The 113,284-nt window shown below is 33.3% G+C and overlaps 16 protein-coding genes, 2 long non-coding RNA genes, 7 other non-coding genes and 1 pseudogene across 30 annotated transcripts; 11 read left to right on the forward strand and 15 right to left on the reverse strand.

The window, feature by feature from the left end:
- Window positions 1-4,765: 4,765 nt before the first annotated feature.
- LOC123196464 (vacuolar sorting protein 18) lies at window positions 4,766-16,312 on the reverse strand. The gene is made up of 23 exons (XM_044610509.1): window positions 15,927-16,312; window positions 15,135-15,347; window positions 14,891-15,030; window positions 14,345-14,440; window positions 14,192-14,259; window positions 13,918-14,019; window positions 13,529-13,673; window positions 13,106-13,249; window positions 12,889-13,008; window positions 12,663-12,719; window positions 11,724-11,783; window positions 11,001-11,108; window positions 10,385-10,527; window positions 9,939-10,017; window positions 9,776-9,838; window positions 9,465-9,595; window positions 8,739-8,844; window positions 8,118-8,306; window positions 7,359-7,586; window positions 6,840-6,995; window positions 6,096-6,257; window positions 5,499-5,615; window positions 4,766-5,249 (listed from the first exon to the last, which is right to left on the reverse strand). The coding sequence occupies exons 1-23, from the start codon at window positions 16,087-16,089 to the stop codon at window positions 5,076-5,078; spliced, it is 2,964 nt and encodes a 987-aa protein (XP_044466444.1). The 5' UTR covers window positions 16,090-16,312; the 3' UTR covers window positions 4,766-5,075.
- Window positions 16,313-19,438: 3,126 nt separating this feature from the next.
- LOC123196571 lies at window positions 19,439-20,797 on the forward strand. The gene has a single exon (XM_044610625.1). It carries the CDS (start codon window positions 19,439-19,441, stop codon window positions 20,795-20,797), a length of 1,359 nt encoding a protein of 452 aa, XP_044466560.1.
- Window positions 20,798-22,643: 1,846 nt separating this feature from the next.
- Window positions 22,644-24,799, forward strand: LOC123196315 (pentatricopeptide repeat-containing protein At1g11900). 4 transcript variants are annotated; one of them, XM_044610290.1, is made up of 3 exons: window positions 22,644-22,986; window positions 23,154-24,199; window positions 24,592-24,799. In XM_044610290.1, exons 1-3 carry the CDS (start codon window positions 22,852-22,854, stop codon window positions 24,653-24,655), a joined length of 1,245 nt encoding a protein of 414 aa, XP_044466225.1. In that variant the 5' UTR covers window positions 22,644-22,851; the 3' UTR covers window positions 24,656-24,799. The 4 variants fall into 4 exon arrangements, 3 of the variants coding, with proteins under 3 accessions (XP_044466225.1, XP_044466226.1, XP_044466227.1); XR_006497685.1 differs by having other exon boundaries at window positions 22,647-22,986; window positions 23,154-24,310; XM_044610292.1 differs by having other exon boundaries at window positions 22,847-22,986; window positions 23,123-24,199.
- A 221-nt stretch (window positions 24,800-25,020) lies between these two features.
- Window positions 25,021-32,048, reverse strand: LOC123196314 (external alternative NAD(P)H-ubiquinone oxidoreductase B1, mitochondrial-like). The gene is made up of 10 exons (XM_044610289.1): window positions 31,833-32,048; window positions 30,215-30,491; window positions 29,438-29,644; window positions 29,031-29,281; window positions 28,025-28,244; window positions 27,698-27,802; window positions 26,664-26,927; window positions 26,464-26,585; window positions 25,499-25,618; window positions 25,021-25,388 (listed from the first exon to the last, which is right to left on the reverse strand). The coding sequence occupies exons 1-10, from the start codon at window positions 31,922-31,924 to the stop codon at window positions 25,301-25,303; spliced, it is 1,746 nt and encodes a 581-aa protein (XP_044466224.1). The 5' UTR covers window positions 31,925-32,048; the 3' UTR covers window positions 25,021-25,300.
- Window positions 32,049-33,152: 1,104 nt separating this feature from the next.
- Window positions 33,153-39,122, reverse strand: LOC123195877. Its single transcript, XR_006497534.1, has 2 exons — window positions 37,344-39,122; window positions 33,153-33,531 (listed from the first exon to the last, which is right to left on the reverse strand). It is a non-coding gene; the product is annotated as an uncharacterized LOC123195877 (long non-coding RNA).
- Window positions 37,548-37,655, reverse strand: LOC123197106. Its single transcript, XR_006497807.1, has one exon. It is a non-coding gene; the product is annotated as a small nucleolar RNA snoR97 (small nucleolar RNA).
- On the reverse strand, window positions 37,758-37,873 carry LOC123197092. The gene has a single exon (XR_006497794.1). It is a non-coding gene; the product is annotated as a small nucleolar RNA Z278 (small nucleolar RNA).
- LOC123197093 lies at window positions 37,992-38,106 on the reverse strand. The gene has a single exon (XR_006497795.1). It is a non-coding gene; the product is annotated as a small nucleolar RNA Z278 (small nucleolar RNA).
- On the reverse strand, window positions 38,207-38,299 carry LOC123197091. The gene has a single exon (XR_006497793.1). It is a non-coding gene; the product is annotated as a small nucleolar RNA Z223 (small nucleolar RNA).
- On the reverse strand, window positions 38,363-38,448 carry LOC123197111. Its single transcript, XR_006497812.1, has one exon. It is a non-coding gene; the product is annotated as a small nucleolar RNA U36a (small nucleolar RNA).
- On the reverse strand, window positions 38,632-38,771 carry LOC123197112. Its single transcript, XR_006497813.1, has one exon. It is a non-coding gene; the product is annotated as a small nucleolar RNA snoR134 (small nucleolar RNA).
- A 2,026-nt stretch (window positions 39,123-41,148) lies between the features above and the next one.
- Window positions 41,149-43,156, reverse strand: LOC123195855 (putative pentatricopeptide repeat-containing protein At1g03510). Its single transcript, XM_044609717.1, has one exon. The coding sequence runs from the start codon at window positions 43,083-43,085 to the stop codon at window positions 41,811-41,813; it is 1,275 nt and encodes a 424-aa protein (XP_044465652.1). The 5' UTR covers window positions 43,086-43,156; the 3' UTR covers window positions 41,149-41,810.
- Window positions 43,157-46,366: 3,210 nt separating this feature from the next.
- On the reverse strand, window positions 46,367-48,702 carry LOC123197036 (putative F-box/FBD/LRR-repeat protein At1g78760). The gene is made up of 3 exons (XM_044611216.1): window positions 47,173-48,702; window positions 46,878-47,072; window positions 46,367-46,785 (listed from the first exon to the last, which is right to left on the reverse strand). The coding sequence occupies exons 1-3, from the start codon at window positions 48,577-48,579 to the stop codon at window positions 46,600-46,602; spliced, it is 1,788 nt and encodes a 595-aa protein (XP_044467151.1). The 5' UTR covers window positions 48,580-48,702; the 3' UTR covers window positions 46,367-46,599.
- Window positions 48,703-51,509: 2,807 nt separating this feature from the next.
- On the forward strand, window positions 51,510-54,736 carry LOC123195563 (protein TIC 20-IV, chloroplastic-like). The gene is made up of 3 exons (XM_044609345.1): window positions 51,510-51,727; window positions 52,979-53,127; window positions 53,875-54,736. Exons 1-3 carry the CDS (start codon window positions 51,621-51,623, stop codon window positions 54,531-54,533), a joined length of 915 nt encoding a protein of 304 aa, XP_044465280.1. The 5' UTR covers window positions 51,510-51,620; the 3' UTR covers window positions 54,534-54,736.
- A 3,062-nt stretch (window positions 54,737-57,798) lies between these two features.
- On the forward strand, window positions 57,799-63,543 carry LOC123195430 (probable galacturonosyltransferase 10). The gene is made up of 2 exons (XM_044609113.1): window positions 57,799-58,152; window positions 61,848-63,543. Exons 1-2 carry the CDS (start codon window positions 58,006-58,008, stop codon window positions 63,294-63,296), a joined length of 1,596 nt encoding a protein of 531 aa, XP_044465048.1. The 5' UTR covers window positions 57,799-58,005; the 3' UTR covers window positions 63,297-63,543.
- Window positions 63,544-63,644: 101 nt separating this feature from the next.
- Window positions 63,645-63,716, forward strand: TRNAD-GUC. Its single transcript has one exon. It is a non-coding gene; the product is annotated as a tRNA-Asp (tRNA).
- A 1,842-nt stretch (window positions 63,717-65,558) lies between these two features.
- Window positions 65,559-68,422, forward strand: LOC123196859 (QWRF motif-containing protein 3). Its single transcript, XM_044611001.1, has 7 exons — window positions 65,559-66,095; window positions 66,445-67,106; window positions 67,194-67,313; window positions 67,400-67,516; window positions 67,609-67,698; window positions 67,779-67,886; window positions 67,986-68,422. Exons 1-7 carry the CDS (start codon window positions 65,561-65,563, stop codon window positions 68,091-68,093), a joined length of 1,740 nt encoding a protein of 579 aa, XP_044466936.1. The 5' UTR covers window positions 65,559-65,560; the 3' UTR covers window positions 68,094-68,422.
- Window positions 68,423-69,875: 1,453 nt separating this feature from the next.
- On the forward strand, window positions 69,876-71,050 carry LOC123197032 (syntaxin-125-like). Its single transcript, XM_044611212.1, has one exon. It carries the CDS (start codon window positions 70,018-70,020, stop codon window positions 70,924-70,926), a length of 909 nt encoding a protein of 302 aa, XP_044467147.1. The 5' UTR covers window positions 69,876-70,017; the 3' UTR covers window positions 70,927-71,050.
- A 1,666-nt stretch (window positions 71,051-72,716) lies between these two features.
- LOC123196707 lies at window positions 72,717-77,302 on the forward strand. The gene is made up of 4 exons (XM_044610797.1): window positions 72,717-73,032; window positions 73,198-73,268; window positions 75,913-75,996; window positions 77,051-77,302. The coding sequence occupies exons 1-4, from the start codon at window positions 72,918-72,920 to the stop codon at window positions 77,072-77,074; spliced, it is 294 nt and encodes a 97-aa protein (XP_044466732.1). The 5' UTR covers window positions 72,717-72,917; the 3' UTR covers window positions 77,075-77,302.
- A 628-nt stretch (window positions 77,303-77,930) lies between these two features.
- LOC123196706 (myosin-2 heavy chain-like) lies at window positions 77,931-81,303 on the reverse strand. The gene is made up of 2 exons (XM_044610795.1): window positions 80,870-81,303; window positions 77,931-79,599 (listed from the first exon to the last, which is right to left on the reverse strand). Exons 1-2 carry the CDS (start codon window positions 81,050-81,052, stop codon window positions 78,091-78,093), a joined length of 1,692 nt encoding a protein of 563 aa, XP_044466730.1. The 5' UTR covers window positions 81,053-81,303; the 3' UTR covers window positions 77,931-78,090.
- A 1,604-nt stretch (window positions 81,304-82,907) lies between these two features.
- LOC123196708 lies at window positions 82,908-86,280 on the forward strand (annotated as a pseudogene).
- A 1,024-nt stretch (window positions 86,281-87,304) lies between these two features.
- On the forward strand, window positions 87,305-89,361 carry LOC123196710 (formimidoyltransferase-cyclodeaminase-like). Of its 2 annotated transcripts, XM_044610801.1 has the most exons (4): window positions 87,305-87,526; window positions 88,035-88,141; window positions 88,280-88,688; window positions 88,783-89,361. In XM_044610801.1, the coding sequence occupies exons 2-4, from the start codon at window positions 88,118-88,120 to the stop codon at window positions 89,298-89,300; spliced, it is 951 nt and encodes a 316-aa protein (XP_044466736.1). In that variant the 5' UTR covers window positions 87,305-87,526; window positions 88,035-88,117; the 3' UTR covers window positions 89,301-89,361. The 2 variants fall into 2 exon arrangements, with proteins under 2 accessions (XP_044466736.1, XP_044466735.1); XM_044610800.1 differs by having other exon boundaries at window positions 87,305-88,141.
- A 3-nt stretch (window positions 89,362-89,364) lies between these two features.
- LOC123196709 (beta-glucuronosyltransferase GlcAT14B-like) lies at window positions 89,365-94,718 on the reverse strand. Of its 2 annotated transcripts, none has more exons than XM_044610799.1 (5): window positions 93,231-94,717; window positions 91,439-91,514; window positions 91,221-91,336; window positions 89,654-90,168; window positions 89,365-89,503 (listed from the first exon to the last, which is right to left on the reverse strand). In XM_044610799.1, exons 1-4 carry the CDS (start codon window positions 93,883-93,885, stop codon window positions 89,660-89,662), a joined length of 1,356 nt encoding a protein of 451 aa, XP_044466734.1. In that variant the 5' UTR covers window positions 93,886-94,717; the 3' UTR covers window positions 89,365-89,503; window positions 89,654-89,659. The 2 variants fall into 2 exon arrangements, with proteins under 2 accessions (XP_044466734.1, XP_044466733.1); XM_044610798.1 differs by having other exon boundaries at window positions 89,493-90,168; window positions 93,231-93,971; window positions 94,566-94,718.
- Window positions 94,719-100,812: 6,094 nt separating this feature from the next.
- Window positions 100,813-101,494, reverse strand: LOC123196282. Its single transcript, XR_006497674.1, has 2 exons — window positions 101,410-101,494; window positions 100,813-101,306 (listed from the first exon to the last, which is right to left on the reverse strand). It is a non-coding gene; the product is annotated as an uncharacterized LOC123196282 (long non-coding RNA).
- A 167-nt stretch (window positions 101,495-101,661) lies between these two features.
- Window positions 101,662-105,777, forward strand: LOC123196280 (protein ULTRAPETALA 1-like). The gene is made up of 3 exons (XM_044610250.1): window positions 101,662-102,298; window positions 103,949-104,273; window positions 105,391-105,777. The coding sequence occupies exons 1-3, from the start codon at window positions 102,088-102,090 to the stop codon at window positions 105,563-105,565; spliced, it is 711 nt and encodes a 236-aa protein (XP_044466185.1). The 5' UTR covers window positions 101,662-102,087; the 3' UTR covers window positions 105,566-105,777.
- A 131-nt stretch (window positions 105,778-105,908) lies between these two features.
- On the reverse strand, window positions 105,909-109,023 carry LOC123196279. The gene is made up of 3 exons (XM_044610249.1): window positions 107,988-109,023; window positions 107,346-107,423; window positions 105,909-107,175 (listed from the first exon to the last, which is right to left on the reverse strand). Exons 1-3 carry the CDS (start codon window positions 108,858-108,860, stop codon window positions 106,084-106,086), a joined length of 2,043 nt encoding a protein of 680 aa, XP_044466184.1. The 5' UTR covers window positions 108,861-109,023; the 3' UTR covers window positions 105,909-106,083.
- Window positions 109,024-113,284: the final 4,261 nt, after the last annotated feature.

Here is a 113,284-nt window from a genome sequence, read left to right on the forward strand (position 1 = left end):
TAGAGTCGATGTCTTTGAAAACTATATAAAAATAAATATTACGAACAATTTTTAAAGGGTAATCAATCAAAGAGCATCTCTTATTTGCTTAACAATAAGGGATTTATGTAAACTTTTTCGACAGAAGAAAACAGAAAGCCTTTACTTAGTAATAAAACACCTCACAATCTTTTATAAAGATTTTTATATTCTCTTATGTAGTAACAGTGTTTTTACTCCATATTTTCAATATTATAAATATTCCTCTTTTCGTGTAATTAGAGTGGAAATAAATTCATAAAATCATGTTTGAATTCAGAATCTCTTTATTATCTTATTTGAATGTAACTTAATCTTAAAACTCATAAATATAAAAGATAAACAAGAGAGATAAAGATGTATACATACAAACATATAAACAAGCAAACAAACCAATAGAGAAGGACAAACTCTACTCATTATAATCATCCTTTATAAGATATATAATGGCGAATAATTACACTATAAACGTATGCATTTTGATCTTTAGATCGAACCACGTCAAAAATCTCATATTTCATTTATTTAATTTTTATTTCATTCATATCTCGTTTTAGTAGACACTAAGGTCTTATCGGATCCTCATTGCTACAATTTTGGCTTAATTTATGTAAGACTCTGAATTGTATATCTCAATTGGTAATGAAAAATCTTATCAAGAATTTAGTGTTAGAAGAAGGCTCTTGTCATATTTAACCACGGTATACTTTTGCATCAACCTATTTTGTTAGCTTGAGAAATGTGGTATAAGAAGACCTTGGATAAGCAAACATATGAGAAATTAGATAACAACTTGAAACCACCCTATTATGTGGAACCTAATCAACCAACCCCTGACACCTGACAACCAAACCTAACCAAGGGTACCCTTCCTAACATTGCCCAACAAACAAATGATGCTACCTTAGTAGCACCTACATCGCTAGGAGGATTGAGTTAGTAGGACTTAACCAAAAAGGGAATAATTATGGAAGCATTTGTATCACCTCCAAACTTTACTTGCTCTCATTGTTGATGTCAACAATAAAATACTAACAACCAAAGGATCTCTAGTCCTTATCAGTGCACAATGTGCCTTAAACTTTTCAACTACTAGCAAATAACCTTTGACTAGGAAAACATCACAACAATCCAAAGCATAGAATGCCACCAACTGCCCAACTAGGTGGACATACTAGGCTCACAATCATCTTAAGAGGTAACTAACCGGTCAACGGTTTTTTGACCTTGCTTGACAATTGGATAAGCAACCATGACTATCTAATCCTATTTTTTTATAGCCAAATCAAAGGAACAAACAAGGAACCAATCCATGTTGATTAATGCAATCCCAAGACATGTGTTGGTCATCTCATGATGCAAACAATGCACATCCAACTATATGTTGTGGAAAAGTAGAATAACCGAATTGTTATTCAACTCAAAACATACAAAGTCATAATGATATCAACTAAGATATCTTTATCACAAAGATATGATAATCTTCACGTGGCATTGATTCATGCAAGAGAGATCATGACCAATGTTTTTAAATCTTTCTCACACTCTATAAGAACTAGTGGGAGGGGAGGGGAGGGGAGGGGAGGGAAGGGGGTGGGGGGTGTTGCACAAAATATCATCTTAAAAACATCTCTTCAAAGAAACTTACCTAAGCAAATATGACTAGTTACAAGACCAACAATCAAAGAGCTTCTCCTGTTCCCCTAGCAATAAGGGATGTAGACAGATCTTTCTAACTTGGGGTAATAAGAAGATCCACTTAGTAGTAAAACATCACATAATCGTTTAGAATGATTTTCTTATTCACATCTCATAATCATCTAGAATGGTTTTCTTATTCTCATTTGTAACAAAAAGGGAAAGTTATCTTCTTTTTCCTAATAAGAATATTTCTGTTTATTGTACATATACTCTTTTAATTTGATTAGATCAAGAATAAATTCATGTAATCATATTTAAATTAGAAATTCTACTATTGTCTTATTTAAATGAACTTAATATTAAATCCTATAACTATAAATGACTACCGAAAGAGACAAAAATGCATACACACGCATACAAAAAAACAAATTCTACTTATTGTATATATAATTGAATGATTTTGAAATTAAAAAAAAAAAGTAAACAATTACATCACTTAATCACATGTTATCTGTCAGTAATATTCATACAATTAATCAATTCAACCACAATACAATTATGTAATTTTCGAGCATATAGTTTATATGATACTTGAAATTAATAGTTTTAGGAATTCAGACAAATTTGATACCCCATAGTTATTATAGAATCAATTTTGATTATGACTAATTATCAATCAATGGAACTGGTCTTCCCCTCCAACAACACACATAACTATAATGCGATCACTGTTAATGGTACATGTATCGCTTCTGTATGTTTTAAGAATGTGACCTAACTCTTTTAAAATAAGTTTATTGAGTCCTATTAAAAATCTAATAAACTACAATAACCAACACTTGTTATCCAAATTAAAAAGACTCAATATAAAGTATAATATATTTATACAATATTATCATATGATATCCAATAAATTGATTCCAAATTATATATTTATTCGATTTTATTTTAATCAAATAAAAATATATTCAATGTATACTCATAAGAAATTCTAAACATTTTGATTGTAAAAATAATTTAATAAGTTTTGTTAATAAATAGAATTTTATTTATTTTATTTTATTGATATTTTATTACCAATAATATTATATATATAATTTTATACATAAATAATAATATATTATTATATAATTTAATTTAATTTTATCTTTAATTTTTAATTATTTAATTATATTCTTATACATAAAATTAATTTATAGATGACTATAAAATCCGACCTGAGAAACTCGTGATAAACTCGCACGAATAGTCCAAATAACGAAAAAGCCAAAAGAAGACCTCGACAATCTAGACCACCAAAACCACTACTGGTTTCCAGTTCCACTTTGTTTCTCTCTCCGCCTTTTTCCTTTGTTTCTCTCTCCGCCTTTTTCCTCCTATAAAGTTGCTCTCTTCTTTCTTCCAATCCATTTCCACGCGGAAAGACAACGCTTTAATCTTCCAATTTACCATTTTCATTCGAGAAACATGAGTTACCTGAATCGGGTCTGCATGGCTGCCACCGTTGCAGTGGTTCAAGGCCACAGCGATCAAGGTTTTAAAATGAAGTCTGGCGTTACGTCTCTCTATCACACCAATAAAAGGTTTTTTTCTGCCAAGGACTCTTCGGATCTCCGTCCACTTTCCAGGATGATCGGATCCGATATTTCCGGAGCTGTCGGGAATCGTGATTCGCAACCGGAGGAGTCTCTCCGAAAAGTCATGTACTTGAACTGCTGGGGTCAAGGCTGACAGACGCAGGTGATGAAAACTTTAAATAAACACTGGTCAACTTGCGGTGACTCGATGAAGGGTTTATGAGAAGACAAGAGAGAGCTTAAGAATTCTTTACCGAGTCGGAACAGTCGAGGCCCCGAGATTTAGAAGATTGCATGTAGTATAAGAGGGGATGATTACGATTTTCTCTTAGAGATTGTACAGAAGATGAATAACAATTTGTAATTATATCTCACGTATCAAAATGTTTGACTTCAGATTTAAGCTGTTGATTCACTTTTCAGTTTATGATCCTTACAATAATTGATTCCAGAATGGAAAAATTAAAGTAAAAATTAAAGAATGATTAAAGAGAATACGTGTGTTCCTTACCGATATGATGTGATAGTTTCCCAATTCACAACTGAGGCCAAATGACTATTTTTCATCCAAGTTTTATTTTAATATCAAAAATACATCTACAATCAAAACTTAAAAGCTCAATAAAATTTTTAGATAAAAGATAAAGATAATACCGATATTTTATCTTTAAATTTTAAAAATTTATATATTTTTTTAATTTAAAAAATATCAATTTTCTCTTATAATGAAATTTTAAAAAATTTATTCTCTCTGCCAAACCCATCTCTAAGTTTCATCTATGGCCGGCGATTTTTTCAACAAAGGATGACCCTTTATTGTCTAAATCGAGAAGAAGTGAGAAAGTCATCATCTTTTGTTGTTGCATCTAGATAATGTTTTATCGTTCTTCATGGTGATAGATGGTCATCCTTTATTGTCCTTCATGAACAGATTGAAAAGATAGATAAGAAGTGTTTACTATAGATCAAAATAATAGTGACTAAAGAAAGGAAACAAACTTTAAGCATGAAATCTACATTTTTCAAAGTTTGAGAATAAAGATGAAATATTAGTTTTTAAAATTTGAAGAAAAAATAATATTAATTTTAAGAGTTTTAAAATTTAATAATAAATAATTAACTGATATTTTTAATAATAATTCATTTATAAATAGATGTTTAAATTTTTTATTTGTTATAAACATACTTTTAAAATTAACCTAAAACTTAAGTGAAAAATAATCTTTTGACCTCCCATCATACTTCTGGTCCGATAATTCATTATGCTTTTTGATTCTCTACACAATTGCTGTTCTCAAGTTCACATCAAAACCCTTTTTCGCTTTTTCAAGGTAACCTGAGTGGTGTTAAGTAGGATTTCTCATACTGGGGGCGCAAATTCGATACTAGCTAGGATTTCCCATGTTGGGGGCGCAAATTCAAGGAGTCTTGACTTATTCGAGTTCATCACTCCACCCAAGATTTTAATTGTTAGTGTGATTGATTCGGTCTCAATCTCAAACGGAAGATCAAGTCCCAAAAAACATAAGTTCACATCAAAACCCACGGGAACCCCATATTTATATATATTGGACAATCAAAGCTGATCAAAATCAAACACCGGAAAATTACAACAATGTTTAAAAACCCAGTTTCGGCTCACTGAGTTAAAACATAGAATACAAGAAACCAGAGAAAAAACTTAGCCATTCACCTACTAGCAATTATGTCGAGTTACAAGATACGTAAAACAAAACAAAAACAAAACAGAAGAATTATAAATAATATGATTAAAAGGATCTCGCTAGCAACACACACACACAATTCTGCAAAACTAGGGAGGGCACAGGATGGATCTCATCATACAGGTAAAGAGAAGCTCCTCTGGTTTGGAAGGTTCTGTGGTTTGATCTCCCATGAAGAAATCTGATGTGCTTCCTCAGAAGCGATAAAAGGCAAAGAGATTTCACGGATCATCAAGTCACCACAAAAGGGGCATTCACTGGCTACTGCATCATCTAACTCTGATCGGAGCTGCCCATTGATGTAATGAATTAAATTAGTGGATTTCATTTATCAATAGCACAAGAAGGTCACGAATATGCACAGAGGCCTAACAAGGTGCTTTGTCAGCCGCTGGGTGGAACTCATCTCAAAGCCATGACAAACAAGAAAAATTAAACAAGGAGCAATCAATGATATCATCTCCAGGTGGGTCCACTTCTCACAATTAACATTTGCTAGCTAAGTTGCAAATCCGAGAGACAAAAAAAGAAACCGTACCTTGTCTGTCGGGGTCATGCTAGTAATGGAATCCTCAGTTAAGACACCATTTGAATTCCTCCTGGATTCACTACCCAGTAGAGTTAACTGCTTCTGCAAATCCAGTATATACTCTGCCTGCATAAAAATCATATTTCATCTCAATGTATGACTACTATTATCCAATTGCCAACTTATATTATATATATAGAGCAATGTTACATGTATACACTTTTTTATATGCATTAAGTATACAATCAATGTGTCATCATATGATTGGGTGTTATTTTATCATGAATTTAAAATCATATAATTACATGGCGACACGTCAAATACATACTCAATTGTGCATACATAATTTTATATATATATATATATATATATATATATATATATATATATATATGATTTTAACATACATAACATATTGAAATCATTAGCTTTAAACAAAAATAACACCATTCACAACTATTAATCGGTAACTTCATTCTCAAGTTGGAATGTTACCACAAATGTTGACAAGGCTAATGAGAATAAAGATAAAGAAAAGGCAAGGATATTCCAGTCAGAGTAGTTCCACTTTGCAATCTATAATTAAAAGTTATCACCATTACTTACTTGAGTTTCATTGGTGGAACGCGTTACGTGCGCAATCAGGCAGTGTGCATGGAAGGCGTGTCCACATGGAAACACATAGAAAGGGGCCATTGGTCCTACCGACGTGTAACCTCGAGCCATTCGATAATCTCCACCCACAGTCAAGATTTTACGCTTACAAATCTGAGGACATGAAGGATTATGACATCATAATCTAGAACTGGGCTGTTAGTTAACTAACAGATCTGATTAGGCGATAGTGCCACAGAGAGAATCTTAAATTTCCAAAAAGACAGCAATAAGAGTTTCATTTATAACCTTGAAAAAACAAAAAACAAAACAAATTAGGAGTAATATTAACAGGGAAAGAAAAGATAGCTCCACAGCAACTCAAACAGAGACTGGCTGGTTACAATTTGATCAACCGACAATCCACAGAAAGAACAATAAAAATCCAGAATGAAAGCAAAGAAGCTTCATTTATAACCTTTGAAAAACATGGATAAAACTTATTAGGACTCAAGTTAACAGGGAAGTGAATCATAGCTCCATAGATAAAACTCAAAAATTAGAAAGGCTGGTTATGAAACTTCAAGAGTTCAAGATGCTAAATGAAGCAACTTAAAAGGGTAAACAAAGAACAAGCATAATATTTATTAAGGTCCATATGAAACCCTGATAAAAGCAAATGAATTAAACAGAAGAGGAACTGAAGCTTCTTTTACAAAGCATATCAAATGGGAACAATATATCAAAAATCTTTACCCCACAATCCTCGCCTCGCTCAATGACAGCATATCGTTGAGTAAGAGCACTGATGTCATTTCTGATGTTGTCAGCTCCATGTGTTGCATCATTCATCTCCTGTTTGAGCTTTTCAATTTGCCTGTTGTAGTCCTCTAGTGATGAGCAAATTGCTTCCTACATATACATAAGAATATTAATGTATACAATTTGATGGAAGGAAAAACTATAAAAAGAACATTGTGAAACTAAATCTGCTTGAGCTATTGCACGCAATTGCGTGCTAGCATTAAATAACTTGAGCTAAAAACTTGTCAAAAGAATGAAGCAAGCAATTGCATGGCCGGCAGAGCCACAGAGCTAAAAGTCATTGACAAGTATGAATTTCTCTTACAAGAAAATAACAATAAGACATAACTTGTTGAAAAGCTCCATGAATTTCTCCTGCCTATTGATTTAGTTTTGCATCATTTATAATCTCTTATTGTTTATTCCTAATAGATTTTCAGAGCACGAAGATCCAAAATAATATGATCTTACTTTAAAGTCATCAATCAAGGCAAAGTCTGGAAAGAATGGTAATATATCCTCAATCTTTAAAAGACCATCTGTTTCTTTTAGAAATGCTATTGCCTTCCGTATATTCTCCCTTTTAGCTCCCTTTTCCTGTTCAACCACATGCTTTGCAACCATGAGCCAAAGCTTCTTCCTCAATTCTTCATCATCTTCAACCTTGTCAGCTTCAGCCATAGCAAGCTCGGGGTCAACCTAGTAAATCAAAAGAAGTGTAAGACTTATAATACAGAGCTTTAAGCATTTTTCCAAACATCTACTTTGAAAGAGTTCTTGTAAGGTATAGTTGAAGTAGCTTAATTATAACACCCATGAATTTGATATTGTGAAAAACTCAGATTGTATGACGGACAACAAATTTTCAGATATCACCACAAAAATTACCCAAGCAACCCCAGGGAAACTGACACCAGAAGTTCCTGGGGAAAGTTTTTTCCCAGTTCATCCCACACTCCTCCCATCATCAATAGTGAGAAATTAAAAGAGAGAGAGAGGCCTTCAATGCATATAACCGAAATCAACAGATGGGTAAAATTCCTGAATTAACTATCTGGAACCGGAAGCATATGATTTGAACAACTCAAATGCTTGTGGTCTAAATGAAAATTCCAGCATTGATTACAAACAATACATGCTATGAAACAGACAATATAAAACAACTGCTGAAGTCCATCAATACAAATAAAACATAGTGAAACAAGAGAAACATTGAAATAACATTGTCACCTGTAGAGCCAATGCAACTGCTTCTTCGTGCATAGACATCATGCTGTATATATGAACACAGGCACGCATTCGCTTTTCCTTCAGGCAAAGACGCAGGGCATACTTGGGATCATAAAAGAACTCAGGCCCATTTTCTCGTCCTTTTCCAAATTTGCATTGTAGAAAACGCAAAAGAGCACTATCATCTTCCTAATCATAATATTGTCAGGTAATTATATATTAAGTTTATGATAAATTAAAAAAATCAAAACGGTATCAAACACTCAAACACAAAAATGTTACATAGCACTGCATCATTTTAATGCTCAAGTCAAGTTAAAATGACTTCTAAAGTAATATTAACGAAAACATATATGCACTCGTCACATAAAAAATCAAATATCTTTACCATGTCCTTGTTGAAATAATCAAATCGCTTTTGGATATTCTAATAGTTAAGCATACAAGGAACATAAATCATGGAATACTACATAAATTGCCATGTTTCATATTGCATCCATGACAAACAATTGCCATACTTTAAAAAAAGAATTCAGAATAAATATAGTATTCAACAAATAGGCAAGGATCCAAAAATAAGCACAGAGAGAGAATCCAAAACACTAAAGTGAGCATCTGAACCTGCTTGGCATACAAAGAGAGCAGCAAGTTATGAACCCCAGGATCCTCATTATGCAAGCGATGGACGCAAAACTCTAGATATTTAATGACTTCATGGGTTTCATTCCTGCGATTATATATGAGTTGCAAACAAATAATTAAAAAGATAAAACAAGAAGAAATTCCTAATGTGCAGCTCTCTGTGCCTGAAAATGCAAGACTTGTAACTTGAGCACTAATATTTTTATTAGACATAAAAGTTGATGAATGGATAAATCATTAAAAGAGGACCATTTTGATGACAAAAGTGTAACTAAAATTCATTGGAGAATTTTCCAGTCACTAGGTTCTGGCGGCCAATTGCCAGATTTCTAACCTATATATTTTACTATTTAATGTGTATATATTAATTAATACTGTTAAGCTGTATGTCAATTGGTATAATGATTCTTAAAATCAAATAATGCTATAATGATATACGTATAATATTATGATTGTTATAAGATATATACAAAGGTAAATATGTAAAACATATCTACAGAAAAACATTACAAGTAAGTGGAACCAAAATAAAAAACAAATAATTCCTTAGTCTGGCACTCTTATGTATGTTAATGAAACATATTAACTGATTTTTTTATCTTTAAAGAAAAACATTTATCCATATTAGAGAGTTGAGATATGGAAAGAAATGCATAGTCAGTGGCATATAACTGATTAACTATACAAAAATAAAATAAAGATTACTTTGCATGAGGTTCACTTGAATAGCGCATCATAGCAGGAATCAGTTTCCTAGGGTTTAGGTTGTTAGTGGTCATCCATGACTCCACAGTTTCATATGCATCAAGCATTATAAGATCCGGAGCAAACTTGTACTGCAGATTAAGAAAATTATGATTAATTGTCTTTCAAGAATAATAGACCAAAAATAATAGGCCGTGGTGAATGAAAAATTGGCAGGTCAGCTAGATCATACAATAAGGATGAAGACTTAGACGTATTGAAGATGAAGGATGGAACTAAATGGCAACCAGCATGCAGATCTTGATTTGTACCTGAAGGTCTATTGGAACGGCAGGTTTTCTGAGCACTTCCAAAGCATTCTTTGCTTCCCCTTGCTTAAGGAAACCAAAATTGTAAACAAATGAAGCAAACATTAACTAAAACATATATACACGTACACATGCAAAAGAAAATTAAAGTGGAAATGAAAAGCACCTGTATATAATGATTGACTACAATTTCATACTGCTCTTTCAAACTAGCAAAATATACTAGTTCTTCAACTCTACCATAGCTACAGGAAATTACCAAAATAAAATAGTAAATAGGATTATTTTAATCGACAAAAGAAAATAAAGATATATCGACATGCATAAGATTGAAGTATTTGTCGTTCAGTATATGAATTGGAAGGTGTTAATACTGAAAGTGGATAAAATATGGATAAAACTCAAATTGTCATTTATTGCAAATCACTAGATGCATTAATAAAATCCCTACTTACAAAATCCATGTGTTAAAATAAGCATAATAAGATCTATTTAGTTAGGTAGGAAATCAAGGAAGATTCATTTGGTAAATTCCTAAAACATATACTGTCAGCATATTGGTCCAGAGGCAAACAGTATATAGTGAACACTGTCACATTATAGCATAATTACCTTTCTAGAAGCTTCATTGTAGTTGCCTCATCCAATACATCCTTGCAGTCACTAAGGAAGGCACGAAACTCTTTAATAATTGATTGGTATTCTGAGCTACGATTCTCCAAAGCAGTGTCATCTTCTAAGAGTAGCCGATTTATCTAATAGATTAGAATATAGACCAAACATTAACACTACAAATTCTGACATATTTATCACAGCCTTATTGCTTCTGTTAAAAATACATAAATTTGTCTACAGATAATAGAATTTATATGCAACCAACAAAACATACTGGTACATGTATAGTTCTCTGTTGACACGAAACCTATTTATCATAAAAATACTTGTTCATTCTTGTGATCAAAATAAAATTTTCAGCTAACTGTTTCTGATCTGACAAAAGTACTCATAAAATATGATATTCAACAGTACAATGACAAATAACTAAAATTTTAATATATTTCCTTTTTTCCTCCCTGCACCCCCACCCCTCTCTTTTTAAGTGATTCAGGGAGTTTCCTTCATCTTGCCATGATAGGAAGTAAAAATGGGCCAAAAATAGTTGAAAAAAGTTCAACAAGAGGTAGCCAGTTTTGTCATCCAAGAGTTATAAATAGACAGAAGAAAAAACCTTGTCCAAGTACAATTCAGTTGCCCATGTGGAAATCATCGTTATTTGGCATTTGTCATCCTTTGCAAGATTATCAAGCTTCCGTAATAAGAAAGTTCTCAAAGCATCCTGCAAGTAGGCAAAGCACAGTACAAGTTAGTAAATATATTTCTGTATTCAAATCAAAATGATATAGTCAAAGTTCCCAAATGTATAATTCAATTCCATTTTCTTTGAGAGGCCAAATGCAATATATGAAATGTACACCAGGAATTCAAATAAAACTGCAACACAGATCTACTCTTTCAACCTAAACCAACATTAACAATTAAGAGTTTTATATAATTATGAAACATTACTGCAACTTTAAGAGAAAATTCTGCATGAATTCCAATAATGCAAAAATTAGTGAGCAATAACAAAACTTTGTAAACAGGTCAAGGATGTTAATAGAATAAAAGTTTAATTATGTATTTATATATTTTCTGACAAGAAACTAAAGATTATGAATCAATGGCTAGATCATACAAAAGCAGACCAACCGCATTTCTGAATCCATCCCTAACTTCAGCCCAGTAATGGCATGAGCTTAAAGAAATATAACAAACAAATGAACTCAAGACAGAAGGAACATGGACAATTAGTTGTGGCAAAGCTGAGATAATACATAATGTAGAGAATTCAACTTGATAAATTTGAACTACATCTTCAAAAAGCTAGAAACATGACTGATACTGTAATTACCTGTTCGCTTACACTAATAAACTTCAGAGTGATCTCCTCAAAGGATAGGATATAGTTGATCTGCACAACATGTTCCCATCAGTTACAATACAAGGTTATACACTTGTATTTTGATAGAGAAAAGAAAGTAACATTCTTTTATCTCAAATTACCCTGAACACATGCATACACAATCACAAAAAGCTTGCAACCCCCCCATTCCAAGTATATCAACAAATAAAAGGTACCCTGGCTTAATTATATAGGTTATTCATAGGTAATTTTTCATTACTTATAAATATAGCTAAACTTCAAAATCAATTAAAAAGGGGGAAAACTGGCATTTCATTATTAGAAGAAGATAACACCACTGTGTTACATGATCAAACCCCCTTAAAGCATCAAGCAGTGGCCTGATCTGTTAAAACGACAGTCCAACACTTACCTAGTTGGAGGAATGATAAGAGTGGCCAGGGAAGAAAAACCAACAATCAACAACATATATGCAGATAAAGGGCAAGGGAAGAAAAATACCATGCTTTATGATGAACAAGTCCTAATGGGAGAATATACAAAAGTCACAATGTGATTGTGCGTCAATAGGGCATATTAGAGGATGATATCATACACCATTCATGGGGTTATGTGGTTGTGCATTTGCACATTTGAGTGCCTCCTCCTGTGCAACTAAAACTATATGTGATTTTGGCAGATTCTAGACATCTATTTATGAAATGGAGATGATCAGTAGTTTAAAACGTCTTCTAAAATCATCTGTGCATAAGATTATTAGAACTAAATGTTTGAGACATACAACCATATCCCAAAATGTCTTAGGGTGATTTCAGCGGTGTCAGTATCATCCATAAGAAATCTAAGAAGGATAACAGAAAACAGGAATGTTAAAAGATACAGAATAACCAAAACACTGTCATAATAAAGCAAGAAATAGAGGAATACTTTTGCATAGAAAGAAGCTGCTCTAAGAAAATCCTTGGCAGAGAATGCAGCTTCAGCCTGCAGCATATATTACTCCAGTCATACATTTACCACATAAAACAACTTTCCCTACACAATACATGCTATGAGGTGAAAGTTAATATAATATTTTGAAGGAATCCATGTTAATGACTGAAAATAGCCATTCAGTTTCTGACAATGAAGGCAATTAGAGTATTCGACATACCTGAACCAAGTATACTTGGTCTCTTTGGAGTGGTTCACGACAATTTGCTAAAGCTGCAGCATACTCTTTCATATCCAAATAAACCTTCCACATATCTCGGCCTTCATCATTTACAGAAACCTAAAGCATGCCTCAAGCCCAGCCACAATAAGCAAATCACTAACTGGGAAAACAAATATTAAAATCAGGGAACATAAAATTCTCAAAAAAAGCAAACCTGAAAGATGGAGTTTTGGTCATACGCATAGAAAATTCCTGCAGTTGCATCACTACATAATCCAATGATACCCTTTGAAATTGACTCTGATGTTAGGTCAAACTGAAGTTCCTCTATGATTTGCTCACTGATTCTATTTACAACCTAGATAAATTGAAAGAGCACAGCATATAGGTTAAAAGATGGGAAAACAAAATCATAAAAAGGAATCTGCATTACCAAGGAAATCTGACATAAACTCTAAACACTAACAAGTCCTAAAGATAGGGCGACAGCAAAGTTTAAGTGCCTCACACCAAAAATCAACTATAATCTAACACTAAAAACTTTACAACCATATACATGTAGTTGTATTGAAAGACCCTAGAAACAATGGATATGATCAAAACTGAAAGTATATCTTCTGTGTTCATTGCAACACACCTTAACCTTATTCCCAAGAAGCAGCAGGAAATGAAATTCAGACACTGCCATAGAACTGGGTTTAACTACTTCAGTATCTTCAGACAATTTTGCATAGTTCAGAAGAGCCTTGTTCTCCACAAAATTTTGATCACCATTTGGAGAACTACCCAAATATATCAAACAAATTAAGTTAGGAAAGATTTCAAGATAGATGTATATTTGATAGACATGAATAACCACTACAGTATATTCACCAAACTAAGAAGATATAATAAATTCTATTTTTAAAAGAGACCAACAGATATTGCACCAGTGGGAGAAATTACAAATGTTTTCAAAGATAAAATGACCATAATTTTTTGTTCCATAAACAAGCAGGAAGAAAAGGTCAGAATGACATCCTTTACCTATTCTGTGATCCAAAGTTTAAGCCACCATGATAGATACCTGCTCCAGAAAGCCACGCAAAATGCACAGCTCTTCTTTGCTTGATAAAAAAATGTAACTCACTGAAGAATAAGAGCAAAATAACAGATGTCACATTCAGAAAGATTAAAAATAGCATCTTATAATGTGCTAATTTTTTACATAATAAATAATTTTTCACCCTCCAAATCATTCTGTTTTTTAAATTAAATAACTAAAACAGTAGATAGTGTTAACATGGACAAAAGCACTTGCCTGTTTGGTATTTCACCAGGAAGTTCCATGAAATGCACAGCACGTTCTAAGTAGCTAGCAAATACACTCTAGGCATGGGATAAAATCAGTAAGTGTATTGAGTGATCTCAAATGCAGTGATCCAAAGCTAAAAGATAAAAGAGCTAAACTTACATCAAGTGATCCAAATCCAGTGAAAGAATAAAGTCGTGTTGGAGTGACAGCCATCACATAATATCTAGTACCATTGCTTAAGCTAGCTGTTTCCATCTGTAGGCAAGAATAAGAGAAAGATGGTGGCACATTAACTATAGATGTTAATGGATTAATTCCATGGAAGAATAACATTATAGTTTCAGTATTCTATTCTATCAACAGGAATTTCTTCCTATCATAATCAATTTCATAAAAAAATGAACAATCTAGAGGCCCTGAATATGTCAAAAAGACAAGACCAAACTTTTTCAACTAATCCATATTAGCAGATGAGATCATCTGAAGAAACTAGATGGCCAATAGTCAATTCAACCGAATACATGAAACACATGCTCAGAGAATAAACTTTGACAAACAAAAGAAGAATTATAGTTGCTGCTGCCTAAGTATGATATATGTAATTTGGAAATCTATACTAGTCCAATGAAGGCTGAGGAAGAAGAACCAAGCAGCAATTCCAAGCCCACTTCAGAAAATAAAACAAGAAGAAAAAAGAGAGATTACCTGCAAGCCCATAATAGCTTCTGGAAGCTCAGTTAACTCAAATAAAAATTTTATATACTTTTCCCTCTTGTCCTTCTCATCCACAGCCATCTCATGAAGTTGGCCATTGTCTGTACCCAGAATGATTTCCTTTGTAGAAGCTGAATTTTGAAGAAATTAAACACGTTTTTAGACCAAATATGATGCACAAACCTTAATTTAAATTAAACAAGAAAAGAAAATTTTCGAGAGATTACTGAATTACCTTCAGTTATCTGTTGTCTGTTCCAGGCAACAGCATTTACAGTAAGACCTTTCAATTTGCTCAACACACGAGGCTTGCTCCACTTTGCATGAGTGTAGAAAGTTTCAGCACCACCACTACCAAGGATGGTGGCAATACAGTGACTACCTCCAGGATCAACAAAAACTTTGTGGATAGATTGCTCCCCAGGTCGACCCAGAGAAAGATCAATATCTATATTTCAAATGAACCATTAGAAATCAGACAATGTGTCATCTTATGCAGGCACAATCAGTTCAAGTCCAGCCAATTCTAGGAGTACGCCAATTGAACTTGGTGTCAACTCAAAGTCACATTCGATCTAAATCCAAAACAGGCTACACATTGAAAGTTGCGTCAATACCAAAATACCCTTTCAGTTTATAATACTTCAAATCGTTCTTAATCTAAATGATCAAATTAAGTGCTCCTCTCAGAAAGCTCAAGCTTTTCATTTTATTTCACTTTTTTTTTTTTTTCATATTTACAGATAAATAAAGATCAAGCTTAGAGTTAGTGTACCGAACACATGATTAGCTCACATTCCGAAGAAGATTTACATATAAAAACTCTATTGAACACAATGCAATAACATATCAAAAAAATTATAATAGCTTTCATTCACTTTTCACCATTATGCCCTAACACAAATCAGTCTGGAGTACTTCAAAATTGCAAAATAATATTAATATTAATAATAATACACAGTTCAACTACGAAATCAAAGGAAAAAAATTAGAAAAAGAAAATAGATTTAAAAAAAAAAAAAGATACCATAAGATTCACCGGCACCGAAATCGTGTCTGATAAGCCATCCTTTACTAGTTCCTAATACAATCACATCATTCCCAGCTGACATACATGTGATGACACCTCGTCCCTTGGCCGCGTATCTTTCAAGAACATCTACCGAGAAAACTTGCCTCATCTGATCCATATTCAATTGGCCTATCAAATTTAGTTAACAAAACAGTTGAAATTTAAAATGCAATTATGCTCAAAGCTGAACTTGAACAGAAAGAAAATCAGTTCGCCGGACGGGAGATCAACCGGGAAAATTGCCTAAATGGCTAAACAGCTAAAGGATTTATTGGATGTTCTAGTAAACTGCCAAAACGGTCGTCGTTTAAGTTCCTCCGTTAAACGCAGTCTCTCGTGTCTGGCCATGCCACCCTAGGTTTGCCCTTAATAAATTGTCCACCCACTAAATACATAAATTATATTTTATCTCCCAAAATTAAGCCTGTCAATTAGGCAGATAGACTGGAAGCCTGATTTTTTCAACCCAAAAAAATAAGTTCTAGGTCAAATAAAATTCGGACCTCGAACAAACCTAACCCAAAAAAATTGTCCATTAAAGTTTTGAATTCGAATTTGAATAAAAGTTGTTTAATTTGGACCTAACGGGCCCGAAAATTTGAAGCAATCGGTGATATTGTCATATGATACAGAGTGAATTATATTTTCCTATCTAATGTTTGGTCTCAAAACACTTTTTTACCTTTAGTTGGTATACATTACACTTTTTTAATCTCAAATCAAGCATAATTACACTTTTACACTCAAGATTGAACTTTGTTAATGAAATAATATTATTTGAATGTAAAATTATCATTTTATCCCTATTATTTTATTTTTGAAAATTATTATGTAATCCTAAATTAATGAAAACTTAGAATCTTATATCTCTTTCATTTTACCTTTCCTTTCTTCCTATACATAAGGGTGATTCTGTCATATAATTAAAATAAAGTGGTAGGATGTAATTTTTGAAACTATTAGTGTCTCTTGGAAAAGGTGGTTGGAAATTCAAAAAAAGTTTGAGGTTTTTTGAAAATTTTTAAAATCTCAGTTTATCCCCAATAGTTTCAAAATGAAAATTACATCCTAAAAATTGAACAAAATATAACAAATTATGAATGTGTACTTATCATATTAAAATCATTGGGGTCATATAATAGTTTTAAAATATACGAGTTTTCAAACTTTTTTTAAGGATTAAATTATCTTTTTTTAAAACATTTGTGGTCTAGTAAACATTATTGTTTTTTAGTTTTAATTAATAGATAGTAAAATTACCATTTTAAACTTACATTGTTAATTTTTTTCAAATAAAATTTAATTTTAAGTGAAAAAGTATTATTTATATCAATTAGGGATAAACAAGTGTTTTTAAACCAAAACTTCAATGGGAAAATATTATTTACTATATTGTAAAATTCAAACTTCTAATCTTCAAACCCGGTAACGATGTCTTGGGTTTAAGGTAAATGAGTTTTGATAAGGTTTGAAATTTGATTTCAAATTCTTGTATACTAATATGATTTTCACATACATTGGTAGTAAAATTTAATATCTTGATAAATGACAGACAAACAATAACGAAATATACAAAACTTTAAGTTGGTCTATAATAGTAATTTTTCAACAAATCAAATGTTTATCTCAATATCAATCTATGTATTAAATATGTAATGTAATTAGATAATATATTATGTCAACTCTAACGCAACTCCATAAACAAACGATCACCTTCAATTTGGTTATTGAATTCTCTTATCTTTAACTTTTTATAATCTTAATAGTCCTTTTTTTTAGTCTACCCCTTAACTTAAGGTAATTGCATATTTTACCAAATCTTTAATATATATTAATTGGGTTTATAAATTTCTTTAATATTTATTCTTTTAATTCTCATTTTCAAAGATGTAAATATACCATTTTCAAGGGTTACTTGAGGTGATTTACTACATGTATATCAAACCCTAATACAACTATCAATATTTTTTTTAACCCTTAAACTTAAAATTATTACCATTTGACCCCTAATATATTAGTCCTACACACTTGGGTCCAATAATGAGAATGACATCAATTATCACATGAATGGATCCATACTTATTAATAGAGCTCACAATCATGCTAATTTGATGGATATACAATCAATATGCACTTCGTATTATGTCAAGTTGATACCAATAATCTAGATATGTAAGATTTATCACTACTTTTGATAGGATTATTCAATATTATGATAATTTTATCATATTTTATTTGTCATCGGTCAAAATAATATTGAGACTATAAATACTTTTAGATTGATTTTTATATGTGTTTATAAATACCTCATGATTAAACTATACATTGTTCCTCTTGGTTTTATCAATTTATGAACAATTATTCAAACTTGCATACAAATATATACACTTATAAATAAAGAGTGTCACACGAATGTTCAAATATGACTTTACATGGATTTATATTGTCGAAAAGATTGGCTCTAGAATACTAATTTCCATAGTTCTAACTTGGCTTGAGTTTAGTTTGTTCAAGCTAAACGTAGAATTTAGCTTGAGTTGACTCAATTCAAATCTACTTCTAATTCGTCATAAAGAAAAAGATGTTTGGCTTTGAGATTGAAAGATTTGTGAATAGGGAGTATGCAATCCAACAATTGTATGGGCTTTCAACAATGATAGTTGAATTAACTAAATGGGCACCTGAATCTTGGAGTAACTATGAAAATTTGAAATTAACGTTAGATCTTAATTATCCGATAAATGCACAAGAATGCTCCACAACAACCCTCTTTTATTGTTCCCCCATTTTTAGTTGCAATTTGACTCATGACTCGCATGACTAATATTTTTTTAATTTTTTTCAATTGTTAGGAAATGAAAATGATGGTTTTATCCTTTTTATTACATTTTTTTTATTTTCAGAGATAGATTTTGGGTAAGAATGTGTTATTTATACATATAAAAAAGAAAAATTTGGGTTAAATCTTAAGTGGGAAAGAAAAATTCACTTTTTACTTTATCTAAAAATGATATTTAAGGAATATCCTATGGTGTTATTCTGTCTACCGATCGCATTTATAAGGTACAAAATCATTTGGATTAATTGAATCATTGGTTTCCTTTTTTAAGTCATAATTTTGATCATGGGCTGGGCCGAAGCTTGAAGCCCATATCAAGCCGAACAACGCTCCCTTTGTGGACCCCATCAATACGACCGATTGAAGTCCAAAAAGGTTTTTTTCCAGTAACCTTTAAATCAAATCGGAGCGTCTATGGGAGCCGTTTAGCAACACACGGTCGAGATTTCATGAACACCCTACCGCCCACTATTCCCAACGGTCAAATATCCTCGTTACATTCAAATATTCTCTGATAAGGATTTCCTCTCTCAAGTTTGTTCTCTTCCCTTTCACTCAAAAACTTCGCTAGTTCTTTCGCTAAAAGAAGCAATTGATTCTAAATTTTGCTTGAAATTAGAGCACAAAAATGAGTGTTCTTCAATGCCCGGACTCTATTAATGGACAAGAGCTTCAGATATGGAACAATGCGGCCTTTGACAATGGTGAATCTGAAGACTCTGTAGCAATTAAAGGTTCGTGGTCTGATTTGCAATCGGTTTACGTAAATGAGTCCCTTGAATCAGATTGCAGCAAAGAGAATTTGGATCCTGGCTTGGCGAAATCTCCTGTTGTTTCTTCTCTGAAATCTTCTGTGCTCTTTAAGCCTCTTCAAATGAATACTTCCATCAAGAACTCGCAACCAAAGCCAGTGAAGAGCGTTTCTAAAATGATGGGATCAAAGAATGGATGTGAAGAAGAAGAGGAGGAAAAGCGCGATGAGAGAAAGATTGATATGGAAATTGAGGAGATTGAAAAGGAGATCAGCCGCTTAACATCAAGACTCCACGTTCTTCGTCTTGAAAAGATCGAGTTGAAATCGAAGGCTACAGAAAAGCGTGGAAGAATAGTGCCGGCAAAATTCATGGAGCAGAAACAGAGTTTCACTAATCTAGAGACCATGAAAAAGAGTGACGAAAACTTACTTTCAAGCGCTAAATCAAAGTTTAATCGAAGAGGAGTCAGTTTAGGGCCGGCTGAGATTTTCTCTACTGCCAAATCAAGACAATCTTTGGGCAAGCCAGACATTATCACTCCTGTTCAATCAATGCAAAGTCGCCGCAAATCTTGTTTCTGGAAATTGCAAGAAATTGATGAATTGAAGGTGACAAAAGAGAGAGGAAAGAGCTCGAGTCTTAGCCCAAAATCGCGTAAAACGGCAGCGTCCAAAATTCATCCTCCAAAACAAGCTATGACAACCATAGGATCTAAAAAGTATGTGAAGAGAGACGATGGTGTGCTTTCACTTATTCAGCCTAAGAAGCTTTTCAGAGATGGTGAAAAATCAGCTACAAGTAAGAAGCCTTTGAAACCTGGAAGAATAGTTGCTAGCCGCTATAATAAGATTACAAATGGTGATCGTAAAAGGTCTTTAGAGAATGACAAAGAGAGTAACACGTGTGATAAGCGGCGCGTTTCGCGTGAGCATGTGGTTGATTTGGGCTCAAAATCTGAGACTAGAGCAAAGAAGAAATGGGAAATTCCGACTGAGGTGGTGGTTTACAAGGGATCATCTCCTCCGTCCATTTCGAAATTGGGAGATGAATTACCGAAGATCAAGACCGTTCAATGTGTTGACCAGAGTCCAAGGGATTCTGGGGCAGCCAAAAGAGTGGCTGAATTGGCTGGGAGGAAATCTTACTTCTTTGGTGCTGATGAGGAAGTGACAGAGGAGGCTACTGTTTGTCAGGCTTTGAGTTTTGATGAAGATAGCTTTGGGGAATTTTAACATTCTTTTGTAAGTTAAGTTTCAACTACGGTTTTCAGCCATAACTACTATGGTTATGGTCCCCGAATGGATTTCTTTTGCTTTCTGTGAAATGGGATATAAGTATCTTCTTGTTCTATTATGCAATAATGTGGTAACATTGATAAGCTTTGCTCTTGCTTTCTAATGAAAATTTTTGCGCCGTGTGTCATATGAGTTTTTATCTAGAACTAGAGATCCTGCAATGTTAGGCTGCATTTGATTTTTTTCACCTTACTTCAATCTGATTCTGGGTTAAAGAAATAGTTTCCCAGAGAAGAATTATGAGGAGTTCTTTTTGGGGGTACTAGTTTAGCTGTAAGCATGCGATGCCTCTGCTAGGCTCTAACAGGACAAATTTTTTCTCTTCTTTTCTATTGTTAAGGTTGCATCACACTGGTGTAGAACATTAATTTTATTACTAGTTAGACAAATTGGAACCAACTAGCAATCAAGCAATTCAATTTATTTTTTTAAGGCAGGCCCTACCTTGCATTTTTTACTCAAATAACTTTGCCTTTTAGCTTTTCCTCATTTTATATACATTTTATTGGTTAATTTCAACATGATGAACAGGAAAGGTCAATATTATAATTCATTGTACCGTTTTTATTTGATTAGACTTCCTTAATGTTTGTCGCGCTCTTATGATCCGGTATTCAATTTGCATGATGATGTTTAGGAATATAAGATTTTAAATCTCATTGTAGAGTTTTACCCTTTTTGTGTAAAATAATACTTGATTTCAACCTCCTAAATGATAGTTTGTATAGCAAAAGGATTTAGAATCCCCAAGTGAGAGGGCTTGGGTTGGAGCCCTTTCCTAAAGGGTGTTCTGACTCTAAGAGAGAGAAGAAAAATCAATGAGGTTTGCCGCAAAATCGTAGTGAAAACAATTAAGGAAACTTCATTTTGAATTTGGTATTGAACTGCATTTTGTATTTCCAGAATTGTGTCATTTTCTTCTTATTTTGTTGCAGTAGTTTGGTTAGGTGACAGTGACAAAGTCCTGTATGTGAAAGTCATGCCTATGCCTCAGAGATCATATTTTACAGAAACTTCTTCCTACCTCTAGATAGGAAAATTTATGCCAAATAGTGCTCAAGCGCCTATTTTGTAATACTCAAATCAATCTTGTTGAAGGTATTATCTCTTATGCAGCAAATTTCCTGGTCAATTTTTCACAAATTATCTCTATATGCCTTTATGTTTCTTAAGTAAACATAGCTCATTCCAAATTTGTCTCACTGCTTTGATAAAATTTTCAATCAGCAGCAGGATCAGCCATGGTTCTTCCTTGATCCTTTGCTGCTGTGACTTTCTTGGCAATGCACTTGAATCTACAAGAGGAATCACCTGCAGCCTGCTAATGGGCATGACTATTTCTGCAAAAACTATTTTTCATTTTTCTTCTTTTTTTTGAATTAGTTTACCATGCTAGTGAATGTCAAAGTTGAATGTGACTGTCTGGGCAAGAAAGCTTATCTAGACAACATTCATTTTTCGCAATCTAACATTGTATGTGCTTACTCTCGAGGCAACATATCAAATATAGTTTTCTCGTTAAAAAAAAAAAAAAGTTGCTTTTATTGTAGAGAGCCATCAGGGACCATTTTGAGGCTGACTATTCCTTAAAATTTTCTATCTCCCATATCAGTGGAAAAGATAAATTTTTATGAATTTCAACAACATAGATGTGGCTAATTTTGTTACCAAAAATGCATTAAATAGGGTTTAGGATTATTTTTATTATAGGATTAATTGAAATAATAATATGTATATAAAATTTAAAAAATAAAGAAAAACCACTTGAAAAATAATGTAAAGGTTTAAGAATCTCACGAAAGATTGAATTTTCAAAGAACCATATAAAGTCACTCGGAGGCTGGTTTACCTTCGCTGTCTATACCCTGCACTAACCAGAACTCAAAAGTCTCTCCGCTTTTATCAGCCTCACTAAACCCTACATAGCAAAAAAAATATTTCGAGGCCATTTATTGAAATGAAACTGTAATCCGAGTTTCATCGATACAAGCATGTTAATTGCTTCAAGATGCTGTAAGCACATCTTGCAATTCAAACCCAAGATAAATTTATGGGCCGCCATTGATTCTAACTCCGCTTCAATACTCCGCACTTTTCGAGATGTCGGACAACTTCGCTATAAAAATGTAAGTCAAATCTTTAAATTAATTATTTGATCGTATTTGATGGAAGTGTTTTATGTTAATCTTTTAAAATTTTCCATGAAAATTAGAGATCGACTTCGTAATTTTTTTTACTGTTATTTTTTGTTTCTTTGTTCAGCTTATAATTAGTGATTTTGCTCCTAATACAGAATTGTATGACATACATACCAGTTGGGTTCCCTTTGATTTCGCCATTTTTTTGGAGTGTAAGTAGATTTATTGGCAACTACAAGTCATTTGTCACCCGGGCCTCTGCAGATGAAGATGAGGTAACAGAGGAAGCCTTGAATCAAATTCTTGCAACTATTGAAAATGATCCAAAGTCTGCAAGGGATATTTGTGCAGCGTACATTGATAAGCTATGCAGAGCTGGAAATCCTTATGCAGCTTTTAGATTATTGCAATCCTTGCGAGACAAAAACATGTTCTTTTCGAATGGTTGTGAACGCCTTCTTGTTGCTGCAGCTGAGAGAAATGATATTGAACTGTCGACTCAGGTTTTCATGGATTTATTGAGGTCATGTAGATCCTTGAGTTCAGCTTGTTATTTTTATTTTGCTAGGGCTTTTTCAAAGACGGATGATTCTATTCAGCTGGTGAAATTTGTTGAAGAAGTATCAGAGCTGACCTTTTCTGAAGGTACGATAGTTATGAACAAAATCATCCATGCCTTTGCTGAATGCAGACAGATAGAAAAGGCACTCTTGATATTTGATCAGATTAAAGTTCTGAAATATAAGCCAGATTTGATCACATATAATATAGTTTTGGATATCTTGGGTCGTGTTGGCCGTGTGAATGAAATGCTTCATATGTTTGCATCAATTAAGGAAGCTGGCATTCTTCCAGATTTTATTTCTTATAATACATTGTTGAAAAATTTGAGAAAGGTTGGACGATTGGATTTATGCTTAGCCTATTTTAGGGAGATGGGTGAGAGTGGTATTAGACCAGATTTGCTTACATATACTGCATTGATTGATGCCTTTGGTCGATCAGCTAACATTGAGGAATCATTGAGACTGTTCAATGATATGAAGCAACGGCAGATCCGTCCATCAGTATATATATACAGATCCCTAATCGATAGTTTGAAGAAGATGGGGAAAGTTGATCTGGCAATGACTCTTTTAGAGGAGATGAACTCATCTCAAACCGTTTTGGCAGGTCCAAAGGATTTCAAACGAAAAGCCAGGTGATTAAGATACAAAAATTCCTGATACTCTGAGGGACTCTGAGTTCTGAACTTAGCTCCAGCTATTTTATGTCATGGAAGACCCCTTAATGTGTGCTGCAATTGATATTGGTGTGTGTTTTCTTCTACTAACTTTTTTCTTTTCATGACTTCTGTCACTCTTAGAATGAATTAAGTAGGCATCAATATTACTCTGACTTGCTGCTATATAACCTTAAAGCATCCTCTTAATAATGGAATATGTTACATTTTTAAGTCTTATCATACAAACTTGTATTTGTATTATATTATCCAGTGTTCATACTGTCAAATTAGCAAATTTGGGTGAATATAGGTTCAGCTTAAGTGATTGGTTTTTTTGCCAGCAATATAATAGTTCGCTGTTTTTATAGGTACCACGAAAAATGTATGATGAGCATGTGGGTTGACAATACATGTATTCCACTGTGCATATGAAAACCATCAGGTGCTAGTTTGTCGTTCTTTTTCGATATTTGTCACTCTTCAAATTCCCAGAGTGTGTGGACAGGATTAGTTGTACTCTTTGTAATAATATAATCTCTTTACAATCACATTTATTGTTCGGTTGTTTTTCATCAAGGGATTGAAAATGCAAGAGGCCTGTTTAGGTGCTCCAAAAGTAAAGCAACATCTTAGACCTCAGTGTTGCAAGAAATAATAAAATAGGAACTTATTCCCAAGAAAAATAGGATTCCAAATATGAAAATTAGGGTTCAAATCTTCATCGATAATATTTTAAAATTAAATTCATTGATTTACCTGGTGCATCCATTAGCTAGAGGTAGCATTGCTGATTTAGATGAGAAGAAAGAAATGGGAGCTAAACCATCCCTTGTAAATTTCATTACCCATATTATAGAACTCTACAACAGTCAAGTTTTGAGATTTTAATGTTTGCTGGGTGCTCCTTTCACTTCTGCAGAGAATATATATTTTACATGGCACTGAAAATACATCCATTTCTCTTAGTACTCATAGAAACAACACTTAGATGAAACTGTATCATATAATAGCTTCAAACACTGCAATGATTTAATGGAGGGCACTGCCTGATGATTGGAAGGTTCTTTAGTTCATGCCTCAGATTCGGCTTGAATCTCTTCCGAAAATGAATCTTCTGGTCCAATCGGATACCACTAAAACCCTTGTACGCCAGCTGACTTGCTTGCTGAACAGGCAAAGTAATGGCGGTATATCAAATTCATGGATGTGCAGACCATTAATTACAATTCTACAGCCAAAGCCAATATATAGATTTTAGGAGCAGTGGATAATCACCTTGCGTAAACAGAATACCAGAGCCACTGAGTGCTGTGGCCCATGGAAACCCAGTCTCCAGGTAATTCTGCAGCGGCCTGCTCTCCTCCCAATGGAGCAAATTGGCCGAAATGCTTGTACCTTGTAATTGCATAGTTTTCAACAGATCAGGGGTTAGATGGGCAGGAAGGATGACTTAAAAGATGAAGAGAATTATTAAGGGAAAACAAAAAAGATCAGGGGTGGATCTGAGCCAATCTTAGCCCAAACAAAAGTCAATTTAAGTTCGGCTTGCATTAAGAACAATTAACTCATGTTCAAACTCGGCTCTATTGATTAATAAATATTAATGCTGAGAAGAATAGGAGTAGCCAAAGAAGAAGAGAAGAAGTGATTAAGAAGAAGATTTCCAGTGTGGTGACACCAACAAGTCCTTGAACTCAAACTGAGTTGCTGAGTTAGATCTTCAACTTGAGTTCAACTCGTTTAAGCCAAAACATGAATTTGAACCTAAGCCAATTCGGTTTGAATCCACCCCTAAAGTCTAAAGATGATTTGTCAAATAATATTGAACTCAAAAGCTAATACATATCCTCAACTACAACTTCATCCAAACAAACATTTTAAACACACTCCCTTCTACACGGGAAAATTCAAAACACGAATAAAATTCAGAGACAAACTATGAATTTGCAAGAGGATTCAACAAAGGCCACTTGGTAAAAGTGACTTCAATACCACGTTAACTAAATCATTAACGCAAAGTTTAAATTGAAAGATATAAAGCCGACTATAGCATTTAAGTTCCATTAAACCAATCCAATCATACTCTTCAGCGGTGACTTTTTCGCAGAGTTTGGTGTTTTAACTAAAGCAAACATTAACAGGGGAAAGCAGCCAACTCAAATTTTTGAAAAGAAAATCATAGTTATGATGATTTTATGCATTTGATGGGAAGAGAAGATTCTAGAGTACATGGCACATACCGAAATGGAAGGAATTTATGACGCCCAGAACCTCTAAACCGTTGAGGACCTTCTGGATGATCTGCACACTGCTCCATGCGGTTGAAGCACCTAGAAAGATATGTTCCTTGTTGAGCAGCAACCTGAGAACAGAAAGATGAAATTTATAAAATTGAAGTCAAATGAACGTGAATCATATGTGGTTATTGGAAAACAAGTACCTGTGCAGTTGCAGGCAGACTCTTCATCTGTGAATCCGCATTAGATAGAGCTAATTTAAACCCTTCAATGTCCACTTCTGCTCTTTCATTCCCCTCAGCATCTTTTAACAGATCAGCCACACCCCTCAGATGCTTGTTCTTTAGGTAGATTTCTAGTTGGGGGTACCTTATCAGGACGTCATCAAGTACATCTTGAAATTCTTGAACTGTTAAAGTACCCGACTTGTCCTTGTCTGCAACCTCAAATATGGTTGCAACATCTTCCTAAAGGCACAACATTATAGCATTATAGTATATATAATTAAAGAGACTACATATAAAGAGACAGCATATAGATCCAAACATTTTATTTGGAAATATAAGAATTTCATGTCACCACTAAACTTTAGCAGATTAGCACTCGACGTGCGGAAAAGAAAACAAAAGAAACGCATCAGCTATCTGCAAAATAGTTACTTAAAGAAGCAGAAAAGCTTTTAAGAAGGCATTCAGCAACACAACCATGTATCCTTTCCATTTGTTTTATCAATTGTATTATCTTGGATGCCTAGTTTAGCTCTAATAGATTTATAAAGTTTAATGTGGTTGTAATAAGGCATTCATTCATTAAAAGGTTTATCATCTAACAACTTAGTCCAACTGCTGTATTTTTTGGCCAAGCTCTACTTGAGTATCAGACTTTTGACTTTGTTCTCAAGAAGACTGTGGAATATCAAATTATTTAAGATATTGGATGTATATTTATTTCCTCTTCTATGAGAAGTTCAGATTTCTTTTTTATTAAAACATATTTGCATCTTTGGAAGTAATACAAGGGGAAAGACAACTCAATGCCTGCTTGACTGAGTTGAGTCATAACTGGCATCACAACTTCTTTCTCCGACATTTTGGCACTTCAACAGATTCCAACAATTATAATAAGAGTATATATTTTTATCAGAGATGTCACAATGATATAAAACAATCCATCTTGGCCAAAACCAAGCACTTTTGCAGATTGAGAACAAAATTAACTTGTGCCAAGTTTCACATACCATGATTTTGCGTTGATCTATTGTAGCACAATCACCAAGGGCATATACATTTTCACAGCCCTTTACTCGCAGCCATTCATTTGTTGCCAGAGCACGCCTATCAGTCTGGATAAGAAAAGCTTGAGCATAAATGATAGGGTAAACATTACTCACCCACTCCAAAGTTTCAATTGGCTCAAAGTTAAGATAAGCAAATAATATTTATATTAGTCTGAAGATAAAACGCAAACCCTAGAATATAAGATGTGGTGAAGTTGGAAACAATGAACATTGATAAATATCTTAAAAATCAGAGTTATTAAAGCATGAAAAGTTTATGGAACAAACCTGCCCAATTTGCTCCATAAAGTCCCTAATAACTGGACGAGTCCCAACACCAGTTGACCACAAAACCAGTCCATGGGGTATTGAGCAAACTTCTCCCGTGGACTTAATTTTCACAGTAATTTCCTTATCAGAAACACTAATAACTCGACATCCTGTTAGAACCTCAATGCCATCCCTCTGAAACTTAGTTTCAGCAAATGAACTAATTCTTTGATCATATCTGCAGAGAAACAATACAAAGTTTTCTATTTTAAGGAGTTATGATCTTGCTAACATACTGAATTGGAATGTATATATAGTCAAATATTAGGAATAATAATGATAAGGTCTTTGAATCTGGAAAGATTGCTGAGGAAACTTTTTTCACAATAGGGGGAAATTTAAATATATGATTATGAAGTTACTTGAAAGTTGAATTCATATCATATGACCATATTACTATTTTAAGAAAATAAACATATGAATTCATATCATGTGACCATAACATATCAAGTCTATTTATTTTAAGTGCATGAAACTAATTACAGTGGGTACATGCAATCAAAATAATAAACCATAAAGAACCTAGCCATAGTACATATTTTTTTAATAGAAAGTTCCCCTGTCTCTAGAAATTTAAATAGCTGTAGCATTTTCTAATAAACGCATTATTCCAAAGGAGAAAATAGCAGCATATCATATAACAATTTAACTCCTCCCAAAGCAAAAGCACATGCTAAACTAATCTCATGTAAACCTAATCCTTATTACAAGAAGATTGAATATGCAAGTAGTAACACAATATATCAAAGCTGGAAAATTTCACTATGACTACAAATTTACACTATTTTAGGTATTTCCTTACCATATTGGTTTACATTTTATCCATTGTATGTATGACACACCAATAGGTAGAAACCTGAAGTTTACATAGGCCACTAGAGCTTTGATAAATTTTCTGAAAAAAGAAGTATACTTCTATTTTCCCTTAATGTGTAAACACATAAAATGTGATTAGATTACTTACGAGTTCAAGATATGATCTCCAGATTGTATTATACTTATCTTCACAAGATCTTTAACAGAAGGATATAACTTGACCAAATCTTCTTGGATATAGTCATGCAACTCTGCAGCAAACTCCACACCAGTGGGACCGCCTCCAACAATTACAAAATGAAGGTTTATTTTTCTTTCTTCTTCACTTAGCCCCGGAAGGACAGCCTTTTCAAAACAATCACTCACAGTCCTGCGGATCTTCAGAGCATCCTCTAATTCCTGCATCCTAAAATTTAGTTACCTTGTGAAAAAAAATGCTAGAGCAATTTTAATAATATCTGAAAATATGCATACAGGAGCAATAAATGAGTATCAGAACAAGTATTTTTCTTAACGATAATATATTGATTCTGTATGAAAATCTAATAGTTTTACCTTCAAAAAATGGCAGTTCTCCATTACACCAGGGGTGCCAAAAGTATTCACTTGAGCTCCTACTGAAATGACTAAGTAGTCATATTCCAGAGAGAACTCTGAATTTCCCACCAAGTTCTTCTTAATGTTTGACTTACAGGAAACCACTTTCTTTGATGGATCAATTTTAGTACATTCTGCCTCCCAAAATTGAATTTCTCCATTCCTCTGTCAGAACAATTAGAGAAGCAATAAAAGGAATGTTCTAATAAATGATAGAAATAATAAAAATAATTGTTTCCTCATAGCATTCACAGCGTGATACTTTCCATGCCAGGAAATTAAAAAGTCATATAATTAGACGGCAACAGATACATTGGAAGTATGATACTGTGTAAATGATTTTCTCAAAACAACATAGGGAGATTTCTTTGAAGATTGAATGAATCTGAGAAGTCAGAGAGGAAGTTGAAGAGGTCAACAGAACACATTTACAAGTTAAAATACACTTCTCTATCGTTTACAAAACAGATGGCAAAACATCCAAAACACCCCAGCACTTTATTTGTGAACTAGGAGAACGCATCTCACCTGTTTCTTTGGCAGTAAATGAGAAAGTAAAAGGAAGCAATATAACAAGTTAGCATGATTTTTCCTCTTTTGCCACAATATCACTGCCTTGATGTTAGGGAAGCATATAAAGTAATATGTCTTCACCATTTATCAATACATAAACACAGACTTGCATATGGGTTGTTATATTTGAAGATGTTCAGCAGAATTTTGAAGCTTATCTACCTTCTTTATAATGTTTCGGATTGGCTCTGCAATGCTCCGTGCTTCTACTGTTCCACAAGTTACACTTGGTAACAAAGGAGTGAATGCAAAATAATTCCTAGGTGAAACAACCTGAACATCGTATGATGAAACATCAAGATCTCTAAGGAAACTTGTACCAGCCCATCCTGTTCCAAGTACCACCACTCTCTTCTTCTTAGACTTGTTTTGATCACCTTCAAGAGTGTGAGTGCTAACATCTGATTGTGATTCTGAGTATGCCAAAAGACCTCCACTACTGCAATGGGTCAGAAGCCATGCATACCGTTACATATTATGAAGGTTTGTTAATACCATGAGTATATTATATTTATAAAGCCAAAAGAAGAAATTTTGATCATGCAGCAGAATTTTGAACCGGCTGAAGGACTAAAATCTCTGTACTACTCTCCAGCCTTGGGGTAACACAATCTTGCCATGAACCATCGAGAGAAGTGAAAGAAAAAGCCGAAAAATAATGAGACGTTTCTAATATACAACTAAGCAGGGTACACAAACTGATAAGCACCAAGAGATTCACCACAGCCCAGATATTTGTCACTAATGATTCTGCCAACTCTCAGGTGATCATATAACTCCTTGTCTATAGCAGGAACAATTTGTTCCACCGACAAGCCAAAATGCTCTTTTAGGAAAGACACGTTTGTGCAAATCCCCCTGTTTTGTTATATATTATTTGGAGATATCAAAGCAAATGGAAGTAACCCAGCTTGCTCTTTTCTGTTGAAGTCTCGGATACTGCCTCTCGAGTGCATGCAACACAATTCAACCCATAAAACTGAACTGAATTATTCAAACTGTATAATTTAGTTTAGTTTGAATTAAAAAATTTTCTTAAAAAAGTTACCATTTAAGTTATAGTTTGAGCAATTTCTAAATCAGATTAATTTCGTAAATTTATTTTTAATATATATACATATACATGTTTTATTTGTTACAAATGGAACAAATTGGCATATTTGGTATATACTATATCGTATTAAAGATATAAACCTCTCCTACAATCATATCTCTTAATAAATTTATTTGCTAAAAGTCTCTGTAAACCATATCAAAAAATATAATAATATAAAATATTTTTAAAATGCATACCCAACTTTTTAGTACAAGATCAGACTAGATCTCGTCTTGGTGCCTCCGAGTCAAAGGGCTCGTATGTCAGCCTATCTAAAGTAGGAAATTAAAAATATTTGTTTTAATTAATATCTTTTGAAAAAATGAGGTAAAGTAATAATACTTTTTATTAGTAGTCATTTCCCAAAATTAAAATTTTGGAATATGAAAACAAGATAAAATTAATTAAAAATCTCTGTGTTTCTGATTATCTCATCGAATCAGAGAGATCTTATTTTAAAAGAAGAATCATCGAGAAATTTAAATATGAAACTTGGAGCAGGAAACAAAAGGTTGATCCCGAGCATGCCTGTGATTGAGAAGGCAAGATCTTGTTTCTTCAAGTAAAATTTTCTAGATCCTAGTCTCTAACTTTTTTGCATTTCTCAACAGCTAAACATAGATCTGGAAGAAAGAAGGGAAAGGAAACTGAAAGTGATTAAACAGTAAATGAGGGAGTAGGAACCTGAGAGTGCAGACAACTAAAAGCTTGGAGTAGGTAGGGTAGCCATTGAAAGCAGTGGAAGCTTTCTGGAAAAAGGAGGAAAAAAATGTCATTTTGAGCTGAGAATTGTGTGAATCCAAGCAGATAATTGTGGTTGTTGATTTGAAATAGAGACTCAGTTGAGTGAGATGAGTCACACTGCAGGCGAAGGAGAAAAGAAAAAAGTCTACTGTTGACCAATAAACAAAAAGTTAGCTGAAGGGCATTTTCAGTTGCTCCGCGTGTTCAGCTTTGTACACCTCAGCAAAACTTTACACGTGCTTATTTTTTACTGGCTAGATACTAAGTATTGAAAATCCAAATTTTTACCAATAAACTGTTAGAATTAACAAAAACAATTACTTTTCAGAATAAAATTATTATTTTATTATAAAATATTAAAAATAATAAAATATTATCTATTTTCTCTCTAAATTTAAAAAATTAATATTTTTATTTTAAATTAAATTTTAAAAATTATATTATTTCCCAGTTTTTTCTCTTTGGTAATCTTCTTGTCTTTGACTATTTTTTTGTTAATAATCTCTTTGTCTATCTTCTCTCCTAACGATAGGTAGCTTGATGGACTGTTTGATTCTAATAAATACATTTCGTCATCTAGTGGTCGTATCTCGTTTTCATTCACCCTATAAAGAGCATCGATTTGGAAAAATCATCATTGCAAACAAAAAAAGATGAATCGACAACAATTGGATATGATGAACAAGTCTTTTGTCTTTGACGAGGACAAATGTCAGAGGGAAGACATCCCTCATCGGAAACTCTCAGGGGAAAACACGACTCATTGTTAAAAGAAAGTTGACCGTCATCAGTCAAAAAAAGGATGGGTTGAAAATGAAACCCTAGTAGAGAGAAAATGTGATTTTTCAAAACTTAATTTTTAGATAAATTATTAGTTTTGTAAACATAAAAAGAAAATTAATAATATTTTATTATTTTTAATATATTACTAATAAAATGATGATTTTACCATTAAAACTAACTATTTTTATTAATTTTAATAATCTATGAATGAAAGTTTAAATTTTAAATACTTAACAGATATCATTTTAGATTTGTAATAAAGTTTGGTAGGAGTATGTCTTTTGGCCTAAAATAAACGAAGAATGACTTCTTTTTTGAAGTCAAGAATGACTATTTTCCATCTAACTAGGTAAAAAATTTTTGCTTTTCATTTTTTTTTTAACATAAAGATATTTAAATAACTTTGTTTATTTAGTTTTAAATTATAATTATAATTATAATTTAAGAAAATAAAAATAAAACAAAATAAAAATCGTAAAATTATAACATCCACACCTTCTTCATTTTTAATTATTCTGGTGACACGGTTGAATGAGAAAAGAGTGGTAGTCCAAATATGAAAGAAAGGCACCATCTCACTTACTTGTTTTCGACTACCCATCTTTTTTTAACTTCCTATTCTTCTTGGCACTATGCAAATCTTCTTCTTCAATGCTATATATATATTTGAATGATAGTGGATGCTTTGGTGATTCTCCATCGGCATCACTTGAAAACATGACAAACCTGGTTTTACTGAGTTCAAGCGACCATAATTTCACTCCAATCTCATTTCCAAGTCGAGTATAAAAGAACACCAAGCTGAATTGGCTCAACTCATCAAACTGCAGCCTTAAAGATCAAGTTCCAACCGAAACTGCAATTTAACAAGGTTTTGGCATGGGCTGTGATAAAATATGAACACATTGTATTTTGGATATATTAAACTGTCTGAATAATATAAGAATTTATACTTATTAAAAATTTTATATAAAAAAATTAATTAATATAATCAATATACGACAACATAAAAGAGAATATATGGTTATGATAACTGCTAACTTAGGAAATCATATATTTAGGATATATTGTAATATTAAAAAGGCCAAAAGACATATTCCCACCCAAGGTATAGTGAAATCTCAAATTTTCACCTTTTAACTTTCAAAAACTTAAAAACTCACTCAAAAGTAAATTTATGTTTAAAATTTTAGATAGTGTTAAGAGTAAAACTGTGAGTCATTAAAAATTTTAAAATATTAAAATTTTATCATTTTTCCTCCCAATATTTAAAAATCTTACAATTTCCCCCAACTCAAAGTTTGAAAAGTAACAAATAACCCCTAAGGTTTGTTCCTCTTCCTCCAACGATGATTATTCCTTCTCCGGCCATCGGTCATCCTCCTTCCATTGTTATCTCTCCCTCCGGTCTTTCTTCCTTACCTCTTTGGCCATCTTCAATCGGAGGTAAAGATGTGTCATCTTCGTCTCTCAGATGAAGACGACGTTCATCTTCGTCTCCGATCGAAGACGATCAGAGAGGCAAAAGAGAGAGAGACTAGAGGAAGAGATAAGGGGGGAGGACGACCAATGGCTAAAGATGAAGAAATTGACGCCGAAGGAAAAGAAACAAACCCTAAGGGTGCGTTTGGTTAAAGGTTTTTAAGATTACCTTGGTAATCTATCTTTTATTCCCTTGTTTGGTTTGTCAGTAATAAAAGATTACAGTAATCTTCTATTATCAATGCTGACGTGGCAGGTAATATAGGTGATAATTCGATTACCACCTTCACCTTAGGTATTTAAAGATTACTGGGGTAATCTTGAGTTTATTATAGAAAATTGATTATTTATTAATTTTTTGAGATAAAAATAAATTTATTTTTAATTAATATAACAAATAATATAAAAAATATTTAAAAATAATTATATTCAAGGGCATTTAAGTAAAATATTTTACTAGTAATCTTTTATTACCTTTAACCAAACACAATAATTATTTATACCTATCAAATTTTATCAAACATAGTAATCATTTATACCTAGTAATCTTCTAAGTAATCTATCTTTAAGATAATCTTTCTACTTTAGTAATCAAACATTACCCAAACCAAACACTCCCTAAGGGGTATTGTCATTTTTCAAATTTTGAGTTAGAGAGAAATATAATATTTTTAAATATGAAAGAAGAAAATATGATAAAACTTTAATTTTTTAAGTAAATAATAGTTGTATCCCTAATTTTAACTGAGATTTTTAGTAAAAATCTGTTTATAAATAGATATTTAAATTTTTTAAAATTAAAATATAAGAATTTGAGACTTCACAATATTTTGGATGAAAATAAATCTATTGCCCTATTAAAAAATATATATTTAAACTGAATGGGAAATAATTATTCTCTTTTAAGGACTTTAAGCCAAATGGGAGAAGAGTCCACGTGATGCGCTAGCAAATGAAGGGGAATAGCATGTGCCATTGTTACAAAATAATAACCTTCCTGGCCAATTTTTATTACCTCAGCATCGGCAAAAGGAAGCTTATGGTGAGAATGAGACAAAATATTTCTCTAAAGGACCTCTACCCGCGTTTTTCTTTACTGTCTAAAATTTCAGAGAGGATCCCCTGGTACACAAATTAGTATGAATGATTAAATTTTACTGTGAAATTACTAGGTTGTTTTTTATTGAATTTATAAAATTATTCTTACCTGCTAATATATATCAATAATTAGTTTATATTTAGTTTATTAAAATTATAAAAATTTTATAATATTATTAATTTTTTTATTTTTTTCCAACTTTTACAGCTAAATTAAAATAAGGCAATGAAATCCACATGAGACATCCATCAATACCATCAATCTTGTCGTAGTTATTGTCAGTGCTCCTCTCACTCACTATTATCAATACTTTATATTAAATTCGAATCAAATTCAAACAATATTTTATTTTATAGTTCAAGTTAGATTTGAATTGAGTTAAATTCAAATTTGATTCGATTTGTATATAATAGAGCTCAAACTTGTCGAGCTCATGAAAGTTAAGCCAAACTCAATTTGAATTCAATTTAACTCATTTCGAGTTTAAGTTTTTAACTATTTTATTATTAGAATAATATCATTTTAATATATACTGATCGATACAACATCATTTTACATCAATATTTTTAACTGATAAATTTCACAAATAACTCAAACTCGAACAAATTTGTATAAGACTAACTCATTTTCAAATCGAACTTAAATTTAAGCTTAAATAAATTTGATTCAAATTCAATCTTATCTATAGCAATCATCATAGCCACCTACCAACGTTGTCTAAACAGTTTCAACTTAGCTACCAACTATCTTTTTTCATTAATAAAAATAATATAATATAAATTTTAACTTTTATATTTATAAATTTAATATAGCATCAAAATATTAGTTAAATAATAAATTCAATAACTTAAAATATTTTTAGATATAAACAACAACACACTCAATAAAAAACCAACTAAATCAAATGACGAATTTAATAATATATGATAATTACAATTGAACAAAATATTAAAAACTTAAATAAAAAAATTTCATATTTAATAAAATTAAATAAAATAAATAATATATAAATATAAAAATTAATTTTTAATATAAATTAATTAATTTTATATAATATAAATTTCAATTTTCATATTTATTCAATCCAACCTTCAAGTTTTATCTTCAATTTTCCGTCCAAACTAGAGGTGGCAGAGGCTAGGCTCCCCTTATTAGCCCAACCTACCAACGATTCTGTTTGCTACCGTGTCAGATATTCAGAATATTTGGATCGTGAAAACTATACCCAGACTGGCTTGACACGGTTTAATTTAATAAAAAAATAAAATTAATATTTTAATATTTTAAAAATAAAAACTCATTAATAATTATTAATGTTTTTATTTTTCTACCATATTATTTTATTAATTATTTATATCTTTTAAATACAAAAAGATATTACTCGATATATACTTATAAAATTAAACAAATATAAAATAATATCATTATAAACCCGAAAAAATTTATCATGAATTAAAGAGATATTACCAAAAAATAATTAAAAAATTATAAGCAAAATATATTAAAATATGAGCAATATTATGTGTATCTACTTTAGATACATAAATATATATACACTCATATGTGTCATCATATAATTGGTTATTATTTTATTCTTAATTCAAAATCATCTAATCACATGATGATACATATAAATATGTATATATTTATATACCCAAAGTAAATACACATAATTTTATTGTTAAAATATATAATTCAACATAATATGGCAAGCCACGCCCAACCAATTAGATTCCAACACAACATACTTGGCCCACTAGCATCACAAAGTCCACTAGCAATTATTTACTGGTACAGCCGTTAAATTATATACTTCTATATTTATTTTAATTATTTTTCAATGCCTTTTAGATTCTCATAATATTTATTAATAATAAATACGTTTTAATTTTGAATGATATTAATTTATATATATTATCAGTTTTGTATTCGAGATTTGAAGAGGTTTGCTCTTGTTTCAAAGACATGGAAGGCAAAAGGAAGAAAATGGTACTGATGAATGAATCTGAGTCCAAGGCTGGATTCGAACCTAATCCTATCTGAGACAAAGCAAATCGGGTAAAGTTGAATATTTAACTGTTACTTACTAGCAATTTAGTAAGAATCTTGTTGAAGTTTAGAAACAGTATTGCATCAGTTTTGAATACCGCCAGGAATTCTGTAGCCACAAAGATTAAAAATATTGTTAGATCACCATACTGTAACCAAATAGGGAAAAGGCAAGCAGCCATTCAATATCAAAAACTGATTTCATAAAATAATAGATTCTAGATGATAATTATAATTTAAAGAATTGTGGTGCTGTTAGTTTAACTCCAATCTCGTGAATATACCAGAGAAGAAGCTGATGACAACACATCCATATCTGAGTTTTTCAGACCCTACACCCACTACAGAGGATATAGAGTATAGTTAAAACTCAATTCATACACAATTATCAAAGTTTAACCTCAGAATTCGAGAAACCCATCAACCTACAACTACTTGTAGACAAATATGCAGCCTCAGTTGAATCCAATAATATCAATGCCTTGCAGCTTCTGCCAAGTAGGTTCCCCTGTAGAACAGGGCTTGGCTCCACTACACCTCAAATAAATCGGATTGTATCATCACAGGCATTTTGAGTGAAATCAAAAATGCACTTGTATCTTAATCTTGACAATTCAAGATGAAAGGCCTTAATCAAATAGAATATTACAAGCAGGGCCGTAATTTTTAATCAAAAGCAAATAACAGTCTCAGATAAATCCCTTAATTTCACTAATAGTATAGTGGACCCGAGTAGGTTCTCCCTTAAACAGGGAATCGGAGCCAGCTACACCTCAACTACTAGGTTAAATCATCATCAACTTCAATTCATTGATCAAAACAACATTAAATAGAATATTCAACCAAACAAGGCATGCATCAAGTCCAAAAGCTTTAAGCATTGAAAAGGAATCCATTGAATTACAGGCTCAGAATATAGAACAGCTCTATCAATCAAGAATTTTCTGAAGCAGAACTGGCATTTAAAGCTGAATTATAATCCTCATTGCCAATACTATTTCACCAGAATCAATTCAAAAAACATTCCTTTGAAACAACAAAATGCATTAAAAAAAACTGGCTCATATTAAGAAATTCAACCATTTATTTATTCTGCTTCATAGATCACTCTCAGAAGCGCGGATAAATAATTAATCATCGCCGGAAGTGATAATGTTCAAAGCAGGAATAATCAGAGACAAAAACCATTGAAAAGATATACCAAAGTGTAGCACCGGCAGAATAATCATTTGCATCTATGACTAAAATAATTTTGGAGTAATATTTCTATCGAAAAAGAGCTAAAGGTGAGGAGAGACACACAACATAATACACAACTATGTATAAGAATATTGCGGTTGATTTGACACAGATCAGCCGTGGGAGAAGGGCTAAACTGCAACACTTAACAGCGTCGGTATAGCACAAGCTTTGGGGCTTTCTTCTTCATCATGAGCTTCAGAGAAGCCCGGGGTAGCATCGTGCAGATAGACACATACATTAAATAATTCAGATCAAGACTCGAGAAGAAAAAGCTAAAACCCAAAAACTAGAAGGCTGTTTTGAAGAGAAGAAAGATTTGGAAGAAGATGAAGAATCTTGAGACCCTGTGTTGTGTTTATATAGATAGAGAGGATTCGAAACCCTAGATCAGCTACTCGTGAAAAGAACGCACAAACTGAGATCGGGTCGGGTTTGTTTGTTAGATCAGTTTGGTTCAAAAGCCAAGGCCCAATGTAAGGGTTGGATGGACCCGTTCATTTGTATAAACCAACCCCAACTTAACCGTATAAAGCAAAAGTTAGGGGGTTTTAATTAACACCAGAAATAGAGGTGCATGTGTGAAAATTAAAATCGAAGGGGTCCAAAATTTTTTACTATTGTTATTTGGGCTAGAACTAATATTTAACACAAGAAAGTTTGACGTATTATTAAACTTACTATTTAGGGGTTGTTTGATTCGGATGATTTAAAGATTATTTTGGTAATTTATCTTTTATTACTTATATTACCTTGTTTGGTTTGTCAATAATTAAATATTATACTAATATTTTATTAATTATGATAACGTGACAGATAATATAAGTGGTAATCTGATTATCATTTTCACCTTAAATATTAAAAGATTACTAAGACAATATTAATTTTATTATAATTATATTATTATTTATTAATTTTTAAGACAAAAATAAATGTATTTTTAATTAATATAATAAATAATATAAAAATATTTAAAAATAATAATATCCAAGGGTATTTAAGTAAAATAATTTACTAATATTCTTTTATCACCTTTAATCAAACACAATAATTATTTATATCTATTAAATTTCATCAAACATAGTAATTATTTATATCTATTAAATTTCATCAAACATAGTAATCATTTATATCCAGTAATTTTTTTATTTTAATAATAAAATATTATCTAAACCAAACGTTTCTTAAGGGTAGTTTGACTTATATAAGCGCTAGGATTAATTACTCTTTGGGGGTATTTGATTTAGGGCTGGATTCGAGCCGAGCCGAGCTCGGCTCGGTTTTTTAATGGCCGGCTCGAGTTCGGCTCGAGCTCGACTCGAGCCGGATTCGGCTCGGCTCGAGTTCGGCTCGTTTTGGGTTCGGCTCGGTAACGGCTCGACTCGGCTCATTTTTCATATCAAAACGGCACCGTTTTGTGTATATATGAGGATCAAAACGACGTCGTTTTGTATAAAAAATTTTTAAAAAAATATACCGAGCCAACCCGAGCCAGCTCGGGCTCGGCTCGAGCTCGATCGAGCCGGGCAGAGCCCGGCTCGTTTCGGGCTCGAACCGAGCCGAGCCGAGCTCGAGCCCGAGCTGGCTCGGCTCAAATCCAGCCCTAATTTGATTTGAAGAATCTTTTATTATTAAATTAAAAATATTACCTTAAAGATAAATTACTTTGAGGATTATTGGGTATAAATTATTATTATATTTGATAAAAATAAGTAAATATAAATAATTATTGTGTTTAGTTAGAGATAATAAAAAAATACTAATATATTATTTTACTTAAATACCTTTAGGTTCAATTATTTTAAAATATTTTTTATGTTATTTGTATATCGATTGAAAATGAGATTATTTTTACCGAAAAAAATTAATAAATAAAGATATAGTTATAATATAATCTAGAGTACCTTGATAATTTTTTAATGCTTAAAATAAAGATGGTAATCAAATTATTCTCTTATATTATTTATCATATCTTCATTAGTAATAAAAAATTATTGAAATATTTTATTACTTATAAACCACACAAAATAATATAAGTAATAAAAGATAGATCATCAGTACTTTTTATAAACCTTTAACCAAACAATCCCAAGTTTAATATGGGGTGTTAGGTGTAAATTTGAAAAGTTAGGGGGGAAACAAAGGCATATGAGTAAATAACAAGAAACCCCTAATTTTTATATTTATTATTATCCCACGTATTCAAAGTTTCACATAGAGTATATATGCAATTTAAAAAGTTAGTGGTATAACCAACACTATCGTAAGTAATGAAGGGATTTCAATCTCATAACTTGCCCTCCAAACTATGATAGTCAAATCACATACTGTCTATTAAAACCCTAATATAGTACATTTGTTTAAAAACAATAATAAGAAAATTATAAAATTTGTCATTATCTCATCATTTAGAAAAACAACAAACACCTCTTAAAATTCTAAAATTTCTCAAATATATCCTGTCATGTCATCAATTTTTTAAAAAGATATATCATTACATATCAATAATATATATCGTATAAACATTTGATACACTATAAATTACATATAATTTTTCATTTATATCAAATCGTACAATACATATTATATATCATTGTATACTTATAACCACATTAAAAACCAGTACTCAAGAAGCTGTATTATTTTCTTTTAAGGGTAACATGAATAGCAATAAAAATGACATCTAGAAACTATTTTATTCAAAAGGGGACTACTGGCTTATGAACATTTTAGTTTATCCTTCTGTCATCAAAATGGAATATAGCTAATTCATTATCAAAAGATAAATAATTTGAAATATAAATTAGGCAGTATTTGTAAACAAAAAGGATTGGATGGCAGCGGTTGTGACCAAATTGTTCTTCCACCATTTAAGTTGGAACTCACCCCAACTGAAAGATCCTTGTCAAGTGAAGGTTTCAATGTAGAAACATGGCATAGATTCTTCGGTCATCTAGAAAGAGTTTGCAATCAACAGACACTTGTAGTGCCTCAACTTCAATCAGCACCTTTCTTGCCGACAAAAGTAATATCAATGCTCTTGCCGCCGCTTTTGTTGCCAATATGCCAGGTTTTGTTTGAATTACTGTGTGTCGATGATCGTTTCACCGGCGTCGGGCTTCCGAAAACTGGTTTGCAAATGTAGATTGTGATGTGACTTCACTTATTGTGTGCAAGGTTGATGCCTTTGCTGACTACGAAAAGCAATGTGCAGTTTGACCTCAACCATCTCAGAATCATTCAAAAATCCTTGATTATCAGTGTTGCTACACAACCCAGCTGCTACCTGGTGCTGCCTTCACTCCCCTCTTCTTCATTTCCCTCCACATTCTCTGCGCATCCTCATGTCTCCCTAAATTAGTGTAAATTCTAGCCAATGGTATATAATTGGAAGGATTTTCAGGCTCTATCTCTACCAATGCTCTCCCAGCAATTTCTGCAAGCTCAAGCTCTCCGTAAGTTTGACATGCACCGAGCAGGGCTCCCCAAGCTCTTGCGGTCACCTCCACTGGCATTTCCCTTATAACCTCATATGCGTCATATAATCTCCCTGCTCTGCTCAAAACATCCACCAAACACGAATAATGATCACTAGTTGCTTGCATACCATAATCTTTACTCATTCTTGAAAAGTAATCCAATGCTTCATCTGCTAATCCTGCATGGCTACAAGCTTTCAGTACCGCAAGAAAAGTAATATGATCAGGCCAGACCTCCGCCTTCTCCATTTGTCGAAAAATTTCCAGAGCAGTTCTAGCTTGCCCATGAATCGCATAGGCTGATATCAGACTGCTCCATGCCACCACATCTCTGTCCTTGATACTGTTAAACACAATTTGAGCACAATCAAGAGACCCACAACGCCCATAAGCCTCCACTAGCCCACTTCTCAATTGCGTATTCGATTCGATATAATTTCTAATAGCATAACCATGAATTTCTTTGATCAAACTCAAAGTGGCAACACCCAAACAAGCAGGTAATAAAGCAAGAAGAGTAATTAGACTCCGCTTCAAACCCCACTCTTGCATTTTTCTATAAAACACAATAGCCTTAAACGACCCCTCTTCCAGTTTAGCCAATCCCGCTATTATAGAATTAAATGTGGCCTCATCAGGCGCAACATCCATAACTTGAAACAATTTCAAAGCGTCCATAACATAACCATTATGTGCATAGAGTGATATCATGACGTTCCACACAACAACATTTCTCAGAGGAATTTCGTCGAACAATTGGCGCGCCCAATAAATCGACACGCATTTACCGTACGCGTCAACAAGAGCGCACGAGACAAACGTGTTGTTCAGCAGAGACGATTTTGTGACATGGCTGTGGATGGCGGTGCAAAGCTGAGGGCGGCCAATGGCGCCGCAAGATTTGAGGACCAGAGGAAAAACAAAGGGATCGAGCGTGAGAGCAAGTGAAGCTTGGATATGGCGAAAGAGAGAAAGAGCTTGATCATGCAGGCCTTTGCTAACGTAAGAGGAAAGCTGCTTGGTGAAAGATAATAAGCGCAAATAGTTTGAGGAATAGCTCATGTTTTCGCCATTAATTGGAATGATGATATAACAGATTCAATCTTTCTTCAAATATGCTACATGAATATTATTTTTAAGGCCAAATGACTATTCCCACCCAAGGTTTAAGGTAATCCTAATTTTTCATCGAATAATTATTAAAAATTTAAATACTCGTAAGTATATTAACTTTTATTATTATTAGTAAAGATAAAATTATTATTTATTAAAATATTTTTTAAAAACTCAAAATTTATCATATTTCTCTTTTCAAGTTTAAAAATCTAACAATTTTTTTTCATTCAAAATTTGAAAAATCAATATTTCCTTATATGATTTCTCCAACCACTGTTACTGACGGTTGGAGACAGTGACAACGACGTTCTCCCTCCCTCCCATCTTCTGTCTCACTCTAACTCTATTTTTGACTTCACTAACTAAGGAAACCAATGGACAAAGAACAATTCATCTTCATCTTAGATGAAAATGATGGATCTCTCTCAGACGTCGATGATTGTCTTTTTCGTTTAGACTGAAGACGTTTCATTTTCATTAAGAAACAAAGAAATGTCTTCGTCTCTAACTTTTCGTTGGTCAAGGTTAACTGAAAACGGAATAAGATTGATAGAGAAGCTGAGAAGGAGAGAAAACATCATCGTCTCTGGTCATCAGTAGTGTGTTGGAAAAACACTCGAGGAAAATATAAGTTTTTCAAATATTGGATAGGAAGAATTTGTTAATTTTTAAATTTAGGGGGTGAAAATATGATAAATTTTTAGTTTTTTAAATATTTTAATAATTAATAATTTTAACCCTAAAAATAATAGTAAAATTTAATAAATAAGTAGACATTTAGATTTTTGATAATTAATAGTTGAGAAATTGGGTTTGCATCCAAAGCTAGGTGGGACAGTTATTTGGCCTTTTTGTTAAATCAAAAATAAGTATGAAGTCCTCAAACATAGAAAATTTATCATGTACACATGTCAAATACTACAAAAACAACTTCAAACTCCATTAAAATATTTTTAATTGATTTTTTTTATTATATATAAGATAATTATTTTCCAAGGCCAAAAGACTTATTCTCACCCAAACTTTATTGCATTTTCAAATTTACAATCGTAAAATTTTAAAAATCTAAATATTTAACCTTTTGTTAAAATTCTTTGTCAGTATTAAAATATTATTGAACTAAGAATATTTAAAAAATTAAATTATTTTTACAATTTTTTCCCCTTAATTTAAAAATATAATAATTTCTTTCACCTAAAGTTTAAAAGTGATCATTTTTCCTTAAAATTTTTTTCTACTTCTCTAGTGACCACCTCAATTCTAACAAACAATCGACCTTTATTATATTTTCCTCTCTTTTGTTGATCTTTTAGCATCAAGTTTTATTTTTGTCCGACAAAGAGGCAACAAAGATTGGCGTCAAAAAACAATTCAAAACTGTTTGCCTTCGTCTTGTTGGAATTTAAATGAATATTAGTGTTTATTGTTATGTCTAAGAATTCATTTTGCAAGTATGGGCAAAAATATGTGACTTGTGAACAGTCAACAAATTGTTTCATATGTTGTATTGAAAAATTTTTAAAAATACCCTTGTGTTACTTAAAATATGAAAAAAATAAAAAAACCCCTAGATCGAGTATAAAGTTACAGTATTCAAAAGTGTTTTTATCGTAATTCTATGCGATCAATGGATAATTTGATTTTTATTGCAAAACATAAGACCCAATATTTTTATAACCGAACAAGATATCGACCCAATGAAAAGGATGATATTTGGTTTGGTTTTCATATTAACCAAGTTAAACTCAGTTTTATACATTGTCTAATCGGTTTGATTAATGATTGACAGTTTAACCGATCGAATCAATTGATCCGATCTGATTTTTAAAATCATATGAGAAACATACAGCCCGCATCTGTGTGTATCTATATAATCTCCATGCAGGGCGCTAAATAAAAAGGATTGGGAGAGCAGAAACACAAGTTGTTTGTGTTTAGGATTAATAGCTACTAAAAAGAAAGATGGCAAACAACTCAGAATTGATATGAATCAATTTGAAAAACAATTTTATTGTTGGGATTCCAAACGTTAAGTATAAGGCTTAGATTTTATATTGAAAATTATGAACTTCTTGTGTAGGGTTTATGTAGCTTTAGACTTTTCAATCTTAATAGTTTTAATATAAACTTTTAGTATGAGATTTATATAACTTTAATCTCTCTAATTTCAATAATTGGTTTTTGAAGTACAGTTCTCTTAAAGTTTATATAAATTATTTAAACCCCTTTTTAATCACTTTTCATTAATATAGATAGTTAAATAGGCAAACAAACTAATGAGTAGGACTTCAAAATTCAAACCTTCAAACCCACAAAATCCCAATCTTGCCAGTATACAAATTAAAAGCAAAAGGAAAGATTGATATATAATTGTGATTTTTTTGAAGTATTTCATTTTATTTTGGATCTGTTGTTATTGCATTCCCCAAAACATTATTTCATTGGCTTCTTTTTTATTCCAAAGAACCTATATATACAAGTGAAAGTGAAAATTCACACACACACACAAAAGGGAAAACCAGAAATACCAGTTGAAAATTCATCACAAATTCAACTGATATATTATCAATTGTCATGTTCAACTAAATGTTAAAAATGAAGTAATGGGCCATAACTATCCATGAAGTAATGGTCTCTAGGCAACTAATGAAGGTTTTGCTTCTTTTTCTACAACAAATAAGAACTGGAAACTGACAAACATTTATTCAACAAGCATATATGAAAAACAAGAACAATGGATTGTCATCAGTCACTCATATTTGTTCAACCGATTTTAAAACTACATAAATTCTCAATAATTTCATCACTTTCGTAAAAATTAATACATAAAATAACAGTCTCTTTATTCAGCTTTAGGTCAGTTTTAATGTCTTAAAACGACTTTCTTTCACAACAATGAAGAGAGAAGAGATATTCTTTATATGCCTAGTGTATGTTTCTGAAAGTTTAAAGCTAAATTGGCATTTCATTTAGAACTTACTCCTGAAATTTTCTCAAACTTTAGGGGAGCTCTTGGGTATGATTAGTTTGAAATTTAGGTTTAAAAAAATAATAAGAGTATGTATATCTACTTTTGAATAAGTAATGTTACGTGTATATAATTTTATTTTTAATTCAAAATCATTTATTTACAAAATAACATATCATATGTATATCCAAATTGTATATAAAAAATGTATAGAAACAGATATCCCATGTAACAATGTGACATAATGGAGAGTTTAAGATACACCAACATCCAAAAAAGTTTGACATTAAAGTTACCTAATCCAAATTTCAAATGGGAAATATGCAAGTTTTGAAAACTAGAACAACGGGATACATGTATAGATGGCATTCATATTGCACATAAATTACACAAGTCTCAAAATGTTGACTACCCGACTATGCTTTGTTACATGTAGCTTAAAAGTGCTCATGTTGAGCAGCATCATGAGAAATAGTGTCACAGTCAGTAGCATCAGGTTTCTATAATTTCCAACCTCATTGCATTTGTTCCAAAATAATCCATGAGCCTCAGCTTATCACCATGGCGAAAGTTTTCCATCGAAACTTTTTTCAACTGATGTCGCCAACACTTTATAATCCGTGAATGGCAGCAGACTAGGTCCTTCTTTCCCAGAGCTGAAGGCTTAGCATATTCGAACTACAAGAAAAGTTGAGTGATTTGTTGATTTCAGAGAAAGAAACAATTGAAATCTGAAACATATTTATATTAAGAGTGTTTTTCTATATTACCTTTAAGGAGTTCTCTCTACCATTAGAGCCTGAAACAATAATGGACATGGTCTCTAAAAGAGGAGAAAGCCAAAGCAAGCCATCCACCAAACTTACTATATCCCTCGGTTGTGAGTCTATTATTATCTTCAGATGCTTGATATCAAACAATGGTGGAAGTAAAGTTTCTCTCAGATCTTCAGGGAAAATCAAAAACTGCACAGTGGTAAATGAATCAGTCTGAAGAATGTAAAATTGGATGCAGATTTAACATATATAGAAACTTATGGAGGTAAAAGTTAGAAGTAATTCATACACTAGGGCAAAGACTTCTTCTCGCAATGCAGTTAAGTATCAACAACTTGCAATGATCGAAGTATCCCAAAAAATCTCTCAGTTCGTTGTACCAGTCTTCTGTTGAGGTCAAATGTCTACCGTAATCCAGTACGAGTTCAGCTTCTAACTGAGGAGAATCAATCGATAATGGCGACTGTAGCACTTTACCCTCATAGCTGAAGGAAATGAGATTTGGAGCATAGATTACTGCTTTCTCCAATATGGAGCAAGTGATCAACTGGAAACTTTTGAGTTGTTGATGAGAAACCTGAAGATTTCTCAACCTATCACAGTAGCTCAACCGAAGGCTTTCAAGAAGAGGTAATTGAGATAGCCTTTCTTCAACCCACCTATCATCTACATTAGCGCTGTCTAACTGAAGGTTCCTAATGAACCTACAGGCTGTGATCTTAATTTCACACGGTCTCGACTGCCCAATATACACGAAAGATTGAACATTATGAGCAACAATTTCAATCTTTTCTAATGCGGCACACTTTCTAATCTCCACTACTTTTACTTCAGGATTAGGAATGTATATTTTTCTCAATCTGTTACACTCACACAGAATCAAATTCTCAAGCAAAAAAAGCTTAGAAACATGGTTTTTAAACCACTCACTGGTAATCCTTGAAGCTCCCCTTATTTCTAGATTGGTAAGCGAGTGACAGTCGCCTTGGTTAATCTTGCAATTCTGGTACTCCACTCCACCGCCCGAACGTTTTCCTGTGAATGAAAACGATCGAAGATTTGACTCTGAAATATCAATCCGCAATAGCCCGGCACAGCTTTTCACCTCCAAGGTTTTAAGTTGATCATTTGAAACCCTCAAAATTTTCAACCTTCCACAGCTTATGAGACTCAGTTCTTCACGCGAAGGAAACTTTTCGAGATCCAGTTTCTCCAAATTGAACCCTTTTAGCTTCAAAACCTTGAGTGAATCCACAGGAAACAAAACCGACGGCAATCTGTAGTATAAATCGTTGTAAACATTGTTGTGCAGAAACTGTAGATCTAATTCTTTCACCTTGTGCTCGATCGCATAATTTATCGCCCCATCAATTCGACTGTCAGCCTCCACACTACCACCAAGTAAAACCAGTAGCCTGAACTTCTCTAAACAAATATTCGGTGCACGACGTTGGAGAGAATCACGCACAAAATCCAAGAACTGGTCTAATGAAGTATTGATTGGAAATTGTGTGAAGTCGATGTCAACAATCGGAAAAGAATGCCAAGCAACCCTGAATCTTTTAGACAACACAATGCTTCTAGCGGCATATTTGATTGGAAGTAATAATAGAATATTATGAATAATATGTTCAGGTAAATCCGAAATCATATCCGCTTTGCCTGTTGATGTTTGCAATTCTTTTCTCCGCCCCATTGCAGATTTGAGTTAGATCATATATGTGGGTTTGTATGCTGGCAGTAGGGTTAGGGAGGGGAGATTTTCCAAATCAAACTAGGGTTTTGATTTTTCAACAAAAAGAAAGAGTTACAATGGGACAGAAAGACAAATCAGAAGAAGAAACGCAGAGAAGAAATAATCCGTGAGCATCAAATCTAGCATTTATATGGCAATAAAATAGGGATAGGTAAGTAATTAAACATTTATTTACACACATTTAATTGTTTAAAATTTAAAAAAAAAAATCCCTTTTTTTTTTAATTTGTGTTTGGGTTTTTCAGATCAATTCGGATCAAATATCGGATCTTGTAGCATGAGAAACACGTTACGATTTAAGAGTTTTGGCATGTGACGACTGAAGGAAAAAGTCTGGCCAATGGGGAAGCGCGTGTATGAGTTTGCCAACCAACAGTGTAATGTTAAGTGATGCCGCGCGTCGAATCAGCACAGCATGCAGATTCGTGGATGGGGTCCACTGACACGTCAACATTAATATGCGGTAACTCATTCTTCCGTGTTTGTGAAAATTAATATTATTACATTCACGCATCATTAATTTCGTTGTTAATTGTGTGCTGTCATCTTAATTAACTTGCCCCGTCATTCACAGAAGGCCAAAAAACTTATCCCCACCCAAGGTTGACATATTTGTACTGTTGTACGAAAGCTTCGAAAATTTAAATATTTAATGAGTTATTAAAATTAATAAAATTGATTAATTTTAAAAATACAATTATTATTTAATCAAATATATTAAATAAAAAACTTTATGTTATTTTTCATCCCAAATATAGTTAATAAAAATTCAAATTATTCATATTTTAAATATGTTGTTTCAAAATTTTTAACTCAACACATATTAAATGAGTATTTTTATGGTTTTTTACGTTCTCCATTTTTTATAAATTTTTTAAAATATAAAAATATCTTTTATATTTTTAATTAATTATCATAATATTATAAAACAAAAAACATAATTTATTGTCATCTAAATTTCTAATATTTTTTTATAATTATTTATGATAATTAAATTTGGATTATATATTATATTATGTTTAATAGTCAATTAAATACATTAAATTTAAATTGTTAACCAGAAGATCTATGAAAAATATTAAAATTATGTGTTATATTAAACTTATATATATATATAGTTCGTATTTTTTCTATATCTGAATTTTATGTTCTTTTTTTGTAAACATATTTTTCATTATTTATCATATTATAACCATACATTTTTTTTCTCGTTCTCGTATTTACTAATTAGAACATTAAAAACTAACATTTTTTTTTTTAACATTAAACTTTGAAAAGTTACATTTTCCTCCAAAGGGTTTCAATTTTTTAGGAAAATTTTTCGACAAATGATCGACTTATCTGACGTTCTTTATCACTTCTAGTGATGTCTCTCCCTCTCTAAAAACTTGAAAGTCATCTCTCTCGACTCGTTTAGACGAATCAACAAAGATGTTCGTCTTTGTCGATTCGTTTGAAATAGATGAAAACGAGCATTTTCGTTGATTTATCTAGACAAAGTCCGCCTTTTTTATTGAAGATGAGTCTGAAAGAAAGGAGAAAAGGGTGAAGGATGTCAGTTGCTTAAGGTTGTTTCCAAATTTCTTATTTCTTTTTCTTTTTACCCTTATTTATTATTTCTCTCTTTCTATAATAAGGTTGTTTTTATTGTATAATTGTATATTTTAGGGTAAATAGTATTTTTGAGAATATTGGGGTCTTTTAAAATTTTTAGTGGGTTATTGAAGATTTGAGAAAAGGTGGGAATTAGTCATTTGGCCTATTTTAAATGGTTAATTTCATTTGTTACTAAACTATTTTATTACTTTTAGTTGGTGTCCTAATTAAGACATGCCAAAAGAAAATTTTGGTTATTCATTAAAAATAATAATAAAACCATATCATGTGGCAATAGCTATATATGGAAAAATATTTACTAAAAATAAATGTCATAGTTTTATTGTTTTGAAAAATAGATAAATTTGTGAGAAATACTAATTACATAGAGAATACATGTAATGATAGTTCACCCGCTTATTTTTCAGAGACAGATATAAAAAATAATCTATCGAAGCACGTTGATAGTGTTTACAGAATAAAATATTTCGATAGATTATTGATAGTTTATTGTGTCTCTGAAATTTACATAAAAAAAATTTTCGATAGATTATTGATAATTTATTGTGTCTTTGAAAAGTACGAGTCAAAATATTCTACAATTACATTCATAGTTATGTTATTTATTTTTACAGAAATGTTTCGATAGATTGTTGATAGTATTTACAGAATGAAATGTCTTGAAGGGAATATAGTTGTGTAAATATCTCTGTGGAGAGTTTTCGTGTCTTTTCAATTTATTTATCTTTTCATTTTATTCTTTCTTTGTCTTTTACGATTTTTTTAATTTATAAAATGAAAAGATAGGATTATAATCTCTTATCTTTTATATTCAAATTTAAAAGAGATAGAATAATCTTTTAATATATTTCGAATAAAGATGAAATATAATTTAAAAAGTTATTATACAGATCAATATTTTTGTAGTATTTTGCTTCACTCGATAGTTTTACACTATAAGTGATGGTTCAAACTTAATTATCTCTTCGGAATGAAACTAATTATACTAAATAAATAAAATTTCATGCTTTTGAAAGACTTAAACTCATTTTTTATCTTTGGTTACTCATACTCCGGCCAGGGCAAAATAACAATTATAAAAACAGCCTAAATAATGAATCTCCTTGTTGGGTCACAAAGTTCAGGGCCCCGATTATTTCACTGAGCCCTAAGGCCTAGGCAGCACCATCCAATGAGTCGGTGGCCAGTGGCCTCGAAGAATCGAGAAGCAGGCATTTGGAGTAAAAACTATCATAAGAGTCCAGGAGGATTGAATTTTATCTAAACCGCCCCCAACCTACATTTAATATATTAAAAAAAGGTCAGGTTTCTTGCGTGCAAAGCAATCTGTATCTTTTGTTGTTCAGAGCAAACCAAACGCACGTATGGCGAATGCTGTTGCGGCCAGCGTCTCCGCCCAGGGCTGCCCCAACGCTCTCAAGCCTTCTCCCGTTCTCGCTCCTGTGATCCCCGCGGCACACGTCGCTTCTCGGTAAGCGTGTAGCGCTTCTATTGCTAAGCATTTATTTCATTTTTGGTATTAGACTAGGTTTTGGGTATCAGAGTGAAGAAAATAGTTTCTGTTCGATTGTTCGTTGATTTCAAGGTTATGTTTCTTTTATGTGTATACACATTCGGAATGGTTAGGGTTTCGGCAACTCGGAGCTGTTGCTTTCTTTCGTTTTTTTCTTGTTTTTTATTATTATTATTATTATTATTTATAATTTTGATTTTGGCCTTTTCCTTTTATTCCACGGGCTGTGTGTCGGGTGTTTTTTTCCATGCCTTCGGTGTTTTAAATGATTTCATTATTGCTTGCTTTTTCGGGTTTTAGGTACAATCTAGACGTAATTTTCTAGTTTTGAAATTCTTTATACAAAATATCTGAACAAATTTGCCATTTTTTGGAAGTTTTAGAAAACAATTTTGGTATATAATCTAAAATATGTTGCAAACTGAATCAAAGTTACCAAAGAATGACGCCGTTTGGAATGAAAAAGAAATATTGATCAAATGCAGTGAAATGAAAAAGAAATATTGATCAAATGCAGCGTTTCACTACAGCCATGTGACGATGTCGTTTAACAATTGATAAAATATTAGTGTGAAATCTGAAAATAATTGAGAAAGTCTTTTTTCATGTATTTGTCAATAAGATTGTAATTGAAGCTGTATTCTGGAACTCTAAATTTTAAGCTCTGTTTCTGGATGATGAATCAAATATCATAAGCAACCACAAATAAAAGGTAAAAGCCAAGTAAATAGTGTGCTTAATATCTTTGTTTTAGGTGCAGTAATTAGTGCCCTTTGTTTCAACCCAAGGAATAAGAACCAAAATGATCAAAAATCAAATTGGTGCTTCTGCATCAAGACCCCATTTTTCGATTTTGTGAAATTATGTCTAGAATTAGCTTTAATGAGAAATAAAAAATTGCACAGTTTTGCATGTAGGTGGTGCATATTTCTTTGACCACTTTTGGAGAATTGGTCTTAAAATGTTGTGAAATTACAAACATACTTATGGTGTTTTGCATTTGACAATGATTTTGGGATCTAGTTTGCTTCTCAAGTCTAATTGGCTTGTTGGCTTTTCATTAGGATATTGTAACTAAAGTTTCATTCATGTGTTAATGTTTGTGTTTTTTTTTTTTATATAGCTTGTTACTAATTATATATCTTTTCAGAGTAGATATTTTGAAGAAAAAAGATTCATTCTTCATTTGCATCCTTGGTTTTGATGCAGGCATAAGAATGTGATTGGAGAAAGAGTTTCCCTGACCTTAAGGTCTTGTAAACCCCGACTTGTAGCATGCAATTCAAATGTGTCTGGTTATCCCATTGTGTTAACTAGCAGTTCACAGGGATCTCAAAAAGATCACTCATTGCCTACGGGTATACTCACTGTTATCTTTTTTTTTTTTTTGCACCTTGAAAAAATAATGATTAAAATTCATGGAACCTTTTGGATCAGAGTATAGGAATACATCCTAAAATTTTTTGATTAACTAATATATTCATTGTGCTACTTGGCTGTGAATGAGTTGAATGGTTCTTGGATGGAAGTGATGTTGCCTTGAATACGAAGCTGCTTCCTCTGCTCTGTCTTGCTCTTTTGCTGCCAAGAACCACAAAATATGTGTATTTCACATATTTATATTATTTGTGTTGACATTATATGTAGATGTAAATGTAATTATCGGGATGTACACTTTTATCTGTGTGCATTGAAGTGCTTTTTTCCTTGATTTTCTTTTGCATCAAGTACGTAATGCTCAAGGATATAGGTAGAAATTGTTGTTGTTTGTAGGGTACATCTTGTGTGTAGAACACCAACTGGAATAGACTAATGAAGCAATCTATATATAGAAAAGAAATTTAAACTTTGCAAACTGTTTTGTATTGTAGTGTTTTGGTAGTACTTCAGGTTTTATTTTTGATTCTTCCTACATACTGAAAAATGGAGGTTTTTATTGTTGTCTGCAACTGTTTAACCATTCCACTTTGAAAAAGTTAAATAATTGATCATCACATTATCAAGTGTTGACATGCCCTTTTTGTCTGTGATGGAAATGAATGTGGTGGATAATTGAAAGTTTTTATGACTCCTAATTTTTTTTTGTTATACTTATCAATTAACAGGAATGCGGATCTCACAAATTTCTTCAAGACATATCCCCTTTTCAGGCAGGGACCAAGGCATGGTGTCACACACAAACCTCAATTTACCAAGGCGTCGTATATCTCCAGCACCCCCTAGAGCAGCAGCGAGGGATGTATTTGGTTTTCGCTTACCTGTTATGACTGAGAAACCCGAATGGTGGTGGAGGACTTTAGCATGTATACCCTACATAATAGCTTTGCAGATATCTGATGTTGGGTTTTATCTCCACCCCTTCTCAGAACACTATGAGCTTTTTGAAAACTTGATTTATTTCGTCCCTGGAGCCATTACTAGGTTGCCAAGCTGGTTCATCTTGGTATATTGCTATATTGCATATATTGGAATTGTGAAGAATAAGGATTTACCACACTTCTTCAGATTTCACTTGATGATGGGCATGCTGTTGGAAACTGCCCTGCAGATAGTCTGGTACACCTGCAATTTTATGCCGCTAATACACTACAATGGTAGGTTTGGGATGCACTTCTGGGCAGGCGTTGGCTTTGCATTCATTACAGTCTTGCTGCAGTGCATCAGGTGCGCTGTTGCGGGCTCGTATGTCCAATTACCCTTAATTAGCGATGCTGCATTTATTCATACTCTGTTCCATATAGGAGGTTTCCACAGGCCCTTCTAGGAAATTTATGTATTGATCGGGGATTCTGGAGAAGGGCTACTCGTATTGTGTAGTCCAGTTGCCTATTTCAAAACGGGAATAAAGATTATGGTTGAGTCTCTGAGTGACGGATGTAAAAGTAATCATTTTGGAAAGTGTTTTTGACTGTACAATATTTTGTTTCTAAGAACTTAAATATATTGCAGAATGTATTTCTGAAGCAATCCTTTTGGTTGTAATATTATTATCTGTCTTCTTCTATCTTGTGATGGGATAAGTTCCTAGACGCCCAATAGGAAGCTAATACCTTAGCTAAAAGCAAGATGTCTTATCACTTTTGGAGAAAACCAGTATTACTGTTGTCTTCTTTCCAACCTTCCTTTCCATGTGGCTAGGATAATAGCAGTAGCCTAGGCATCAAATCTAATTAGATCCAACATCGTTAAATCATATTGAAAAATTTTGTAAAATTTGAGGCAATATATAGTGTTGTGCCCATGCAGTTTGTCTGGAGATGATAATAGATTGGATAGGGGTTGAATACTTTAATTTTTATTTTTGTAGAAGAAATTTTTTTCTATCCTTGATACATAGATGATAAAAAATCTTCATCTTTGATACAATAATGATAAAAAATCTTTCTTCTTTTTTTATAAGAAAATTTTTTTCATCTCATTTTATGGGGAAATTTTTTTTAATACTTTCCCCTCTCCATCCTTATTGGATTAATAAATGAATATTTATTAAAAGTTATGATATATTTATAATAATTTAAAAATTTTAAATATAATTTAATAATATGTAAGAATCTAGAGAATATTTCAAGGGTAATTCAGTATGTAGGGGAGGGGAAAGCTTGAAAAATCACATTGAAAAATTTTGTAAAATTTTAGCCATTACGTACTGTCCCTCTATAATTTGTCTAGAGATGACAACAATTTGAGTAGGAATTGAATACCTTAATTTCTATATTTGGGGGAGAAACCTTTTTGTTATCCTTGACATTGTGATGATGGAAAATCTCTCGTCTCTTTCTTATAAAATTTTTTTTCTCTTTTATTATCTTATCATGAATTTTTTTTTTTATATTTTATATTTTATTAAAAAATAATAAAATATTTATTAGATGTCGAATATATTTATAATAATTTAAAATTTTTAAAAATAATTTAATATATAAAAGTTTAGAATATATTAAAATATTTTATTAAGTAAAAGGGGGAGAGGGTGAGGATAATTTCTGTAACTCATCCTCTTTTGAAAGGATTTTAGCTACGCCTATTTTTGTTTCCGCCCTTTTTCTTGTTTTCGATTGGATTAAAAAATGGCCAAACGACTATATCGCACCCAAGGTATATTGCAATCTCAAGTTTACATCCTTTAACTATGAAAATACTAAACACCAACCCATAGCCGGTTAAATTTAACAAAACTCTAACCCCTGAAAATTTAATTTCATTTTCTCCCCTAAAAGTTTAAAAACTAACATTTTTTCCTTAAGCTAAATTTGAAAAGATCGTATTTCCCCCCCTAGGGTTTAGTTTCCAAACCTTTTCACTTTCTCCGACGCCATCGCCGGTCGTCTCCCCCTCCCAACGGTTTTTCTTCCATCGATGACCCCCCTCAACTTCACCCCAACCCATCCGGCGTAGAGAGATATCGTCTGGGAAGAGAAATCGTCTTCCCAAAAGACGAAAACGAGATCGATTATCTTCCTAGACGACGATGACTGGGAAGACAAAGAACTTCGCCTTCCAAGGCTTCTCTGATGCCGATCGGGCATCCAAATGAGAGAAAAGAGATCACCGGAAGGAGATGATGCTTCGAGAGGGAGAGGTCGTTGGCAATAGAGCCGAAGATGTCGTCAGAGATTTCAAAATAAAATATTAGGGTGAAACTATCATTTTTTAATACTTAGACTAAGAGAAAATTTTATTTTTTAAAATTTAGGGGGACAAAAGTAGACTCTATTTTAGTTTATTTTTAATATTATAGAGAAAATAACGATTTTACCCTTACCACCGTTAATTTTAACTGTTCATAGTTGGGTATTTGATATTTTCATAATTAAAAGATGAAAACTTGAGATTGAAGCATACCTCAGTGGGACATAGTCGTTTGGCCTAAAAAAATCCCTTTCTTTCTTTCATTTTTTTTTTTTTTCATGGGAAAAATTGAAGATCCGATTTCACGTCCGATTGTGGTCTCTGAGTTGTCGGCACAAGCAAATTTGTGATGATTAATGGTGCAGCGGCAATGATTTTTCTGTCCCTTTTCTGTTAGGCCAAAAGACTAATTCCCACCCAAGGTATAGTAAAATCTCAAACTCCTACCATTTAATTTTTTAAAAACTTAAATACCTACTCATGATTTAAAAATCTAATACCTATTTTTCAAAATTAAGTTAAGGTTAAAAATAAAATCATTATTTAACAATAATATGTAACGTTTATATTATTTTACTCACTTAATTTGAAAAACTAATAATTTCTCCTAAAATTAAATTTTAAAAAGTGATATTTTTCCCCTTATCTCGGGTTTCCAATTTTGTTGGTGAATTTTTGGCCAACAATGGCCTATCTCTCTCCCTCTCGATGTTGCCTTTTCCTCTGTGTTCAATAACAGATTGACAACATTTGAATTCGATGGAATCCAGACATCCACTCTTATGAAGATCCAGACGAAGAGTTTTAACTCTTTGTCTGGATTTCGTCAAATCTATATGTTATCAGTCTGATATTGAACATCAGAGAGAGAGATGACACCGAGAGGGAGAAAGATCGATCATCGTTGATCGAAATTCGTTGACAAAATTGGAAATCCTAGGTAAGGGGAAAATATCATTTTTCAAATTTTTTTTGAAAACTTTGTTAGTTTTTCAAATTGAGGAGTTAAAATGACATAAACTTTAAATGTTATTGTTAAATAATGATTTTATTCTTAACTTTAACTTAATTTTGAAGAATAAATATTAATTTTTTAAATTATGAATAGATATTTAGGTTTTAAAAAATTTGAGAACAAGAGTTTGCAAATTCACTGTACCTTTATGCTAATATTTTTAATTGTGTAATCAAAATTGTGATTAAAATGGAAACAAATGCATTTTATGACTATTTTGGATCTTCGATCTCCAAATGTCATCTACCTAATGACATGGCAAGATCATAGCCATTCCTTGACTTGTCTAAGTCAACCTCACTGATCATGACCATTTAAAATAATAAAATAAATCTTAAAATTCCTTTATTCGCATCCATCTGTCAAACGAAAGTGACATAAATAGAAACAAAACAAGAACTCTTCTTCACCGTGCTTGCTACCGAGTCACTGACACATCAAGCAAATTCAATTTTACAACTTCTAAAACTTCTCCCGTACGGATCCCCGCTTAATCCACTAAACTGTTTCAATATTTCTTCAACTTTCCGTGGAATTTGTTTTAATTTTCCCGGGAAAGATAAACAGTTTGAATTGAGGTTTGGCAGTTGAGATGAGGAGAAGAGCACCGGATTTCAGAAGGCCAGTGAAGAGGAGGATACCAAATGTGGTGTGGATTTTTTGTCTGATTATCCTTTTGATCTTCATTGTTATTTTGAGCAAAGAGAATAAGATTGAACCCAGACCCACTTTTCCGAAGGTTAAGATCTTCTCTTTTCACTTATATTTAATTTTCTATTTGAGATTCTTCCTGAGAAAGTGTAGGGAAATGGGAAGATTAATAATTTTAAGTATTGGGATAGCTTTATGCTTAACTGTGTTAGTACTTACTGTTATCATTCCGGTTAGGAAATATATTCAATTTCAGGGATTAAATCACTATTATGCTAATGTGATGTGGCATTTTCTTTGTGATTGGTGTAGCTGATTATTTGTTATATTGGATCTAAGCCACGCTTACATCTTGAATAGCTTATATATAGACTAGAACTAGTATGAGTTTATTCATTTTCGTCCTAATCAGATTTCAGTAGGGTGTACATTTAGTTATGAATTTTATAGTATCTAAGGATGTTTGTTTTTTCTTTTCTTGTTAAAGATTTTTTTTGAACAGTAATTGATTACTTATTAATCGTTGCTAGAATAAGTGATTGCCTTTCAAATTTTCTGATGGTTGCCATACGCAGTACTAAGTTTTTTGATTCGCAGTGAGGCTTAAGCTGAGACAAAATTGGGGAGACATATTGAAGAGTTCATACAGATCCCCCATTGTTACAAGTTCTTTTTTATTTAGGTGATCCATAATTTTAGGAAAGCGTGTATACTATCTACTTATAGTAAGTTATATCAAGAGGGTAGGAATTAGTAGATCGCTGTAATACGTTTACACAGGAGAACTGATGAGTACGCCATGATTAATACTGAACTAAAAGTTTGAAAGTTATAGTTGGGACCCCATATCAGTTGATGAAAAAGTTTAGACATCTAGGATGGGACACATTAATATTATAGTGGGTGAATGAAGCTTAGTGTAACTGGGGATGATATAAGGTACTGTGGGTGATAGAGTTGGAAAGCAACAAAAGTCTACAAGTATTGGAGATTGGAACTGCATATGATTATGGTATGATCATGTTTTAGATGGAATAGCATAATTTTTAGGAAGCTTGAAGAGTGCATGAAGCAGCAGTTACATGTGCCATTTTTTGATGTATCCAACAAGAAATCTCTTGAAATCTTAGTAATAGGAGTGAGGTCAGGTTTATTTTTTAAGGGTGGTAGAAAAAGGAAAGGTAAAAGTGTTTCAGTATTGTGGTGATATCAGGTATATCTGTTTGCAGGAATTATCTTGGAATCTATTGAGTGCTTGATTAAAATGAAATGATTTTAGTGATGCTTTTAGCGAATTTAGTAATTGAATAGTCATTGGACCAAACATGGACTATTCCTCACAAAATAAGTAAGCATGAAGCCAAGTTTAAAGTTTGGAATTAAATTAATTGGTTAGAGGGGGTTTCAAGGAAAAAAGTTTTGGGTCCTATACGTATTAAAATATTTGAAGAGTGAATTGTGGGGCTTTAGTAAAGGGTGTGGAGATTCCACTATTTTTTTGGCTGAATTTTTCCTCCTAATGCAGAATTTATTTCTATTCTATTCCATTCTTTTTTTCTTTTTATTGTTTCAAGGAAATTTGAAATAAAAAACAATTGGCACATTGTGCTAAACCATGGTTAGTTTGGGGTTAAATTTATGTAGAACACTATGTTTCTGATTAAAAGAATTTAATGTAAAGCTTACAGAGTGAAAGAACGAAGTTCTCATTTAGTAATGTGAATTGGTTTTGTTCTTGTTACTTTCCCAGCTGATTTGTTGAGAAGACAATTGAGAGCATCATTTGGCCATGAGGCTAGAAAAGTGAAGGTTTTGCTGTTAGGTTATGTGGGTCACCTACAAGGAATTTAGGATTCATATTGCATGTTGCTGTGAGTTGCATAAAAGTTCTTAAATCTTATCGATCTTTGTATGCTTTGTGGAAGCAAGTGTTTTTGTCTAGTTTCAAATACTTTCTATTTTATACTAACATAAACTCGTGTGGTCAATAGAAAAAATTTCAAAGCAGGTGAAACTGGACATGAGAGTTGACATGCGAGTTGAACACCTGAATTTATAAATTAGGCAGCTGACTTCAGACATTCTATTTTATTTTCCTTAACTACTATTATAATTTCATTTTATATACTTAGTGTACCTTAAATTTAGAGTTGACAATTTTCAACACAACTCATTAACCTGACACGACATGGCACAAAAAAGGTCAGATTAGGGTTGGTTTTTTGGTATGAAATTTAATTTAGGCCAGTTTAACATGATCGAAACTAAATCTGGTAGTGTTAGGGTTAATATGAAACTAACCCAAACTAATTTGAATGTTTAGAAAAATGATACTATAGTAAAATTTGTTAGAGGCAAATTGAAGAATTGTTAAAGGTCAAATATATGTATTATCTAAAATCCTTACATATTGCATATAGTTGTATCTTTATGTAATTATATTTCGATTATTTTTTATTTTTATTTAAATTTTTATTTTATTTTTTAATTGTGAGAATGAGATTTAGTTACTAAGATTATTGACTTGTTGTAAAGGGTATTGGTATGTAATTTTTGGGACTATTTGTAAACAAAGCAAAATGCTATGTTAGGTGTTTTGTTAATAGTTGATTAAGGTAATTTGAGAGAAAAACTGAAACACTAAAAACACTAGGGAAAGTGAAAATAGTGAACAATTTTGGGTTAATTCGGATTGCGTCAGATAAACCCAAATATAGTTCAGGTTGGGTAGGGTTGATAGATATTGATACAATTTTAATTCTGGTTAGGTTAGGATTGAGAGTCATTGACCCGAAATGCAAACTGACACGATGCAAACGTGATTCGATAACACGAATTGTCAGCTCTACCTGAATTTTTATAAGTCTAGATTTACATCATGTACATATTGTGAAGCATTTTTTTAACTTGATTTATACTATCCTTTTGATTTTTGCAAACATTTTGGAGGCCCTTAATGTTGGGCTACTTGCAGTAAAAAAATCTTGAGAGTGAAGATGCGAACCATAAGTTGGTAGCACAATAATATATACTTGCCCTCTCTTACAATTTAGTGTGTTAATTTTCTATGTTCAATGTTGGATCTTCATTTATGAAAACAAAATGGCTGTGCATCTTGTGCCTGAAAAATATTTACTTTATCTGAAATTTTTTTTATGTTAATGTGATGGTAGCAAGATAGTGGTAAGGCTCACATAGATAATATAAAGGGGGATTTGCAAATGTGCCTACTGTTTTTTTTTTTTCTTCTTCGTCCGTGTGGAAATGTTGCATATGAGATGTTGTAAACTCACTTGTTTGCCACTTTCATTGGAGCTCTTGAGCTTGATGCCATTTTAATCTTTTTGATGTAATTTGTCTTTTTGATGGAAGATGTTTTTCAAATTGGAGGCCAATAGTGTTTATTGCTTTGCTTTTCCAGGAAAAGTGGAAAAATATATATATAAATAAAAGAAATCTTTTGTGCTACCGAGAGTCTTACAGTCAGTAGCAAAATAATTCATAATTTTTTTTTTGGGTAAGAAAAAATTCATAACTTCAATTATACAGTCTGTCAAGTATATCATAATTTCAATTAAACAGTCTATCAAAATATGTCTGATTTCAATTATGTGGTCTGGATAGTGAATTATTGGGATTGTGCTGTTTGGTAATGTTAGCATCATTCAAAGGAATCTTAAGAAACATGTTGAATTCTGATATATATTATACTGACAATGGGAACTGCTCTCTAAGTTTTATTAACTCCATTGCTAAAATTTAAAAAATGTTTGATCTTTTCAGAGATCTAGCAGGCATGAGAGGATAATGGAAGGTCTGAACATCACTGATGAAATGTTGAATGCTAACTCAGTTACCAGGCAACTTACTGACCAGATTTCTCTTGCCAAAGCAATTGTTGTGATTGCCAAAGAAAGCAACAATCTTCAATTTGCTTGGGAATTAAGTGCCCAGATTCGCAATTCACAGTCCCTTCTTTCTAATGCAGCGACAAGACGAACTCCTTTGACAACTGGAGAATCAGAAACTGCTGTCCGTGATATGGCACTTCTACTCTATCAAGCTCAGCAACTTCATTATGACTGTGCAACTATGATCATGAGATTGAAAGCCAAAATTCAAGCTCAAGAAGAACACACGAGTGCTTTGAATGAGAAGAGTTCAAAATATGGACAAATTGCTGCTGAAGAAGTCCCAAAAAGTCTGTACTGTCTTGGTGTTAGGTTAACAACTGAATGGTTTGGAAATATAGATTTGCAGAGGAATTTTGAGAATAAAAAAACGCAAGTGAAACTTTTAGATAACAGTCTCTATCATTTCTGTGTTTTTTCTGACAACATTCTGGCAACTTCAGTTGTGGTCAATTCAACTGCTTTCAACTCAAAGAATCCAGATATGGTTGTCTTTCATCTTGTAACTGATGAAATAAATTATGCTGCAATGAATGCCTGGTTTGCTCTCGACAGTTTTAGAGGAGTAACCATTGAGGTTCAGAAGTTTGAGGACTTCACATGGTTAAATGCTTCTTATGTTCCAGTACTTAAGCAGCTTCAAGATGCTGAAACACAGAGCTATTATTTTTCTGGGAGTAGTGGTGATGGTAGGACTCCAATCAAGTTTCGGAACCCTAAATATCTGTCTATGCTCAATCATCTGAGGTTTTATATTCCAGAAGTTTTTCCTGCACTGAAGAAGGTGGTTTTTCTTGATGATGATGTTGTTGTTCAGAAAGACCTGTCTGGTTTGTTTTCCATTGATTTGAATGGTAACGTCAATGGAGCTGTGGAGACATGCATGGAAACATTTCATAGATACCATAAATACTTGAATTACTCTCACCCTCTCATTCGGGAACATTTTGATCCTGATGCTTGCGGGTGGGCATTCGGGATGAACGTGTTTGATCTAGTCGAATGGAGGAAAAGGAATGTAACTGGTATCTACCATTACTGGCAAGAAAAGAATATAGATCGGACATTGTGGAAGCTTGGTACTCTGCCACCAGGACTTCTGACATTCTACGGCTTGACAGAACCATTGAATCCTGCTTGGCATGTACTGGGGTTGGGCTATACAGATGTTGATCCTCAATTGATTGAGAAGGGAGCTGTGCTGCACTTCAATGGAAATTCAAAGCCATGGTTGAAGATTGGAATGGAGAAGTACAAGCCTTTGTGGGATAAGTATATCGATTATAGCCATCCTTTGTTACAACAATGCAACTTTCATTGATACTGAGCAAGTTCCACAATGAACTTGGTGAATCAGAAGAACTACATTTTGTGATGACGAATGCTTGTATGATTTTTACAAAGATCAAGCATGGCTGTTGGTTGCAACATGGGGTTGCTCTATTGATGTTCTTATCTGCTGTAGTATAGCTTGCCATATCAGTCGGTAACTGAAAAAGTTTTTGGTCAGCAATTTAGATTGAGTTGTAAACATTCGCAATTTCAAGTCGTTTGGTAGATTTGCTTCATTTCACCCTGCCAAAAGTCCTTTTCGCGGGTGGTTAAGAATCAACGCTTTATTAACCTATTTTATTGTTTAATTAAATTTATATGGAGACTTCATCAACTTGTCGTTGTAGTATAGTGGTGAGTATTCCCGCCTGTCACGCGGGCGACCCGGGTTCGATCCCCGGCAACGGCGCTTTTTTATGACTGGGCTGGGCACTATTTCTGGCATCCTGGCTTGATAGTGCCGTTGCCAAATGTTAACTAGTCTATTTCTCATCCTTTCTATAGAAATATTTTTTATCAATAAAATTATGTATACTATTTTTGATATACAATTTATATACATAAATGAAGTGTTATCATATGATTAGATATTTTTTTATCATATGATGACATATGTTTTAAAATCACCTAATTACATGATGATACATCACTGTGTATATAAATTGTGTACAAAAAATGGGTATACATAACATTGTTTTTTTATTTATTTATCTGTTTTAACAAATTTTGATAACTTTTTCTGTAAAATTATTTGAAAAGATTAAAAAAATCTTCAAATTAAATAATATTCGATTCTCAAATTTTTATTAAATAATTTTATGTCCTAAATTATATTAATTTAAATTTAAAATAATAATTTTTTTTTGATATATGTATAAATAGAGATGTTAATGATGTATAATTATATATTTGAGAATAAATTATAAATTTTAAGAATATTAAGTGTGTTAATAAAATTTTAAGGGGTTTTTTAAATTTGAAAAAAATGACGAGGGTTTTTTTAATTTAAAAATTTTAATATACCTCTTAATGGTTTCAAAATTAATGTTATATCTCTAAAATATAAAATAAATAAGGATATAAATATTATATTACAAATTATTAATATTATATTATATTTTTAAAATAGATGGGAAATATAATAAAGTTTTAAATAATATTGGGAGAATAAACATTTACCTTTAATAAACTTTCAAAAATTGGCATTGCTATGCGCAATATATCTCTATTATAATATTTAATAATATAACATAAATACCCTTTAACTGTTAAAATTAACAATTGACTTTAACAAATTAGTGGAAAATGGAAAGTTACAAACTTGATGAGTGAAAATCCTCATTTTATCAAACTCTAGGTGGAAAATTGTCATTTGGCTTTATAAAAATTTCGATAAAATTATGTATACTCAATGCTTCTAGTTTCAAGTACCCAGGTGATACGTATTATGTGATTGTATACTAACTCGGTTTTGCGATTGATAATAAAAATTTCAATAAAACCATGTATACTAAATTCTTCTAGCTTTTGGTCCCAAAGTAATGTGTATCATTTGATCAAATGCTTACTTAATTTTATGATTAATAATAAATTTTTTTTTTAAAAAAAATTATATGTACTAAATATTTTTAGTTTTAAATACCTAATTGTGATTTAATAATTTTGAATTAAAGAATGATACCTAATTTTGTATAAAAACAATGTTATATATATATTTTTAATATACAATTTAAATATATAAATTATATATTATTATATGATTGAATATTATTTTTTTTAATTTAAAATAATTTATTCATATAATAACATATCATACAACTAAACAAATCAGATTACCAAAATTGGTATTCAAAATTAGATACATAGGTGATTCTCTAAAAATTTAGTAGTAACCACGTGGCACAGAGCCACAAACCAGGAACACCAATCTGTAACATCAAAATGCCGGCAGAATCCTTTTACAATACAACTGTTTCACTTTTGTCTTCTACTGTCCAACGTCTCTTAAGAACAAGTCCAACCATCCAACGTCTTCAACTCAAAATGCCGCTTTTCCGACCATATCCTTACCTCCCATGGCATTATCAATTTTAAAACAGCTTTTACGGAGGATACAAAAGTAATTCCAACTCAAGTAATTTTATCCCCTGTAAATCGCCGGCCAAGTGTAAGTCTATCCACTTTGCCGCCACTTTCAAAACCTTTGTTTTTCTTCTCATCCCTTTCAAACTAAACAAAATTATGAAAGAGACAATGAAAGGTGTTGATAACGCACTACTTACAGATAAGTCGAGAAGGCCAAAATCAAGAGAAGTTAGTTCAAGATTCCTCTCTCCAAAGTCAGCACCATCGTCTGATATGGGGATCCCATCTCCAAACCAAGCTTTCTCCCCACGCCGCTCGGTAAAATCATCAATGCCACCTGATGATCGAAAGCATCGGAGCCTTGATCAAGGCCTTTGGCCCTCTTCCACTACTACTATTTCTCAGTCATCTGACAAAAAAATTGGCACCCTTGCTGAGCATTTTGGAAATGAGAGATTAAGAGACTTTCTTGACCGAAAAGCTGACGAGAAATCGTCTTGTTCTAGCGTTTTCTTGCTTGGTAGACAAAGAAGTTGCAGTGAGTTTAGCAGGTTTCAGAATGAGAAAGAGAAAGAGAAAGGAAGTGCGAAAGAGAATCAGAGACCAATCCTTGGAGGGTCCATGAGGTACACCGGAAAGTTCAAGTTTCCAGGAAAATCTTCCTCGTCATCTTCTTCATCCAATTCTTCGTCTGACAATTCAGGTATTGCTAGAAATTATTTTGAATCCCTAAACTGGAAAAATGAAAAAAGGAAATATTCTTGTAGTCATGTAAGATTTGCTTTCAATAAAAATTCTGGCACAGTCTCACAATCCTGAGCTTTGCCTTATCATCGCTGGGATGGCTCCGATACCATCCCACTTATCTTGAAAGTTACTATTTAATACATACACTTGCTTAGCATCTTCTGTGCTTTGCTAATGTGGAATTTGCCTACGGTCTTTCATAGAAATAATTCTCCAAATGCCTTAGGGAATTGTAAACAAACCTAACAGGAGTAGCAAATTAATCATCTCAAGAGTTAAATATATTTATTCTTGTTATCTAACAGGTATTGTTCCCGGAAGAATGTCTGTTGATGAAAATGCCCTGTATAGAAAATCGCATAGACGAAGATCGGATTTTTTTATGGACAATTTTGAGTCAGAATCAGAGCCTAGTGATACATATTCAACTACGGATTTTAGCTCTCCAGGGATGGGTAAAAGTTCCTCTCACTCTCGAAAATCCGGTATAGATGTTTCTTCCAAATATTTGCAGGATGTAGCAAATAGGTCCAGAAGATTGAACTCAGATTCGAATATACAGAATCCTGTATCATTAGACAGTTCTCCAAGGTTGAAGAAATTTACAATAAAAAATGCTATCAAGAGGGCTAATTCGTTAACTGGGTATGGAAGTGCAACATCGCAATGGGCCTTGTCGCCAGGGAGATCAGGCTCTCCTCCTATGTCTGTAGAGAGTAAGCAGAGGCCACTATCATTCTCTAGTTTGAAGCCACCGAGTAGTCCTTCTAGGGCCAAAGGTGTGGAAAAATTGCTGAATATGGGACTAGACTTGTTTAAGAGCAAGAAAACTTCCTCATCGCCAAAGGGGTCTGGAGATGTGGAGGCTGTACATCAGCTGAGAATGCTTCAAAATCGGCTGATGCAGTGGCGCTATGCGAATGCTCGAGCTGATGCTGTGAATGAAAAGATGATTAATCAAGTGGAGGTATCTGCATTGTTAAATTGTCAGCTTATGATGTTTTTCAAATTTATGTAGTAGTCTGTCTTATATAACTCTGCCATGGTTTTGCAGAACAAATTGTTGTGTGCTTGGGATGCCATTACAAAGATGGAACAGTCAGTGCTGCATAAGAAGTTACAGCTTCAGAAGGAAAAACTTGAAATGAAGCTAGACTTTATACTCATGTCTCAAGTAAGTGACAAACTCGATTTGACGACAACTTTACTAAGACTGTATTTGATGCTCATTGAGATGTGGTAATTGGATCACTTGTGTAGATTAAGCCATTGGAATCCTGGGGTGATATGGAAAGACAACACCTATCAGCAGTTTCCATGATGAAAGAGTGTCTGCATTCTGTTGTTTGCAAAATCCCTCTCACCGAAGGAGCTAAGGTAGGCCAATGGAAACTTGGATTCATGAGCTGATTGTGAATTATTTGTGCCCCTATAATTGAGTATTATGACTAACAAAACTAAGCTTGTAGGTGAACCCTAAATCTGCTTCCATTGCTCTTCAACATGCATTAGATCTTGCAGCTTCCATCAAGGCTATACTAGCTAATTTTTCGCCATCAGTAAGTTGTTTATATAAAGCATACGAAACAATTACTTAAATACTGCATGTGGGTAGCTTACCTTCAAGCTGCTCTTACAGGCAGGAGAGACCATTTCATTGCTTTCAGAATTGGCAGACACAGTTGCACAAGAGAAGTTGCTCATGGAGGAATGCCTTGAACTTTCCAGGAGCATAGCTCTGCTAGAGGTAATCAACAGAATCTTCAAAACTTATACTCTATATGATATGATGCTGTAGTTGGAAGCTTTAAATAAAATATTATTCCTTTTGATTATACATGCGCAGATGGAAGAGAGGAGCTTGAAAAGTCATATTATTCAACTGAAATCATGTCAACAACTATACCAGCAGCAGCAGCAAAATGAAGAAGAAGAAGAAGAGATCCCTTTATAGCTTCCGGCAATGCTTTAACAGCAATATTAGGAGGATGAACACAAAAATATAGTAGGTGATAAAACAAAATTGAGGAATGATTATTGAACTTGATGTGATTTCGACTCGATCGCGACCCATAGGCCTCTAGAACAACTGAAGAATTTGTCAATTACCGATGGATAATAATTAACTGTTTCAGAAAGATGATGATGTTAGGATTTCAATGCAAAGTATAATATTTGAATTTCACATTGGAAAGTATGAACTTTTATTATGGGGTTCATATGTCATTGGATTCTGCACTCTTAATAGTTAGCTTTTAAAGTATGGTTCTCTTAAATTTTATATCATTTGGTATCAAAACCAATGACTCCCAATTGTAATGTCAGCATTGTAGTGTTTGCCCAAACTAGTAGAGAGTTAACGCACAGCTAACCCATGTAAATGTTGAACTGTAGAACGTGGTGATATATTACAATCTCAAATGCAAGACATAAAACTTGAATCTTGTATTAAAAATTATAAGTTTTTAATATAAGGTTTATATGATTTTTGAGGTCCCCATTCTCCAAAGGTTCATATCAAATGAAATTTCCTTAGTTGCGGGATTCACAACTAAAATCATTGATTTACCATTTGATAAATTTACGAAGAACAGCTGGCTATGAGCGGGAAAGATGTCAAGTTGAAGATATTCTACAGAGATAGACGAAAAATGCTTATTACTTTCAGATGTCTGCAATATCTTTCAAGATGAAGCTGACAAGCTTGAGATATCTTTCTGTAACTCGTTGCTTTGCCTATGAACTATATTTCTTGAAAGGCCAAATCACTAATTCCCACCTAAGGTTTAATGAAATGACCATTCACGCACATATGTTTGGAAAGGCAAATTTCCCATCCAATTGTTATTTTTTTTAACAAATTATTTGAACTTTTTTTTTTATATAATTACTAAAAGACGAAAGAAGCCCAAGCTAAATAAAATTTTACTCCTAAAATTTTATTAAATAATTTTATGCATTAATTTATATTAATTTTAATAAAAATTATTAACATAAATATAAATAAAGATGTCAGTAATGTATAATCATATGTTTGAGATAAATTATAATTTTTTAAAATATTATAGTGTCAATGATGTATAAATAATAATATATTACTATATGATAGAATATTATTTAATATTTAATATTTAATTATTTAATCATATAAAGTAATATTATGCATACGAATAACGTGCAAAATTTTATGTATATCTAATGACATGTCATTATATTATTTAATAATTTAAAATTAAAGATAAAATAATACTTAATTATATAACGATATGTCATTAATTATATATATAATTTTATTGAATAATATGATAATATATTATTATTTATACGTAAAATTATATATATAATATTATTTTTATTTTAAATGTGGTAGCAAGAACTAACGTACGAATGGAGATCTTTGATTTCTTTATTTACAAATCATTTATCTAACTATTGAATCAAACATTTTAAAAATTATCTGATTAAGAATGGAGGACCAGGTCAAATCCACTTCAAAAAGTAACAGTAATTTTACGAAGGAAAAGTTGCCATGTGGTAAAATTCTCCTCTTTTACCGACCCTCTCTAGGTAAAATTGGCCGGTCAAAATGAAACAATGGCCGTAAGCCCCTAACCAGTAACCAGTCCAACCCTCAATTATTTCCATGCCTACCCAACGTAAGACCATTCCTTCTCTTGATGAAGGCTTTGTTTTTAACACCTTCTCTGCTTCTCCCTTAACTTTCCATGGAGAAGAATCCAACCTTTACTACATAAATCAAGAGAAGAAGAACAGTAACAACAAATAATTAGATACACCCAAAAAGTCCCTTTGCTCCGGGGGACTTGTGTTTCCCCCTGATAAATTAAACATTTCGTTTTTGATAAGAAAAAAAGAAAATGAACGACCTTATTTCAAGTTCATTCAGGCAACAGGGTCCTATAGACCTGGAGGCTGGAGTTGAGACTGGGAAAGAGACAACGAATCTTGATAAGTTCTTTGAAGATGTGGAGAATGTCAAAGATGACATGAAAATCATAGAGAAGATTTATAAGAGATTACAGGAATCTCATGAAGAAAGCAAAACTGCCCATAATGCAAAAACCATTAAAGAGGTTCGAGCTCGAATGGATTCAGATGTCGCGCAAGTTTTGAAACGGGTGAAAGTGATTAAGGGTAATCTTGAGGCTCTTGAAAAATCCAATGCAGCTCAAAGAAAGCTTCCAGGGTGTGGTCCAGGCTCATCCGTGGATAGAACCAGGACTTCTGTTGTTGCTGGTTTAGGGAAGAAGCTTAAAGATATGATGGATGATTTTCAAGAATTAAGAGCCAAAATGACATCTGAATACAAGGAAACAATTGAGAGAAGGTATTTTACCATAACTGGAGAGAAACCAGATGAAGAAATGATTGAAAACCTGATATCAAGTGGTGAAAGTGAAAATTTCCTTCAAAAGGCAATTCAAGAACAGGGTCGTGGGCAAATTCTGGACACCATTTCAGAGATTCAAGAGAGGCATGATGCTGTGAAGGAGATTGAAAAGAATCTGATTGAACTTCACCAGGTTTTTCTCGACATGTTTGCTCTGGTAGAGGCACAGGGGCACCAACTGAATGACATTGAGAGCCATGTGGCTCATGCGAATTCGTTTGTAAGGAAAGGAACCGACCAGCTGGAGATAGCTAGGGAGACCCAGAAGAGCAACAGGAAATGGACTTGCATAGCTATAATGCTAGCAATTGCTCTCATTATTGTTCTTCTTTTTCCAATTTTATTCCAGGTTTTACTTCACCAGGCGGCGAAGTAGAGTATTACAATGTCCCTTTGGCCATTGTTTGTTTTCAAGTACTAAAACAGTTTCCTGTTCATTGATTCTTTGGGCAATGTTGTTTCCTAGAGAATTTTTTCTTTTCTTTTTTTTTTCAGAAATTCATTCTACGCTTAGAAAGGTTGAATGTACAATAAAACCGTTTCCCATTTTCACTTTGGGTTTTTCTACAATAAACTATTAATCTATTTTATCAATTTTCTAATATTTTATAATTTATGTTTATGCACTTTATTAATTCATTGCTAAGTTACCCAGGGGTGAATACGAACCGGGTTAAACTCATACACTCTTTAACTAAAATTTAATTCAAATAAAAATAATCTTATTCGAATTTAGTTTGAGTTTGTCAAACTAAAATTAAGAATGATTCGAATAAAAAATAATTCAGTTTGAATTAGTAATTTGAATCAATTGTTTGAATTTGTGATCTGATTCAGTTTAAATTTATAGTTCAAATTTTAACTCATTAATAAAACGATATTATTTTACTCAAATAATATACAAAATCTCTTATTCAAACTATAAATTTTAGCTGAACCCAACTATGAATTCGATGAATTTAAACCAAATCAAATAATGAATCTGAACATTTATTCAAACTATGAATTCGAACTGAATAAATTATATCTTAACTCAAATTTGCTTAATTTAAAAAATTAATCAAATAAATAAATTTAAATTAAGTTAAATCAAATTACGCTAGCTTTTAAGATTAAGCTGGTTCAAATTGGATCCAGTCTTAACTTAAACCATGACTCATTTTACAATATGTGGCCAATAAAAGGGAGAAGGACTATTTCCCACCCATCTTTTGATGCATTTTCAAATTGGCACCCACGGCAGATGAAAATCCAGTTTTCCCACTCATAAGCTGTTAAAATGGATGATATCTGTTTGCATAAGGGTAAAATGTCCATTTTACCCTTGTTAGATGAAATGACCAAAATACCCCTTAATTTAATTTCTCAAAATTGATGTGAGGGTTTTACCATTCACCCCCCTTAGGTTTTAGAAACTAACATTTTCACCTTACCTAAAGTTTTTAAACTTTAAAAACTAACATTTTCACCCCCAAACCTAGGGTTTCCATATTTTTCAAAATACAGCCGCCCCCCATAACTTTCAAAACTAGCATTTCACCCCCATTCTTCAACCTCATCTCCCGACGTCTTCTCCGGCGTCGTCACCGGCCTCCTCCTTCTCCTGGTGCGACGGCGGTGGTGCGACGAAGAGACCTCCCTTTGTCGCTCGTCGTCTAGATCTGGGATGTCTGCTTCGACGAAGGTCTCTTCTCTTCTCTCTTCGTGGCTCGTCGCATCTGGAAGACGCGACGACGAAGGACGACGAAGCGTCGTCCTTCGTCTGTTCTTCCAGATCTGGACGACCCTTCGTCGTCCAGATCTGGGTGACGAAGGGTCGTCCTTTGTAGTCGGAGATGGGAGATCGATCGAATGCGTCGACCGTCGATGGTGGCCGGAGAAGGAGCAAACCCCAGGGGTGAAATTAAACTTTTCAAACTTTGAGGATGGGTTAGTTATTAGTTTTTAAAACCTGGAGGGGGGAAAAGGTAAAATTTAAAAGTTTTAAGGTTTTAAATAGCAAATGACGATTTTGCCCCTGTCCCTAACTGAAAAATTGGACGGCAGTTTGGTCACGGGTGGGAAAACTGGATTTTCATCTGCCGTGGGTGCCAATTTGAAAATGCATCAAAAGTTGGGTGGGAAATAGTCCTTCTCCCCCGATAAAAATTGAAAAGGATCAACTAAAATGGATATCCTTCACCCGAGGTCTATCCTCCAAAACGCATGTCATACTCACCGTTTTAACCGCTTCATTAAGCTGATCAACCTGCCACGACGTAACGTCACCGTATCCCACCATGCTTGAAGGCATCACATTGGTGATCTTCTTTTTCATCGATTCCATTTCTGCTGTCCCTCACATAAACGGTCGAATAGCTGTGAGCCATGGCTACAATAGCAGCTCGTCAAGCTGCATCGACACTAGCCCGACTTTCCTCTTCCAGAACATCGGCGCAAGCCACTTCTCTTATTCAACGGCGTGGTCTTGCCGGTGCTGCTGGTAATATCTATTATTCAAACAAACCGTTGTTGATGTAGATCTATGCATATTAATTATCTCTGTTGCGCCTTAAAACTCCATTGAATCCCGATCTAATTTTATTGCTACCAAAGTTAAGTACACAGCTTCATGGTTCATGATTCTTTTTCTTTCGATTTTTCGCAGATCACCACGGCCCGCCAAAGGTTAATTGGTGGGAAGACCCGATGAGCCCCTCTAAGTGGAAGGAAGAACATGTAAGTAATTTTTTTTTTCCTTTAAATGTATTATATGTGTATGAATGTATGTAGCTGAGTATAGGTTTGTTGTTATTGTTTGCAAAATTAATTTTTATAATTTTTTTAAATGAATATGAGAACAAACACAATCGAAATGCATTCCAGCTTTCAAAATCTTTTAGACAATGAAATTTGTATATTTCAGGCTTTTTTATGCCGAAAACTGGAAAAGTCATTTAGAAACAGGTACCAAATGGACCATTTTTTCTTTTTAATAAAATATTGTGTAATACCCTCAGGTATGTTTCAGGCGTATTTATGTCTTTTGATCCTATTTCGAGATATTTCCGGTTCTTTTTCATGCCTCTGAATTGGAGAGGTTGTTTACCTTTCCTATCTCGTTCTGGAAGAGGGTCTCTTTGTGCTGAAATTGAACCACTGCTTATCGGGGGAACTGACATAACAGCAGGGGGTGTAACCTTTTGCCTTGTGGTTTGACTGAACCTTCTCCTCACAAAAACCTCTGCCCTCAAAGCTCTATCGAGGGTCTCTGCATAAGTCTTGGGTGGTTGCGCCCCTGTCATAATATCTCGGGCTATCTCCGGATCTAGCGCATACACGAACTTTTGCATATGTCCCATCTCTGTACTAGCTATCTCAGGGGCATACTGAGACAACTGATTAAACTTCGTGGAATATTCTTTTACTGAATCTGTCCCCTACACTAGATTAATAAACTCTTGGGCTCTAATACAAGTAACATCAGCGCCTCTATACTCTGCCTCAAATCGACGTCTGAACTTGAACCAAGTCATCTTTGAGATATTGATCGTCTCTCTGACTAAGTTCTACCATATTCTAAGAACTGGAAAAGTGGAAAGAAACAGAGAGGATTTGAGATACCAACTTGCCAGAAATGTGGGAAGCAGCATAAATGAGAGTGTTTGACAGGTTAGGCAGTTTGTTTCAGATGTCGTCAACCTGGACATATCACCCGTTTTTGTACAGCTACCCCAGTGAGAGTAGAGCAGCAGGAACAACAACCTATAGGAGGGGTCACAGCCAAAGTTTATGCGATCACCCAGGACCCAGCAAAGGCTTACCCAGTAGCAGTCACGGGTTAGATTCTCTATCTTGATACTCCTATTTATGTTTTAGTTGATTGTAGGGCTACTTATTGTTTTGTAGCCAAGAGTTTGCTTGAAAGGTTAAAGTTACAACCCCTCAGAATAGCCAGAGGATTATGATCGAGTTGCGTAATGAGGGGTCAGTTATTAGTGAAATGATGCTACTAGGATAGAGTATTGTAATTCAAGGCCGACAGTTACTAGTAGACCTAATTGTGTTTGAAATGTTAGTTTTGACATGATTTTAGGGATAAATTTTTTGGGAAGATACGGAGCTGAGATCAATTATAAAAAGAAAGAAAGAAAAATAGACGTTACGAATATTAATTTATAACATTTCTCCTTCGGTGGGTTGTATTTCTAGGGAGAGATGTTACAAGTTGGTATCAGAGTATGATTTTAAGAACCTAAAAGATGTTTTCTAAATCAAAATGGAGTAATCCAAGTAACATAGAGATGAAATACCCTTTAGCCACGCTGACTGCCCTCGTAGCCGATCACTGTAAGTTAAGTTTTCACTTATACCTGTTTAGTTTTATGAGACTAATGTGTTTATTTTCAGGACCTATGAGCCGAACACCAATAGATCCCTCTCAGAGGAGCTAGAGTGAAGGAGCAGTTCCCCAGGTACCCCAGGGGGGACCAGTGCACATGATGTGCAAGAGATCTTCAGAAAGATGATGAGAGAGTGAGATATGCCACTTATCTTTTCAAGTCAGGGGCAAGAATATGGTGGAACTTAGTCAGAGAGACGATCAATGTCTCAGAGATGACTTGGTCCGAGTTCAGGCATCGATTTGAGGCAAAGTATAGAGGCGTCAATGTTACTTGTATTAGGGCATAGGAATTTATTAATCTAGTGTAGGGGACAGATTCAGTAAAAGAATATTCCACGAAGTTCAATCAGTTGTCCCAGTAAGCCCCCGAGATAGCTTATACAGAGATGGGTGTATGTAGAAGTTCGTGTATTGGCTAGATCCGGAGATAGAGTGAGATGTTATGACGGGGGCGCAGCCAACCAAAACTTATGCAGAGGCCCACGATAAAGCTTTGAGAGCAAAGGTTTTTGTGAGGAGGAGGTTCAGTTAGACCACAGGGCAAAAGGTTACATCCCCTGCTGTCATGCCAGTTCCCCTTATGAGCAGTGGTTCAGTTTCAGCACAGAGAGACTCTCCTCTAGAACGAGACAGGAAGAGTAAACGATCTCTCCAATTCAGAGGCATGAAAAAGGACTGAAAATATCTCAAAACAGGGTCAAAACACATAAATGCCCTGGAACGTACCTGAGGTATTACATAGTGTGAACAAACTTGCACATAAACAATGACATTCATTATGTGATTAGATGATTTTGAATTAAAAATAAAACAATACACAATCACATTGTAACATGTCATCATTTGTGCACATTGTTTGTGTATATAGTGTTACTTTTTTTTATTTTCTAATGATAAGCATAGAGCGTTACAGAGGAGTAGGGGAGTCATGTATGTTGAGAAAATAAACAGCATTGACTGGAATATTTTCCATTGCAGTTTGTAATTGTCTCATTATCTGGTTGGGGCTTACTCTTCTTTGGAGGATACAAAATGTTTACTGGAGGCAAAGTGAAGGAAGAGGTAATTTTCTATTATTTTTTCTGCAAATATGAATAATCCGGTCTAGAAAATAAGTATTTGGCAATAAATTTAGAGTGTCAAACATTTTTCTCTTCAATTTCAAATGAATAGTCTTTGTAATCGTTTCCATCATTTGCCATGCTACCACAGTACTATTCTTTGTATAGAAAATGAATGTTTGGCAATAAATTGAAACATAATGCTTTAGGAAGTGGTGTCCTACCTTGGCCTAATAATATCATAGGCATCCAGTTATGTAGAATAAGATCATCCACGGTCAGAATACTCACTATCTCTCCAACTCATAACAGTGTATGCATATGTAATGTAGAGATTAAAGCAATTATGCTCATAATGTTGATTTCTACACGCTTCACCTTATTTCAAAAGAAGCTCCTTTAGAGATGTGAAACCTTATGCCTTAGGTCTCTTACATTCGTAGGTCAGAAAACGTGTATATGGTATGAATCTGCATGCTGCCTTAATATGCTTTAAGTCTCTTCTTACTATATGTGAGATATTTGTTTTGACATGAAATAATGTCCTCTGCAACTTAACTTTGCTTTGTTTTTTCAATAAGATGAGTTACATAGACCATTTATATTTGTGAAGAAAATTTAATTGATTGACAAGTTTAAATTGGAGAGTTTTCTAATCCTGCTTATAAAATTGATAAAATAATGTTTTGGACAATCTAAATGGTGACTTGGATGGACATTAATTTGTAGAAAGAAGTATGAAATATTTAAAGAGCAATACTATGTGTACCCACTTTGGATACACAAATGTATACACACTCATATGTGTCATCATATAATTGGTTATTGTTTTATTCTTAATTCAAAATCATCCAATCACATGATGACACATATAAATGTGTACATATTTGTGTACCCAAAGTGGGTATACATAGTTTTATTGATATTTAAATGGCCAGAACTGATTTTCTTTTATTAATTTGCTATGGTTGTATGACTCTCTGATACAATAACCAACATTTGTATTGGTGAGCTACTTTAGGATTACAACTTATTCTTTTCTTGTCTATTTACAGAAATTGGTTGAAGCTGCACAATAAGTTTTGGAGCTTTAAATTTTCCCAAATTCCTGGTAATAATGTGCATATATTGGAGCTTTAATGTCTTAAGAATTTCTTTCTTTGTCAACACTGCTACCCAGTGTATGATTTTTTCTTGGAGATTAAAGATAATTAAACTTGAAGGGTGATTGCTTTGTTGGAGCCAATTAACCATTTCATGTACTTATCATTCCCAAGTAATTTTTAAATAATCTTTTGTTCTGATAATGAGAATGGCACTCAGAACATTTTTAACTTATTGGTTATATCTGACCATGCCGACTTTTGTTAATTCTGATGGTAGGCATTTGCACTTCTGTTTGTGCACTGTGATCATGCATGCACTACATGGAAATAACATAACGCAAACCACACTATTTGAAGTGATGACCATAGAACTAATTTTTTCTTTAAATTTTGTGTTACTATCCAAACAAGATGCCCCTCTTAGGTTTTTGTCCACACTATTTGAAGTGATGACCATAGAAACTAATTTTTTCTTTGAATTTTGTGTTACTATCCAAACAAGATGCCCCTCTCAGGTTTGTGTTGTGTACATAAATTCAACTTAGTAGGATGACTCTGGAAGCACAGAATAGTTTGTCAAATTTCTTGACAAAAGTTTGCAGTAGCGAGTTCTTTATGCAGATAATCATCTTGACATATGTTGACTTCTTTGTTTGGTGTGTGTGACAAGAACAGACAATCGAGGTTCGAGCATAAGTTCAGTTAGAAAATGATGTTTTCTTTACCGGCACTTTCTATTGGAGTGGTCACATTACTGGTCCTTCTATCATAATGTAATAATATTGATAGGCATGGTTAGTTACTCACCTAGTCCTCTTACTGGAATAGATATCATAAAATCATGTTATTGAATGGAAGTGCATTAACATAATGTTGTGAAACATGGAAGAAAGGATAAGAAATGATTTAGCTTTCTCTACCTCCGCCACTGCTAGCACACCGGAATTGATTAAATAAAAGAAGAAGAAAAGGTTTTAAAATTTAGTCAGCTAAAATTCGGAGTCCTCTGTTTCCTCCTTGTACACTTCTTTGTCTTCCTCCAGATTGGAATTGGATTCCCTGACAGAATCACCGTCAGTTGATTCAGCCTCTTTTTCTTGCGTATCTACAGCCTCTGTTTCATCTGTCATTTCAGATTTGTTGTCGTCTTTTACTTCTTTGCCTATGTCGTTTTCTTCTTCACGGTTATTTCTGCTGCTCATCTTTCGTTCGGTGCTGCTGGCTTCTTCCTCTTCTTCTGGTTGCCTGAATTCATCCAGTTCCTGTGTTTTAGCATAGCTTGAAATTTTAGTGGATTCATCATCAGGAGGTGTATTCCTTTGCAATTTCATGTCTGGAGAATTATGGGACTTAAACGTTTCATTTTCTTGCACCAACTGTGATTTTTGTGGATCAGCCCTTGCATCTCTGTTTTCTGGATATTCAGAATCCAATGCCTTCTTTACTTCCTGTGGATTTTCATCCGCTGCTCTCTTCTCTCCTTTTCCTATTCCGTCAATAGAAATTTGACCTTCTGTCTTGCTCTTGAATCCATCTCGACCAAGTCTATGAAATCTTCTGCTCATGCTCGGCAGTTGACTATTGTATTCAGGACCTCTGCTTCTGGCAATCATTCTCCATCTCTTTCCCCTCGTTCTGCTCACACGGCCATGTTTCCGTCTCAATCTCGAACCTACATCAATTCTAGAATCTAAAATCTCTAACTTCTTCAAACCTTTAGAATTCAATTGAACTTCCTGGCTCTTATCTTCAGAGTTTTGTGCTTTTCCTAGTACCATATCTTCAGTAATTTCACTTTCATCACTGTCTTGTTCATCACTATTTTTATCTCCTAGTTTTGAAACATTTTCATGAGCATCAACAATTGCCTTCATTGAATTTGTGATGTTTATTTGCTTTCCTACTTCAGAACCACCTTTATCAACGCTTTCTCTAACAACACCTCCATGCTTACCGTCATCTTCTTCTTGAGAAATCTCAACCTTAGGCAACTGCTCAAGTGTCATTTCGCTGATATTATTTGCTCCCAACTTCTTCTCATTTCCATCTTCAAAACTTGTTGAGTTCTCATCATCCCTTATATTAGTGTATTTATTTAACTCTCTATCCTCATCTTTTCTCGAACTCAAATCTGATTTATCCTTCTCCGCCATATTTACAGAATCAGTCAAATTTACAGGCACTTGAATGGGGAATCCAGCACGGTGCTTCAAATCCTGAATTTCAGCTTCCTTCTGCTTCAAGCTTTCTGTTAGAACAGTGAGTTGAGAGATTTCTTTTGCTGAAGCCATTTCAGCTTCTCTCCGCATTTTGATCTCATTCTTCATCTCCTCCATTGCAGACTCCAAGGTCTTTTGTTCATCTTTCAGGGAATCAATTGTAGATTGCATCTCGAGGAACCTTCTGTCAAGCTCCATCTTTTGGGTACTAAGGGTGTACATCTCTGCTTTCATCTCTTCATTCTTGTTCTTCATTTCATTGTTATATTCCTCCTCCTTCTGCGTGAACAAATTATAACCGCAAGCTTCAGTGTTCAGAAATTGAAGCAAGAGTCTGTCTGCATAGTGAGATTGGTGATAACTAGATTTTTAAAAATTGGATAGATCTTGTAATTCTCTTTGCACAGGCAAAAAATCAAGATAAAAAAAAGGCCAAAGGATTATTTCCCACCCAACTTTTGATGTATTTCCAAATTCACACTTATGAATCAAATGTCATTAAAATTTTTTGATAAAATTAAAGCTAAAATTATTATTTTACTAATAATATTAAAAAATATATAATTTTATTTTATTTTTTCTTTCAGATTTTAAAAACTCCCAATTCATCTCAGTTTCAACTTTGAAAAGTAAATCTCTCTCCCCCTGCCACAAATCCGTTGCAACAGTGGTCGTCATCGTCTCCACTTTTAGCCTAACAGAAGAGGGAGATAGTCAATGATGCTGATGGAGATTCATCTCCCTGTTGAGTAAGAGACAGAGAGGTGAGATGGATTCATCTCTGTCTCTTCTTCATCTTTGTCAACATGGTCAACTATCTCCTTCCTCTGCTGGGCCAAAGGCAAAGATGGTGGTGGCCACCATTGCTTGCATCTGATTTTGCAACAAATCCTAAGATTTAAGGAGAAAAAATTATTTTTTAAAGTTGAGACTAAGGTAAAAGTGAGTTGTCAAAATCTAAAGAGAAAATGAAATGAAATTATAAATATTTTAATATTTTTGATAAAATGACGATTTTCTCTTTATCTTTAAAAGAAAATTTTAATAACAGTTGGTTTATGGATAGAATTTTAGGTTTTTTAAATCTTACGATTTATATTTGTCGTTTATTAAAACTTCAGAGGGAAAAAGTCCTTTGGCAAGAAAAAAATAAAAAAAAAACAATTGTATTTTGCATTTTTAATGCCCAACGCCTAGTTGTCATTTTTTATTTTTTATTTGTCTCTACACCCTTTGCTTGCAGCAACTCACTAAGATTTTTCTCCTTCAGCATTGAGATTTGAGAAGTTTGACGCTCCAGCCAGACCATAAAAAATAACAAAAAAGAAAACGAAGGTCGAGAATCCCATAAATTATTTGGATCAATTGTATATGATCATATTTTTTCTGTAAATAAAGAATGAAAACAAAAGTAAAACAAAGTTGCATGATGGTTCATAGATGGCAGGCAAGTAGGCTGACACCAAAATGTAGAAAGGTAAAATTGCATGCAAGGTATGGCATTGGCAGAGAAGAGAGAGATAGAGAGAGAAAGTTAAGGATTAGGAACCTGCAAGAGAAGTTGAAGGGAAATGAGCTGATGATCCTTTTCTTTGAGCAGGAGGTTGAGGATGCGTCTCTCCCGGAGCTTGTGCAGTACCATCACTCCAAGCAATGCTGCTACAAAATCCAAAAGCAACATCCACCCATACGCTCTTCCTCTGTTCATTGCTTTGTGAGATCCCACCGCCATCTTTATTTTTTTCTGAGGTCAAACAAACTAAGAAGAAAGAGATAATCTGTGTGTGTGTGTGTGTATTCTTAAGTCTGTGTTTTAGTATATTTAGAGGTTTAAAAGAGAGTGTAGGGGGCGGGGCGGTGTGGTGTGGGTTTTGCTTTGTCATGTAAAAAGAACCATGTAACTACTTGGATCATTCAGTCCCTCAGCCTGAAGCCCAGCCTGGATGCTGAACCGAGTTAAAAAGGTGAACATTGAAGAACCAGCATACGGCAAAGGCAAATGTTGCGCTGATTCTGGACACTATTTAACAATTTTCACAACTTCCAACTATCTTATACTCATTTACCTTGTTGTCCCTGTCGTTGTTCAAACTTTGAGACAGGATGTGAGTATTTACTAGACAAGCCTTAACTTATGTTGAAATCACGGATAAACCCTCTTCTGAAAATATGAAAAAATTGAAGAGCACGTGTGAGACATAGACACAATAATAATACGATGAGGATATAGATTTAACTACTTCATAGTATTCTTAAACACAGATAAATATTGTATCAAGAGGATTCGAAAATAGGGAAAATTCGCCTGAAATGAAAAAGAAAGTTTAGCCATTCAAATAAGGCCAATGCTGCTAATCATCCCTAGTAGAATGAGGTATATGAGATGCAACTAGAATATGTATAGATAGAAAATAGAACCATCATTTGATTCTCAGTTAATTAAGATTACTTTGGTAATATATATTTTATTATTTATATTATCTTATTTAGTTTATTAATGACATTTTATTATTAATATTAATGTGATAAGTACTATAAATAGTAATCTGATTACCATATTTATCTAAGATATTAAAATATTATTAAGATAATTTTGATTTTATTATGATTATATTTTTTTATTAATTTTTTAGGACAAAAATAATTTTATTTTCAATCAATATAACAATTAATATAAAAAATATTTTAAAATAATTATTTAAACGTATTTAAGTAAAATAATTTATTAATATTCTTTTATTTTTTTAATCAAACATAATAATTATTTATATTTACCAGATTTTATCAAATATAGTAATAATTTATATTTAATAATCTTTTAAATAATATATTTTTAAGATAATAAAATATTACCCAAATCAAACACCCTGTAAATGTGAAGTTGCACGTGTGCGAATCTGATCATGCATGTATCAGCCAAGTCCCCTATATTTCAATAATTATAATAATGTATTTCCCTCCTTACCCTATAAACGAAGGGATGCATAGTGAAAAGAGGTTAGCCGATCTTTTTACTACAGTGATATAAGAGGAATGAGGCTTCATTACTCCACCTCTAGAGAAAAGCTCACCGTTTTCCTCTCATGCAAGCTAGTAACATATGGTACGAGTGCCATGTGCAAACTCTCTATAATTGCTCTCCTCAGTTTTATGGTTGGGATTTGGAAAATTTTCTAACCAAGAAATCCTAAATCACAATATAAGTAAAGATTAAATTTGAGTTAAGTTTATTCGAGTTTGAGCTTAAGTTTGATTCAAACAAGTTTAGCTCAAACTCAAGTTTAATAATTCAATATTTTCGAATTTAAGTTTCAAGAGTATTTGACTTATCAGGCTCACATGATTATAAAATTTGATATAAAATAATATTATTTTAATTAATATATATTAAAAGGACATCATTTTAGCATTGAATCGAGTTTAAAATTTGATTCGAATCAAAATCAAACTAGACTCTTTTGAAATAGTTGAATTCAAACACTTTTAAAATGAATTTGATAAACTTAAACTTAAGTTCGAATTCAATCTCAAGCGTGGTTTTATGGCCTGGTTTGAATCTTAATCTAACCACAGTACATGAGATTAGGCGTATAATTGACCGGATGTTTCATAGACCAACCATTCTCTCATCGATAAGAATCACCCAATTAGAGAACACCACCGTCCTTCAGCCTGAGAGCCCATAAAATTTGTAGCGAGGCCCAACACGCCATCTGCTCACGCTTTCAAATTTCTTAGAGGCTTTCTCACAAACAGGTAGTTGCAATCGCAATCTCTCCTTGTTCAGCTGCAAAAGTTTTAATTTTACAAGTAAAATTAATTTCTTGTTACTACTTTTCGTCCAAAGTTTTGCTTTCATGGACTCTCCGCAATCCAACAAGTCCAATGAAGACATATTCGACTCCTCGCTTAATCTAGAAGAGTCTCTCATCAAAGAAGGTTATGTCGAAGGCTACAATCACGGTCTAACGACTGGGAAAGAAGAAGCCCGACAAGTTGGCCTCAAACTGGGCTTTGAAACCGGTGAGGAACTTGGATTTTACAAGGGTTGTGTCGATCTCTGGAACTCTGTCGTCCGGGTCGATCCCACCCGATTCTCTAGCCGGGTTCAAAAGGGTATAAAGCAAATGGAGGAGTTGATTGAAAAATACCCAGTTATGGATCCCGAGAATGAGAGTATTCAAGAGATAATGGAGGCCTTAAGGCTCAAATTTAGGATCATTCGCGCTGCTTTAGGTGTGAAGTTGGAGTATGATGGATACCCTAAAGCAAAAGAGATTGAATTTTGAGTGGATATTTATTTTTCCCTTTTTATTTTTGTCTTTCTATATTTGCTCAATTATTTCATGAAAAATTTTGTAGTGTTTTTGTCTATCTTCAGGATTCAACTAAAAACCTTTCCAGCTTGTGTGGAGAAATCTTCTGGTTATAGTTATTTATCCAATTAGTGTAGGTGGTATATTATGTCTTTTGTGAGCAGAAGAATCAATCCATTGCAGTTCTGTTTGTTGTTATTGTGTTTGAGCCTGATGAAATGTAAGAGTCAGTGAATTGGCGTGAAACTCATGCATTTGCAGATATAAAGTTATATTAAATGGATATATAGAACTGTTATGATAATAATGCCCATCTGCAGAACCACCGATAACCATTGTTGTCAATGAGAACGGGATATGTGAGGTCCAACTAATTAATTTTGTTTGAATATACATATCACAGAGCTCTGGCTTCCTCAAGTTTTATTGGGTGAAATTCGAATTTTTATGAAAGCTGGAAGAAATCAAGATTTGGTATATCAGATTTGTCACTGATTGATATTCTGAAATATGAAACATGATCCAAAACCAACTGATCGGATATTTGAGCTGATTTAAACCAAGAAGAGAGAGCAAGTCCAAAAACCTGAATGTTTTTTAACCAAATGCAGGAGTATATAGCAGCAGCTAACATCATTTTGGAAGAGACTTCACAGGCTAGAAGTTTCTTAATTGGCTGAGTTTGTTCGACTCTCTATGGCCTTTTATACGGGTGTGTGAGTTACTTCTAAAATGATATAGACTTAACTGCAGCTGACTACGCTCTATCTACACCTAGATTTCTGTTTATGTGCTAAGCAGTTCTTGAGAGTTCTTTTTACTAGTAACTAGTTTTTGGGGTGTTGCTTAAAATTTCTCTTGTAGTATTGCTGTACTGTGGTCCCCAAAAACTCATGGCCACAAATGTTCCTGATAATGCTATTTCATTAGCCCAATCTCTCTTTTTATGCAGTTTGTGGCAAGCAGCAAAGAGTTGAAAAATGTTGAAGTTGATGCTTGGTTGCTGCAAGGTATATATATCTGAGAGTCGAAACAGAGCGGCACTGCAATCAATTGAACAAGCAGCGAAACTATTCCCAGATGCTGCTATTGTCAACAAATTTGAAGATGTGACTTACAATAGAGTTGGTTATACTGTTGTCTCCAATTTGCCACCAGAGCTATCAGTAGATTCATGCTCTTTGAAGAGGGCTGTGTTTGCCATGGTTAAAGCTGCCTTTGAAAGCATTGACCTGGAGATGCATTCTGGGAGTCATCCTCGGCTTGGAGTTGTTGATCATATATGTTTTCACCCTTTGGCTTGTGCTTCTCTAGACCAAGCAGCTAGAATTGCAAAGTCTTTGGCGGCAGATATTGGCTCTAGTCTTCAAGGTTTGTCTCCTTGTAATCACCAGAATAAATATGTTGGTGGTAAGAATTTGTTAGCAGATGTTTCTATGAAAACTGGAAACGCATTCCTTAAACTCTCATTCAGTTATAGCCAAGATTGGTAACCTAACTGCAAGATTTCTCAGTCCTAGCACTCTCTTTTTAAAACAGGCTTAAGAAGGTAGTCTGTTTGGTGTTTTTTGGAACAATTTCTTGAACATACCAGGATTCTATTGTTTTTTATCTACATTGGGTTGTTTTTTTAGCATTGATATTGCCTACCCCTTGGTAAATGCAAGATGAAATTTATGAACAGATTCAAACTTCTGTACTGTAACGTTTAGGTATCCCACGGAACAGTAGACCATTTATTAAATTTTGAACCAGAATCAGTCTCTTCCTTGAAAGCATAAAATAGTGTTTTCTTTGATCTTCAATTCTTGTTCATAATAAAGGAAACTGTATTTCAGTGAACTTTTTTGTTGAACAAGAAGAAAAACATGGCATTTCAGTTGTAGTACTACCAAATTTATATTTCATAGACTTTATTGCAGAAAGAACTGGGTTATCAGAATATATTTTATGGGAGAATAACGGTTATGATATCATCTCTGTACATAAATTTAGGTTTTTCCTCAAAAAATTTTCCATTTTGTCTTGCTAATATATGCTAATGTTGCCTGCAGTCCCTACCTTTCTGTATGGAGTTGCACATGAAGAAGGTAAGACACTTGATTCAATCAGAAGAGATCTGGGTTATTTCAAGCCGAATTCAGTGGGAAACCAATGGGTTGGAGGATCAATATCAGAGTCCTTGCCTCTGAAGCCAGATGAGGGTCCTTTTGAAATAACTCAAGCAAAAGGTGTAATCGTAATTGGAGCAACAAAGTGGGTTGATAACTACAACGTCCCTGTATTCTCTACAAATGTTGCTGCTGTTCGTAGAATAGCAAAGCGAGTAAGCGGGAGAGGAGGTGGACTTCCTTCAGTACAAGCCATGGCACTAGTACATGGTGCAGACATCATTGAGGTAGCTTGTAATCTGTTGGAACCAAGAAAAGTAGGAGGAGATAAAGTTCAGCTAGAAGTTGAGAGGCTTGCAGGCGACGAGGGTTTGGCTGTTGGTAAGGGGTATGTTACTGATCTTCCAGAAGAGAAAATTATTGAAAGTTATATAAAACTGAATTCATCTATGTAATATATATATATATATATAAAAGAAACACAAGCAATATTATGTATATTTATTTTAAGTATATAAATATTTACTTGCTTATATATATCATTGTATTATTGGTGTTATTTTATTATTAATTTAAAATTATTTAATTATATTAAGTATATATTTATTTGTATATTCAAAATAAATACACATAGTTTATCGATGAAAACACATTGCTCATGTTTGAACATTTGAGGGTGAAATTTTATAATGAAAGATCTGTTTTTTATCTTTCAAGATTTTCCCCCATAATGTTAGATTTTAGGGAATGTTCAAACATGCATTACATCGGAAAATAGCTATACTTGAACTAACGGCACCTATGTTCCTATTTTGTTGTGCAAGGACCTGGTTGATACAAACCGAATTAAACCTAAACATCTTTTAGTTTAAATTCAATTTGAATAAAAAATAATTTGGTTTAAATTTGTCGAACCAATATTAAGGATGATTCGAATTCAATTCGAATGAAAATGATTTTGTTTAAATTTGACTTGAATTTATGATTCAAATTCATAGTTTAGATATATAGCTCAAATTTGTGGTTTAAATTCGTAACTTATTGATAAAATGATATTGTTTAATAATTTTTTAACATAATTCAAATTAAACCTCCAATCAAAGTTGAACAAAATCGAGTTATTTATCCAGTTCGCAAGCCAAACCAAGCTGAACTCTCTATAGTTCAAGTTCGGTTCGGTTTTAAAATAAATTGAATTTCTTAACTCGAATTCGGTTCATATTGAAAGTAAATAAATTCAAATTGAGTTGAATTAGTTCGGTTTAGGTCCGGCGCTATGCATGGTACCTTTAGAGAAAAAAAGGAAAACCAAAGGAGTTATTTCCACTCAAGGTTTACTCTTTTCCCAAATTTCTACTTACTAACTTTCGAAGATCAAAATATTTATCCATCAATTATTAAATTTGTTAGTTTTAAAGATAAAATCGTTATTTAATCAAAAATATTTAAAAAATTAAAATTTTTTTTTTTTTTCAAAACTCTAAAAATTAATAATTTTTTTTAAATTAAATTTTAAAAAATAATAATTCCTCTCTAAGGTTCGAATTTCATTCTCCAACTAATCCCTGCGGCACCATCTCCGATGATCTCTTCCCCTTAATACTTTCTCTCTCTCCAGCCGGCCGTCCAGACTGACATAAAGAACATGCAGAAACAAGCTTGCTTAAGTGAATACTAGTCGGCCAGGCCAGCAAGCTGATTGCAATTGTTCTTGTTCTTGTTCTTCTGGTGGCTAATAATCAAGAAATTTATTAATCTTCTTTTTGTTGGAATTTCCTTGTTAGTTACCTGCTTCTTTGTCTTTTATATGTGATCTTATCTATTGTGATGCACTTTCTGAATTGAAGCCTCATCTAACTTAACTAATTTATATCTCGCCTTTTTTCCTGTAATTAATTCATATTCCAGGTCCTATTTAATTTCCTAAAAGATTAGGTGGATTGCAGATAACCCCACATGTTGCCGGATTCGCAGTAATAACTCTACAATTAAAACCCTACCAATCTCTCTATGCCTTAATGCTGAAGATAATTAAGCTTAGTTTTGGGTCAAAGAGTAATTACCTGAGTGACTGAAATTTGCTTCACCTCCCTCTCACTCAAGCCCCCTAGCTAATGCCAATTCATTTCTGTTGGTATTCTTTGTTAGATCAACATAAACAGAAGTAAAGAAGAAGGGTTTCATGGTATCTTTGTTGAATGGATAAACAAGTTAATTTATGATTTTAAGTTACTCCATGTGGATCACGCTTCAGCTGACAAGTAACCATTGACCCGTGAACCTGTAGGGACATAAGTTTTTATTGTCATAAATTGTACACTTTCTGACCGACACAGAACAGAAGAAGCTAACAGAAGAAGCTTACAAGCCATGGAGTTTAGCCCCAGTTCCAAGGTAACAACTTCCCAATTTCATAATTCATCTCATCTTCACTTCTATGATTATGTTTTTACAAATATGATTTCTGATAAATGTGTTTTTTAATCCTTTTCAATAAATTTTTGATGCTATATGTCATCTCATTTATTCCAGAGAAAAAAGATTACAAACCAGTCCAGTCTATTGTGTTGTAAGCTGTTCATTTCTGAATCGCGAAACCTCTCAGCTCTTAACTCAATAGAACAAAGGGCTAGGCTTGATACAGAGACAGTGATTGTGAACAAATTTGAGGATCGAGCATACAACAGGGTCCGTTACACACTTGTATCTTACGTTGTTCATGATAGCACAGGTGCTGCCATTTACAGCCCATTGCAACAGTGTGTGTTGGCCATGGTTGAGGCTGCTTATGCAGCTATAAACCTTGAGTTACACTCTGGTGCCCACCCTCGGCTTGGTGTTGTCGATGACATTGTTTTCCATCCGCTCGCTCGGGCATCTTTGGATGAAGCTGCTTGGCTTGCCAAAGCAGTTGCAGCAGATATAGGCAGCAGATTTCAAGGTACTCCATTACACATACAAAACACTAGCTTATGAATGTTCATAAAAAAGTTGGCAAAATCATTAACATTGTCTTTCACTTTGTTGTGTTGCAGTGCCTGTGTTTTTGTATGCTGCAGCGCACCCAACAGGCAAGGCACTAGACACCATCAGACGTGAGCTTGGTTACTACCGGCCTAACTTCATGGGCAACCAATGGGCAGGTTGGACGATGCCTGAAACCCTTCCTGAAAGGCCAAATGAAGGCCCCAGCCAGGTGTCTCCGGCCAGGGGTATAGCAACGATAGGAGCTCGTTCTTGGGTTGCATTGTACAACATACCCATCATGTCTACAGACGTCTCCTCCACTCGTCGGATAGCTCGAATGGTGAGTGCCCGTGGAGGTGGACTGCCGATGGTGCAAACGCTGGGCTTGGTTCATGGCAAGGACTCCACCGAGATAGCTTGTATGCTCTTGGAACCCAATCAAGTTGGAGCTGATAGGGTCCAAAGCCGGGTCGAGATGCTGGCAGCTGAAGAAGGGCTGGATGTAGAGAAGGGCTACTTCACTGATTTTTCACCAGAAATGATTGTTGAAAAATACTTGAATTTGATTTCTGTTAACAGAGACTAATTGAACAAGTGTAAATTTGATCATAGTTCCAACCATATGCCACTGGAACCTATTAGACAAATCGCGAGTCTTTCACAACATAATGTGTGATACTTTCCTCATCCCCAGAATATGGGTTGCTAATTTAACCCAACTCAACGCCTCCCGGAGGAAGTTTGCCACATGAAATTATTCCGTCATGGTTAGACAATGTACCCAGAAACCTACAATTTTTGCCGTTAAAATAGATATCGACATTGTTTACAATTTGAATGCTCAATTCTTATATTAAGGTACAATTCAGCCTGTTTTACATAAACTGTATTATCTATAACCAATGTACACTTGGGGTTACCAAAATCTGGAAAACTCACCTTTCATCATGAACACTGCTTGTTACGAAATTCTTCCGACAACAATGTCTGAAGCAGCTCTCGCAATCTCTCAGCACCAGGGCCTGGTCGAAATACAGTATCATTACCGCGCACAGAGCATGGGTCAGCTCCACCATCTGAGCTCCCAATACACCATGCGCCAGGTGCAAACCGACTTGTGCGGTTCAGAAGTTCTTTATCAATTTTATCCAAAACAGGGTCATCTTTGGCAAATTTGCGAGCAAATGAAGCCTTGCTTTTAACAATTTTGTCGAAGTCTTTTAGTGACAAAGAGATAGGGTGCTGCTTGGGAGGAGTGTCCCAAGCAATGTAGTGAAGATCATGGCCTATTGCAGTCTGGCGGAATTCTTCAGTGTTACAGATAAGAGTGTGAAAATACCCTTCTGGCGATGAGATAAAATTTGCATAGTACATCAGAAGAGTTCGAGGGAGGTTATCCCATCCCCAAATGCAGTACTCAAGAAATGTTCGTGTGAGCATTACCCATGCTGATCCTGTATACAAGAAGAAACAAAAATGTGTTCAAAATTGGTTATGCACAGGACTAACCTGATTCAAATATTCATCCACAGATGAGAATGAAACAAAACAGACACTTTCATTACAGTTGATGAAATCCTCCTTTTGACATGAATACGTTTTGGCCGAAGGCATCCTAAAGCTACATAGCTAAGTATAATATAGATATGGTAACTGGTAAGATAGAAAATATGGGAGGAAGAAAAAGGGAAAGTCAATGACATGAACTAGAAGAATCAAGAAGAATTAGTGGAAGAACCCATTTCCACTTTGATATGCCACATAAAAGGGTTGCATATAACTAGAAAAAAAATTATGTAAGCTGGATAAGCAATTTAAATCCTACTAAATATGAACAGAAAATCAAGAAAACTGATTCTTGTGTAAATTAGCACTCTTAATATAACTTGATTTATATTCTCTTCAGCTGTCAGCTAACAATAATATTTCAACCCCAAGAAAGGCATGTAGCAACAATTTCTCTTTGACATATTCACCTTGGATTTTTAATTAGTAAGATAGCAAAATCCTTTGACAAGATCTCATAGTTCAGCCATTCCACCTTAGAGGAAACTTCTAAAGTCTGCTTAAAAAGGGAGGCCCTAAAAACATTATTTCGGCTAGAGAAACAAAGAGGTATCCCAATACAATACCCTTTAATTATTGTGCAAAATTATAACTCCATTGCAATCTGACAATTGTTCTACCATAGTAAAAATAATTTTTTCTTACTACACAAAAATAATTTGTGATGAAAAACATGTTCTCCAACAGCCCAATGCTGAACCACAGCATGGACAAGCACAGAAAATTTGGGCATATCATGAATGAGAACTGCCTTGTAGCTTATCACCCAGAAGTTTGTCAAAATTGTCTGTGCTATCATTATCTAAACTAAGAGCCCATTCCTTTACTTTAAACTTCCAGGTCAAGGTTCATAAAAGAATTTTGTAACTTCAATAGGCCAATTGTTAACAATGACACACTCGACAAATAAATGAAAAAATAAATAAATTTAAGAAATTACCTGTGAACAACTTGAAAGATGTAGGAAGTGATCGCCGTTGAGTGGTCCACGCAATATCAGATTTCTTTGACAGGTAAAGGCCTGGGTCAACAATGATTGGTTTTGCCCTATGGTTTCTGCAAACACAAGTAAAGGTAAATACAATATGCCATTAGTGTATAATGTTGATCCAGTAGAAGTGGAATAACGTAGTCTAATTCTATTAACTTATTACTTACAGTTTCCAACCAGCAATCTGAGTATGTTCGATAAAATTGAGATTTCTAGACATATTTGAGAAAACATATAGCATATCTGCACAGAAATCAAATCAAAATTACTTTCAGAAACTAAGTCCAGAGATACATATATGAAAAATGCAAAAGTATGAGTACTTCAGATAGACTTTTTATTTTCTTTTCAATCAATTTGACCTTCCAATGCAACCATTACAACTTAAAAAGATAGTGCAGATGGTGCTGCTTGGACCTATTGCATCTCTTACACAAACCAAACATTATACATCAGATATCAAAACTCCAAGTGACCATATGTTTACAATTATGATCACAACACTGACAAGTTATCTGTTGTCTCTTCTCAAAGCTATAGCGTGGCTGCATTTTAACATGCTAGGCAGAGTGTTGGCCAGTAGATACACTGTTAGTCATTAAAAAAAAAAAAAAAATACACAGTAGTCTTGCTGTTAGGATCCAAGCTTTCAAATCCTGATTTCACCATTTTATCTTTAATCCACAATAATCTACCCAAAGAAAGCCAAGTTGAATTGTTATCCCCCTACAAGTTCAATAAATTTTATAATGCTTCCACACTAGATTTTGTTCAACAATATTTTATCCTCAGCCAGTGATTGAATCAACATTCTAGCCTCTTGAAACAAATATAAGAGATCAAGTTTATCAGTACAACATATTAAACAGCTTAGAATTATGTAATAGTAAGATTCCCTTCATGGCTGTTATTAAAGATTTTGTAGGATCTACTCAAGAAGTTAAGCTAGAAAAAGTTTACCAGGAAGATATTAAAAAATAATGCTTGCATGTGAATATAAGACAAAGGAATAAGAAACAAACTGACACCCAAAAGGAAACTTCCCATTTCAATCCCATCCAAGAACTAAGCTATTGAAATGACTTTGGTCTTCAAATAATCCATCGACTTTTGGCCCAGATAGACACATCCCTAAAGCAATGAAGGCAGTGGGTTGACCTTTGCCAAACTTAAGGCATATGAGCATATCCTTTGCCTAAATGAGATAGAGCAATTCCTCAGTTCAAGACCATAAAGTTAACCATGTACTAGCCTTCTTAAGACCCTCTGTGCAACTGAAAGGTCTGAATTACGTTGCAAATAAGAAGTCCACATAATATGAATGTTCTCCAGTTATCAATTGGGTCTCTTTAGGATTTTCAATAAGTGCAAAAAGTAAATTTGTAAACAGCAAAATGAAAACATGAAAAGTTTTATCACCTTGAGCTAAGGTCCAATCCTAAACACCAAAGATTACCAGAATATCAATTCAATAGATTATTACACCAAAAATTACAATCCAGTCCAGCCTTGTTTATAATTACAGAAACTTCGCTTTAAATGTTAGTTTATTAATCTCCAACTCATCAAACCAACATATCACTTCTACTTGTATGCAAAGACTGCATCACTATATGCACTCAAAAAACAACTGTGATAATGAGTTAAGTCATATAAATGCCCAGGAGCAATAGAAACAATTTAACAATTTCAGCCTAACGAACAGCCAACGCAATCTAACCATCACGGTGCCATTCACAAAAGCTTAAGATAAGTTGAACAAAAAAACACTAAAAAGTTTCAGGATCATCTATGAGTGAAATAGCATAGAGTCAACAAACGATTTTACCTTAATGCAGGGAAACCTAAGAATCTTCATCACAACAATAGCGGTAATTTACACAAACAGGACAGGAATGAAAGCAAAGGTCACTCTTTAAAACAAAAAAAATTAACAGCAGAGCAAACTGTGATACTTACCATCTTGTGTCACAAGAGGATAGTCTGATGCACTAAGGTTTATAAACCAGTCCCATTCCAAACTCTCCTTTAGCAGAATTGCAATTGCTTGGAGTGTGCAAGCTATCATTGTAGGACCCTTATACGTCACCAAATTGGATTGCGCCATGACACGCACATTATCCACTTCAAAAAAAATTGGGTCACTCTTCACTGCAAGAGACAATTCCAATCTTTCACGGGGTGGAGCCTCAAGATCCAAATGTAAAATATACTGATTTCTTGGATGATAAATGGCTTGCAAAGTCCTCATCATTCTATGACTATCCCCCTTTGTTCCCGAAATAAGATAAGCTAATCTAGGTGCTTCTGTTTGCAATTCAATGTTTGGATCAAATGATTTCTTTAAATCTGATTCTACAAAATACCCACTTGAATCATCTGATTTTGCAAATGAAACGATATCTAATGGTAACTGATCTCCGCTATAAGAAGAGTTGAACAGCCCGAAAGTAGCAGACAAAAATAGAGTAATCGATACAAGTAAGCTTGCAAAACATGGAAGAATCCATTTTCTGTCACTAAACATCCTCCCTGAGTGAGAATTGGCATTTTTTCTCATACCCATCAAAGGGTTCTTCATCAATGCCAATTTCCTATATAATTTTCTCATCATGGGCAACGCAAAAACTTGTAATGATTCAAAAATTAGCTCAAAGCCCAGCAATTGAAAAAAAACGACCGAAAGGAAGCAAAGAGCTTCTGCAACATACCAAAGAAACCTTTACAAGTATAAAAATAACATTTAGGCAGATAGCCGCTTGGATTTGCTACAATAAAACATGGATTCCAGGCAAAAAGATCTTGAATTTCAATTAATAGCAAGAGCTGGAATACTAGCTAGAGAAGAACTAAAAAAATGCATTGGATTGACAAAGACAAACGAAGAAAGATAAATGTATTTAGAAATGATTAAAGAACGAAGCTTTAAGTCTGTAACGTATAAACAGAAATAGATTTCGCATTTTTGACATTCAATTTGTTACTTACCCAAAAAGAAAAAGAAGAAGAAATAGATTTCGCATGTAATAACCATCAAGCAACTTTTACTCAACACACAACCAGATCTACTAGCAGTTAACTCTGAGAAAGTTATTTGAAGGAGAAATAGAAAGTAAAATTAATACGTAGAGTGTAAGCTTCAGATACTTAAAAAACAAGAGAGTTGTAAGAGAAACTTACTCTATATTTAAACAGAAAAATAACCAAAGAAGTGTTGAAGAAAGTGAAATGCTTACAAAACAAATACTTAATCAAGATATTAGCTATTATTAAGAAGTGAAAGAGAGGGCTTACTCTTTGCCTCCCTTTCATAACTTCGAGAGAAAAGCTGGGTGTCAACTTAAATTCTGGAGCCAGTGGCGATAAAGAACTATGTAAATGGCTGCAGAGAGACAGCGAGACAGAGAGACGAATTGCTTCATCAAGATTTTACTTGCTTTAATTGTGGGCATGGGCAATAACTCTGGATTTAATTCTTAATTAATTATTGGATTGGAGATAATTACATGGGCTTCACGCAATTTCTTATGGCGCGTGGCTTACAATTACCTGCGTCAAAAATCAACCTATCCAGGAGAAACACGCGCTTGTTATGACGTAAAATTCTTTGATTAAAATAATGATAGTACAAGACAGATGAGCATTTAGTAAATAAAGTTTTGGGGCTTGAACAGTACTGTGTCTATTTATTAAGGTGTTTCCCCCGCCGCGCGTGTAGGAGCCCCACGATTAAATAGCTGTGAGGCCGAGCTGCCAATTAATTGATTTTGTACACGTGGCAATATCCAACAAATTTGTAGTTAGAATGCTGTGCGGACAATCTGCTCTCAACGTGACATTTGGCCCCCCGGCTTAAACGAGCCCAAATTGTAGGTATGAGCGGTGCTCGTTTTCGAATCCAAATAAGAAAAAAAACAAATTTCAAGCCTATGAGCCATTTGATTCATTAACAAAGAACAACGAATGGTTAACATTTAAATAACATAATTTTGAAATTAAATAATATTAATAAAAAATAATGTTATTTTATTAATAAAATGTTATTGTTTAGCTTTCATTTACCTAATTAATCCCTAATGCATATACATATTGGCGTTTGTATGTCTATATATGGAAAATGCTCTTTAGAAACCTATCATTCTGGTGATAGCTGAGGATGCCTTTTTTTGGTAAAATGTATGAGTCAGCCTGGAGGTGGAAGAATAGCTATTAATGTCCATATATTTTCCTCGAACACTTGACAAGCTGAAAATTGTGTTGTGATATGTACGGTGTCTTTTCTCTTTTTAACGGAAAATCTCTCTAAAGTTTAATTATTTATTTGAAATTGAATTAATCATATCAAATACGTAAAATATTGAATACAATAATATGGTATGTAAGTTTATTTGCGGTTGTGTTTGGTATCCATTCATCTGAAAAGTAGTTAGAAAATTTAGATTTCCGTTTGATTGAACAGTAGTTATTTGAAGATAATATGTTCTTGTTTCGGCCTTTTATGTATCGATCAATTGCATATAAAATCAATGATCTAAATATTTTATCGTTGTCTTATAATAATAAAACTATGTTTGTCTATTTTGAGTATATATATTTATATATATTATCACATGATTAAATGACCAATCATATGATAACACATACAAGTGTCTGTATAATTTATGAATCAACTCTAGATTTTGTTCGTTTTAACAGAAGATTGAAAAAGACGATTCTCTCGATGTCGATTTTTGGCTAGACGAAAACTATTTTCTCGACATCGATTTATAGTTAAACGAAAACAAATCATCTTTATCCGACGTAAAAAGATGAAGATGATTTTCCGTCTTTGTTCAACAAAAACGGCCACTGATCTTTGTGTGTCAACGGGAGAAGAAGATGGCAGGGTTTTTCGTTGTAGTGGATTTTGTCATTGAAAAATGGATTGGTTTTTGAGTTTATGATTTTAAGAAGAAAATTATTACTTTTCAAAACTTAAGTTTTGTGTTTTTAAAAGTTAGTTAATAAAATTTTGAGTTTACACAAAACCTTTGGTAGAAATAAGTCTTTTGACATTTTTAATATTTAATTAAATATTTAAATTTTATGTTATTATATTATTTAATATTATATTATTTTTAATTTAAAATCACATAATCATATAATTATATATTATAAAACTTAATTAAATACACCATACTATACTGGGCGAGGATAGTATTACTGTTATATAAACTACTTTGTTTCAAAATTTAAGCTCTAATTCCATATGGGCTTTCTGAGTCCAACCAATTTCGGGCCATCAGATTAATCTTAATTAACATCAACCTAAATTTGTTGGTTATTTCGGTCCAATCATTCCAACCCATTACTTGAAAATTATTGCATGGTCAAGAGACGGAGGAGGAGGACTGATCATACAACACATTAATAACTTACAAGCGTTACATGTCACAAACTTGTATGTGTATGAGACATAATGAGCGGAGAATGACGACAAAACAATAATTTATCTATACAAACTGAGGTGACAACAACTATCATTAAATCAGAAGTTATCGTCTCAATTTGTACAAATTAGTTAATAAAAATTGTTTGTACGTATAATTTTATTCTGAACACATAATAGTTGTTGCGGGTATGCACTGGTATGTGGAGGCAACATGTATGTAATGCGATTTTCAGTAGTGATCTATATGCTTAAATTTGGGCACAACACCAACAAAAAGTTTCAGCCGGTGCAGAGTATCTTAACAATTGCCTTTTTAAATTGACTTAAACCAGTTGTAAGACTGCAAGAATTAATTCTTGGACCAAAAGAGTTTTTCTTTCAAAGGGGAGGTGGGTGGTTGACAACTAGCTTGCTATCAACTGAGGCAGGAGCATGTGTTTGAGCTTGTTATTGGACCTAATGAGTTTTTTATTAATTTTGAGCCGAAGTAAAGCCGTCGACTTACTAATTCTAATTCAGGCTTATGCTCTTTATTTTATCATTGGCCAAAAAAAACGTATTCCCGCCCACGGTTTAGTACAATCTTAAATTTATATTTATTAAATTTTAAAAAATTAAATATTTATTTGTTAATTATTAAAATTAGTAAAATCTGTTAGATTTGAAAAATATAATTATCATTTAACATTAAAAAAATTCAAAATTTAATTTTTTCACCTTTTATTTTAAAAAATTAACTATTTCCCCCCACATCTAAATTTTGAAAGCTTCACTTTTCTCTCTCGAATTTATTTTTTTCTCCTTCCTTCTTTGATGCCTTATTCTTCGTCGACTGACTTCAACTTCCTATCTACCTTCTTCTTTGGTCTCTCTCCCCCTCTCGGTGTTCTCCCTGAAGAACAATGGTCGAAGAATCGATCAGATTTAGGTATAGAAGTGCTTCTATCATGAGATTCATTTTCTGTTGAAGTCAATTCGATGAAAAACGATGACGAAAAATCACAATTTGATGAATCAAAGTGTCTTTGATTTTGAGATTTATCATCCATCATCGAATCTTCATCTTTCATCAGCGTGTTTCTTCTATCCTATCTCCATCTTCATGCACTGTTAACTAAAGATTGGATTCCGATCATTGAAAAAGCAAGGGAAGAACTGTAAACCTTTAAAGGGAAATGCAACTTTTTAAATTTTTGAAAGAAAAAAAATTAATCTTTTAAACTGAGTAAAAAAATTGAAATAATATTTTATTTTTTAATATTATTTATTAAATAATATTTTTTTCTTAAATTTTATTAAACTTAATAACTCATAAGTGAGTATTTAGATTTTCGTAATTTAAATGGGTGTGAGTTGGTTTTCAACCAAACCATGGCCTTTGTTATGTAAGAATAATGTAGTTTTAGCGGCTTATTGGGTTGGCGTATTTGACACTTTTGGAGGTCATCATTGGATTCTATTAAGAGGGAAATATTACAGTCAAGACAAGGTTGAGTCGGTGCCCACCAAGCAAATTTATACTTGGAAAAGTAACCAATACAATATTGTGAAAGACTTTGCCACTATAACTACATATGTTATATTACACACATTAATTTCAACATGGCAGGCCACCAACTATATACCAAGCTGGAATTATTCATCTCCTTCTCCTAAGAATCCAATGTGAACTCTTGCCTTGGCCACTTCATAGGTGAAGTTGAAAGATGAGAAAAATTGATTCAAGGCAAAACTTCCAATTGAATATGTTCAGTCAAGACACGTGCTAATAAAGAAAAAGTATATATAATTAAAATAATTAACCAATTAAACAAGGGTCTTACAATAGGTACAAAATAGCTAGAATCCTTGACCATATTAATTCATGTCAATTATATCAACTTAATATGTTAATCGTATGTTCTTCAGAAAAGACTACCAATTATATGTTTCCATGTGCCAAAAGCCATTAAAATGGAAGGGCAAATCATCATGACTTGGTATTATGAAAAAAAGTAATGTTATGTATACATAGTTTGAATACATAAAATGGGTATACAAATGACGTGTTATCTTGTGATTGAGTATTATTTTATTTTTAATTTAAAATTATTAAATTATATAATAATATATTATCTATATACATGTTTTATGTATTTAAAGTGTGTATGAATAATTTTATTGTTAAAAAAATATAAAAGGGTTAAATGATTATTCAATTAATGTATTGTATGTTGCACTTATTGGGTAAGCTTTGATGATTGGTGCCAATGACCCTTTGAATACAGAGAGTATAAAATTCTCACCTCAAACGTGGATGGCAAGAATTTAGGCCAAGTTCTAACAAATGATTGAGAGAATCGTGGCCTGCTTTGTCATTGTAATGTAGAAAGTGAAGCAACTGAACTTGATCATTTCCTACTTTTTGTTGAAAAAAATGATGCTGCACTATTCAAAATCATGTGGCTTCATTGACAAGTGACAATTCTGATAGAAAAAGGAAAAGGAAAAATAATCAGGTTTCATAGTACAATCCAATCCAGCTACAGCTATATAGCCTACTACAAACCCCACTGGCACAAACAATTCACAAGCATGCAGGTCCTTTTCAGCTTAGTCTATTTAATAGTACTGACCATGGGATAGTTTACCAGCACATGAAAAACATAAAAGACTAAAGAGAAGTACTTTCAATCTGTCAATTTTATTTTATTATAATTCACCTTGTTTTAAGCACTATTTTTTACCGGGCAAATTCAACAACAGAAAATTTTCATGAGGTTTCAAACCTCATATAGATACCCAAATAGAGAAAAAGATTTCCCTGATTGACTTTTCCTACTAAAATGTTAAGAGATGTTTAGGCCAGTTAATTGAATCATTCACTTTATGTACCAAACAACTTTAGGGGTCTGATGGGGTGGAGCCTAGCATAATTATATGGAAAAAGTGAGACCACATCATGCTATTTAGTGTGTCAAAGTTGTAATGGATTTCATCCATCAAATTCCATGGAAAAAAGGTGTTTAATGATGATGACTGCAATTCTATCCACCATGCGTTTGCGGCTTTATGGCTCAGTTGGTCCAAGAATCAAAATTCCACCTCCCCATAGAGAATACGGAAACCATTTGTCATGGCCTAAGATTGATGGGTGTAATAAGAGTTCAAGAGTTCAGACAAGCATGATGATTGATAGGTGTGTTTAATTTTATGGGTTTGTTGTTGCTTGTTAGGACATTCTAACCACAAAGCATACACAATATCGTTTGAAACGTATTTAAGATGGATTAGTTTATTTTTATACAAACTGATTGAGAGTTAAAACCGTTTCTCTAATAAATCTAAAGTAAGACAAAAGTAATGATCTTAAACTATAATATGCACATATGTAAAATTGATTTTCAAGAAGACAATATTAGAGATACCTTGCTAATAGGTGAGAAATTTTACCTGGTGAGACTATTCTCTGATGATCTAGAAAAATGACAAGTTGGCCACACATGTTACCATTTTGTGGGAAATATATAATATAATAATACATAGCCTCCAAATGGATTTGCAGGGCATAAACAAACTACCAAGTCGTGATGTGGCAGCAACTTGCATGGTTATTGCAGCTAGCCTTATTGTTTTACTGAATCGATGATAAGATTGAAATTGACGAAAATGCTGAATGCATGATAGTTGATGTTATAAAACTATTACAATACATAATTATCCCTGCACTGGGCAGATCTCTATGGCCCTTCCGATTCCGATTATATTCCTGGGAATAATTTGCGCCGCACGCAATTGGTTTGATGACTGTATGCCTGGGAAAGATCCCCTTGAAAGCAAATACTGGGCTGGGATTTACTTTCGTGCGTGATCATTCTGCTCATAATGCATCAACAATGCCATGCATATATATATAAAACTCTGAATCATTGGGGAAACAAAGAATCAAAAGGAGTCGTGGCTTCATATATAAATATACCCTAAAAGAGATTAGCCACACAAAAAAGAAAGGTCATTACTTTCTCCATATCTGTATATTTTAAAGAAAAGGGGCGTCTAATATATACAGCATGCTTTCCAGCAGATGTATACAAAACATTATATATATAATACCACTGCAAAGCATCAAAGTATATAATCTACTGACTTTATTGAGATATGCTTTACTTAAATTAAACAAATATTATGATGGGTTTGAAGGTGGTCACGAGATGATCTTGTTCCATAGCCACCATGACAGTGGCAACCCAGGAAAGCAGAAACAAATTAATTAAAGGTAATGAGTAATGAATTGGAAATGTTTAAGTACAGTGCAGTATTAATCATTTGATTATTGTCTTCTGTCAGACCCAAACAAAAATTATTGTCGTTTGTCCTAATAAAAACTACATCTCATCGGGTCTACTTTTGTGTGTAGCTTTTCAATAATGGCTCAAACTTAATAAATAGTATACTCTCTTTGCTTCTTCAACCAATAAATTTTGTAATCGTTGAATAAATAAAGGGCAGTGCTTTTATGATAGAAAGGTAGAGCGAGATGGTGCTTATTTATTGATTCATTTTCTTGTCTCTGTTTCATGTCGCTTTACCCACCGGAAGGTAGTTTAACACAGCGTAGATTTGACCTGTCAAAGACAAAAAACTGTAAAACCCACCATGGAAACCACCTGTAAAGAAAAGAGGTGAGGGAGAGGGAGAGGGAAAGGGAGAGAACAGTTTTCAATAAACCTCGTCTTGTTCCCATGCGAGGATTTCCCTTAAACCAAAAGGTCTCCTCCTGACTGTGCTGACCCCAAAGCCTCTCTGTGTTATTAAATGAGTGAATTTCAATTAAAAATTTATTTATTTTGTTTATTTATTCATGCTGTTGTTGTCTCTCATGTCATATCATGCAACTAGCACCCTTAAAGCTTTGAACTGCCCTCACCCCACGACATATATTTCTTTCTTTCTCTCTTTGGCCAGCTCATTTTCACTTCATCGCCCCAAAACCCAGCCCCTCTTTCACTCTCCCTTTCCAATCAAACTGTTACACGCATACACCAGTACAACTCCTCAGCGGCACCAACGGCAACACCTACAACAAACTTATTTCTCTTTCTCTTTCTATCTGTCTATCTATCTATCTATCTATTACTCATTCAACGTTTTTCTCCGCCAGATCTCTCGTAGTAACTTCATAAGATGCGTGTTTTTTAAGTCTTCTTATTTACCATTAATATTTGTTTTATTTTTGTGATTTTTCCTTTTATACCCAAAAAGCAATCTTCATTCAACATTCCCCATATCTCGATTCTTTCCTTTGATTTGCCGGGTGGGTTTTCTTTGTTGCTTATTTTTTATTATATACAATAAATAAGACCATTCTTCACAGAGTGGAGAGAGATTGGGTTTGTGCGTGAAAAAATGGCTAATGGAGTGGAGAAAGAGAGTGGGTTGATGATGTTTAGCGATGAGGAGTTGAGAGAGGTAAGTGGCGTTAAGAGAGGTGGAGATTATATCGAAGTTATTTGTGGGTGTACAAGCCATAGATATGGAGATGCTGTTGGCAAACTTAGGGTTTTCTCTAATGGTGACCTAGAAATCACCTGTGAATGCACCCCAGGTTGCAATGAAGGTCTCTCTCTCCATTCTCTCTCTGGACTCTCTCTTTCTTTCCGGTGTTTTAAGAGAAATGGGTTTCGATTTTTATTTATGCATGTTTAATGCGTATGTATTGACTTTGATGGCTGGTCGCCTTTTTGTTGTTTAATCCGATGGAGAGAGCTTTCTAAGTTGTTCGGTGGTTTTTTGTTGTTATACAGTTAAGTGTATGTTATTTTGTCCCAGTGAATCATCTCTCCTTCGTTTAGTACCACGCGATGAATGTGGTTTTATTGCCCAAAACCCTGAGTTCTTTGTTGATTCAAGAAGTTAGTTTTAATTGCGTATTTTCGTAATGAAACCTACATTGTATCATTGTCTTTTGAAGGTCCTATTTTGACCTTTCTGAGGCCAGAGTTTTCTTCTACCGGTTAGACAGAGTAAAGTCTTGACGTTCAAACTTATCATGCAGCGTTGTGTCCTTTGTTTTACTAGATGGGTTTTGACCAAGTTCTTCTTTTCATGATATGTCAGCACAAGTATTACAGGTCAACTCAGTTACAATCCCACAAGTATTACAGGTCAACTCAGTTACAATCTGAGGTTATATGAGAACTATGTTTTTATTTCATGAACAACTCCTGGCCACTATGATCAAACGTCAAAACTTGTATTCATGATGGATGTGTTTTATGTGCTTTTTCTTATGCTTGTGTTTCCGTTTGTTTAAGACCCTAGAACATCGTGTGTGTGCACCTTCTTCTGACTACTATAATCAATGATCCTTTACTTCGATCATTTGCTTCTGTTCTGCCATTGAAACAGGTTGCCATCTACAAAGAATTTCCTTAAAATTAACACAGAGACATCAGTGAAATTAATCTTCAGATGATAGAAGGTTTCAACTTTTTTTGGGGAGTGCATTTTGATGAGCATTTTGAGATTGTAGACATTTTCAACATCTGTTAGGGAGTGCAGTTTGATGATCATCTTTAGATTTTATTACTTTTCAACATCAGTTGGGGAGTGCAGTTTGATGAGCTCGTATATTTTGAAGTCTGAGTGTTGATTAATATCTAACATCTAGGGCAAACTGTTTTGCCGATTAGTGTCTCCATAGGAAACTTAGCTATATGATAGGGGAGAATGTATTCTGTTTATAGGAGGAATAGTTGTGTCAGAGTGAGAAAGCGAGCATTTATCCACTTCGCTTAACTTCAAAAGTGAAACCACCATCTTCTGGACCCACTATGTAGGCATTGAATCCCTTAGTTTTATTATTATTCTTCTTTGTACGATTGCCCATTTGTTGATGCTGATAATATTTAGTAAGTATAATGGCCGCATAATCCAGTTATGGTCCTTGTTTCTTCAATGTGAGCTTTTTCAACAACGTCCACAAATTATGTGTTTCCTTCTAATCATGCTATGTGTTGCACTGATGTGATGCTGACCTCTTATCCCATACTTTTACTGCCTAACTCCTTACTGGGAGCTTTCAAGTATTTAGTCCAAACGATTAAAACATATCAGTATTTAGTAAATATCCTTTCTGGTTTGTTTCATTATTTTTATCCAGATCATGTCTTTCTTTTTGTTATTTCTTTTTCTTTCAACTTTCCTTGTCAATGTCAAGCATCATTTTAGCATTACTAACTGCTTTGGTAGTGATTTCATTGACCAGACAAGTTAACTCCAGCTGCATTTGAGAAGCATTCTGGAAGAGAGACAGCTAGGAAATGGAAGAACAATGTTTGGGTCATAGTTAACGGGGAGAAGGTTTCATTGTCAAAGACAGTCTTGCTCAAATATTACAACCAAGCATCAAAAAATGGAAATGGATCCCACAGATCCCAAACCGGACGAATTTGTCATCGTGATGAATTTGTTCGTTGTACTAAGTGTAACAAGGAGCGTAGGTTTCGGTTGCGGACCAAAGAGGAATGTCTGATTCACCATAATGCTTTAGCAGATAAGAACTGGCAGTGTGCTGATCTGCCCTATGACAAGTATGTTTCACATATACATTGATTAAGTTCTTTTTAAAGCAAATATTGGATGATGGTGGTATTTTTCATATTTTTGCTGTGTGTGGGTTTTGGGGAGTAGGGGGTGATGTTCAATGAACCATACAATTCATGCCTCAGGGTAACTAACATTTCCTGCAACCTGACTTTGTTTAATGGTCATGGTTTTTTCCCTAACTGATTTGAAAGGTAATATTTGCTCTGTTGACTTGCAGCAAGTTGGTGTAATGGGATTTTAATTAAGGTGGTGATGCCCATGTCTATAAGTTTTTAGATTTAGTTATATCATTCGAACTTGGAGGGAATTCATCATTACTTAAAGATTCTCGGCTTCTGAAATTTACATACATGATTTATTTACTTGTATTGTTGTTTGAATGCTGTTATGTATTTGCTAAGTGAAGATTAAAGAAGCACGTTACCTTTTTTTTTATCAAATTGTTATCTCTTTCTTGGTGAAATGCAATCAATATTTGTAATACTGTGTCAAAATTCTGACTTGCACTGAATTGATGATAGTACCCATTTGCATAATATCTTTTGCATGCCAAATTTGTGAATATTTGAGGAACTTGATTGAATAAACGGCAGACTGAATAAATAATTGTGTGATGTATTAGAATCATCAAACATCTTTGAGATCTCATCCTGTAGCCGTATGCTGTGATTGAAAAACAGAGTGTCTCTGCCATCCAGGCACATTTAGCTACTAAGTTGTTTGATCTTATTAGTTAGATATGAGGTTAGAAACTCCAATTATGAACCATTAAATTGTAATTTTTTATTCAGTTTACTAAAACTGTTATCACACTCACACACATGCTCTAATATCAGATGTTTTTCTTTATATGTGGTGTTTGTGCCTCTATGACAAAGTTTGATGCTGGAAACAAATGATAACAGCTTGATCATGACCTGTGTCCTTCGAACGTATGCAAAATAGCTATGCTTGCACAGATTGTTGTAGTAGCTAGCTTAAGCCTATCTGTGTATGTGCAGATAGTCATGGTTAGCTGATAGTATTATAATATGACATTTGAGTTGGTGCTTACATTTGAAACTTGAAGAAATGAAAATTTTGGCTGATGGGTTTATGCAGGATAAGTTGTGAAGATGAAGAAGAACGAGCAAGTCGCAGAGTGTACAGGGGATGTCCTCGTTCTCCAACTTGCAAGGGTTGCACTTCCTGTGTTTGCTTTGGTTGTGATTTATGTCGTTTCTCTGACTGCACCTGCCAGACTTGCATTGACTTTACAAGGAACGCTAGAACTTGAATTATATCTGGAGAAATCCCCTTTAAGGTTGGTGGGTGGGTTATTTATTTATGACCATTGTTGTTTCATAAAAGCTCCTCCCCACATTTTAAAAGAAGCCTTCGGTTGTTCCCTTTCCTATGTTGTACTTAAATTTTCCAGTCTCTGGGTTCAGTATTCATTGTTCTCACTGACTGCTTCAAGAACTTTAATCAAGTGATTTATTATCTCCATATATGTTCTCATTGTTCTTTTTTAATTTAATTTGTTTGATATTTTAATTAGGGAGTACTCAGGGGACTTGAATATTGTGTTTGGAGGTTAAGAAAGCTAAAAATTTGTCGATATAATCAGCTACTTCGGCTGAAACAGAAGCATTTGTTATCTTAATTTATTAGGGACAACTTCTCAACATCGTATCCATTCAATCAGTTTATCTCAACCACTAAAGTAAATTAGAGCCCCCCTATGGCTCCTGCAACTCTCAAGCTAAGCTAATTCATTTTGCTAAAGCTCAAAAACGAACACAATGCATGATTTCATCTGGACTGCTGGCAACCTCTCCCACCAGCAAAGCGTCCACCCCCTCTATGATATGGTTTCCTTAGATGATTCAAAGATGCACCTGCACTCGTTTCAAACTGTTTGGGAGTTTCAATGCCAGCCGGAGGACAATAACCAGCTTGGGAATTGTACTGTTGCGGTCCATTGGAAGGAATCTCCACTCCTCTGCCATTTGCACATGGGGGGGCAGGCTGGCCCCGTAAACCCACCCCAACCATTTGGCTCATGACGTTTTCCCTCATAAATCCAGTATGCCTTACAAAGACATTCGGCTGCCCCACAGGTAATGTATGAATAGGATTATACTGCCGCAGTAGGGCAGTATTGTTCATCATAGGCTGGAAAGGAGGCTGCTGATAATTCTGAGAAGGCCATGGCATGCTATTCATTGGAAATCCACTAGGGAATAAAGCATTCTGTGGTTGCTGAGATTGCATCTCATTGGTCCAAACTCCATTTGAAGGTGCCATTGGCCGAAAGTGTGGAAGAGAACCAATTCCACCAAGAAAGCCTTGTAAAATGTTGGAAGAAGGAATACCATGACCCAGGGATGCTGGAAAAGGAATCTGATTCTGGTTTTGATTAGGTATTGGCTGACCAACTCCAGCCATTTGTGGAACTGAATGCCTATCATTTTTCCAAGCATTTTTACCGTTCTTTCGATTGTTTTTCCCGTTACCAGGTTTCTTGTCACTCATGCCCCTCTTTTCCATCTTTAGCTTGCTTTTATACTCAGCTTCTTTCTCATCATCTGAAAACTCCGCTTCATCTGATAACTCTTCATCATTGTCACCAGATGCGTCATACCCTTTCTTATATAGATTCATGTGATTAAGCACATGATTGGCAAACTCTTGAACAAAAGAGATTGGACAGCCTACACAGACACTAGCAGGGATTTCACTTTCCGAATTGTATCGTATCACATAGTAAGGGTTTTTAACAGGTCCAAAAATTTCATCAATCAGCCCCAAAGGGGATCTGCTTTCAGTTATCCAGAGTATAGAACCCTCATTTAGAGGGTTATGCTTCTCCACCCCTTCAACAATGACTTGGACACCTATAACCTGCAATATTGTAAGAAAAATCATAGAACTACTTATATTGCTAAAATATCAAATTTTCCTCGTTCCAGTTTAACAATTTAATGACTGAAATCAAATGGAACAGGCCTATGAATCAGCTAATTAACTCCAAAGATAATTAACACTCTGTCTTGTGTCATTCATGAACTTACCGACAGAACAACCCCAACAGGCTGCATTTGATGATGTGGTTGCAAGGTAATATTCACCTGAGGAACTGGAGGGAGAACCTACAATATTACACAAACATTATTCACCTGCTTCATAAACTAATGAGAGCCTCAAAAGATTAACCACATTGATAAAATGAGTAAAGCATACATGTACATATATAAGGATTATACTAGAGGTCCCAGGAGAAGATAAGAGAAAATAATAGCTTCAGTTATGAGGAAATCCGACACATGACATGTTAATTAGTTTCCACACATCAATCGATGCTCAACCTATTTCAATACCCATGCTTCCAGTCATGTTTCTTTTCACTTTGGCTTTAGCAGTTTAGCAGCCGAAAATCCTCTTCAGAACAATACCATTTTCCTCCAAGGCCACAGTGCACGTTTCAGATGTTAGAGATAGAAAAGATATCTGCTTGGTGATAAGTAATCCTTGAAAAAGTGATATCTAGTTTCAAAACCATTCACCCGATGTTTTGTTAAATATGCACAAGACTGCTAGTAAGTTCTAAGATGCAAACATTAGTAACTTCACATTCCTCACATCTCAAAACAACGGGCAACAGAAGAGAAAAAATATTTTTGACACAGAATACGATCACAGACACTATCACCTACCTGCAGTTCATTCTTCGACTTAATAGGCCCTCCCATAGTACCTTCACCAATTTCATCCACATCAACATCATCAAATTCGATATCACTCCCTCCAACCACGTCCTTTTCAGTTTGCTCCTCATCACTATCATCATAATTTCTAGCAACCATCTCCTCTCCATCAACAACTTCTATCTCGCCTTCTTCAAGATCACCCACCACAACCGTATCTCTTTTTACTGGAATCTTCATTTCCTCTTTCTCATCTTCATCTTCATCTTCTTCCTCTTCCTCATCATCATCACTACTACTACTAGAAGATGATGATGATGAAGAAGTTGAGCTCTCAGCCTCAGACTCTGAATCACCTTCACTCTCATTCTCGTCACTTGCTCTTTCAGTCTTCGCGCCACTCCCATCAACAGCATCCGAATCCCTCCCAACGGCCAAACCAACTTTCCCACTTTCTCTCATCACTTTACTCTTCTCACCAAACAAACTAACTTTACTCATCACTTCCTCTGTATAACAACTCAAGTCCTTCTCCTTCTCGCCTTCTAACGCGTTAACCTTTACCGCACTACCCGACCCGTCTAAAATCGGGTCATACCCGTCTAGCATCCCGTCCCCAAAATTGGTTTTTTCTTCTCCATCCATCTTTAAACTCTTCTCAAAAACCCTAAATTCAATATTCTCTAAGGTTATCCTGTCTGGGTTTTGTTGGTTATCTTCGAAAAACTCCTTTATGGAATCAAAATCGAGAAATGAGTCGGCAAAAGACAAGTCGGTGATTTTGAGATCAACATTGTCAAGCGGGTCCTCAAATTTTTTTAGCTTTGAAGCTGGACTGATGTTTTTTCCTTCAATGGTAGGCTCAGTGATAAACCCTTCCATCGCTTAAAACGCAAAGAGTAGGGTTTAGATGAACGTTTAAATAGGTCTGGCAGTAAAGAGTGGATTGGAGTTTCATAGTTGCGACAAAATAGCAGCAGCTTTACGGACGGGGCTTAAACCACTAACGGTTAATAGGGTTTGTTTGGGGATGCTTCGGTTCTTAAACCCTAGTTTTTATAACGTCTGTTGACTGAAGAATATAAACGACGCCGCTTTAGAGCATTATTGGCTACGAAGTTCAGCTGATGGGCCGGGCCGAAAGACTAAACTGATGTTTCAACATGAAGCCTGCTAACAGGTCATATATGACAAAAGCAAGCACAACTGTTTTTTTTATTTCATGTTCAATATCATACCATACATGATATGTATCATACGATATAATATAATATAATATAAAAAATAATATATATTATAAGATATATTAAATTAATATGATTTAGTAGACGCATCATACGATATTATACATATTACTAATACGAATTGATATTTTTTAAGAGAAAATGATGATATAATAGAAGTGTATATAAAAAATTTTAAATTTTCAAAAATGTTTGTAATATTTTTTAAAATAATGATGTGTCAATGATAATTTTTATTATTTTATTTTTTAAAAATTATATCATATAATATAATACTCTATATACAATATGATAAATTAAATTTTTAATACACGATATAAAATGTAATTTGACTATCATGGTACTGTGCTAATTTATTAGTATGGTGGTTCATGAATTTTTTTATTACCAAAACCAAAGAATATTATAAAGATTTATTAACTTAAAATTAATGTTTATGAATTAATATAGTGTTTAGGTAAATTGATAATATAAATAATTATTGTTTTTAATTAATAAAATTAGAAAAATAATTGGAATTTCGATTTTTTTTCTCAAACGTCTTTAATATATTGAATTAAATTTATTAAATAGAGGCAAAGTTATAACCATATTAAGACTACTTTGTTAATATTTTAATGTATAAGGATATGATGGTAATTTAATTACTTCATATATTATTAATCATATTAACTTTTGATAATAAAATATTTGTCAAAGAACTTCTTCCCACCCAAGGTTTGATATATTTCCAAACTCTTATCTTTAACTTTTTGAAAATTCAAATATTCATCCCATCATCCAATTTTTAATAGTTTAATTATTAGTTATTAAAGTAAAAATATCATTTTATCAATAATATTAAAAAATCTAATTTTCTCTCATTCCCCCCACCCCCAAGATTTTAAAAATTAATCATTTCACCTCAATCTCAACTTACCCAAATTTCGAAAAGTGACTCCCCCCTCCTCATCCCTAGGGTATTATTTCTCCCATCCAACCATTGTCTCTATCTTTGGTAACCATCTCTTCCCACCCTAAACTTTCATTGGTGCTCGGGACTAGTTAGCGCACAAAGACAAGATGAAACTCTATCGAGAAAGAGATGAAAACGATAAGTCTTCGTCTAACAATTTTGTTTGTTTCTTCAATTGTCGAAGACTTCTCCTAAGTGGCCGTCATGGAAAGATAGGTGAGAAGCATCGATTATTGGCCAGAACAGAGAAAATGACTAGAGAAGATAAAAAACTTAAGAAAAAAAATAATAACTTTTTAAACCTTTGAATAAAAAAAAATTATTAGTTTTTTAAACTAAATAGAAAAATTAGATCAATTTTAGTTTATTTAAAATTTTTTGTAAGGATAGGCTCAAATCATAAATTTTATTTTATTTTTATTTGATTTGAAGTACTAAACCGTTTTGATTTGTTTTGAGAAATTTGCCCTTTTTTTTTTTCTTAATTTGGTTTAAAAATAATTATAAATTAAACCGAATCCGACCATGCACACTTCAACCCTTTTTGGTGTGATATGTTTTCATAGTTGCCGAATCCATGCACCATGGGAAAAAATCCATTTGACCCCTAAATCTTTAAATGATTGTTTTGTACTCTTCAAATGAGCAAAATCAATTCATACCTAATTGTTTATCCACTGGCATTGAGCAATATCAAGGTAACTTATGCAAAGTAACGAAATAAATCGGTAATTTGACAATATTTTCCGGATCGACTAATGTCTAATTCAATCTTGTATTAATAAGTTTCAACCATTTTCAGTCTCAATCATAACAACAATCAAGTGAAAAACTAAACCCAAAATCCATAACTATTATGTAAATCCTTCAAATCATGAAATACTTTAATAAAACGGCAGTTTATCACACAATTTAAGAATGAAACGGTAAACTCTAACTTTTTTTTTTTAATATTGGTAAATGAATATCGAATTAGATTTAAAAAAAAGTCGATGATGACAAACAGAAATGACACTTAATAAGACCCGTGACTATATGTGAGTGAAGAAGAAAATTGAGAGAATGTGGACGATATAGTTGGCCAATATTTTACCGAACAAACAATCAAAATATTGATTTTATGGTATAATAATTGTGAATATGATTATTATGCTTTAAAGTTTATCTATTTAATCAATTCGAATGAAATACGTTCGAGATACATGAAAATGGGAAAAAATAGGTGAAAATCTAGTTAGTAAAATTGGGAGTTACTGTTATATTGTATTGATTCATCAAATTTTAATTAATTTAATTAATTTCTCTAAAATTTCAAGCGATAACATGTTTTGAAAATTCTGAAATAGAGGGCCATTGAACGAATGCCATGTTAAAGTGATGTGGACTTTTTCTTCAATCAAATGGAGTTGACTTTTCTTCTTTGACCAATCAAAATTTTAGTGCACCGCCGTCTCGTCTTGTAAAATAGGACAACACAAAATTCATTGCCTCTGCATTTCAAAGAAATAAAATGATGAACTGAACTTCACAAACTCGACGAATTTAGAATGAGTATATAAAAGGGTATCAATAAGATAAAATAATATTTAATTATATTATAATATATTTTTATTTATATATAAAATTATATATAAAAATTATGTATATAATTTTATTGATATTTTAATAAGAGTGTAATACTAATCGTGTTGTCTCTAAAATTTAAAATATTGTAACTGTGAATAATATTGTGAAGGTATATTATTATCATCTTTCAAAACTTATTATGAGCAAATGAATATTTTTTTATCTTATTTTAAAAATTATCAAATTCACTTTATATATTTTTTAAATATATAATATTTTATTATTTTTTTTCATAAATATCATTTTTTAAATTATCATGGGACATATTTAAAATTTAAACTATTTAAAACACCCCATATTTTTTTTTGAATTGCCAAAATTCCTTGAAAAGTTTTCGTTAGTACCCTTATCATTTTCCAAACTTTCTCGTCTACCAAACATGCGATTATACATTGTGATCACCTATATTTATATTTCTATTAGTATAATATTTTATTAATTTAATTAAAATTAATATAAATTAAAGTAAAAAGCATTTGATAAAAAATTCGAGATGAAATATAATTTAGTTTTTTTTAACAAATTTATAAAAAAAAAAATTAACCAGTTTTTTAAATTTATTTAACATAAGAATGAAAAAGATAAATTTTTTTAAATTTAAAACAGGAAAATATGTCACCTCATCAATTCTTGGGTGAGACATGGCTTTATATTTTAGTTTATATTGAAAATGACCAATCCCTTAAGTCTATATATTATCTATCTTAATCTCGGTAACCTAACATTAGAGTTAATAGCTCGTTTGGATAAAGTTAAAATTAAGTTAAATTGAATTGAATTTTTTTTTAATATTATAACTAAATAAAAGAATTATTAGAATAGTATTATTTTAATATTTATTAGTTAAAATGTTTCAAGGAAACATTTATAAAACTCGAGTTTAAAAATTATTTAATTCATATTTAAATTTAAATTTGAATTTGCTTACATTTAAGATTATTTTAAACTCATTTGAACCAAATTTATATTTGGATTAGACTAAACTTGTCTCAAATTCAATCTTAGACCCGCTATAAAAATTTTACTTGTAAGTTATAACCCAGTTTTAACGGAACGAGTTCAAAATTACCAACTCTACCAGGCATGACTGTCAGGTATCTGTAACTACGAACCCCGGTTACAGCCATGGAAACCTGACCATACTACAGTACAGGATAACTTAACTCTTAAGCAAGGGCAAGACAACCCTTTGAAGAAAATAGTTTCATAATTGTGAGAGACCCACCTCCTGCTATCAACACTAAATGTTGGAAGCTGATTGTCATTTAAGTTTAAGGAGTTAATACAAAGTTGTTCTTCTTCCACCTCAAGAAGGCAAGAACATTTATAATAGAAAGCTGTCCCTGAGGTTGCAAGCTGTTACTGACAATAAAGACAGAAATGGGACACGTTACCTCTATATTCTGCTGCACTTCACATGGATCGTATTCAATATTCACAGCAGTCATGACACAACGCTAGTTATAAACTTTTCTGGTCTA

The sequence above is a fragment of the Mangifera indica genome, chromosome 14 (genome assembly GCF_011075055.1).
Source record: "Mangifera indica cultivar Alphonso chromosome 14, CATAS_Mindica_2.1, whole genome shotgun sequence".
NCBI classification, from domain to species: Eukaryota; Viridiplantae; Streptophyta; class Magnoliopsida; order Sapindales; family Anacardiaceae; genus Mangifera; species Mangifera indica.

Excerpts from the sequence above, each read along its gene's own strand:
- LOC123196464 (XM_044610509.1), bottom strand. The coding sequence starts at position 16,089 with ATGGATCAGATGAGGCAAGTTTTCTCGGTAGATGTTCTTGAAAGATAC. Across the intron at positions 15,031-15,134 it reads CAGACAACAGATAACTGAAG|CTTCTACAAAGGAAATCATT; the intron begins GTAATTCAGTAA and ends TTCAAAATTCAG. Across the intron at positions 9,839-9,938 it reads TAGTCAATCATTATATACAG|CAAGGGGAAGCAAAGAATGC; the intron begins GTGCTTTTCATT and ends GGTTTCCTTAAG.
- LOC123196571 (XM_044610625.1), top strand. The coding sequence starts at position 19,439 with ATGAGTGTTCTTCAATGCCCGGACTCTATTAATGGACAAGAGCTTCAG.
- LOC123196315 (XM_044610290.1), top strand. The coding sequence starts at position 22,852 with ATGTTAATTGCTTCAAGATGCTGTAAGCACATCTTGCAATTCAAACCC. Across the intron at positions 22,987-23,153 it reads GACAACTTCGCTATAAAAAT|AATTGTATGACATACATACC; the intron begins GTAAGTCAAATC and ends CTCCTAATACAG. Across the intron at positions 24,200-24,591 it reads GATTTCAAACGAAAAGCCAG|GTACCACGAAAAATGTATGA; the intron begins GTGATTAAGATA and ends CTGTTTTTATAG.
- LOC123196314 (XM_044610289.1), bottom strand. The coding sequence starts at position 31,924 with ATGACATTTTTTTCCTCCTTTTTCCAGAAAGCTTCCACTGCTTTCAAT. Across the intron at positions 28,245-29,030 it reads GGAGATCATATCTTGAACTC|ATATGATCAAAGAATTAGTT; the intron begins GTAAGTAATCTA and ends GTTTCTCTGCAG. Across the intron at positions 26,586-26,663 it reads GTCTGCCTGCAACTGCACAG|GTTGCTGCTCAACAAGGAAC; the intron begins GTACTTGTTTTC and ends TTCTGTTCTCAG.
- LOC123195855 (XM_044609717.1), bottom strand. The coding sequence starts at position 43,085 with ATGAGCTATTCCTCAAACTATTTGCGCTTATTATCTTTCACCAAGCAG.
- LOC123197036 (XM_044611216.1), bottom strand. The coding sequence starts at position 48,579 with ATGGGGCGGAGAAAAGAATTGCAAACATCAACAGGCAAAGCGGATATG. Across the intron at positions 47,073-47,172 it reads GAAGAAGTCTTTGCCCTAGT|TTTTTGATTTTCCCTGAAGA; the intron begins GTATGAATTACT and ends ACCACTGTGCAG. Across the intron at positions 46,786-46,877 it reads GTAGAGAGAACTCCTTAAAG|TTCGAATATGCTAAGCCTTC; the intron begins GTAATATAGAAA and ends CTTTTCTTGTAG.
- LOC123195563 (XM_044609345.1), top strand. The coding sequence starts at position 51,621 with ATGGCGAATGCTGTTGCGGCCAGCGTCTCCGCCCAGGGCTGCCCCAAC. Across the intron at positions 51,728-52,978 it reads GCGGCACACGTCGCTTCTCG|GCATAAGAATGTGATTGGAG; the intron begins GTAAGCGTGTAG and ends GTTTTGATGCAG. Across the intron at positions 53,128-53,874 it reads AGATCACTCATTGCCTACGG|GAATGCGGATCTCACAAATT; the intron begins GTATACTCACTG and ends ATCAATTAACAG.
- LOC123195430 (XM_044609113.1), top strand. The coding sequence starts at position 58,006 with ATGAGGAGAAGAGCACCGGATTTCAGAAGGCCAGTGAAGAGGAGGATA. Across the intron at positions 58,153-61,847 it reads CCAGACCCACTTTTCCGAAG|AGATCTAGCAGGCATGAGAG; the intron begins GTTAAGATCTTC and ends TGATCTTTTCAG.
- LOC123196859 (XM_044611001.1), top strand. The coding sequence starts at position 65,561 with ATGAAAGGTGTTGATAACGCACTACTTACAGATAAGTCGAGAAGGCCA. Across the intron at positions 67,517-67,608 it reads CTCTCACCGAAGGAGCTAAG|GTGAACCCTAAATCTGCTTC; the intron begins GTAGGCCAATGG and ends CTAAGCTTGTAG. Across the intron at positions 67,699-67,778 it reads TAGCTAATTTTTCGCCATCA|GCAGGAGAGACCATTTCATT; the intron begins GTAAGTTGTTTA and ends CTGCTCTTACAG.
- LOC123197032 (XM_044611212.1), top strand. The coding sequence starts at position 70,018 with ATGAACGACCTTATTTCAAGTTCATTCAGGCAACAGGGTCCTATAGAC.
- LOC123196707 (XM_044610797.1), top strand. The coding sequence starts at position 72,918 with ATGGCTACAATAGCAGCTCGTCAAGCTGCATCGACACTAGCCCGACTT. Across the intron at positions 73,269-75,912 it reads CTAAGTGGAAGGAAGAACAT|TTTGTAATTGTCTCATTATC; the intron begins GTAAGTAATTTT and ends TTTCCATTGCAG. Across the intron at positions 75,997-77,050 it reads GAGGCAAAGTGAAGGAAGAG|AAATTGGTTGAAGCTGCACA; the intron begins GTAATTTTCTAT and ends GTCTATTTACAG.
- LOC123196706 (XM_044610795.1), bottom strand. The coding sequence starts at position 81,052 with ATGGCGGTGGGATCTCACAAAGCAATGAACAGAGGAAGAGCGTATGGG. Across the intron at positions 79,600-80,869 it reads CCCTTCAACTTCTCTTGCAG|AAGGAGGAGGAATATAACAA; the intron begins GTTCCTAATCCT and ends TTGTTCACGCAG.
- LOC123196710 (XM_044610800.1), top strand. The coding sequence starts at position 88,118 with ATGGAGTTTAGCCCCAGTTCCAAG. Across the intron at positions 88,142-88,279 it reads AGTTTAGCCCCAGTTCCAAG|AGAAAAAAGATTACAAACCA; the intron begins GTAACAACTTCC and ends CATTTATTCCAG. Across the intron at positions 88,689-88,782 it reads TATAGGCAGCAGATTTCAAG|TGCCTGTGTTTTTGTATGCT; the intron begins GTACTCCATTAC and ends GTTGTGTTGCAG.
- LOC123196709 (XM_044610799.1), bottom strand. The coding sequence starts at position 93,885 with ATGATGAGAAAATTATATAGGAAATTGGCATTGATGAAGAACCCTTTG. Across the intron at positions 91,337-91,438 it reads CAGATTGCTGGTTGGAAACT|AAACCATAGGGCAAAACCAA; the intron begins GTAAGTAATAAG and ends TTGTGTTTGCAG. Across the intron at positions 90,169-91,220 it reads ATCTTTCAAGTTGTTCACAG|GATCAGCATGGGTAATGCTC; the intron begins GTAATTTCTTAA and ends TCTTGTATACAG.
- LOC123196280 (XM_044610250.1), top strand. The coding sequence starts at position 102,088 with ATGGCTAATGGAGTGGAGAAAGAGAGTGGGTTGATGATGTTTAGCGAT. Across the intron at positions 102,299-103,948 it reads CACCCCAGGTTGCAATGAAG|ACAAGTTAACTCCAGCTGCA; the intron begins GTCTCTCTCTCC and ends TTCATTGACCAG. Across the intron at positions 104,274-105,390 it reads GCTGATCTGCCCTATGACAA|GATAAGTTGTGAAGATGAAG; the intron begins GTATGTTTCACA and ends GGGTTTATGCAG.
- LOC123196279 (XM_044610249.1), bottom strand. The coding sequence starts at position 108,860 with ATGGAAGGGTTTATCACTGAGCCTACCATTGAAGGAAAAAACATCAGT. Across the intron at positions 107,424-107,987 it reads AGTCGAAGAATGAACTGCAG|GTTCTCCCTCCAGTTCCTCA; the intron begins GTAGGTGATAGT and ends GTAATATTGTAG. Across the intron at positions 107,176-107,345 it reads CTGTTGGGGTTGTTCTGTCG|GTTATAGGTGTCCAAGTCAT; the intron begins GTAAGTTCATGA and ends ACAATATTGCAG.